The sequence below is a fragment of the Dendropsophus ebraccatus genome, chromosome 5, assembly GCF_027789765.1.
Source record: "Dendropsophus ebraccatus isolate aDenEbr1 chromosome 5, aDenEbr1.pat, whole genome shotgun sequence".
NCBI lineage: Eukaryota > Metazoa > Chordata > Amphibia > Anura > Hylidae > Dendropsophus > Dendropsophus ebraccatus.
In genome coordinates, this window is record NC_091458.1 from 135,796,389 (window position 1) to 135,899,155 (window position 102,767).

The window sequence follows — 102,767 nt, forward strand, 5'->3', positions numbered from 1 at the left end:
TCAGGAAATCCTGAAGGTTTTTCCTGATGGTTTCCTGATGGTAAAAACGGATTACTGTCAGGAAATCCTGATACTTTCCTGATGACATTTGAGGTCTCCTGACACGGACACGGACGTGTGAATGGGGCCTGAGTGTTGCTTAAAGGGGTACTCTGCCGAAAATGTTTTACTTTCAAGTCCACTGGTTTCATAAAGTTATAAAGATTTGTAATTTACTTCTACTTAAAAATTTGAAGTCTTCCAGTACTTATCAGCTGCTGTATGTCCCACAGGAAATTGTGTTTTCTTTCCAGTCTGACACAGCGCTCTCTGCTGCCACCTCTGTCCATGTCAGGAACTGCCCAAAGCAGGAGAGGTTTTCTATTGGGATTTGCTACTGCTTTGGACAGTTCCTGACATGGACAGAGGTGGCAGCAGAGAGCATACACCACTTCCTGTAGGACAAACTGCAGCTGATAAGTACTGGAAGACTGGAGATTTTTAAAGTAGAAGTAAATTACAAATCTATATAACTTTCTGAAACCAGTTGATTTGAAAGAAAAAGATTTTCACCAGATAACCCCTTTAAGTTCAAATGAATTAACGATTTTTTTGCACAATGATCGGTCCGTGCAAAAGGCCCTTAAGGCATGTTTGCATCAGTAGTGGCATCAGGTGTCCTCAGTCATTGAATAATAAACTGAGCCTGGTGCTCCAAACATATGTGAACCTACTACTTGCGGATACAAAAAAAGATATAGACTCTCTCCCTTTATCAGACCACTTAAATGACGGTATAAAGACCATGAAACAATAACAATGACACCCTGTTCACGGTTGTTATTACTAAAGAGAAAAGGTTAAACACCACTATTCTTTTGCTATTCAGAAAAAACTACACTTCAAAAGAAGCATTGAGCCTCCCCTATCCCTATAAACTGTGCAGCTCCTAGAAAGTGTGTCCATCAATGAAAAGAGGAAGACATTTCACGGTTACTTCAGGCAGAAATATTGGTATTCATTCATTCCTGTGCATGCTTCTCTACTAGGCCAGGATAGTAGGACACTTTTATTGTACGGCTGAAGGGAAGCGTCTAATGATGACTTGATTTACAAGGCTGCACAATGGCGCACAGTAGAGGCATGGCATACCTTCATTTGAAGTGTATTAAGGGCTTGTACTGTTGTGTCGATGAGCGACTGAGCAGAAACTTTCTTAATGAGGAAGTAATTCTACTCCCATCGTAAACAGAGGCATGGGGAAAAATGGCAGAGAAACAGCCTGACTACTATAGATGACAATACACATGAATGCCATAGTCCAGCTGATCATTTATTGTGTATGGGGGAATTCCTCAGTGGCAGATATTGGAAAGTTGGGCATCCCTTTATTATCCCAGGACAAAAAACTGCCCCCGGAGGTGTCTGACAGGGGCTAGTTCCCTTCTATGTATTAAGAACACATGCACGCTCATACAGAAATCTGTAAAGTTGCTAAACGGCACTGTGTGGCTCAAGGCTCAAGTCGGGTGCTCTGCCCCAAGGTTCCAGACCCAGGTTCCAAGGTAATTCACAAACAAGGCAAGAGGCGGCACTCCAATTTAAAGTGAACAAAAAGTGGTGTTTATTCACCCAGTATGCAACGTTTCAATCTACTCGTTGAGATCTTTGTCAAGCATCACAGTGGATCATAAGGGGCTGGTATATAACACACCATAAGACAGCCGACTAATCAAGTGACATCATCATAATTAATAATAAATACATATACATAAATACAAATCCGTGTAATACATAGTGATAAAAAGTGTCCCAGTGTAATGTAAACATGATCAAACATATAGTGTAAACATCCGATCGACATGTGAATGTCTTGATCTCTATAATATCCTCAAAACAATAACTTCACTGTTAATGGAGGGGGCCGGACTCACCGCCATGTCTAACAAGCCGATACTCCGTCACGCTGTCTTCCATCGATGTTGTCTTGTTTGTACACAAAGCAACTGCGCATGCGTGAGGAGCGCACCAATAGAGGGAAGTTTAGGAGTGTCATAGCGTCCGGCAGACCAATCAGAGGATAAATGGGAGGATCAGCATGACCAGTGGGCAGAGTTCCATTGTCACAGTGCAAGTAGCGCATGCGGACTAACGTCATGTCTCCCCCGCCGCCATCTTAGATGTTGGCGAAGTGTCTGGACAGCACGGGAATAGCCATCCCACAAAGGTGATATCCAGATTTTCAGCGCCTGCGCACCGTAGTGGATTTCTGTGCCATCTTTGTGTAGGGAAACCAAGCCCATATTCATATTGAAGCGGCATCGTTCTGATATTACCCGGGTACCAAGGCTGCTCCATTCTCGGGGTCCTTCTCGGTCATCCCAGGCTGGTTGATCCTCTGGCACTTATTTCAGCCATATCTCGAGGTCTCCCAATGAAATTCAGGAAGTGAGCCGCATCTTAACAAAATCAAAAAATTCTGATGATCCTCAAAATAGGTCTGAATCGGTCGTCACGGCACTCCACATCTCCCATATGTAAATAATAAAAGGTAAAAACTGTATATTGGTGAGTCATTGGCCCAGCTCCATCATCAGATCTAAAAAGAAACAAAGAAAAATATATGTTAAACATCCAATCATGCATGTTGATCGTGTGTTGTGCAAACAAAAGTTTTTAAATATTATTATATACATATATACACAATGTCAAATTCCTTTACCTAGTCAGAGGGCAGAATATAAGGGTGGAATAGGGCAAGGTCTACATAAATGCCTTCAGTGAAAAGTCAATGTTCAGTCCAGTGGGTTGTAATGTATTCAACTTGGCTATCCAATATGCCTCCTTTTGTTTAAGTAATTTACGTCAATCACCACCCCGTCTAGGTGGGGAAATCCTGTCAATAACACAAAATTTCAATTGTTGAACTGTATGTCCACATTCTTTAAAATGGCGTGGTACTGGTAGTTCAAGTTTTCCCGTACGGATTGAAGATTTGTGATTATTTAGTCTGATTCTACACTCAGTTGTAGTTTCGCCTACATAGATCCGTGGGCAGGGGCACTGTAGTACGTAAACAACGTAGTCAGATTTGCAGGTCAAATGATGCTTAAGTTTGTACTGTCTCTGTGAAATCGGATCAGTAAATGTGTCACCCTTCAACATCAATGGACAATTCTCACATCCCAGGCAGGGAAAACTTCCAGGTTTTAATTCTGATGAGAGGTCTGTCTTCTCTCGGTAATTATCAGCGTTATCACGCTCATACACATGCTGACCGGTAGTTATTGCTGAAGCGGTCTAGCGGTAGTGTTGAATGCACATCAGAAAACTGTCCGAACCCTAACGCTTGCCATTCAACTCCAGGCGTCTGGAGAAGTTTTAGGGTGTATCTATGTTTTCTCGTCAGCCACTGGCATAGCTACCATAAAGGCAGACCGCCCCACTGCTATGGGGTCCATGCAATAAGGGGGCCCGCAGGCCCCTGTCTCTCTAACTGTTAGCGTTTGTGATAAGTGCTCAGAGTAAAATACTGCAGCACTTTAGATGAAAGAGCAAAAAGCCATTGGCCTCCTGCCCTGCCAGTCTCTCCTGTGGCCAGAGACAGCACCCCCCCCCCCCATACACATTCTGTCTTGGCCAAGTGCAGTTCCCCAGCACTTGTTCTCCTAGCTTTCTGGCACATGAGTGATGTCACTCAAGCACTGGGGACCTGGGAGAACCGGCCTCGGGACCCCTGCCAGGCTCCATGATCTCCGGCACTGACGCATCATGACCAGGCTGGTGGACTGGCTGCTCAGCCAGTCAGTGACTGGAGCAGGATGCCACTTCAGTCATTGATTAACTGGGACAGGCCTTTTCCCCTCATGATATCATCACAACTTGGTGGAAAATGCCTTCTGATGGGAGTCCCGAGGCCAGTCCCGCCACTCACCCCAGGCACAGGGAGAGGTAAGTTCCTACTTGTAATCAATTTTCCACCTGCCCCTGTCGCATTTTAGAAATTTCCGGACTTCTCCTTCAAACTGTTAAGATCGGATACAGCAGGCAACCACCACATATAGTGCAGGCTCAGCTCCTGAGCTCACACTATAAGGTTATGTTCCCACTGCGTATGAGATCTCTTTTGCAGTACTGCAGTATTGCAGTACCGGCCGGATGATCTTTCGGGCCGCAGGGTTCTGATGCGGGCGAATCCGTGCGCCCCCGCATCATAACTCCCCACAGCACACTATGGAGCTTGCAGCCGGAGCCGCTCACTCCACAGTGTGCACTGACATGTGTTTCTGCAGCCGGTATTCACTGAATAGCGGCCGCAGAAAACTGACATGTCAGTTCTTTGCGGCGCTCCGGCTGGGATGCCATAGACGGTTATGTAACAAATATTTCTACAATAATCACGGACGTGGTTTTACGAAAATATACGTTGTGTGAACATAGCCTAAACTATTATACAGTATAAACAATTATACAAAAACCATCAGCCCCAGTACATTATCTACAGACAAACCCAACAGTAAACATGAATCAGATAATAATGTAATACATAAGGTTAAAAAAAAACAAAAAACACAAAAACAACAACAACACATAATGACCAATAATACAGTGTCAAAAATGGTCTTGTGCAATATAGGAAAGTATATGGCTAAATATACAGCTCTGTGGCTTAATGTAGCATGTAGCCCTTAATGTAGCATTAGTTGGCTTTTCAGGATACGGTATATAAAATGCTTCATTTCTAAGGCTGGGTTCACACTACGTATATTTCAGTCCAGTCAGTATTGTGGTCCTCAAATTGCAACCAAAACCAGGAGTGGATTAAAAACACAGAAAGGCTCTGTTCACACAATGTTGAAATTGAGTGGATGGCCGCCATTTAATGGCAAATATTTGCTGTTATTTTAAAACAACGGCTGTTATATTGAAATAATGGCAGTTATTTAGCGTTATATGGCGGCCATCCACTCAATTTCAACATTGTGTGAACAGATACTTTCTGTGTTTGTAATCCACTCCTAGTTTTGGTTGCAATATGAGGACCACAATACTGACTGAAATATACGTAGTGTGAACCCAGCCTTAGACAAACCAGAATAACTGAAGGCCCTGATATTAAATTTAGGAATATACCTTACTAGACAGTACACTAAATTAAAGGGAGACTTATTTGATTCATATTCTGTAAAGGATTTTCCAGTGTTTGCATTATATTCTTCTTCTAACAAAAGTTTTCTGCTTGGCTGAACACTCTGAAATGGGATAAGTGCAAGGAAAGACTTTTTGTCTGCAAATTTATGATCCCATCATACACAGGATAGTGCCTGCCACACTTCCAGACAACGTCTTTTTATATGACTTTTCCACTTTGAACACATTATTTCCGTTGCTCTGATTCTCCTTGGTTACTCAAGAAACAATCGGCACAAGTGCGTCTATTAAGGGACAAATCTGCAGGCATGACATCTGCCAGTACGTGGTGTTCACTTACTGGTTGTCACCGACCTAAGGTCATTCACAGTCCTAACATAATGAGTGAGTGCTCTGTTAAGCATTTTGTCACAATTAACCCCAATGCATGTGGGCCATGGAAGACGTGTGCCAAAGCATTCGGGAACAGACTAGTAACAGGTGTTAGCCTATAGCCACATCTCCACTAAGAGACCCCTTTGCAGTGCTACATCACAAACAACGGACACTTTAGCAGAACCTGATGGACTCATTATAAAAAAAAAAAAAATTAAAGGCATTTGGGTCCAATTCAAATTTTTTTGTTGTTGTGATTCAAAAAAGCCTCATGTTTGCTGTTAGTCAATAGAAAGATGACACAATGGGGGGCATTTATTAATTAAGCTGGTCTTAAGCCCCTGTTATACGGGCTAATCAGCATGAGAAAGCGAGCGCCAACCTGTCAGGTCAGCACTCACTTGCTCTTCGTTCCCCGCTCACTGCCGTCGTTATTACATCAAGCGGGTAAGTGTGGGGGGCAGCGGGAAGCGGCCAGAGGAGATAGTGGCGGTCTGCTTCCACTGCTCCTATCGCACGGAGCGACAGCAGCAGATCATTGCTATATAGTCGTTTGTCTTTCAACATGTTGAAAGACAATGATCAGGCGACATGGGCCATGTCAGCTGATCGTTGTCTTTTATTACACAAAGCGATTATCAGCCGTAATGGCCAATAATCGGTCAAATACAGCCGATATTAGCTTTGTGTAATAGGGCCTTTAAATTAGGCCCTGGCCCCATTCACTCAGCTTGACTCACTCATGGGCCGATGAAGGCCTGACCAATATTGTAAACGAGCGCCAATCTGCACTTGTCAACTAAGCCTATTACATGGTCCGATAATTGTGCAGCAAGTCCTTGCCCAAACAGTCCCGGGATGCATACAGAAGAAGACCGGGATCATGGACAGGTAAAGTATTAACTGTTTGGGCAATCGTCAGTCATCGGCCATGCATCGCTTTTTTACGTAGATGATCGTTTCAATGGCTCCTCATTTTCTCTATTAAAAAGACCAATAATTGGCCAAATCAGGCCGATTCGGTCAATTATCGCGCAGTGTAATTGGGCCCTAATACCCTGAACTAAAGCAACTATTAGAAATGTTTCTAAGGCTATGTCCACAAAATGTTTAGACGGGCGTCTTTTTTTCATCTTTTAATAATTACAGCTGCAAATTATGATCACAATCATTTGTGGCCCGTAACTATCAAAAGATGGCTGTTATTTGCCGTCAAATTAAAATAAAGGCAGCAAGGTGACAGTGTGTGAACATAGACTAAAGTTTATGCAATACTGTACAATAGTTTATCTTTAGTAAATGAGGCTTATTCATTTAACATATTGCATTATGGGAAGTGTTGAATTTGTAAAAGCAAAAAACAGGTTCTTCATACTGTTAGTCAATAAGCTTTCCTAATGAAAAATGCCTTGATACTTTCGTAAACATCATTCTATCTTCTATTTCCATGCACCTACTTTTCCTTACAGTTTGGGGGGTACGCTTACTTATACCATGGGATCATGGTATAACATTAAAGCTCTTCACTGATTGTATTACAGAAACACAGGCAGACAGATTAAAGATTTCCACAAGATGTCTCCATTCAAGATTGGCCAATCAACAAGGAGGAGAAGATATTACCGCTCTTTTCTCTCCCCTGGACCCAAGCAATGACCTTTTATTTTTACAGCCCTATACTGATCTAAAGAAGATAAAGAACCATTCGGGGGTTATTGTCTTCCAGCTTACCTCTGTGTCCTAAGTTCTAATGCAGAGCCATAAAATTAGCATCTCTGTGATTGCTTAATATGGCTTTTCAAGGCGCCTTTCACCAGCTTTTCCTTCTTAAGTTTTATGGCCCCTATGAATAGAGAAAGGATATACCTCTGGGCTCATGCACACTGGTGTCTGCGAATGATGCACAGCAGCGTATTAATAAACATTGGATAGTCTCCCTCTATGAGCCAGAATGATAGTACACTGATGGCCATTCATGTGAGTAGCCTTCATGTAAGCCTCTGTTCACACCTCTATTGTGGTTTCCATTTATGATGGATACCATAGTTCAGTGGGGTATCTGTCACACAAAGAACACTAATTGCACTCAACAGATCCAAATAAATAAAAGTGTATAGATGGTGTATTATACAAACTGCGAGGACAGTGAATATGCAGAAAATGTAATCCTCTGGCTCCAGTGTACGAGAGTAAAATCAAAAACTTATTGATAGCATGTAAAAAAATCCATGTTTAAAGGCGAATTCTGGGCAGGAAAAGTTTTAGCAAAAATGCCGTTGAGGGGGAGGATGAAAAAAATAACATGCTCTTACCTCCCCGACTCCTGTGCTGATACTGCATACCACCGCTCTAGACCTCGGGTGCTTCCTGGTGTAGAGACGGGACATGGTGTACAGAGGAGACAGCCACTCTGGTCCCTAGCCGATCCCTGTGTAGAGATGAGACCTGGGATGTGACGTTCCAGGCCCACTCAGCCAGTTAGTGGCAGAGGCAGGACCCTGCTCCACACCAGAGATCGACTAGGGACCAGAGTGGCTTTATGCGGCATCAGCGCTGGCTCGGGGAGGTAAAAGCATGATTTCATTTTAATTCTACCTGCCACTTTTGCATTTGTATTTGGACATTGATATTCAAATCCAAAATCCCAACGCCTTTCGGAGCAAGGCTCCTTCGTCATGACTAAGAAGCCTTGCTCTGAATCTCGTTGGCCATTTGTATTGGTATTTGGATATCAACGTCCTGGAACATGGAATTTTTTACTTTACTTTTTATGTTATTAATACATTTTTGATTTTACTCACATTGTAGCCAGAGAATTCATTTTTTTTGCATATGCGTTTGTTACACAGGAGTTGGCCTGTCTATTTACCTGCCATGCTTCATCATCAGACTGTGTGCACTCATCACTCACTGTGTGCATGTGGAACCAGTTAGCAGCCTTTCCTTTGTGCTGTTTTGTATATAAGAGGACAGAGAAGTTTTTCAATATTTTACTATAATACTATAGAGCGAAATCCATTTTTTTCAGATCACTATTTACAAGTTACAGTTTTACCTGACTGTGAGACTATGGCCACCTTTCTTCCATGGCTCTAATGTTTGGTAAGTCCACCCCTGAAATCAAATTTTATAACTAAGACTATACTAGCTAAAGTGTGAATAGCTATAACCTTTAGAAGGTTCAAAGGGCTGATGTACTGTGAGAATTGCACTTTGGGGGGAATTTATTAAGACTGGCGTCTCCATACGCCAGCATTTATTTATGATATTTTTCCCCCTTCTTCTCCTCATCCCATCCCTTTCTTTTTACAGCTTTTCCACTATCTCCTCCTCTTCTATATTCTCTATTACAGCGTCCCCTAAATAGCATCTTACAGTATAACTGAAGATAACGACTGGAGTTGTGGATTCATTGAACCACCACCAGCGATGGAGTAAGCCGCATCAGGGAGCGGCGACTAAGGCGTCGCTGGTCTTCACCAGAACCCACTGGAAGGTGGGTTCGATTTGCTGCGGCAGGTGACCCTCAGGTTGCTACCCCCGGCTTGGCTTGCTAGCGGTGGCGGGCAAAGCACAGCTGGAGGCAGGACTCACCAACAAGAACCAGGAGTCATGGGCAGGAGCTCATGGGCAGGAGCTGTTTTAAGATAAAGGAGGTTTTTATGATCCATATAGATGTTAATTGAATGCTTCGCCCCTTCTAGGAGATGACGCCACTCCTGTAGAGCTCACAATCTCTTATAGTGTAATTTCTAGAGATGAGCGAACCGGGTTCGGGTTCGAGTCCATCTGAACCCGATCGTTCGGCATTTGATTAGCGGTGGCTGCTGAACTTTGTTAAAGCTCTAAGGTTGTCTGGAAAACATGAATACAGCCAATGACTATATCCATGTTTTCCACATAGCCTTAGGGCTTTATCCAACTTCAGCAGCCAATGCTAATCAAATGCCGAAAGTTCGGATTCGGATGGACTCGAGCATGCTCAAGGTTCGCCCATCTCTAGTAATTTCGCTTGGGCGGAGAAAAGGTCTTCAAGAAGAAGCCACGTGTTCTAGTCCTCCCTGAAGAATCCCTCTAGGTAAGGACAGCTCTGGCTCTTACAGAAAATGCATCCACCTCTAGAGAGAGCGGCCTGGCGGGGTCTGGACAAGATAGAATAAGAGCAGAAGCAAAGGCTTACTCAGCTTCGGCCGGCCACTGCTTGAGGCTAGCGTATTACTTGGTAATGGCCACAATTGGCACGACCAGGGTGGAAAAATGTGGAATAAACTGCCGATAATAGTTGGCAAACTGCAAGAATTGTTGTATTGCTCAACAGGGTATGACCACTGAAGAAATACTGACAGCTTTGCTGGATCCATCTGCAGACCATGGTCGGACACAATGTACCCAACAAAAGGAAGGCTGAACTGGTGGAAAATAGTCTTCTCTAAGTTGGCATAGAGGCGATTGGCTCATAGGTGCCTTGGTACTTGACATATGTGTCCAACATGGATTTGCAGATCTGCTGAGTAAATCAGGATATCATCCAGATATATGATGAGAAACGAGTAAAGGAGACCTCGGAAAAATGTCATTAATAAATTCCTGAAAGACTGCTGGGGAGTTGCGTAACCCAAATGGCATCACCAGGTACTCGAAACGCCCATCCGGGACGAAGAGCAGATACACTCTATCACGAGGAGGCGCCAGAAAGAAGGTCTATCAGGCAATCGAATGGCTGATGAGGTGGCAGCATGTCAGCCTGTTTCTCATAAAATGTCCGAAAGATCCTGGTACTGGGCTGGGACACCAGGTAATGGCTTGCAAGAGTCCAATGGAGGCAAGAAGGACTGTTCATGAGAAGTCTGCAGATAGCGGTTGAAGCAATTTGGACCCCAATGCAAAAACTCCACGGTCTTCCATTCAAAGCTCGGGGCTTGGAGCTGCAGCCAAGGGAGACCCAACAGGATTGCTGAAGAGTTGCTAGGCAATGCATAGAAGGTGATCTCCTTTTTGTGTAGCGCGCCCACCTGGAGGTTCACAATTTCAGTTTGAAAGTGGACAACCTTACCTTAGGGATTCGCTTATAACGGAGGAGATGGTCAGAGGTTTTGTAGAAGTTGCCACTTTTGAACTAGGGAATCATTGATGAAGTTGCCTGCTGCTTCGGGGTCCAGAAAGGCAGAGGAGTGATGTTGCTGTCCCGAAGGTGTAGAGATCATTACAGATAGAGACAAGCACAGAGAGAATGCCTCTCCTACATTACCTAGGTGTGGGAGTTTCCCAGCCGCTGTGGACGCTCAGGGCAGTTCAGGTGGAAGTGGTCGGACTGGCACAATAGAGGTACAAGTTCTGATCCCTACGGAAAGTTCTCTCCTCTGGTGTCAGGCGAACTTTCTCAACCTGCATGGGCTCCTCGGACACTGCCAGGTCACTACCTCTGGCTTGGCTTGCTAGCAGTGGCGAGTGAGGTGCAGCTGGAGACACGTAGGCAGCACAGTAGGAAACTCAGACAGGACTCACGGACAAGAACCAGGAGTCATGGGCAGGCGTCACAGGCAGGAATCATGGGCAGAAAAGCTTGGACCGCTATGCAAGGGTTGCAATAGCAGAGGCTCCAACGGGAAGGGGGGGGGGGGGGGTTCAGACAGGTGCACACATTCATAGGGAGTGCTTGGGTACAATCAACCAAATGCCAACTGCCCCTTTAAATTTAACAGCTGTTGTGCCCTTGCCCTAGGAGGTGGAGAGCAAGGACAGGAGCATGGCCAGGTAAGTGAGGATGAAGGGGGTGGGGGGCAGACAGACCCGCGTCGGACGCAACATCTGTCACAGAGGAGCGGAGGTGGCTATGGCCTGGGGTAAGGGTTGCATCCACTACAAATTCTAATGCTTAGTTCTTAGTCAGCTCATTGTAACCAGTCTTTGTAAACGTATGCCTTTGATTATTCCATTACTTCTTTCTACTACCATGTACCCCTATGCTTTACTACTTCATCATTACCACTAATAACATCAGATTGAACATGACCAGGGCATTTGTCTTCCTCCCACACACATCAGGATCTTTCAGATTTAGGTAGAGACAGAGTTGAAAGGTTATGTGAAAGTCACCAAAGGTTACAGACTTCTCATTGCACAGATTTATCCTGTCTTCTCTTTGTAATTCAGAACAGAGCTGGTTAATATCAGAATGCCGCCATGCTGACTTATCTTGTTAGTTAATTCCTAACGTAAGGAGCCCTGCAGGAGAGAACAATACATCTAAGGGGAATGTATGCACAACAATGGAAGTGAAAGCAGAGAGAACAAAAAGAAATAGCAACTGAACATAGCTTCATGAGAGGTGGCGCTCAATGTTTGTTTTCAAGCCTGTGAAAATCGGCCTTACACATGCATCTTTTCTACAATCTACATGTTATTTATTCTCCTCAGCAGGGACTTGTCTATTAAAACCCATGAATCACTGAGGGACACTTGTTACTGTTTAATTAGCACATACCACACACTGTATACCCCATCTGGCTTTATGTATATCACTGGCCAGGGTTTTAATAATAATAATATATATATATATATAGAACAGTACCTATTTTACACATTACCGATTAGTGAGAAAGTTGCATATAGAGAAAGATTAAGGGATTGTGTATGGGCCTGTTCACAATGAGCAAAACAGGCGGAAATTCTGAGCGGAACCCGCACCGTGTTTTGCTCAGTGTGAACATACCTTAAAAGTATCCCCTCCTTTCCCCTGTTTTCATGACCATTGATCAGGACATTCATATCCTATTGTGACTGAGCATTCATCACATCACACATTTTATCCTCCAATACTACAGACAATACTGTTGAATCATAAACAATGTGTCCTTTCTCAACAATAAACATGTCGAGATAGGAGGCACTACCTGGATACCCAGTGTATTGTTGTGGCACTGAGAGGCCTAACTACTATATGGGAAAACAGAGAAATCCTAACTACTATATGGAGGTGCAGAGGGGCCTAACTACTATATGGGGGCACTGATATGCCTAACTACTATATGGAAGCGGGCAGCACGGTGGCTCAGTGGTTAGCACTGTAGCCTTGCAGCGCTGGGGTCCTGTGTTCAAATCCTACTAAGGTGAACATCTGCAAAGAGTTTGTATGTTCTCTCCATGTTTGCGTGGGTTTCCTCTGGGTACTCCTGTTTCCTCCCACACCCAAAACTTACAGATAGGTGAATTTAGATTGTAAGCCCTATTGGGGACAGGGGGCAATAATTGGCAATACAGTACTATGTAAAGTGCTGCGGAATCTGTGTGCGCTATACAAATAAAAGCATTATTATCATTATTACTATATGGATGAAACCAGAGTTCTCCCAAGTGGCATGAGGACAGATGTGGCGCTGTGTTTCAAAGAGAGCAACTCTAAGGCATTTTATTCCAACATATTTTTACTTCAGACATGCTCACAGTTGGCTAGCAAAAACTGCCTATGCCAATACACAACAGAGTGAACACCACTGGGTGCTTTTTTTTTTAGATAAAATAAAATGTGTTGCACTAAGATCTGGAACGCTAATATGGTCTTATATGAACAATCGGCTGGGTTCACGTGCAACTACTTGAAGGCGGCACCAACATAACATCTAAAAACTATGGTTGAAAATGTGCTTTAATACCCATGTACTTTAGGAGAAAGCAAAATTATGATTGGTGTCAAACAAAGCGTTTTCTGAAAGAGATGTTAGATGGACCTTTATTACTTTTTCTCCTGCTTATAGAAAATACACAGGTAAATCGGCCTTTTTTTCACATTCTTTAAATGAAATCCTTGTCAATTACATGAGCAATAAATCAGGACTTGTAATAGGAATAACAGCACACAAAACATGTATAAAAACACCAGATTTTGGTAAAAATTGCACAAAAAATTACAAGAAGCACTAAAACATTGCTGGTGTTTTCTGAGGCTTAAATGGGCACTTTCACGCTGCAGATTTGCAGGGAAATCCGCAGAGGATCCTGTGTCAGTGCATCCCTACATACTTGCAGCGGGACTGACATCCTGCTGTGAGTATGTAAGTTAACCGGCCGGGGGCCAAAGCATACATCAAGCCAGAGCGGGGAGCAGGTAATGTATGCTCCGGCCGGGTTAACTTGCATACTCAAAGCAGGATGTCAGTCCCACTGCGAGTATGTATTCTCATAGAGATGAACTGACACTGGATCCGCAGCGGATTTCGCTGCAAATCCGCAGCGTGAAATCTGCTGCAGATCCGGTGTGTGTGAAGGCACCCTAAAAGTAACTTTTGACAGGTCACCAGAAATAATACCACCTGTAGTCAGTAATACTAATGCCACCAGTAGTCAGTAATAATACACCTGTAGTGAGGAATAATACCACCTGTAGTCAGTAATAATACCACCTGTAGTGAGGAATAATACCACCTGTAGTCAGTAATAATACACCTAATAGTCAGTAATACTGATGCCACCTGTAGTGAGGAATAATACCACCTGTAGTCAGTAATAATACCACCCGTAGTCAGTAATAATACACCTAATAGTCAGTAATACTGATGCCACCTGTAGTCAGTAATAATACCACCTGTGATCAGAACCACTGATAGATATGATGCCTTCTGTAGTCAATAATAATAATGCCCCCCTGCCCAAAAGTAAATACCTCTTCCCCAGTAACAATGCCCCCGTAGCCTTTTACAATGCCCCCTTCCTCAATAATAATGCCCCGTGTCCAGATACAATTCCCCCTGTGACCAGATATAACTCCCCCTGCAGCCAGATTAGACAGAAATGCCCCATATAATCAGCTATATCCTATGTAGCAGCCCATCCAGCCAAATATGTCCCCTTGTATCCAGCTATGCCCCCTGCAGCCAGATATGTCCCCTTGTATCCAGCTATGCCCCCTGCAGCCAGATATGTCCCCTTTTATCCAGCTATGCCCCCTGCAGCCAGATATGTCCCCTTGTATCCAGCTATGCCCCCTGCAGCCAGATATGTCCCCTTGTATCCAGCTATGCCCCCTGCAGCCAGATATGTCCCCTTGTATCCAGCTATGCCCCCTGCAGCCAGATATGTCCCCTTGTATCCAGCTATGCCCCCTCCAGCCAAATATGTCCCCTTGTATCCAGCTATGCCCCCTGCAGCCAGATATGTCCCCTTGTATCCAGCTATGCCCCCTGCAGCCAGATATGTCCCCTTGTATCCAGCTATGCCCCCTGCAGCCAGATATGTCCCCTTGTATCCAGCTATGCCCCCTGCAGCCAGATATGTCCCCTTGTATCCAGCTATGCCCCCTGCAGCCAGATATGTCCCCTTGTATCCAGCTATGCCCCCTGCAGCCAGATATGTCCCCTTGTATCCAGCTATGCCCCCTGCAGCCAGATATGTCCCCTTGTATCCAGCTATGCCCCCTGCAGCCAGATATGTCCCCTTGTATCCAGCTATGCCCCCTGCAGCCAGATATGTCCCCTTGTGTCCAGCTATGCCCCCTGCAGCCAGATATGTTCCCTTGTATCCAGCTATGCCCCCTGCAGCCAGATATGTCCCCTTGTATCCAGCTATGCCCCCTGCAGCCAGATATGTCCCCTTGTATCCAGCTATGCCCCCTGCAGCCAGATATGTCCCTTTGTATCCAGCTATGCCCCTGCAGCCAGATATGTCCCCTTGTATCCAGCTATGCCCCCTGCAGCCAGATATGTCCCCTTGTATCCAGCTATGCCCCCTGCAGCCAGATATGTCCCCTTGTATCAGCTATGCCCCCTGCAGCCAGATATGTTCCCTTGTATCCAGCTATGCCCCCTGCAGCCAGATATGTCCCCTTGTATCCAGCTATGCCCCCTGCAGCCAGATATGTCCCCTTGTATCAGCTATGCCCCCTGCAGCCAGATATGTCCCCTTGTATCCAGCTATGCCCCCTGCAGCCAGATATGTCCCCCAGTAAGTCAAGTACACTCCCTGCAGCTACATATGCCCCTTGTAGAAAGGTATGCTCCTTGCAGTGAGATGTGCAGCTCCTGGAGCTGCAACCGCATATGTTCACTGCGGTCAGGTACACCCCATGCAGGCCAATATGCCCCCCTTGCAGTCATATGTGCCCCTGCAGCAAGGTACACCCCTTTTAGCCAGTTATGCCCCATGTCAGGAAGTTATGGTGGCAGGGGCATAACTAAAAATGACAGGGCCTCATAGCAAACTTTTAATAAGCCCCCATATAGAGGTTAGTCCCCTCTGTATTCATATAGTAGTCAGACCCTTCTGTGACCCCCCATAGTAGTCAAGCCCCCCTTCTGTGCATCTGTACAGTAATTAGACCCCTGTGCAGGTAGCACCCCCCAAGTAGGTAGTATCCCCTATGCAGCCATCTCCCCTGTAGGACGTGCCCCTTGAAGTAAGTCCCCCTCTCCCCCATCATAGCATCTCCCCTGGGGAAGCCAACATGTAGGATTCCCTGTTAGCATACACCCCCCCAATGCAGCCACAAGGCAGAGTGGGGAGCAGACAGCTCCTCACCTTGTCAATCAAAAACCCCCGCATTTAAAGTGAATCTACCATCAGGTACATCACTTTTTCTTTTTAACATAACCCGGTCAGTGCGGTCATTTTTGCAAAGTGCTGCCTGGTTCCCAAGCTTAGCGCTGCTCTCTTCCTGTGCACTGGCCCTTCTCTATGCTCTGGAGATGGGCCCAGCGCCTCCCAGTGTCACAATATCCCCTCCCCTGGGTGATGTGCCTCCATTAGAATCAACAGGGCCATGTCAACAAGGGGACGGGATATCACAGGCGGCAGGTCCGCCTCCAGTGCACAGAGCCAAGCAGGTGCACGGGAACAGAACAGCGAGGAACACGAGAATCAGGTGGCATTTTCAAAAAAGGATTGCGCCACCATGACCCCCATGCTGGCGCCAACCTGATGATGTTATTGAATAAAAGTAATGTGCCTAATGGTATTTTCCCTTTAACTGGAGCGTTAGGGCCGTTCCTACTATGGCATTGGCGCTGTATTTCCGTGCTTTCTCTGACATGTCAATTCTTAGAGCGGAGGCGCCGAGTCCATGTGGGGGGTTCTGTAAAGAAATTCGGTGCTGATTCCATAGTGTCAATGGGCCCTCAGTGGTTAAAGGGCTGGATCAGAGACAATTGGGAGGTCACTTCCAACACCTGGGAGGCCCACGGCTGCTGGGTGCTGTAAGTGACCTCAGCTCAGGGGGCCCAGGCCGCTACAGTACCGGACCACCGGACCCCGGATGCTGCTGATACTGGGAATATAGCGCCCCTGGTGGCCAGTGAGGGGAGATGCATGTACAGACCCTGCACAAGGAGGGCAGAGGCTAAGGGGGAGGAGCTGGAGGAGGGCGACCAATCAGCGCCCTCATCCAACAGCAACATCACCAAGCCCCGCCCCCCTTACAGAATGCTTCTGCCTGATAGTGATGCTGCGGGGGGGAGGTGCCGGGATATGCTGGATGATAGCAATGTCCCAGCAGCACCAATGCCTTCCACGTATCCCCCTCATCCTGCTCCGCGTACCCCTTGTGGTACTGTACCGCAGGCTGAGATACAGTGATATATGATACAACGTACCAGCTGCATGCCGGGATTTGTAGTCCTACGCCCGGCTAAAGAACTATTTGTGCCAAAAGAAAACTACACTTCCCAAAAGCCTCCGCGAGTAGGAGCATTTTCATTGGCTCCTCACTAACCTTTACGCATACTTGCTGGGAAGTGTGGTTGCGCCGTGCAAGAGCTGGCTAAAAGGTGAGGCGAATGGGGGTGGTGGGATTTGTATCATTTACTTGGCGACATTTAGGTAACGACCGGATACGGAGCTTCACTAACAACGTGCAGGAATCCCGGCCGGGATGGTCGGTGCCTGACTCCCGGATACAGGAGCTGTGCAGTGTACAGGCAGCATAAGCAATGCTTATCCTGTGCTCCATCTGCACAGCGCATTGCCCGGGGTCATAGAGTGCACAGTACAGACAATGTCCATGATACACTGGGGGAATCCAGGAATAGAGAGGAGGGAGTGCAGACCAGTCAAGCTCTGTCAGTCACTGCCCCCCATCCTGCATGCTGGCAATGTGTGACCTGGGTGGACACAGTGGTCACTGGCCTCCTGCATTGTATTATGCAGGTCAGAGCTCCATCATGTCAGATTACTGCGCCTTTCACCTCTCCAAATGGGGCACAGAGTAGGAGTCACCTCAGTGCTGCAGCCCCAGACCTGTGTCTTCTGTCAACACTTTACAGCAGGGGTAGGGAACCTTCAGCCCTCCAGCTGTTGCTAAACTACAACTCCCATCATGCCTGGACAGCCAAAGCTTTAGCTTTGGCTGTCCAGGCATGATGGGAGTTGTAGTTTTGCAACAGCTAGAGGGCCAAGGTTCCCTACCCCTGCTTTACAAGTACAGATAAATTACTTAAAGTGACTCTACCACCAGGCCCAGGCTGAAGCACTGGAGGCGGGCCGACCCACCCTTAGTGGGAGGAAACCCTAGCCTCCCTATGATAGGGTTCCATTGATTCTATTGACTACATTGATTTTAATGGATCACATTGAATCTGATGGAGTCACGTCACAGAGGGGAGATTTCGGCGGGGTGCCAACAGTGCTTCATGCCTGGTCGGTAATAGACCAGCGCCGTGCGCAGGAACTACGCAGCATTTCAAAAAAGGGTGCACAGAACCGGCATCCCCCGCACCAGTGCTGGACAAAAAAGCAATGTACTACTGGTACATTCACTTTAAGCGCTCCTTCAGTGAACAAGTGATTTTATTTTTCTTTTAAACGACAGACGTTACGAAAAATCATTCGTAAGATCTCTGCAAAAAAAACGAGTGTTTACACTGAAAGACTTGTGAACAATTAATGGGGATTTTGAGGTTAACTCAAAAGATCAGCGAAGTATTCTTGGTGGTTTGATTGTTGCCGCGTTTTCACCAGCAGATTATCACTCAAATTCTAACGAGGTTATTAAAACTTGTTCTGCAATTATGGTAGGTCGCATATCTTTAGGCTCCGTTCACACTGAGTAAAACTGGTGGAATTCCACGGCGGAGAATCATAGTGTCATAGTGAGAGTCTATGGGAGGCTCACGCACCTCCTCTCTCCGTGCTGAAGAATGGACACATCAATTCTGCAGCGCGGAGAGAGAAGGCGCGCTAGCCTCCCATAGACTCTCAGTATGACACAGAGGCTGGCGGGATTTGCTGCGGAATTCCGCCATTTTACTCCGTGTGGCTTTGAGAGCATAACTGTCAAGGCTTGGAGGTTTTCTGTTGGCATGTGTCCAGTTTAAATAATTACCCATGGGGCACGGGTCTCTGAAAAGATTTTAAAGTGACTGTATCACCAGGCCCAGGCTGAAGCACTGGAGGGGGGCCAACCCACCCTTTGTGTCAGGAAACCCCTCCATGATAGGGTTCCATTGATTATAATTGAGTCACGTCATGGAGGGGCTGGGGTTTCCTCCCACTAAGGGTGGGTTAGCCCCCCTCCAGTGCTTCTGCCTGGGCCTGGTGGTACAGTCACTTTAAAGTAGTGATTGGTGAACCCCTCAGGGCCTGTGCCTCATCCGCTGGTAGGGATTTGATGATTTGCCTTGTTTCTCTTACTGTGATGTCTGCATTTAGAGTTCCTTAGTCCGCTTCTGATAGCATGGGCAAGTGCAATTGAGAAAGGAAGAACTACACCAATTCTTCCATGTTGGGGGGGCACTCTCAGCCAAGTTATATAGATGGGAGATGTACGCGTGAAAACCATTGGCTATATCAGTGGGGGAGACAGATTTGGCCTTTGTAATAGGGTGGATTAGAAACTAATCCCCCCCCCCCCCAAACCACTTGAACCATCGGATAGCTGCTTTTAATCCAAGATCTGTCCTGGGGTCCGCTCGGCAGGTAATGAAGTTATTGTCCTAAAAAACAACTTTTAAACTTGCAGCCCTGTGCCCAACGGCCGTAGCTTGGAGTATCTGTGCCCTAACTTTCTACCACCCCCCCACCATCTTTCCTATTCCTCTGTAGTGAACATTGTACAGGTGCCTTAACGATCCAGCCCATGTGCTGTGCTCACACAGCTGATAAATAGGAGAATACCTGCCTGGAGCATTCCTAATGATGAGGAGGGCGGGGAGGAGGGACGGAGAGGTTGTGCCAGCCTAATGCATACACAATCCAGGCCACGGCCGTTGGGCACAGGGCTGCAAGTTAAAAAGTTGTTTTTTATGACAATAACTGCATCACCTGCCGAACCGACCCCAGGACAGATCTTGGATTAAAAGCAGCTATCCGAAGGTACAAGTGGTTTGGGGGGGGGTGAGATTGTGGGTACAGAGTCGCTTTAAGCACAAGGTTACGCAAGAGTCCTGCCTAATGGTACTTTTACACGGAGCAATAATTCGCCCGATCACACGATTAACGATTTTGAATGAACAATGTTTTTTTTTTATAACGATCAGCGTTTAGACGGAACGATACATCGTACGGAAAAATCGTTATGCGATCTTTATGCGATCACTTAAGCCCATCTCACACACAGGAGAAATCGTTGAAAGAATGTTTACATGGAACGATCTGCAAATTTTTTGTGAACGACCAACGGCGATTTGAGAACATGTTGAAAGATCAAAATGAACGATTTCTCGCTCGTGGCTTGATCGTTCGCTGCGTTTACACGTACAATTATCGTTCAAATTCGATCGTTATCGTGCAAAAACGATCAATCGTTCCGTGTAAAAGGACCATAAGTTTTCCAAGTTCTTCAGCTGTTTCAACTGTTCAGCTGAGATCCCGTTTGTTATGGTGCATAGACACGGAGAGATTTATCTGACAGATTTTTGAAGCCAAAGCCAGAAATGGAATTGAAATAGAGAAATCTTAGGGCCCTTTTACACGGAAAGATTATCTGACAGATTATCTGCCAAAGATTTGAAGCCAAAACCAGGAATGGATTTGAAAAGAGGAGAAATCTCAGGCTTTCCTTTATTACCTGATCTCTGTTAATAGTCCGTTCCTGGCTTTGACTTCAAATCTTTGGCAGATAATCTGTCAGATAATCTTTCCGTGTAAAAGGGCCCTTAGTCTTTCCTTTATGACCTGTTGTTTTCTTATAGTCTGTTCCTGGCCTTTGCTTCAGAAATCTGTCAGATAAATCTCTGTGTAAACGCACCCTTTGTTCACAAGTCTGTAATTTTGAAAGGGTTTCTGACAACTCGTCTCTAGCCTTTTTTTTTTATTTGACTACCAAACTTTATAAAAGAACCCAGTGAATAAACACTTTGTCCGAATTCCCAATAATAGAAGGGAAACATCTGAGTGTGTGTTATTGCGGGAAATATTCAGCAAGATCAGCAAGCAACTGATTACACCTTTCATTTAAGGAGATGTCCTGGCAAGTCTTTTTTTTTTTTTTTTTGCTGGGGGGGGGAGGATAAAATAATCACGGCCAGTGATTGGCTAAGCAGCCTTTCAGCTCAGAGAAGCTACAGTTTAGGGCAAGGGCTGCATGGACATCGCTAAAGATGTCAGTGCAGCCCTTGCTAAATGATAATCAAGCCGCGTAATAGGCTCAGTAAAGCATTGCTTCTAGGAGGCAATGAAGACTTTGCCAGGGCCGAATTAACGAAGGTTTACCCAGTGTATGTGCCAGATATAATATGAACAGTGCCTAAATATGTCGCTGGAAGATGACACTACGTTTACATGGATTTACCATAGCCAGCTGAACACAAGAACAAGGTTAGTTGGAGGGAAGATCGGAAGCAACATGAGAAAATATTACTTTACTGCGAAGCCCCTATTACATGGGGCGATGGAGAGGAGCAAACCAGCGCCGACCAGTCAGGTCAGCGCTTTATTGCTCCTCTTTCCCCGCTCGCTGCTGGCGCTATTACACGTTCCACGGACCGACAGCAGAAGATCGTTGCTATCTAAGTGGTTTGTCTTTCAACATGTTAAAAGACAACGATCGTCGGCTGATCATTGTCTTCTAATAGGGTCCATTTCCACAGAAAGATTATCTGACAGATTATCTGCCAAAGTTTTGAAGCCAAAGCCAGGAACAGACTATAAACAGAGATCAGGTCATAAAGGAAAGCCTGAGATTTCTCCTCTTTTCAAATCCATTCCTGGCTTTGGCTTCAAATCTTCATTTAATCTGTCAGATAATCTTTCTGTGTAAATGGACCCTTACACAAGACGATTATCAGCCGAATACGGGCAATAATCGTTTTGTGTATTAGGGCCTTAAGAGTAGTAAATACTTGGGACAAACTTGCAGCAAATGTTGTTGGTAAATCTACAGTAGATGAATCTAAACCTGCCTGGGATAAACGTATATCTACCCTAAGATAATAAGAAGGAAAATACTATGAGGGCGAACTAGAAGGACCAGGTGGTCTTTTTCTGCCGACAGCTACCTACCCCTCTGCCTTTAGGCTTCATACAAACAAAGTGTTTTCTTGTGGGCTAATAGCATATTCAGCTAGTTGTTACTTTTTTATTTACTTTTATTAATTTATTTATGTTAATATATTTTATTATCATACTATACATTGATAAAATATGGTATAAAAAAATAAAACATATAACCATTTATTTAACCATGCTTTTCAGGCCCCTTCAGAGCTCAAGATCTCTGACATTACCTATGTTTCTTGGGGAGGCGGCATAGTCCTGTGTACTTTTGCACTGTGGTTTTGCCCAGGTTCTGTTGTATATCTGCTTAAAGGGTCTGCCTGGACTCTACATACCAGCTAAAGGTAAGCATAGACACCATGTCACTTCAGTAGTAATGTTGAGCGAGCCGGTCAAAATGTGCATTATCCAAACCTGAAAAATCAGAGTTTAATTCCCCACGGCTGCAGAAGTTGAGTGCTGCTTTAGTGCTGCCAGGAAAACTTGGATAGAGCCATAGGCTGTAGGCTATATACATGTTTTCCAGGACTTCCTAGGATGGCATCCAACTTCTGCAGCCACTGGGAATCAAGCGCTCAGCGTTCGGGTTAGGATAATGCTATTCGGTAGTGTACTGCTCTCACCGTTCAGGAGCTCACTGCATTAGAATGAAAGATAATGCAGGGAGTGCCATTAGAGATAAAGTGCCAGTCTGTGTTATACAACCAGCATATAAACCGAATATGAAATTCTGCACACGGATCTGTGAATCCAGCTTTAGGCCTTATTCACACGTTCTATAAATCTGTCCATAATTGCAGATCCACAATTACAGACATATTTAGGGCCCATTGATTTCTATTGGGCTATTCTCACTATCCGTAGTTTTGCGGATCCGCAATCTTGCCAGAAAAAAAACCCAAAACATGTCCTAGTATGGGTCATAATTGTGAAACAGATTAGCCTATAGAAGTCTATGGGATCCGGATGTAACATCTGCAAAAAATACACATCACCTTAATTTAACTGTGAACTTCCCTGCAAAAAATACGGATGCACTGCGGATGATTTTATTTTAATTTTTTTGCAGATTGTGGATGAAGATTACAGACATAATGTATGGTCCTGAAAAATTACTGAGAGTGTGAATGAGGCCTTAGGGCTTATTCATTCATCTTATAAATGACGGACCCTACGGATGGGGGAGCTCTGCAATGGAATGTTTTCCCATCCAGCATGATGTATCAATATCATGCCAGAAGAGGGAAAACTCTTTGAATCTGGATGTTCTGCATAGATCTCAATGAGAGATCAATTTAGTTATAATAGAAGTAGTTAGTGTTTGTGTAAAAAAAAAAAAAAAAGTTTTCATTAATAAGAAATCCCATCATATAATAACATTTTAAATCCACCCCCTTTTCCTATTTTATAAATATAAAAAACATGTTTGGTGTCGCTGCCTGCAGAATCCCCCAAGCTAATAAATTATCACATTCCTGATCTCTCACGGTAATCAGGGTAAGCACAAAATCCCGCCAAAGTGCAAAATTGCTGGTTTTTAGTCACACCAAATTTAGAAAAATTTTAATAAAAAGTGACCAAAAAGTCACATATACACAGTCAAGGTACTGATGGAAAGTACAGATCATGGCGCAAAAAATGACACCTCATAGCCCCATAGACCAAAGGATTGAAGCGCTATAAGGATGGTAATAGAGCAATTTTAACACATTTATTTTTTTTTTTTTTTTAAAGCCATCAAATAAAAAAAAAAGTTATATAAGTTTCCTATCACTGTAATTGTACTGATGTGAGGAACATATATAACATGTCTGTTTTACCATAAGGCAAACACGGAACCCCCCCCCCCCTCCCCTAAAATGAAAACAAATTCCTTCTTTTTTTTTTCAACTTCATTGCAGAAATCATTTTTCCCCGGTTTTGCAGCAGATTTTATGGAACAATTAAGTTGGTCATTGCAAATTATAATTGGTGTCACAAAAAATAAGGGCTCATGTGGGTCTGTAGAAGAAAAGATGCAAGCGATATGGCCTTTTAAAAATGAGAAGAAGTGGCCCAGGAGGGAATGGGTTAATCAATATAAAATGAAAACAACATTATTGGGCAAAAGTGACAAAAACAATGAAAAACACCTGGTATAAATTAAAATATATATTTATTTCATGTTTTATTACTTTAATTTTCAATTCCAGAAAGCCTTTGTGTAGTATAATTTGTGCCGTGTATGTATGGTTTCTCTGATGGTGGTTGTTTTGCAGGTGCCTAGAATTCACTAGCTGTCTTGGAGCCATGGAGATGCCATCCTATTACTCCAAGCTCCTCGGAGAACTGAATGAGCAGCGGAAAAGAGATTTCTTCTGTGACTGCAGCATCATTGTGGAAGGGCGGATATTTAAAGCTCATAGAAATGTTCTGTTTGCCAACAGTGGCTATTTCCGGGCCATGCTAGTCCACTACATCCAAGACAGCGGAAGACACAGCACCGCTTCCCTAGACATTGTGACATCCGAGGCCTTCTCAACCATCCTGGATTTTCTATACTCAGGAAAGCTAAACTTGTGTGGGGAGAATGTAATTGAAGTTATGAGTGCGGCAAGCTACCTCCAGATGACTGACGTGGTTAACTTCTGTAAGACATACATACGATCTTCGCTTGACATCTGTAGGAAAATGGAAAGGGAGAGTTCCTTTGGACAAGCCGATAGTGGGAGTGATGGTCTAAGCAGTGGGAGAAGGGCAGTCGGATCAGCGCCAGAAAAAACTGCTCGAGGGGATTGTCAGAAAGATCCCCCATGCGGTGACTGTAGTAGCTGCAACTCTGTAGAAGTGATGGTAAAAGAACCTACAAGTGTACCCTCTCCGGGAGAAAAAAGTCCTTCGAAAGTGTTGGAACCTAAAGAAGAGTTTGACTCTGATGTGGTGGAAGTAACAGAAGGTATCCAACCCTATCCAGCGCAGCAAGGTCTGGAGCAAGGAGAAGAAAGTCCACAAGGTGGCTCAGGAATGGACATATCATGTAATAATTATCACATGAAGCAGTTTTTAGAGGCACTTTTGCGCAATAGCTCTTCGCAGAGGAAAGAGGACAATGTGCATCACTTTCCTCGTGACTTTGAGTCTCGGCAGGAGGAAGCAAGCGTCCCGATGAGCTCCATGATGGATATTCAAGGTGACTGGTATGGAGAGGATACAGGTAATAGAAATTATTGTAAGGTTTCTTCTGTTCTATCATTTTTAAGACCTGGACCTATTTTGATCGTTGCTCATTCGCAAATCGTTCGCATTGAATAAGAAGTCGTTCGCAGTAGTGACAAACGCATAGCGACGACAAGACGACCGCAAGAATGATCATAAGAAACGATTATCTTTCCATGTAAATGGGTGAACGATTTCAGGTCTTTCGTAATCCGGTCTTCCCCCCCCCGTGGTAAGGTCCCCATACTGTATACCTCCCTCACTGTAGTTGTTCACCCATACTGTATACCTCTGTTCCCCGCTGCAGGTAGTACCCATACTGTATACCTCCCTTCCTCTGCAGTTTTCCCATGTATCCTATGTCCCTTCTTACCCCTCCTGCCTCCCCTGCAGTTTGTATTGAGCAGGTGGGGGTGGAACATAACAAGTCTAGCAGTGATTGGCTGATGCTCAGCACCCAGTGTCATGGATCTGATTATATGACTGTAACTACGGGCTTATTTTTGGAGTAGGGCTTATATTTGAAGTCTTCGAAAAGCCTGCAAAATGAAGCTAGATTTTATTTTTGGGGTAGGTCTTATTTTTAGAGAAACAGTAGCTTTTTGAATTGGTGACACCCTTTTATCTTAGCAGAAATAATGTGTGTGCATTTTTCCCCAGGGGATGTTTTAGTTGTACCAATCAAACTACACAAGTGTCCTTTCTGTCCATATACCGCCAAGCAAAAGGGAATTTTGAAGCGTCACATTCGTTCACACACAGGAGAGCGACCATATCCTTGTGAAATCTGTGGCAAAAGGTTTACCCGTCAAGAGCACCTGCGCAGTCATTCGCTCACAGTGAGTATATGTTTATGTGTGTTACTCTATGTAATTTCTCACTTATGTTTTATAGTGTAACATATTGAATTCCATTTAGTCATGGGTACAACTGGAGCATGCTCTAGTCTGATTGTGGCTGCAGACTTATGATGCAGCCCTAGGGAGTCCTGGAAAATATGAATACAGCCTTAGGCTATGCTCATGCCTAGTAGTTCCGTCAGTCTTTTTTCAACCAAAATCAGTGGATTGAAAATCTTTCCATTATAACTTATCTCTCTCTCTCCTTAATGGAGGAGAAATAGCTGTGAGAACAAGTGCGCTGTCTCACATATTTGGCTAAAGTAAATCTGTCAGCTTCAGGCATGGATGGATAGATCATGGGGTGATAAAACAAATGATACCTTTGTATCTTAGAAGCTTAAAGCGAATGTTCCATCATCGCTTTAAGTTTTCCACATGAATAGAACAGCATTGGCACGGGGAAGCTAGTGCTGCGCTCTCTTTTTTTAAACCGTGGCCCAGTTCCCGCGCATGGTTCCGGTATATTACCGAGGACCGGCCCGGGCTGAAGCACTGGAGAGGGACTGGTCCACCCCCACTGGGAGGAAACCCCCAACCCTCTATGACGCAGCTCCATTAGAATCAATGGACCTGCAACATAAAGGGGTAGGGGTTTCCGCCCACTGGGGGAGGACCAGTGTGCCTCCAGTGCTTCAGCCCGGGCCGGTCCTCGGTAATAGACTGGCACCATGCACGGGAACCAGGCCGCCGTTCAGAAAAGGCCCAGCACCAGCTCCCCCGTGCCGATGCTGTTCTATTCATGTGCAAAACGTAAAGCAAATGTACTGATGGTACATTCTCTTTAAAGCGTATCTGTCATTATGCTTCGGTACCTGATCAACATGTCGCTGGTCAGGTTACTAAGTATATAACCACGCTGGTTAATTTCTTATCCATAGTTGCTCAATCTTCTGGCCACAGGAGCAACTGCATGGTGATCTGGTGAGGAATCAGAATGAGAGGTACTCTGTAAGAGAGACTGCGACAAACTGCAGCATGTATGCCTCCTACACCCTTACCCTTAATAGGTAGGGGTCCTAGAAAGAGACGTCTCCTATTTGTCATCCATATTGTTTTTTTCACACATTGATGATGATGTATTAAAAGGTATGAACCCTTTTAGCCTCTCTGAATGTGCGTTCTTAGGTTTATTGACTACTTCCTACTTGCTATGGAAAAGGCAGCAATTCCAGAATCCATAAACATAAAGACTTCACCAGTACCTATCTTTTTCCAGGTCCATCGCTCCAACCGTCCCATCATCTGTAAAGGTTGTCGTCGTACTTTTACCAGCAGTTTGTCTCCCGGTTTAAGGCGCTTTGGCTTGTGTGACAGTTGCACATGTGTCACCACTACAAATGAAGACTCTCAGCACCCGAGCCACGCGGAGGCTGCATCAGAGGACAAGGATGATGGCGATGGAGACTGGCCAATTTACATTGAGTCTGGTGACGAGAATGAAGTGGCAGAAGACGATGTTGAGGATAAAGAACAAATACATAGGGAGGTACTCATGTGATGCACAGAGAGTGTCATGCCGTCACCTTTTTTACGCAAGCCATCTAGGTAGCATCATGCTAGAAAGCTTTTGCCGTCCTTTCTCTGTCACTACTCAGCATCTTGGTGATCAGTGGGTTCCAAGCCTGCTTGGTTATGCACAGTGCTGCTGGTTCAGTAGCAGCAGAACATTTTCTATTTAACACTCATTTATGTTAGTGCTGTGCACTAAACTCCTTTGTTATCCAACCTGAAACAACCTTTTATTTTCAAGCTGCATCTCCGGGACCGCTCCATCATTCGTCTGCCTAAAAAAACAAATGGTTATCGGACTGGTGACCTTAGATGAGACCGACCCCGCCCTGTATTCTGGGAAAATGTTTATATACATCCGCTATCATGTTCAAGTGGACACCCTTGGATTCTTTGTTTCTTTGGTTTATGGATAGAGAGGGATAGTCTTTCTTACAACAGGCATTATGTGCCCGCTGTATGAAGTTCAGCATAAGAAATGAGATTTGATGGGTTTTCCTTGGTGATGACTGTTGTGTCTGTCGTACCAGATACAATCCTTTCCCGACCCTGAACTTTTTTAAGTAACGTTGTAAAATTCTTAAAGTTACTCATGACTTGTTTGTTCATTGCACCACAGATTGCCAAACAGCCCATGGACGTTCACTATATTGTTCTGTTTGACAGTGTGTTTCATGTGGCTGTTAGTTGCAAAGTCTTCATCATAAGAGAGTAGACTGTAGCAGCAAATATCCAGGACGTGTTTTGCAGATAAACGTGGGATGAGTGATCACGTGGAAATGAGACTTTGTGAAACTGAGGAAAGGCCAAAATTCCTGGAAGCTGAAATGGAGTTAGAATTAGATACTATATGATATAGGGTCCTACCTACATACTGATGTTGTAAAGGTTTTAAGGGTGCGTTCACACACGTTGGAATGTGGTAGCGTTAATTCAGTGAAGGACGGCAATTATATGGTCAGTTACTGTAATTTAATGATTCATTCCTATTGCATACACTCTTATACTACTAAAGTGTATTTTGCGTGTAATGCAGGGCAATAAACCATATATTGGGGAGATTTATTAAACATGGTGTAAAGTGAAACTGGCTCAGTTGCCCCTAGCAACCAATCAGATTCCACCTTACATTCCTCACAGGCTATATGGAAAATGAAAGGTGGAATGAGTGTATGCAATGGGAATGAATCATTAAATTACAGTAACTGACCATATAATTGCCGTCCTTCACTGAGCCAGTTTTACTTTACACCAGCTTGATAAATCTCCCCCATTATCTATACCCTATAAGCAGTTTTGGCCTGTCCACACACCATGGAGTGTTTTTTTTTTTTTTTCTCTCTCTCTCTCAAAAAAAAACAATTTAATTAAGAAGGTATTTTTTTCCCTTCTATATACATTGGTCTCATTTTATATGATTGTGGCCACTGTCACTAACAGGTAGTCTCAGTCCTCACAAAGATAATGTCCGTTTTAGGATAAAAACACTTGCACAGATAGAATACAAGCTGTGAATTTTTTTTCATTACCTGGTGACCAATTACATTTTCCCAAACATATGCTTTGGTGTATGCAAGAGTAAAAAGGAACAAACCTAGAAATGAGTAGTAAATGTGAACTAAAGATGGCGTGTCCTATTGCAGAACTAGCAGTGGGGGGAGGCTCCTGCTGCAGCTAGGTGTCTTAGGGCCCTATTACATGGCACGATGTGAGGAAGAACCAAGCACCGACCTGTCAGGCCAGTACTCTCTTCCTCCTCATTCCCTGCTCGCTGTCTGTTCTATTACACACACAGACATGGAGCGTGTGTGTGTGTGTGTGTGGGTGTGTGGGGGGGGGGCGTACTGGATGATCATTAGATTGTTCGGGTGGCCCACTGAAGAGATCATCAGTCTACACAGAGTGATGGCCAGCAAGACCGTTGCTGTTATCATTTTTTAACACGTTGAAAGACGAAGATCAGCCAACATTGTGCATGTCGGCTGATCGTTGCCTTTTAACATCACCTGTTAACACCAAACGATTACCGGCCGGTGATCGGCCAAGTACGGCCGTTAATCATTCGGTGTAATAGGGCCCCTACAGCCAAAGGATATCAAAGAGGAGGAAACACCATGGCTAAAAAACACACAGACAATTTCTTTGCATCTTTTTTAATTGTAACAGAAGACAAAATAGGATCAAAATCGAGAAGATTAAGGAAGAAATTGCTGGGTTTTTTTTAATTATATTTATTTTTTTGTGTATTTTCTGTGTACTGTTACGGTAAAGGGGAAATCCCACTACACACTTTTATGGTATATCCAAGACTTTTAAAGAAGAGTGAGCTTGCAGGCATGCCTGTAGTTAGGATCCTATGACGCAGGCCGATGACGGACAAAATAATGTTGTAAGCGAGCGATGATCTGCTAGATCAGCACTCATTTATTGGGCCTGTTACACTGCCTTATAATTGTTTAGCATCATCCGTGCAGCCCTTGCCCAAATAGTTAATACTTGACCTGTCCACGATTCCGGTGTTCTCCTGCGCTCTGTATGTGTCCCGGCACCACGTACTGCAGCTTCAGAAAGGCCTATCTAAGCTAACGGGCCACTCTGAAGCTGGAGCACGCAGTGATGGGACGCATACAGAGCGCAGAACTACGGAAGCGTGGACAGGTCAAATATTAACTGTTAGGGCAGTTGTCAGCTGTCAGCCATGCATGGCTATTACCCATAGCGATGCACAGTCTGCGGCCGATTTTAGGTCTGGACCTAAAGAAATGATCAGCCGATGATCAAATCCTCTATTACATGGAGGGATAACCAGCTGAATCGGGCCAATTTGGCCTATTATCACTCTGTGTAATAGGACCCTTAGACGTCATGGCTTATCCAGTTGATATGCTCTAAAAGATTGTTAACATGGCTCTGTCAGGTCTTCTATGCTGCCATACTGGAGCATAATATAGTAGAGAAATGAAAAGCTTCATAGTTAGTAGTTTTCAGTGAATTTTTTATCCTCTTTTTCTATGATTCTATCATATAGTTTTATGTGAAAACTGTTTAAATGCTGCCAGGAATCATAGAGACAACCTCCCCCACACACTATCAGTTTGTATAGATTTTAAAGTATATTCCCGCACCATGTTTTAGCTGCATGTATTTGATAAAAGTTTTGAAGCACAAAAACAAAAAAAAAAAAGCCAAAGCCTGGCCCTGGTTCAAAAAATGGACCGCGGCACCAGCTTCCCTGTGCCGCCGCCGATCTATCCATGGGTCATGTTAAAGCGAATGTACTGATGGTACATTCGCTTTCTAGTGATACTGTCACCCCCTTACTCTATGTGCGGTTCTCCGCACCATCCACAAGCTTAGATACTGCATGTTCTACATATACACCTGTATAAAACTTGTCTGTCTTCTTTCTGCTATAAAATCGCTTCATTTCATTGGTTGACAGTGTCAGCCAGGCGGGAGTTCACAGCAGTTGGACCGTCTCTTGGCAGAGGGAGCCCGACTGTAATAAAGCCCCAACTAGGTGGCACTGTCAACCAATGAACTGAAGTGATTTTAGGGCAGAACACTCAGACAAATGTTATACAGGTATATATTAAATGTGTAGCATCTAAGCTTGTGGATAGTGCCAACATAGTGTTTGGGGGAGTGACATTATCACTTTAAGTAGTGCTCTGGGATTAACATGCTTATTCATATGTAGCTGGGGGCTTACCCACCCAGAGTCCCCCACAGCTTTCGGTCCAGCTACTTCCATTCCCCCGCTGATTCCTGCTTTGTAGCTGCTTCTAAAACAACACTGGAGCAGGAACTGCACAGTCAGGCAGTGTCCCATCTAGACCAGTGATTGGCTGAGTGGGCATGTCCTGCTCTGATGTGTCATCTAGGATGCAGTTACAAGCAGCGCAGCAGCAGACGACTGGAAGTTGGGGGACCAGGGTAGGTAAGTATCACTTATTTTTTTGGCATCCCCCAGCACCATATGAGCAACTTTCAATTATCCCCTCTAGGGAATGTGTGTATGTACCGTATGTGCTGTGAATTTGATGCTGCAGGTTTCATGCTGTGTAAATTAATACAAATAGACGCATGCAGCCTTAAAATCGGCAGCCGATAGTCTACATGTGAATGTATCTTAAAGCTATTAACCACTTTGTGTAGGGGAAAAGCAAGGCTTTCTCTATGAGTGCTGTCAGCATTTAAAGGCCATCAGTAGCTTGGAATATACATATATTTTTATTGCAGTATTGTACTTATAGCATTAAAACACATTTGCAGTTGGTCTTAAAGGGGTACTCCAGCGGGGGGGGGGGCACTTTTTTGCTGGGACCGGGGAGGAGGTGGCTGAGGGAAAAGACGTCCACTCACCTCCCTGGCTCCAGCGGCGGGTCCCGCATCGCGGCGCTCCGGTTCCCGGCCGCTTCCGGGTGTCTGACGCGGGCCCGCTCAGCCGCAGGTCCGCTCAGCCACTCAGTGAAGGAAGCGGATCCGTTTCAAGTCCGCTCAGATCCGCCTCTGTCACTGAATGGCTGAGCGGACCTGAGACGTCACATCTCGGGCCCACGTCAGACACCCGGAAATGGCTGGGCACTGGAGCGCCGCGATGCGGGACCCAGCGCTGGAACCGGGGAGGTGAGTGGACGAAAAAGTGCCCCCCCCCGCTGGAGTACCCCTTTAAAGGGATCAATCACCACCAAATAGTCTCTGCAGCTATAAATACAGTGTAATAGGGCCAGTAGCACTGTTTGCAAACATAAGTACTCGCTATCTGCACTGTGACAGCTCAGTCTGCAGTCCGCTCATCTTATTTGAGTTTCCTTTATTAGATTAATCTTCTGCCATAGTATATGCTGTATAGGGTAACATAGAAGACCTGAACGTTGTTTTAGGGGGAAGATCCCTCTCTGCCATCACATGCCATGTTTATTTGGTGCCACTACAGTTTTTAAGCTAAAGCCAAAGGTTGATCCAACAGGAAGAAGAAGAATAAGCCCCTCCTTTATATTCCCCATTCCATTTTAATCCACTTTTAGTTTTGGCAGTTTTTAAACAAAAAAAAAAAAAAAAGAGCTGTGTGTGATGACAGCCTTAAAGGGATTGTCCAGGATTAAAAGAACTTTCTTGCAAAAACAGCACCACCCCTGTCTCCTGGTTGTGTGCGGTACTACAATTCAGCTTCATTCACTTCAATGGAACTGAGCTGCAATACAACACCCAAACAAGAGTGGTCCTGTTTCTGGAACAATGCAGCCATGTTTTTTCTAAGCCTGGACAACCCCTTTAAATAGTTTAATGGCCTCTTTGCCTACATTTTATACCAAATAATTAAAATGTAATACTCTTAAAACCAACAGTGACTATGAACTTCAATGGTTTCCACATCATGTGCATCCAGGGGTTCTTTTTATATTTTTATAACAATTTTTTATGTGATAGCCTTGATACTGTTTTGTGGGGCATGTGGGTCTGACAAAAATTCTTATATAAATATATTAGCCATTATTTGACCATAAGAAGTATTTTTTCGTTTTGTCCTGCCGTTTTTTTTTTTTTTTTTTTCCTGTTTAGACTAGATTTTATATGGACAGCGTCTTTACTATTTACAGATTCTGCAACTTTTTATGTAAGGTTCTCTGTGTAAGAATGTGATGTGTTAAATATCCTTGTGAACTGTAAAGGGGATAACGTTACATGTACATGAATTGTAAATATGGTTTTTAGTAAAGGAGTGCTTTTAGTGCACCTCCCATGCATGTTAAAGTAGAACAATAATGTCATTAAAGAGAGATCGATCCACTTTTATGACTGACTGGACCAAAATGTCAGCGTCTTCTATGGAATTTGAAGCAATGTAGATTTTTATTTCCAGTTTTGACAGATGAACAGTGATATATCCTCTCTATATATTTAGTACACAGCATCTTACCATTTGGAATTGTAATTTAGGGCTAAGGTTAATTATGCAAATGTAGTCCATATTTGATATTTATTATACTTCAGCACACATTGAAAAATAAATTTGTTCATTGCTGGTCTCGCTTTTGTATGTTACAACATCTATGAATTACGGTTTTGCGTGTTCTTCTAGCAGTTAGGGGTCTGCTCAACTGTTCATAGAAGGAGATATATATATATATAAATATATTTATATATATATATAGTGGTTGAGACTAATTTCTATTATGTCTTTTATACAACACACAGACACACACACATCCTGCTCCCCTGTCTCTGTATAGCACACTCGCAGAAGCTTGGAGAACATTTTAGAGTAGTTTTGAGTAGTGTCAGCTGTGCATCAAACACTGGGGTGAAATAAAAAAATTTTTTACAGGTTTGGCCAACACCCTTGATTGTTTAGTGTGTGTGTGTGTATATATGTGTATATATATATATATATATATATGTAATTATCATCCAAAATAAGCAAAAATTTATTGACAGTGTATCCTTATATACAGGGATTTTGTCCCACTCCATACAGATCTTCTCCACATCTTTCCGTTTTCAGGCTGTCATTGGGTTCAGGTCTGCGCGGCTCTGTCACTATAGTGATGTAGAGATTTGAACAGTTTCCCCACTCTCAGCATGATATTGATACATCATGCTGGGCAGGGACACACTCCATCACAGGACTTCCCCATTCATAGCCTATGTAGTATATGGGATGTGGGAATAAGCCCCTAGGGTGCCTTTACACAGAGATTTATCTGACAGATTTTGGAAGCCAAAGCCAGGGAATGGATTTGAGGAGAAATCTCAGTATTTCCTTTATGACATATTCTCTGTTCATAGTCTGTTCCTGACTTTGGCTTCAAAAATCTGTCCGATAAATCTCTCTGTTTAAAGGTACCCTTACTCCATGAAGTGAGATCTTGCATGGAGCCCCAGGCCAAGGAAGATTGCCAGCCATCCTGTTTTCTATTTTCTAATCATTGCCACACAGTTGTTGCCTTCCCACCAAGCAGCTTGCCTATTGTCCTGTAGCCCATGTAAGCCTTGTGCAGGTCTACAATTTTTTCCCAGTGTCCTTAGACAGCTTTTTTTTCTTGGCAATGGTGCAGAGTAGGAGAAGGTGTAAGGAATGTTTGAAACAGCTGGCCTGGGGTAGACATACCTGTAACTCCACCTGTCCTACCTCTCTACTTTCTATTGTGCATCAATAAAGAAGGTAATTTCTGCAATTACAGTGAGTGATGATTTCTTACCGACACTATACATCACATTCATTAGTTCACATTGGTGCACCACTGTTCTTTGACCAAATACAACCACACAATACCGAGTTTCAGTAGCAAATAAATCTTTATTATATCATATACAACAAGTGATCAGTCAGCACTAACCCTTTTGCACCCACAGAGTTGGGCACCGTGCGGAGAAGCAAAGATGGGGTGCCGAACCACTTTAAAGAGAGACAGTCTTTCCATAAATATCATCACAGAGAAGCGAAGGAGGGTGGCACTCACCATCTGATGAAATCCAAAACCTTTATTTCAGGACATACAAGATGCAGACAACAACGTTAGCAGACGCCAGTAGGTAGGTGGTATGTTTCGCGGGTTACCGCTTCTACGGACCGCCTACCGTAGAATCTCTATTACCCCGCAAAGGTTTGGGACAGGATAGACATATTACCTATGAGTCAATGACAATCACACTCCTCCGGGACACCACCACCCCAAAACACGTTTCGCAATCTTCAGGTATTAACCACTGTTCTTTGACCTAGAACTCAGTCCATCGTAGCCACGCCATCCAGTCTATAGTGGTGCCAACCGACTCTTGACTGCTCCATTCTCTTATATCTCACATTATAAGCACTAGTCTTTTCACCCATCACCAGTTTAGATGAACAAGGAAAATTAAGATGCCATAGTATGGTGGCTTTAAGCAGACAGAATTACTACCTATGCACAGTACAGCACATAGTCATACACAGATGTGCAATGTAGTTAAAAGGGTTTTTCCTATCTCCCTTGATTTTGCTTGGCACTGCGTCCCCTCTGACCTCCTGGTTTGGTGCAGATAGTGGAGTGCTCGTGGAGAGACAGAAAGGGAGTAAACACCAGCATCCAAGGCTGCCAGCCACTGCTCTCAGAGAGGAGTGGTGGACAGGATTCTAAGTAGGGATGGTCCAAAACAGATTCCTGCTGTGGGCAGATCCAGTGGGAGTAACGCCTGGAAAACTGGGATACAGCCTATAGCTATGGCTGTATCACAGTTTTCCAGGCGGTCCTCCCGCTGGATCCGCCCGCTCCATGGAGCTGGCAGACAGCGGGAATCATTACCGAGGGTTCGGACCATCCCTAATTCTAAGCAAAGAGCTGTTAACACTACAAGGAGAGAAATGGGCCAAACCACAAAAGCAATTTTGCTAGTGCAAAATTGCTTTCTTTTGCATTTTCTATCACCTAACAAAATGTTGCTGAAAATACCCCTTTCGGGTGCCTTCACACCTACCGGATCCACAGCGGATCTCACTTCTGCGGATTCGAAGCGAGAACCGCTGCAGATCCGGTATCAATTCACCCCTATGATAGCACATATTCGCAGCGGGATTGACATCCCACTGTGAATATGTGCTTTAACTCCCTGGTGCCCGCAGCCCCGCCGCCGAGAGCATACAGTACCTGCTCGGCGGCGCGGCCGGGAGCCTCATTGCAGCCGAGCAGGTAAGGTATGCTCTCGGCGGCGGGCTAATGGGGTGATGTGGCCGGAATTGGGGGGAAAGCGGGATGCTACGGCGGGGCTGCGGGCACCAGGGAGTTAAAGCACATATTCACAGCTGCGAATTCACAAACGCTGCGAATATGTGCTATCATAGGGGTGAATTGATACCGGATCCGCAGCGGTTCTCGCTTCGAATGCGCAGAAGTGAGATCCGCTGTGGATCCGGTAGGTGTGAAGGCACCCTTCGGGTAGCTTCACACGTACCGTATCGCTGCGTTTTTGGTGCTATTTTTACATGCAAGTATTGATTTTCACATGAAAATCATGTGAAAATAAAAACGCAGCGATATGGTACGTGTGAAGGCACCTTTAGGGTGCGCTCAAACGTACAAGCAGGTTCCCAGTGATAAACAGGGGTCTGGCTGTTGAGACCTCATCAGCTGTTACCACTAGGGGGAGACAAATGAGCAACCATAGAATATACTGTATATGTTGTGCATATAAGTCCTATAATGTGGACAACCCTTCTGAGCAAGGAAAAGCTCCATCTAGTGTCTGTAGCACATTATGGCCTCAGACAGGGAGAATCCTGTCAGGAATGGATCCGAACAGAACAGAAGAAAAAAAGAAAACACCAGTCCTGGTTTTGACTAACAAATGAAAAAAAAAAAAAAAAAAATCATGCAAAACTGCATGAAAACCAAGCCTAGCCCTGACACATGGAAGCAGGAGAGGGTAAATTCACAGAAACGCCTACTGTCTTAGCTGCATTCAGAGGGATGGAACAGATTTTTAATCCCAAAATTTTTTTGCATCAAAGCTGCCATGTGTGAATTCAGCCTAAGGGCCCGTTCACACTATGAGCACCAATATTCCGTGCTGAATCTTGCCTGATATCTTTTTGAATGGGAGGGTTCACGTGCCTCCACTCTCCGCTCAAAAAATTGACATGTCAATTCTTTGAGAGGAGAGGCACAGAGAGCCCTCCCATTTAAACAGATAGCAGGCAGGATTCTGCACCAAGTCCGCCGATTTCATAGTGTGAACGGGCCCTTATTGTGCCTTCACACCTACCGACTCGCAGCGTTAATAACGCTGCGAGACGGCTAGGTCCTGGCAGATCACTGTCAGTACATCGGCGTCCTGCTCTCGCACCCGGCCAATCAGTGTTTTGTCCTGCCGCAGCCTACCTCAGTGTCCCACAGTATCTCTATGCGAGGGCTCGCGTTCCTCCGCATACATTGCTCTCCGCTCAAAGAATTGACATGTCAATTCTCTGAACAGAGAGCGACGGATGCGAAGGCGTGCAAGCCCTCCCATAGAGATAATGTGGGACACTAAGGTAGGCAGAATTCTGCCGATTTTACCCCATGTGAACATACCCTTAGGCCTTATTTACGTGTTCCATAAATATTGACATTTGATTTTTATTGGGCTATTCCCACTGTCTTTAATATTACGGATCTGCAATCCGTGCCGCAAAAACGTAGGACATGTCCTAGTGCGCACTGTAATTACAGAATGGATTGGCCAGCAGAAGTCTATGGGATCCACATTTTGGGGATGTTATGGATTTAACGTCCGCATAAAATATGGAACACCTTAAAGGGGTACTCCAGCGAAAAAAGTTCTTTTAAATCAACTGGTGTCAGAAAGTGGCAGACATTTGTAATTTGTAATTTTTCTATTAATAAAAAAAAACTCAGGTCTTCCAATACTTATCAGCTGCTGTATGTCCTACAGGAAGTGGTGTATTCTTTCTAGTCTGACAAAGTGCTTTCTGCTGCCACCTCTGTCCATAATAGGAACTGTCCAGAGCAGTAGCAAATCCCCATAGAAACCCTCTCCAGAAAGCACTATGTTTAACTAGAAAGAATACACCACTTCCTGCAGGACATACAGCAGCTGATAAGTACTGTAAGACAAGATTTTTTAATAGAAGTAAATTACAAATTTTTAGAACTTTCTGACACCAGATGATATGATTTTTGTCGCTGGAGTACCCCTTTCATTTAAAACCATCACTTTCCCATGTTTTGCAGATGCGGACAAAATCTGCAGACATAGTATACAATCCTGAAAAAAAAAAAAAGAATTCCGCCTCACATCTGACATGGTGGTGCTATAGCAATTCTATGGATAAGGGTTCGGACAATCAACCATGATTAAACAACCCACACTGGGCCACATATACACTCGCTCATCTAAGGGCCCTAATACACGAAATATTTATTGTGAAAAAAATGGTTCGCATTTAAGCGACAACCTTTCCATGTGTATGCAGGTAACGGTCAAACGACTAACGAGAATTCATTCGGTCGTTGATCGCATCTTTCGAGCCAACTGTAAAATCATTGTTAATCCCAAATCTCTCGGTGTATGTAACATAGTTCATAAGGTTGAAAGACGACAAGACTCAATCAGGTTCAACCTAGGGAAACCCCACTGTGTTTATCCAGGGAAGGCAAAACCCCTATGAGGCAGATGACAATTGCCCCATCACAGGGAGAAAATTCCTTCCCGTCTCCAATGGCAACCAGAACAATCCCTGGAAATCTAATGCCCATAACTTGTAATATTATATTTTTCAACAAAAGCATCCAGGCCTCCCTTGAACTTATTTAATGAATCGGCCATGACAACATCATGTGGTAGAGACTTCCAAAGTCTTACCGCTCGTACAGTAAAAAATATAGGGAAATCCATAGTTTTACTGCTCTTACAGTAAAGAATATAGAGTTCCATAGTCTCACTGCTCTTACAGTAGAGAATATAGAGCTCCATAGTCTCACTGCTCTTACAGTAAATAAAAAGCACTCCATAGTCTCACTGCTCTTACAGTAAAGAATATGAAGAGCTCCATAGTCTTACTGCTCTTACAGTAAAGAATATAGAGCTCCATAGTCTCACTGCTCTTACAGTAAAGAATATAGGGCTCCATAGTCTCACTGCTCTTACAGTAAATAACTTTATAATATAGAGAGCTCCATAGTCTCACTGATCTTACAGTAAAGAATAAAAAGCGCTCCTTAGTCTAACTGCTCTTACAGTAAACAATATAAAGAGCTCCAGTCTTACTGCTCTTACAGTAAAGAATATAGAGTTCCATAGTCTCACTGCTCTTAGAGTAAAGAATATAGGGCTCCATAGTCTCACTGCTCTTAGAGTAAAGAATATAGGGCTCCATAGTCTCACTGCTCTTAAAGAATATAGGGCTCCATAGTCTCAGTGCTCTTACAGTAAAGAATATAGAACTCCACAGTCTCACTGCTCTTAGAGTAAAGAATATAGGGCTCCATAGTCTCACTGCTCTTACAGTAAAGAATCGGCATGTGTGAAACCTTCTTTCGTCTAGACGCAGAGGATACCCCCTTGTCACGGTTACACATCTAAGAGTCTGTACTGTCCGTTCATATATTTGTACATTGGGATCAGATCGCCCCTAAGACGTCTCTTTTCTAGAGTAAATAGCCCCCAGCTTGATAACCTGTCCCGGTCCTGTCACCCACCCATTCCCATCGTTATTACCAGAGTATACGAACAATAGTATTTATGACCATAACGAATGACTATCATCCTGTGTATTACGGTGAACGATATCAGGCCCCTCCCAAAAGCGCTCGTCCGCAAACGTTTATCGGTGAAAACGAAAAACCCAGTATAAACACCACGGTATTCGCCCTCATATTGCTTCTAGGCCCCACAGGTGTCAAACTCAGGCCCTCCAGCTGTTGCAAAACTACAATTCCCATCATGCCTGGACAGCCAAAGCTTCGCCTTGGCTGTCCAGGCATGATGGGAATTGTAGTTTTGCAGCAGCTGTAGGGCTGTAAGTCTGACCCCCCTATCTCTGTATATAACATGGTGTAGCTGTCTTTAGTGGATAACTCTGCTACATTACATGTCATTTGTTACCTTGGACACAAAAAAATTATGTATGGCATCAAAATCGCACCTTCAGTGTGTACAAGGCCTAAGGATGATGCTCAGACTACAACTCCCAGCATGCCCTGACTACACTAGTGGTTATAGTGACTATAGAGCAGTGTCTGTATGGAGATGGAGTGGCAGCAGCGCCCGGTCGGTCACGTCCATGAATCCCCTCAGCCCTCGGGTCACCACACACCCCTGCTGCAGATGGATGCCACTCCTCCGGGTGTCTTGCACACCCCCCTTAGGCGCGGCCCCTTTAAGACAGTCTCAGCCCTCGGGCGTCGTCACGTGACGGGTCTTTGTCCGAACATTCGGGCGACGGAAACAACACCGGGAGAAACCAAAAGCGGGTGAGAAGATAAGCAGAAGCGGAGAGACACCCGAAAGGGGGCGGTGTCCTCGGTATGTATATGTGCGCGCTGGCGGAAGGCTGCAGACAGACGTAATAGTGCACCGGCTGAGGTGACCCGGGTCCGGGCGGGGGGGTGTGCATATCAGCGGAATACACGGCACGACTATCGCCGTCACTGGCACCGACTTGGTGGGCATAGACCGGAGACGAGCACGGGTGACTTCGCTTTTTCGGGTTACTGCCATCTTAAAATCGACTGGCTGAGGTAAAAAAGGCGACGAAGGAAAAATTAGATACGGCTCGCCTAGGAAGGTGGGTAATATTCGCCGTTATAGACCGGTACCGAATCTCCCGGTAAGGGTGTGGCATAAGACAGACAGCGCTGGCCACCAATTACGTTTCTACGGTGCTAAACACCCCGCCTCCCCTTGAGTGACAGAGAGCGGAGCCAATCGCTAGGCACGCTCATGAACCCGCCTTTACCGGCGAGGATTGTAGCCAATAGGAGGTGCACTTATACGCCGAGCGCTGCTGTGAGTGACAGGTCAGCGCACCAATCAGTGAGCGGTTTGGAGAAGAGCTCATTTTGCTGAGTGACAGCTATTGTGAAGTGTCAGTAGTGGTCATGGGAGGGGAGTGATCGCTGGATCCTGGAGAGTAGAGCGTGTCCCTGCAGTGTATCAATGGCCTCCTATACTAATAATAATAGTAATGCATTTCCAGCAGCTGTTCTGGGAGGCAGACCTGGAAAAGGGGGTTTGGCTTTGAGAAGCCATGTTTAACCCCTTATTCACCATCCGTAGCCTTATTATAGCAATTGCTAAGGGGAATAAACCCGGAATAACACCGAGCGCCCACTCTAATGGGCTATTGTCCCATTCTTCCATCCCGGCCTCTGAAATGCTGTGGTCAGTAGTGGCCGTGGCATGTAAGCGATTTATCTGCCATTTAGCTTTCTCATTCACTTTAAAGGGAAACCGTCAGCTAGGAAAAAAAACGTCCCAAATGGGTCACTTGGCTACGTATGCAGTGAGATGACCCGTATCTTTATTGTAGTTACGTGAGGCTGCAATCCCCTAATAAAATGCTTTTTATTCCATCTCTGAAGTGTCATAGAGGCGTGGCCAGAGAACTGCAGAACCTTTATGACACGGAGGAGGACCAATTATTATTTTTTATTTTTTTTTTAGGTGATTTCAGCCACAGCGATAAAGTTATGGATAGTGTCACTGTATACTATTGTGTAGCCACGTAAGCAGCTTGGGATGCTTTCTAGCTGACAGTTTCTGCTCTGTTCACTGTGAATGGGTGCAAAATAGGCAAAAATCCTGAGTGGAATCCTTGCTGTGGACTCCACTTGGAATTCCACCTTCCTCAGTGTCTCAATGTTAAGTATAGGGCGCCTTCATTCTCCACTGAAAGAATTGACATGGAGACACTGAGGCAGGTGGAATTCTGAGCAGAGTCCTTGGCAGGCATTCCACTCAGGATTTCCGCCTATTTTCCTCCGTGTGCACGCACCCATACACAGTGGGCAAACAGCTGACGGGGGGGGGGGGATACTGGGTGTTGGTACCTCACCAGTCGGGTAATGATGGCCTATCAATTAAAATACAATTATCATGTTATCTATATCAAATGGCAAATGCCCCCCAAAAAAGCTATGGTATAATTGCCTTATATTTTCTATCCCCTCTATCCAAAAAACTAAGTTATACAAGATAATATTTGTACCCCAAGTGGTGACACAAAAAATTAGACTTTCAATAGACGATGATATAACATCAAAAAGGTTTGAAAGACGCTACAATGCTGTCCCAGATGTGCTGTTGGCACCTAATGGGGTTTATTTAGACATTAAGAATATCAGCGCATGCCGAGGTATTCATGCCACGAAAAGTGAGAGAAACGGCAGATGGGAGGACCAAACCACTAAGGTGTATGGAAAGTGGGTGGCCTTATGAGCGTAACTCTTTAATAGAGACCTCTGACCTAACAGAGAAAAACAGAGAGGGCAGGGGGTGATGGGAATATAATAATGAAGTGACACTTATTCTGGTGCCCCTGCAGTGCCGTCGCTTATGGTCACTCGCTGGTCTCCTGGATGTCCTGATCCTGTAATACCCTGGCCATTGCAGAGATCTCTGCGCTACACCTCTACAGTCACTGACTGGCTCTGCGGGTAGTTCCTGTCAGGAAACCAGGAGATTCAGGAGACCGGAGGCTGACAGTGAACTGGTGCCTCTTTAACATGTAAGTGGGTGACTCATGTGTGCTGGGGAGATATAGATTGGGCTCCATATTCAGCATGTGTCAGTTATGAATTTACAGCTGATACCTACCAGCAGCAGCTGGGATCTGAGATAACTCCAATCCTGCCATTTAACCCCCTAGATAGTGTAGAAAATAATGAGTGTGGCATCTAGGTGGTTACACAGAGGGGGAGGGTCTCCATCACCTGTTTGGATCCCCCGCTATGCAGTCTTGGGTGCAGCTGAACTATGATGACAGCTGGGGGGCCTAGTGATTTACCATCATACCCTGCCAGTAGCATAAACCCAGGCGTATGGCCGCCATCTATCTCTGAGCTGATCTTATACATTTATAAGTCTTTATTTTCTCCATGAGATATTTTTAGCTCACCAGCCTTTTACTCTGCTACACAGTGTACTGGGAAGGATGGATTTCTCCTCTCATCATATCCGCCTCCTGCAGCAGTTGGATGAACAGAGAAAAAAAGACCTGTTTTGCGACTGTCAAATCCTGGTAGAAGGCCAGACGTTCAAGGCTCATAGAAATGTCCTGTTCGCCAGCAGCGGGTACTTCAAAATGCTGCTGTCCCAGAGTTGCAAGGATGTGACCAAGCCCACCACTGCCACCTTTGACGTTTTCTCCGCTGACACTTTCACTGCCATCTTAGATTTTGTATATTCTGGCAAATTACCCCTGTCCGGGCAGAATGTCATTGAGGTAATGTCTGCCGCTAGTTACTTGCAAATGACTGACGTCATCAGCGTCTGCAAAATGTTTATCAAATCCTCCCTGGACATCAATGAAAAGGATAGGGATGGCTTCTTTAGCCTGTTTGACAAAGACAATGGCAGCAATGGCACTGGACTATATGCAGCTGGGTGGCGGACTGACAACAGCCCAACGCACGCACATGAAACAGCAGAGCATAGCGGTTTCATCGCCGGATACAACTACCCCCCTCCTATTACCCCACGGTTACAGCGACCTTTCTCAAAACATTCCCGCAAACCTGAGCACATCCGCAAGCACCGTAGAAGGTTGATGCCCGAACCCTTGAATGCCACATGCATGTCATCAGTACCGTTAGGTGACCTAGTGGGTGGCTCTGCAGAATGTATAGTCCATGATGAAGAGAATACAATGCAGGATGAAGACCCACAATCACATGAAGAATTGGTGTGCCCAAAAGCAGAAGAAGAGGAAGAAGAAGGTGATACTGCTCAAAGCTGGCCAGAGTCTCCACAACATGTAGATTCTGGAGATCAGGACATGGCACCACGTATCTCCAAGGCAGACGAGTTGTACAAAGCAATGCCCACCATCCTAGGTGTTATGTCTGGTTGGAGCGAAGGTGAGACTTATGTTCATAGAAAATCACTGATTGTGGAAATACATCTGTGTATATAAAGTATATCTTTATTATGACCCACGGATAAAACGGCGCTGTCACGGGGAAGCCGATGCCGCGGTCCGTTTCTTGAACTGTGGCCCGATTCCTGTGTATGGCATCGTTCTATCCACGGGTACTGGGCCGGGGCTGAAGCACTGGAGGCAGGCCGGCCCACCCCCAGTGGGAGGGAATTCCCTCCCCTCTACGATGGGGCTCCTTTAGAATCAATGATGCCATGTCATAGAGGGGTGGGGGTTTCCTCCCACTGGGGGCCAGCCGGCCCGCCTCCAGTGCTTCAGCCACGGCCCGGTACCCGTGGATAGAAGTGGACCACAGTTCAAAAAACGGACTGCCGCACTGGCATCCCTGTGACGGAGCTGCTGTACCCGTGGGTCATATTAAAGAGTATGTACCTGAGGGTTTTTCTTTCAGGCTTCATTAATGATAGAGATGGGTGCAACTCGAGCATGCACAAGTCCGGTGTCTGATGTATTTGGATGCAGCCCTAAGTCTGCCTGGAAAACATGGATACAGCTAAAGGCTGTATCCATTTTTTTCAGACTTCCTAGGGCTGCATCCAACTTCAGACTCCTGTATTCAAATGCCCAACGATGGAAAAAGGTGCAGTCGTGCCGTATGCAAATACACCAAAATAATGGTTCAAAATTAATTATACATATTAATGCACCATAATAATTTTGTGAGTATTTTAGCCAAAGCCAGGAATGGGTCCAAGACAGAGGGAAAGGTACAGATGTTCCACTATAGTCAGTCCCCCCTCTGGTTTTAGTTAAAGAATGCTGACAAATAAACTTCTGTAACGTGAGGCTGAGATCACATGTAGTATATCGTTTAATTAAACGTTTTGCAGCTTTTGGCCCTTTTACATAAGCCGGGAGGAGGCAAACAACAAGGCTCAATCACATCACCAGTTTACATAGTGTGATTTATTGCCAATAGCAATTATGTAAATGGCCTTAAAAAAGATAACTACATGTCCCAGCAATTGCTGAATTTTACTAGACCTGTATTAATGCACATACTAGGAAAAAAGATGGAGGTTATGTTTCTTGTCTTCAAAACCGATCACATTTCTGTTTTAGATGACCTGAGTCCTGTGAGGTTTAAATGTCCATTTTGTACCCACACCGTCAAGCGCAAAGCAGATCTTAAGCGTCATTTACGCTGTCACACAGGAGAGCGGCCATATCCCTGTGAGGCCTGCGGGAAGAGGTTCACGCGTTTGGAGCATCTCCGCAACCATTTTCAAACTGTATGTAATGAGAATTGCCTTCCTTCATTCTGTTTCTCACTAACCCACTGCGGGGCTTTCTAGATGCATGTACTATAGAACTGGTCTGATATAACACACAGCAGGTTATCTATCTCTTTGGCAACTTCTAATCTTGTACTGGGATCCAGTACTGGGAAACTGAGGGAAGTTTTCCCAAGACTAGAAAAAGCTTTTACAGGGACCTGGAGAGGAGTGACAGACTTCAAAGGCAGCTGATAATTCGACTGCCGAGCTAACAAAGCTCTTCGCTTCATTATTAGGTTATATTCACACTACGTTAAAAACACGGCCGTATTTCATAACGACCGTAGTTGCGCAAGTAACGGCTGTTGTTATGAAATATGGCCATGTTTTTTAAGTAGTGTAAACCCGGCCTTAATGAAAATTCACTAATTTCTAGTCACCGACATCTTCACAAAGGGAAAGATAAAATAAACAAAAAACATAGGTAACTCGCCGATTCCCCCACCAATTATTTGACACCTTTCACACTTGTCTATGCTGCTCCAAGCCCAAGATTCAAACTTCCACAAATGATTCCAGTTTTACATCTTGGCACCTGGATTGAAAACATCTCCCAGCATGCACTGCACCTCAGAGTAGGGCTGGGCGGTATATCGTGAAAATACCGATACCGTCACTGGCGTCGGTTAACCGACCTCAACTTGGCCAGGACGGTATCTGCGGTATTTTCTGTATTCCCCGTCTTCCTGGCGCCGCCTAATTGCTGTCCGGACCATGCAGGAGGCATTAAGAATAATCTATTCTGCTGCTGGGGGAGGGGGGACCTGGAAGCAGTCTCTAATTAATAATGTGCTTGGCCAGCCAATCCCCCCCTACACCCGTATTGCGTCGCCCACGTACCGCCTCTGCAGCCCTCCTTTTTATTGGCTGCGTGCGGGTGGGCTTTCTTGTGTTCGCGCGGGCTGGCAGTTGGATGTGCGCCACAGGCGGTAAGATGGCAGCGGCTTGTCACCCAGGCCCGGCCCCTGTGTAGTGATAAGTGATAGAGTTTGGTGCGGGACTGCCGATGGTATGCGGGTGAGGGGGCGGAGCCGGCCGGCGCTGTATTGTACACTATTGTTCTGGATGGAAGCTGCTGCTGCTGCACTGTCAGCGTGCACCCAGGCCCCCTGTGTGGTGGTAACAGGCTGTTACATCCAGATCGACAGTGTACAGTACAGCGCCGGCCGGCCCCCGCATGGCCCCGCCCCCTCACCCGCATACCACCGACATCAAACGCTACTGCACCCATGGACCCCAAGGCTGCTATCACTACGCAGGGGCCTGGGTGCACGCTGACAGTGCAGCAGCAGTACAGCGCCGGCCTCGCCCGCATACCACCGTGGTCGGGTGGAGGTGGGGGCTAGAAAGGTGATCTTCCGATTTACCTCCCGAGCCACAAGCCACAAATACTGGTGCAGGGCAGGGGATGGAAGATCCTGCTGCGGGGGACTGGAGAGATGTGACAGGCTGCGCACAGGCGGCAGCGTCTCCTCCAGTGTGTGCTCAGCACTGCTGCTGCCGGGCAGCTCACTTCTCCTAGCTTCTCTGGAAGCTGCACGGTGAGCCCTGCCCCCCCCCCTCTCCCGCACATACAGTTGGGGTCAGGTATGGGTCAGCACCTCCATGCTTTACTGGCCACCGCACTCTGTCCCGCACAGGAATCTTCGGAGCCCTGTTATCTTTTGTCAGTGCTGGAAGAAGCCGTGTGTGTGAGGCTCTGCCCGGATATATGTGCTACATCACTAAGTGACAGGGGCCGAGGATTCCTATGCGGGAGAGAGAGAGCGGTGCCCGGGGGAGCAAGGAGGTGTCCACCTATACCTGACCCCCTGCAGCCACTGAGTGACTGGGAGTAGATAGGAGATAGATAGGAAATAGGGAGATGGATAGATAGATAGGTAGGTAGGTAGTAGGAGATAGGACTCTTATCTATCTCCTATCTATCTATCTATGTGTGTCCTATCTATCTATCTATCTCCTATCTATCTATCTATCTATCTATCATCTATCCATCTTCTATCTATCTCCTATCTATCTATCATCGGAATATATACTGTATATATAGTATATATATACAGTGGCACTTGAAAATGGCGTAGGAGACGCCAAAACATTGTGTATTACTTGTGAAGTTTGCTGCATATTGTTATATGGAATAAATTCACGTTTGTATTACCATCGGAAAATGGGGTTTTCGAAAGGGGCGTGGCTTTAAAAGGGGCGTGTCATAATTATCGTTCGATTTATCGTTACCGCGGCTACATGTACGATAAACCGCGATATTGATTTAGGCCATTATCGCCCAGCCCTACCTCAGAGCCAACGGCGGGGTACCTGCCCCTGTCTTCTAGTATGTGCTCACCTCTGTCTCCTTCTGCTTGGCACAGTAAACACGATGGGGGAGATTTATCAAACGTGCTGTAAAGTGAAACTGGCTCAGTTGCCCCTAGCAACCAGATTCAACCTTTCATTCCTCACAGACTCTTTGGAAAATGAAAGGTGGAATCTGATTGGTTGCTAGGGGCAACTCAGCCAGTTTTACTTTACACCATGTTTGATAAATCTCCCCCTAAGTCTGTTTATCTACAGTGAGGAGTTTCAGCAGCTTCAGGGTGTGAGGCAGGATGTGCTGCAAACGGCCCAAATTCATGTCATAGAAACCAATTACACACAAGCCTAGATTTTGTGTGGGGATTGAACACTTAACTTTATCTTAACCAGAATTCTCTTTTAAGCTCTGAACGTACAGCTCCCTAAGCAAGTGAGTCTTCAAAATAAAAAGTAATTCAGACATCTGCAAACAATATAATGCAGGGTGCATATAATTTGTAAAGGGAAATTCTCATTCGTATTGTAGGGGGAGAAATGTTTATTAAAAAAGGTTAAGAATCATAAAGCACATTTGTATAAGTATACTTAAAGGAGAAGTTCGGCAATTTTTTTTTATTAAAGTATTGTATTGCCCCCCAAAATTTATACAAATCACCAATATACACTTATTACGGGAAATGCTTATAAAGTGCTTTTTTCCCTGCACTTACTACTGCATCAAGGCTTCACTTCCTGGATAACATGGTGATGTCATGACCCGACTCCCAGAGCTGTGCGGGCTGTGGCTGCTGGAGAGGATGATGGCAGAGAGATGCTCAGTGTCCCTCCAGTGCCCAGTGTCCCTCTGCCATCATCCTCTCCAGCAGCCACAGCCCGCACAGCTCTGGGAGTCGGGTCATGACATCACCATGTTATCCAGGAAGTGAAGCCTTGATGCAGTAGTAAGTGCAGGGAAAAAAGCACTTTATAAGCATTTCCCGTAATAAGTGTATATTGGTGATTTGTATAACTTTTGGGTGGTAATACAATACTTTAATAAAAATTTTCACTGGACTTCTCCTTTAATGTTTTGCTGAAGTGTACAGTACCCTCCTTTCTTTAGAGAGATGCCGGTACAACTGTTACATTGAGAGCATACGATAAGCTTTATTCACACCTGTTTGTATAGTTCATGTGGTAGCTGTACATTTTGTGCAAGGATTTAATCCTGTTTTTTGAGCAAAATATACAGCTCCTTGAGACCATTCAAAACTGGGTGTGAATGAAGGCCTTAGCATTGGCTGGGACCTGGCAAGTTCTGCTATGTATGAATTAGATGTATGCAGCAGTCTGCAAATAAGTATTTTCCAATATTCTCAATCTAGATCCATGAAGCAGGAAAACTCATCTGCAGACGATGCAAATTACCGGTTACAGAGGTCACAGGTCGAGTTATTCAGGATGGGACAAGACGATACCGCCTATGCCATCCGTGTCTATCAGAAGCTGGTTTGGATAATGTCAACTTTGATTTTGGGGACGACCAGCCCCTAGTGCTACCACCTGAGAACGAGCGGGAGCAGCGTTGGAACTTTAAGGACGATACTAAAGAGGAGAATAGTAGAGATCGGCCAGAATCCGACCTTGTAATCCAAGAAGTAGAGGACAGCGAGGAGGAAGACTCAAAATCACGAATAAAGTGACTCCAAAATAAACTCCAAAGAACTGACATTAGTTTACTCCTCCTCACCCTCATGAATTGCGAGTTACGGCGTTAACACCTATTTAGTGTTGTGATATCTATGTCCATGGTTTTTACCATTTAGAGTAATTGTGCACACTTTTTTTTCTTTAGTAACAGCAGTATCATATCTTGGGAGAATTACACCATTACAATGGACGGATTCCAGTTTTCCTCCTGGATGATACAGTTTGGTGGAAATAACTATTCCCTTTCTTGTAAATATGTGGTCATAGCCCCCCCCCCCCCCCCCCCAGACACCACACCTGGCACTATGTGAAATACTCCTCTGCATGTTAAATATTTCTGAAAGTGTAATTGTAATGAAGGATTATAATTTTTACGAACACCTCGTGTTGTTTGACTGATGTTCCGCACTGATGTGTATTGCCACAAACAGCTGCCTATGGGATTCAATATAACTGTAATTAAAATAGGTTTATTATAGGTTAAGTTTCAGTGCAAACAGCAAGTGCCTAAGTATAGTCCACTATACAGTACAGATCAATTTCCCACCCTGCGCATACATTCTATTTTCCCAACCAGGTTATAAAAGTTCAGAAGGTAAGGCATCTCCGTCCTTGGCCAGTAGTGTCTCATCTGGATCCTCATTAGATATCTTAGAGGATAATTCTAGTAAACTTCAAATATCAATAATGACAAAAACCTCAGGCTTTTCCTCTTCATAGATCTGCATGGCAGAATACGTAATAGCTTTCACTTCTGTGCCCTAGAAAAAAAAAAAAAAAAAAAAAAAAAAGACAGCTTCATCTTGATACTAAGCTACTTCATATTCATGCACTAAGTATGACTTACATAGTACATTACTATAGATGGCATATGGGAAGGGAGAAGAGGTTACTAATGCAGTGGTATTGCTACGTTCTGTACCAGCAGAAGTAAAACAGTAGCACAAGCAAGGAGGAGACTACACTAGACTAAAGGGAGAGGGAAATTGGGTACAAGATGCAACAAATTGTACATACAGCAACACAAAGTCTGTGTCGGGTGTAGGAGGGACCCCCATGAATTTGAGAATGAGGACCCCAAAATCCATCCAGTCTGTTTGGCCGCTCCATAGAGAATGAATAAAGTCATGATGCCCCCAACAGTCTGACCCCCTGACCCCCAGCATGTTATAATGTTTAGGGTGAGTTGACACTTCATCTGCTGGGGAACAGATGCCTTTGTGTGCATCCACTTTTCTATTGAATTCCATTATAATAATAAAGAATGAAAACCCATTTTTTTTTTAGCATACACAAAGGCATGGTTCACCACAATTTTGTGTACGCTAAAAAAACTGATGTGTTTTTAACCTTTAATGGAAATCAATAGAAAAACGTATACACACACAAATCCGTTTTTTCCAATAAACGGACAGCAAAATGCAGTGTGACCCCCCCCCAAGCATCAATGTTAACATGCTGGGTGCTTCAGATTGTAAACAATTTGTCTAACAAAGTAAAGTAAAATTTACCTGGGGGTGTTTGGCTAAGCTAAATTCTTCTCCCCACCTGTAAAAAAATAAAAATTTGAACTCAAAAGGCTAAAATGTGAAACGCCCACATTTCCTGTATTTCACCTTGACCAGTTGATACTAGAGATGAACTGAGCAGGGTATTAAACTGCATTACTGATCAATGCTATGATGATCGCTCTCTACTTGCTGCAATCAATTGTGCTTCATATAATGTGGACTCCGCTCCATATGCAATGGCCACTGAGTTCTCCCCCCCAAAAAAAGAAGGTGTATCAATGTTGTTAAGAGGTTAACCTTTCATCCACCTGATTATATAGTAGACATTACTTTATGGGAATCCACATAGAAAACCTCTCCTGCTCAGGACAGTTCTTGTATCAACCAGAGATGTCAGCAGAGAGCACTGTATCAGACTGAAAATAAACTAACATTTCCTGCATTACATACAGCAGCTGATAAGTATGGGAGGACTTGATTTTTTTTTTATAGAAGTAAATTACAAATCTATATAACTTTCTGATATCAGTTGATTTAAAAGAAAAAGATTTTCGCAAGATTTAAGCAAAGAGATAACTTACCCAATAGAACGGATCTTGAAACTCATTCTGTCTATGTGTAGCACTTTTACCTCCTAAATAAATAGAAATGGTTACTCTCTAGTACAGAGTACACAATAAATAATCAGAGTAGATTTATTTTTATTTGTTGCAGAAATTTCTCCATGCGAAAAATTTTTCCATTCATCTAAATAGGGATGTTTCTTCGATGTGTACAAAAATTTTTGCAAAACCAATTCAGGAGAAAACAAATCTGCCTTATATATAAATGTATACCCAAAGGACTTTACTGTCAGAAAACCCAGATCCGTAGTGCTCAGGAGGAGTATTTCCTGGTCTGGAAAATTAAAGTGAATGTACCAGCTTTAAAGTGACTCTGTACTAGTGATGTCACGATACCAGAATTTTGAGTTCGATACCGATACCAGCTGTTTTATTTTGATACTCAATACCATTTCAATACTAAAGTTTAAAAAAAAAAAAACTGTAAAAATACAAATATAATGCCCCCCCCCCAGACTGCAGATATGTGCACAACACCTCCCAGCATGCCTCTATGTGCAGAAGGAGGTATGCTGGGAGTTGTTGTGTACAAGGAGGTATGCTGGGAGTGGTTGTGTACAAGGAGGTATGCTGGGAGTTGTTGTGTACAAGGAGGTATGCTGGGAGTTGTTGTGTACAAGGAGGTATGCTGGGAGTTGTGTCAGGAGGCTGCTGCTGTACAACTGCAGCTCCCAACATAACTCTTTGTGCACTACAACTCCCACCAATCAGCTAGTTATTCAGTTTCCTATATTTTGGGAGACCCCTTTGAGTTTGTGGAGGCTGCAATGCAGTTATTGCCCACAAGGTATTTAAATATGTAAAAACCTGCAACAAGTAACCATACTGCAGCATGTGAACACAGCCGCAACTGGCCAGTAACTTGTGTCATAAGAATTACAGCAAATGATCTGGATATTTATAGGATTGTTATATATATTGTAAGTGTCTGTATATATTGTGGCACTGCAGCAGGTCTATGCACAGCACCAGGGTTGGCACAATGTACATGGGGGGAGACCGCCACAGAATATTCAGACACTACAATGCCATAGATAGAGGGGGCAGAGAGAGAAAAGAGAGAGAGACAGAGAGAGTTAGATAGGAGACAGAGAGAAAGAGGAAATAGATAGATACTGTAGATAGATTGATTGATTTATATGAGATAGATAGATAGGAGATACAGGGCACTCACACTGACTGATGGACACAAGAAGAGTGGAGATAAGCCTCCACCGGCTTACAGCACAGGGAGAGGGTCCTGGACACTGCACGGGGAGGCTGTGGAGGAGGGAGTAGACACACAGGCCGGGCAGAGGTCACCACACTGCCCGGGAAGCACGGCCTGTGCTATGGAGACCGCTGTGCAGCTGCCTTACATACAGAGCAGTGATTGATGTCCTGACGACCTGTCCGGGCTATCGGGCGGCTGCAGCGTTCTCTTCAGGCCCCCTGCATCCCGGTCAGTGTGATGACATGTGATTTCCCCTGGACGCTGTCTGCACTGCAATGCCGTTCTTAATAAAATGAAGGCTGCACAGCTGGCACCGTGTGACAGGGTAATCTGTAGGTTACATCCCCCTATAGCCAGAGCCGATCACCTCCACTGATGTCCACACTGATCCAGACAGCCCCGGCCTCTTCCACCTCACAGCTCAGCTACATATATAGTGGCCGCATCTCCTCCTCCTCAGCGGGGCCGCTCCATATGCAGGAGACTCGTGCTGCCTATGGAGCGGCTCGGGAAGGGGTTAAATGCCGCTGTCAGGTGTGACAGCGGCACGTACACTGTAAAATAGCCGGCACTAGCGATCGCTGTGTGCCGGCTATTTGAATTTGCCGCCGCCGGGAGAGCAGAGAAGGTGACTGCAGGGGGCGGCACACAGAGAACACGGCCGGCGCTCAGCTAGCCGCCAGCCGTGTTCTCTGCTCTATACTTTATATTAAGCTGTGTTATTAGGCAGCATAATATAAAGTATCGATACCAGGAAATCCTGGTACCGAACCGTATTTTTGCCCGAAATATCGATAGTAGTATCGATATTTCGGTGCATCGTGCATCCCTACTCTGTACCCACAATCTGCCCCCCCCAAACCTCTTGTACCTTCGGATAGCTGCTTTTAATCCAAGATCTGTCCTGGGGTCCGTTTGGCAGGTGATGCAGTTATTGTCCTAAAAAAACTACTTTTAAACTGGCAGGCCCGTGCCCTACGGGAGTGGCCAGGATTGTGTGTGCATTAGGCTGCCGGAATGCTCTAGGCAGATTGCCTACTATTCGTCAGCTGTGTCAGCACGACACATAGGCTGGATCGTTAAGGCACCTGTGCAATGTTCAGCAAAATGTTCCAGTGGCATTCCTAATGATGAAGAGGGCGGGGAGGAGGGACGGAGGGGTGGTGCAAAGTTAGGGCAGATACGCCTGTAGGGGACGGGGCTGTAAGTTTAAAAGTTGTTTTTTCAGACAATAACTGCATCACCTGCCGAACGGACCGCAGGACAGATATTGGATTAAAAGCAGCTATCCGATGGTACAAGTGGTTTGGGGGGGGTCAGATTGTGGGTACAGAGTCGCTTTAAGATCTTTACATGAATAAACTGGCGCCGATGTGGGGATGTTGAAGCCGCGATCCTTGTTTTTAAAAAACGCAGCTCGGTTCCTGCATATGGCGCTGGGCTGTTCGCAGTCACCATCTCAGCCTAAAGCAATGGGGGCGAAACCCCCTCCCCTCTGTGACATGGCTCCATTGATTATAATGAAGCCATGTCACAGAGGGGAGGGCAGAACGTCACGCTTGGGGCGGGAAGGCCCACCTCCAGTGCTTCAGGCCGGGCTGGTGACCAGGAATAGACCAGCGCTGTGCGCGGTAATTGGGCCACAATTTAAAAAAAAGGACCGCCGCACCGCAATCCCTGTGCCGGCATCAGTCTATTTATATAATGATCTTAAAGCGAAGTAGCTGCTGGTACATTCACTTTAAAAAAAGCGCCACCTAATGAAAGCCCCACACTTTTGGAAGCTCGAACAATTACAGATGCCCACCCCCATACCTGTCTGGAATTCCAGTTGCTCACAATGGGCTTATTGGTGCTGCAATTCCAGATAAAAATAGGACATTCTATTTTTCCCCGGAATGGACACATTTCAGTAAAAACACTGAAGGTTGTACATGGCCAATAGACCACAACGGGTCTGGAAATTTATCAGTATTTCCAGATCAGAAAATGCTGATAAACCTCACAGTCGCGTACATGAGGCCCGATTTACTTTATCATGGAATACTCACCCGAGGTATGAAGAACTGATCAGCACTGAACTTATACAGCCACTCGTCTAAGAAGTTATACAGTAAGGATAGCAAATCACTCCCTAACAAAAAGAGGGACATTAAAAATCACAATTTATAAAAAGTCAATACATTCTCTAGCATTCTACCGTCTACCGGCAGATCGGCCGTCTGGGAGCAGGGCAGTGCTTCAAGTGGCCTTACCATATGGAGCACTGCATTAAAACTACATGGGACAAGCGCTGAGGATGAAGGTAAGAGACAAACTTTCATCCTCTCAGCCCTAAACACTATAAGCAGCTATCAGCAGGTTAGATTCTTCTACCTTGATGACAGTTTCCCTGATCAAATATGCTAATCAGCTCCTTAGAAGCACTGGAGGGGTTCTTGGCCTCACACAGCACCTCCTTCTGAGTCAAGTTTAAACAGCCGCAGCTCCTGCCTTTCTCCCCCAGCTGGGAGACACCTCCCCGGCATGCCCACCCCACTTAGTGGTCTGCCAATCCAGCACTTACTCTTCTTTGAGTGCCCCTGATGAATACATATAGAAGGTAGCACTGAAAAAGGCGTCGGGTGGACCTAGAGGGTGCTCTGTGGTGCCAAGGAAAGCCCCCTCTGCTTCAGCAGGTTAGTTTGCACACACTTACTAATAGTTTCCCTTTAGGGTATATTCACACGAACGGGCTCGCAACGAGATTCTCGCTGCGAGCCCGGCAGGTCCTGGCAGTTCCCATACACTACATACTTGCCGCGGTCTAAACGACCGCAGCGAGTATGTAATTCTACCGCCCTTAACCCCTTCTGCTCCCGGCCGGCTCCCCCGCTGTAAGCATACATTACCTGTCTTCGCTGCACGGGTCCGGCGTCCTGCTCTCCCGTCCGGCCAATCAGTGGCTGCGGCTGGGCAACACACTAATTGGCCGGACGTGAGAGCAGGACGCCGGACCAGTGCAGCGAGGACAGGTAATGTATGCTTACAGCGGGGGAGCCGGCCGGGAGCAGAAGGGGTTAAGGGCGGCAGAATTACATACTCGCTGCGGTCGTTTAGACCGCAGCAAGTATGTAGTGTATGGGAACTGCCAGGATCTGCCGGGCTCGCAGCGAGAATCTCGCTGCGCGCCCGTTCGTGTGAATATACCCTTAAAGAGGTTATTTGGTGCTAGAAAAACATGGCCACTTTCTTCCAGAGACAGCACTACTCTTTTCTCCAGTTCAGGTGTGGTTTGCAATTAAGCTCCATTCACTTCAATGGAACCGAGTTGCAAAAACCTGAACCCAAACTGGAGACATGAGTGGTCCCATCTTTGGAAGAAAGTGGCCCATGTTCTTGTAGTGCTAGATAAATCCCTTATAGGTTAAATGTTTAAAATAAAACCCAAAAGTCTTGCACAACGACTGAAAGGTTCTTTCGAAACAATTAACATTCTGGGGCTACATATCTGTAATTTGTCAAGAGTTGGGGGACAGATTTCGGTGGTCAATCTATAACTGTGAGCAATTTACATTGACCCATTGACGGAAATGGGTGATCCGTGACGTAACTACGTATCACGGCCCTTTAAAGGATCTGCAACTACTATGGATGTGTATATGGGGCCATGGAAATCAATAGGTCTGCAATTGCAAACACACTATGCAGATCTGTGTAACTGTATAAGACTGATTGATAAACCTCCTTTATTGATTAACGTGTAACACAATTCTTACCTTCTGTTTCCACCTCGACTGTATCTAAAGGCTCTACTGTCTCTATATCGGTCATGTAGCCGAACATGGCCATTGCACATTGTTCAAATGCTTCCTCCAAAGTCTCACCCCAAGCATGAAGCCTGCAGAAAAGCATGACCACCTGCCCATTAGTCAAGTGTTGTACACCAAGGCATTAGAGATACATGTTCCCTGAAATACATTGTTGCCTTTACTAGATTCTCTATAACAAGTAGAAACTTAAAGGGTCACTGTTGTTTTATTTTTTTTCTTTTGCAGTAATCAATAGTCCAGGTGATTTTAAGAAACTTTGTTATTGGGTTTATTAGGCAAATATGTCATTATCTGCATTCAAAAGACTTTCACCAGGTCCCCCCTCCCTCCTCTCTCTCATTCACTGCTTATTATCAGGAAATCTCAACTCATCAGTCGGCCCTGTGTAACCTATGGAGAGGGGAGGGGAGAGAAGGAAGGAGCAAGATTAGTTGCCAGCAGAGAACAAAGGATTACACAGCGGGAGCTGTGTAAAAGCCGGGATTCAGAGGTCTGTGCTGACTTCAGAGGAGATAGCCCGGTGATGTAGCTGTAAATTAACTTTGTTGTCCTGTTTTGGTGCCTCATCTCCCTCCACCCCTCCCCCAATTAAAGTTTCTAAAAATCACCTGTACTGCAAAAAAATAAATAAATAATAATAATAATAATAAAATAAGTGACACTTTAAAGTTCATCGCTACAATCTCATTTATGCCCAGATGCTTTGCTGATCCTTCTCCTTTATGAAATACAATGCAGAGCTGGCTGGGTGGTCTACATACAACACAGCTACCACCTACAGGCAATCACCTCGCTCCTATATGTTTGAGGTTGTCTCCAGATCCCAAGCAGCAGTGTATACTTACCATCCGTGCTTCTTGTGATCCTGCATCTGGTTCTCTGTCCGCTGCTAGAACTTCAGACCCCGCCTCCCCCAGCATGACTGACAGGTGGAGGAGGCGGAGCCTGAAGATACAGCCAGATACAGGATCACAAGCAGTCAGGATGGTAAGTATACACTGCTGCTTGTGATCTGGAAACTGACAGCACAGATATATACATCTATATACATATCTGTGCTGTATGACCGATACAAGGATCGTTCATGAAGTCCATCTGCTGGATTTCTTTTGCCGTGTAAAGGCACAGCAAATGATGTGCGGCCCCACGGACGAGAAATCTGTGTGTGTAGGGCCCTATTACACGGGAGCGTTAATCACTCCATGTACGATCAGTCAATGAAACGATCATCGGCTGATCGTTGGTTTAGGTTTCGACCTAAAATCGTCTAGCAATTTGCGGCCGACGATTGCCCAAACACCTGATACCTTTTCTCTCCCGACTCCCGGTCTCTTCTCCTGTGTTCCGCAGCTTCCCGATCCTGGCGGCTGCCGCCAGAGCTGGGAAGCTGCAGAACACAGGAGAGAAGAACGGGTTTCAGGTGTTTGGGCAAGGGCTGCATGGACATCACTAACGATGTCCATGCAGCCCTTGCTGCCTGATTATCACGCTGTCTAATAGGTCCAGTGAACGAACACCGATCTAGCAGATCTGCATTGGTTTACCAAAAAAGGACCCTTATACTAAGCACCTAGATAATGACAAGTGGCTATAAACATTCAGTACGACTCCTGTCTAGTGATCAGCAGTAAGATCAGTGATCAGCAGTACTGGAGCCTATTACCCATCATCAATGACTATAAGTATATAGAGAGAACAGCTCACACACAGGAGGCTCTGCTGCCAGACATAAGAGTAGGGATAGAATACCGTCACCATACACCTGCATGTCTACTAGGCGTAACATAGGGAAACATACTGTACGTCCGCGGTGTGATCCAGATCTGAAAGACACAAGGGTGAATAGAGTGAGTAGAGAACCGCATGGCACCATACACACGTGCAGCTCAGGGCCATAGCCGCCACCTACATTCATGTTTCTTCACCACCGCCGGGTACTTGGCTTTCACGGCCACCTGCTCCTCTGTAGGAGTGTAGTAGCGATCATCCATAGCTCACAGCGCAGGGAGCGGGCTTCCGGGTAGTGACGTCATTTCCGGTCCGGGTCCTTCACTTCCGGGTCAGTCCCGATCTCTTTGTAGGTTGTTATCTCTGTTCAGTTTTATACGGGAAATCCTGTCACTAATCCCTATAGTCCCTACATATACCCCATCCAGATTTTGTATCTTTTGCTTCCTTAGTATAGGGATGGGAAACCTTTGGCCCTCCAGCTGTTGCAAAACTACAATTCCCATCATGCCCGGACAGCCAAAGCTTCGCTTTGGCTGTCCGGGCATGATGGGAATTGTAGTTTTGCAACAGCTGGAGGGCCAAAGGTTTCCCATCCCGGCCTTACACCAGTTTTCTTCATTTTCTGTCTCTCCAGCACAACTACAGCTCCCATCATGGAGAGCCACAGGTTGGAGAACACTTTCTGCTTTACTACATTGTCGCACATTGAACCACCAAGGTCCCTTTGCGGTATGGGATTTAGACACTACCCATTTTTTATGGGCCAGTTTATTATTTAGCGCCATTTTTTCTGTGATACATTAGGTTTTATTCAAAGTCATTTTTAATTTTAATAAATTGTTATTTTTTTCTAAAATCAAGAAAAAAAAAAAAAATGAAGGAAACTGACATCAGCATTTAAAGGGATTATCCAGCGCTACTAAAACATGGCCACTTTTACCCCTCTCTTGTCTCCAGATTGGCTGGGGTTTGGAACTCAGTTCCATTGAAGTAAATGGAGCTTAAAGGGGTTATCCAGCGCTACAAAAACATAATTCACAAATAATTGAGTCCTATGGAACTTTCATAATCTCTGTACCGGAAGTTCCATAGGGCTCCATTATAAATCCGTCAACCACTACTTTAGCAGTGAGACGACATGAAGAGGCTGAGGGCGTGCTGCTATGTGCATCTGCCCCTTTATTCTAACGATCGGCGGAGGGTCTCACACCCTGGACCCTGACTGGTACAAACTGCTGACATGTCACTATGTTTAAATGATAGGTACCCTTTAAATGGCTCCCCCCCCCCCATTGTTGGTGGTATAGTGGCAGGATCACCACCCCCATGATGCGATCGTGGAGGGGTGATCCCTGCTTCTAGCCAGATGCTGATCCTGGCTCAGCACTCCATTGCTCTAGGCTCCAGCTGCCTATAGTAATGGAACACTGATCTCATGGATCAATGCAGTATGTACTGCATTGATCTCTATGAGAGATCAGTATAGTTAACATAGAAGTCCCCCAGGGGGACTTTAAACTACAGACTAAAAAAAATAAGTTTCCATTAATAAAAATATCCCATCCCTTAATATACATTTAAATCACCCCCATTTTCCCATTTTATAAATAAAAATAAATGAATAAACATATTTGGTATCGCTGCATGCGTAAACGCCAAGCTATTAAATTTTCACTGATCTCGCACGGTAACCAGCATAAGCACTAAAAAAAAAGCCAAAGTGCAAAATTGCTGATTTTTGGTCGCATCAAATCCAGAAAAATTGTAATAAAAAGCCATCAGAAAGTCGCATATATGTAAACAAGGTACAGATAGAAAGTACAGATCATGGCACAAAAAGTGACACATCCCACAGTCCCATAGACCAAAGGATAAACGTTATAAGGATGGTAATAGAGCGAACATCTAATTTTTTTTAAAAAAGCTTTAATTTTTTAAAAGCCATGAAATAAAATAAAAGTTGTATAAATTGCCTATCATTGTAACTGTACTGACTTGAGGAACATAAATAACATGTCAATTTTACCATAGGGCAAATGGCATAAACACAAAACCCCCTGAAATAAAAAAAACAAAACATGTTTTATGGAATAATTAAGTCCTTCTTTGCAAAGTACAACTGGTGTCTGAAAAATAAGGGCTCATGCGTAACCGTAAATATGTTGTTGCAAACTTGCGGTCTAGCTGTGAGAGATCCGACAAAGCTATTTTATTTATTAAACATTTACTGGAAGTGGGTGGTAGTTGGAATGCCAAATTGTTGCCAATATGAGTTTTAGGGTATGTCCACACTAGCCAGCGGATCACCCGCAACGTATTCCACTGCTCGCGGCCGCGCACATCTCCACTGGTCCCATAGAGTTCATTCTATGGTTTGGCAGACTCCACCGTATGCCCATAGAACAAACCCGCTCTGCCAAACCATAGAATGAAGCCAATGGGACAAGCGGAGATGTGCGCGGGGGTGAGCTGCGGAATCCGCGGCGGGTAATCCGCCGTGATTCCGTAGTGTGGACCTCTTCAGCCCTCTGAATAGCTCCCCCGCTGAGCAATCCTTTGTTCTTTCACCCCATCCAAGATATAAATGGTATGTTGAGGTTTGAAAGGTTTTTTTTTAATTATTACTATTTTTTATTTTATTTTAGTCAGCTAAGAATAATTTGGTCTGGCCCGGGTCGATATGGTTGCCTATATTATAGACGTCTTAGCCCAAGTGAAGGGGAGCGAGGTTTCATGTTTGGCTACTGTGTTTGGGAGGGCCATAATATTCATAGCCTCAGATATGGTAAAGTAAGACACTTGTTTAACTTGTTAAATATATCAATTTAGTGTAATAAATAGGAGCAAATCTTCTGTGAACGTGGCTGTTTTGTGTTTAAAGGGGTACTCCAGCAGGGGGGCACTTTTGTGCTGGGACCGGGGAGGAGGTGGCCTAGGGAAAAGACGTCCACTCACCTCCCCGATTCCAGCGCTTCCGGGTGTCTGACGCGTGCCCGAGACATGACGTCTCAGGTCCGCTCAGCCACTCAGTGAAGGAGGCGGGATCCCTTTCAAGTCCGCTCAGTCCCACCTCCTTCACTGAGTGGCTGAGCGGCCTTGAGACGTCATGTCTCGGGCACGCGTCAGACACCCTGAAGCGGCCGGGAACCGGGCACCTGAGCGCCGCGATGCGGGACCCGCCGTTGCAACCGGGGAGGTGAGTGGATGTCTTTTCCCTAGGCCACCTCCTCCCCGGTCCCAGCACAAAAGTGCCCCCACGCTGGAGTACCCCTTTAAAGTTTCCTATCTTAAGGCCAGTGACCTCTGGATTTAGCCTTATTTTTTGGATTAGGGTCTCTAACGTTAGACAGGGGGCAGCCCCGCCGTGTTCCATCACTTATATGATAGCATACCAGTAACCCTGATCCTGGCATGTGGGGAGGAATAAAGTGATAGAATAGCCGAAATGTAAGAAGGGAAAGAAGTGGAATTTTTGCAATGTGGCGGTCATAAATGCTCAATTTACCCTATCATATGTGTCAAGGACTATCTATGGTTTTCAATTAAATCTGAGTTGTTCACTGTATTGCAGTCTATGAAGCTGAAGTCGGATCTTTGGCTGGCTGGGGAGTGGAGTGCACTGCTGTATCTCAGGATGGCAGCAGGTCTTTTGGCGGAGACACCCCGTGCGATCAATATCACATGATCCGATGACATGTTAAATGTTACAACAAATAACAGCATCACACTCTCTAAGCAGGGCCTGCACTCCCAGCCTATCACTACCTAGCGCAGGGGAACAAGAGCCGTGGAGGCCGGGATAGGTGAGTATCACCTTTTTTTCTCTTAAAAAAAAAATCCATGGATCAGGCATTTGGCCCAGGGAGTATAGCAAAATTAGTTCAGCAGTCCAATTCCAGCAAGTTTGCTCTTCTTTAGTGATCATAAGCAAATTCCATAAGAAGTACTTAAAGGGGTTATCCAGTGCTACAAAAACATGGCCACTTGCTTCCAGAGACAGCCCCTCTCGTCTCCAGTTCAGATGTGGTTTGCAATCAAGCTCCATTCACTTAAATGGAACTAATTGGCAAACCCCACCCAAACTGAAGACAAGAGTGGTGCTGTCTCTGGAAGAAAGTGGAAATGGATAATTTATTGAAGTTTTACTGTCATCTGAGCACAATTCAGGTTTCGTTATAGATCCGGATCAGTAGCGCCCTCTGCTGTACAAGGAGGGGATAGCGGCGGTCACCTTTCCCCCCTCAGATACTGTATACCACATGCGTCAACATGCGGCCCTCCAGGTGTTGCAAAACTACAATTCCCATCATTCCTGGACAGCCAAAACTTTAGCTTTGTCTGTCCAGGCATGATGGGAATTGTAGTTTTGCAACACCTTGGAGGGCCACGAGTTTGACACCCGAACTGTTGATCAGCTCTACTGCGTGTCACATGACAGCCCCGCCATGTCTTCCTCCCGCCTCGTCCTCTACAGACTTCCCAATCCGGCAATCCCATGCAGCCTCACTTCACGCTCTCTCCATGTGTTGTCATGGATACAAAGTAGACCACACCCACTAAGGGGGCGGTGCTCTAAATTTGGAAGTCGGGCGCGCGTAGTTTTTACAGAGGCCCCGCCCCTCGTGACGCGGGCGTCTGTGATTGGCTGCAGGCGGAGCTCCTGTACGATTACGATTGGCCTGGGTTGGCGCGAATGTGCGCGACTCTGAGACACGGGGGAGGCGGGAAACAATAGCGGGAGGAGCAGGCCGGACACCGGGGGGACGCAAGGGAGGAGTTGGTCCTAAGAACCGGGACGGTCAGCGGCGGAACCAGTTCGGAAAACGAGGAGCTGCCTACTAAGCCTAGAAGGCCGCAGAAGCGCTTATCGTAGGGTTTGAGCGAGCACCATGGCGGATAAGGAGGGTAAGTGTGGAGAAAGTTGTCGGCTCCTGTGTAGTGAGGGATGAGGAGCCGGTACGAGGTGTGAGGCTGCTCCTCTATGTGCTAGGTATTGGTGTGTGGCTGTGGTTGCCCTATACCAGGGATAGGGAACATTTGGCCCTTCAGCTGTTCAAAACTACATTTCCCATCATGCCTTGGCAGTCAAAGCTATAGTTTTGGCTGACCAGGCATGATGGGAATTGTAGTTTTGCTACAGCTTCCCTGTCCTATACGGCTAGTCTCAATGTTTTCTACCCACAGCTGCGTTTGACGATGCGGTGGAGGAGCGGGTCATCAACGAGGAGTACAAGATCTGGAAGAAGAACACCCCCTTCCTGTACGACCTGGTGATGACGCACGCCCTGGAGTGGCCCAGCCTCACAGCCCAGTGGCTGCCAGATGTCACCAGGTCAGCCTGCCGCACTGACCGCCCCTTACCTTCACCTTGTGTGTGACTCCTGTATGATGATGATGACGTTTCTTTTACAGGCCAGAAGGGAAGGATTTCAGCATCCACAGGTTGGTTCTTGGAACGCACACGTCCGATGAGCAGAACCACTTGGTCATCGCCAGCGTGCAGCTTCCCAATGATGACGCCCAGTTTGACGCCTCCCATTATGACAGTGAAAAAGGAGGTGAGGTGTGAGATGGCTCCAAGGTTATAGTAGACAGGTGTACACAGGAGCGGCTCGTGGGAATTAGAGAGTTCCTGTCACTAGAAAAAAGTTTTGATTGTCTAAGACTACATAGATACGATGTTTCAACCCCTCCTGGGGTCTTTGTCTAGTGGGAGGGGTCGAAATGTTGTATCTATGTTGTCTTGGGCACCAATAAATTTTTGGATTAATACTTCTGGATGCTGTTGGACTCTTTCGAGGCTGGTAACAATTGGGGAAAGTGGGTACACCAGCAGGCATCCCAAAGGAACACACTTCACAAAGGGATCATTGGTGCTGCTGAAACCTGTTTTGATTGGTTGGTTTCTGAGCATTTATACTGGCCTGTTGGAATGATTTGAGATGAGTCTGCACTCATCTTGTTCTCTCCTGACTCACGTGTCACATGACTGAGATGGCTGCATATGGAGCTGTTAAACTCACACAGAACGGGGAGAACAGTGTTGTGAGAATCTCCAGATTGGTTGCATTCTGAACTCTCAGACCTTAACCAATCAATTTTTGACTTGTCAAAAGTTTTTCTAATGACAGGTACGCTTTACAGCAGGGGTGGGGAACCTTCGGCCCTCCAGCTGTTGCAAAACTACAACAAGTTGAAGTTTTGCAACAGCTGGAGGGCTGAAGGTTCAGCTTTCTAGGCATGATGGGAGTTGTAGTTTTCCAACAGCTGGAGGGCCGAAGGTTCCCCACCCCTGCTTTAAAGCACACCTGTCACTACAAATAAACTCTAAAATGTTATCAGACATACAAAAACAGAAAAATCCTGCAAGGGTCAGGACTTACCGTATGTTTTCTCCCCCAAAACGCTTGCACCATTGGATAGCTGCTTTTAATCCAAAATCTGTCCTGGAGTCCGTTCGGCAGGTGATGCAGTTATTGTCCTAAAAACAACTTTTAAACTGGCAGCCCTGTGTCAAACGGCCGTGGCCTAGACTATCTGTGCCCTATCTTTGCACTACTCCTTTTTATCATTAGGAATGCTCCAGGCAGATTTTGTCCTATACATCACCTGTGTCAGCACAGCACATGGGCTGGATTGTTAAGGCACCTGTGCAATGTTCAGACAGGAGAAACTGTTCTAGGCGCATTCCTAATTAAGAGGGTGGGGAGGAGGGATGGAGCCGTGGTGCTAAGTTAGAGCACAGATATTCTAGGCCATGGCCGTTTGACACAGGGCTGCCAGTTTAAAAGTAAATTTTTAGGACAATAACTGCATCACCTGCCGAACGGACCCCAGGACAGATCTTGGATTAAAAGCAGCTATCCGAAGGTACAAGTGGTTTGGGGGGGGGACAGAGTCGCTTTAAAATTAGAGTGTACCATCTCCCCACGTTTAGGTGAACTCCGAGATGGTTCCCAACACTGGCCTCTCGGACTATGGGGGAGATTTATCAAACGTGGTGTAAAGTGAAACTGGCTCAGTTGCCCCTAGCAACCAATCAGATTCCACTTTTCATTTTCCAAAGAGTCTGTGAGGAATGAAAAGTGGAATCTGTTTGCTGGGGGCAACTGAGCCAGTTTGACTTTACACCATGTTTGATAAATCTTCCCCTATGAGTCTACATAACTGGGTATAAAGGATTTAACTAAGCTCTGTTTAAGACACTCACAAGAGATGGCTGGTGTGCTGGCCACTTTTTTTTTTTTTTGTTAGTTCATCAGACATATCAAATTATAGATCACAGTGGGTCTCACAGTTCAGACCCGCTGTGATCAGAAGCTATAGCCGTGGAGAGATCACGGCAGCTCACTCTGTCAATATTTTCAATGTAAGTGTATAAGAAAATATTGATGTAATGAGTGGCCAGCCATGGAGTGGATCACCCTGACGTGATCTTACCAGTTATATCTTCTGATCACAGCAGGTCTCAGAAGTGAAACCCGTGATAATCAATACCTTTTGACAGTTTCCCAGGACCGGATTCATCTTTTCCCAGCACTCAGGGAGAAGTGGCAGAGAGCGGAGTAGACTTCAGAGCCCTGCAGACTGATGAGCAAAATTAGGATAGGAATGAAGTGCTTTGTTCCTACTGTAGACTTGCTTATCTCTAATCAACTGCATAAAAATATTTAAGACATCACTACCTGTATCCTGCTTGTGTCCAAGACTGGATACCCCACAACAAGGCAGACTCTGGTGCACTACGTGGAACGCTCACTCAAGTAACAAGACTGAGAAGAAATATGAATGCGGTATGCACAGCAAAAAAAATTATATTTTCGGTGTGCATACCACATTATTGACCTTTTTTTTCTCAGTGTATTTAGTGAGTTTTCCATGTAGCGCAATAGGGTCTATGTTGTGGGGTATCCAGTCTCAGATGCAGTTGATCTATGGAAGAGGCTTTTTTCCCAAATTCTGCTGCTTTTTACCTTTTTGTAATAATTAATCTTCAATAAAGTTATTCTTGATGTGTAGCCTGCTGGGTTTTTCTTTTGGTATCCAACACATCAGACATCTTGATCAGTGGGGATCCAGGTAATGAGCTCCTCAATCTCTAAAATAGGTAGAAGCAGTAAGCTGTGCCAATTCTTTTATGCATTGGAAGCTTTGGAAGCAGTGCGTGTGGAGTCCATAGACTTTCTTTTTTAAATAAGATTTATTTGGTTGAACCTTTGCAAAGTGACAGTTTATAGTCTTTCTATAAATGCATACACTGTTCACACTGCTCTTTGGGCAAAAAGAGCATGGGGTACAGCACACAGCTGAGTGCCTCTGTCTGTTAGTGACTGACAGAGATCTCCGTATCTGATCCTTCACTGATCCGCACTTCTGACTGTCAGAAGTTTTTTTTTTTTTTTTATACTTGATCACTCTAACAGTGCATCCTTGTAGCAGATCTGTCATCCTAGGTGATCTGTTGTCACTAAGGGCCCTATTCCACCGGACGATTATCGTTCAGATTATCGTTAAATCGTTCGAATCTAAACGATAATCGTTCGGTTGAAATGCAGTAACGATTAACGACCGAACGAGAAATCGTTGATCGCTTTATAAGACCTGGACCTATTTTTATCGTTGCTCGTTCGCAAAACGTTCGCAAATCGTTCGCATTGAATAAGACATCGTTCGGTCGTTTGCAATAGATACGAACGCAATAGCGAAGAAATACGGAAGAAGAAACGATCGCAATTACGATCATAAGTAACGATTATCGTTCCATGGAAATGAGTGAACGTTTTCAGGTCTTTCGCAATAGCGGTCGTTTGAGATCGTTAATCGTTAACGATTATGCTAACGATAATCGTCCGGTGGAATAGGGCCCTAAGAAATCCTCTGGGCTGCCTCATTTCCTGTAGGTACATGAAGTGAAAAAATAAGATTTGTGTGGTTTCTGGTTTGGAGGAGAGTAAAGTGGGTCTTTTATAGTTCTTATCTAAGCGCTAATAGCCAAAGTGCAGCCATAACCTATGCTGGCTACTACCACCTTACAGTGCCTAGTCTGTGATCTGGTCACTACAGTGCTTCAGAGATTCACTTATCTATTAGAACAGAAGTGAGAATTTCTTTTTTTCCTCTTTCAACTTTACTGCGCAATTTTTTTTTTTTTTTTATATTTTATCGAAAAATTAAGTCTGTAGTAATTGTTGTCGTAAAAAAATAATGGCTTATGTAGGACAGTAGGGGAAAAAATACAAGTGCCATGCCACGGGGATTAAAGAGCGAAAGCGAAAATTAGCTTGGTTCTTAAAAGGGTTAAAAATAATGCTTATGTGCTGTTTTTCCCCAACAGTCTCAGGTGAATATGCTATAAATATCCAGGATATGAATACCACTTTATGTAAATAAACTTTGTCATTGTAAAGTTTATTTTTATGACTTTTTTTTTTTTTTTTTTTATTTCAGAGTTTGGAGGCTTTGGTTCAGTAAGTGGAAAAATAGAAATTGAGATAAAAATTAACCATGAAGGAGAAGTAAACCGAGCTCGCTATATGCCCCAGAACCCATGCATCATTGCAACAAAAACACCATCCAGTGATGTCCTTGTGTTTGATTACACTAAACACCCATCCAAACCAGGTGAGTATACGTTACTTATGGTCACAATCACACCCTGTTTCTTACCATAGCTACACCAAAATACAGATGATACATAGTTTTTTTTGTTTGCTTGTTTTTACAGTAACCCTTCAATGTCATTTATGGCACATTCAAAACCCTTTCCCATAAAAAAAAAATAGAAAAAAAATGTATATATTTTTAAACAAGTACAGACTGCCACAGTATGTATTGTTTATTTATCTCACATGGTGAGTGCTTATAGAATTTTATGCACCCCCGGGTGGTAAAGAGGGAGGGAATTGCTTCACATAGCTCCATACTGTATTCTGTGCTTCTAATACTGATGCATGCAAGAAAGTCAGGATTTATATTTCTTGTTCTGTAGATCCTTCAGGTGAATGCAACCCTGATCTCCGGCTTCGTGGTCACCAAAAGGAAGGCTATGGATTGTCCTGGAATCCTAACCTTAGTGGAAACCTACTTAGTGCATCTGATGACCATGTGAGTTCTAGATTTAACAGGAGAACCCACTGAATAGGAGACAGAACTGTGGCTGGTGTTGTGGCCTTTTGGAACTGTGTGTTCTGTGTTTGAACCTGTCTCACGTGTGTTGACATATTCTTACATTTGTCTGTAATTGCACATGTACGTATACAGGCAAATTTAGAACCCCCCCCCCCCCCCCTTTTTTTTTTTTTTTTTTTTTTTTTTTTTTAGTTTGTGTTTTTCGGTACACTTTATTTTAAAAGTACTTTATGACCAAATTGGACACAGTTAACCTGCGTTGTTTGTTTTGTTTTTCTTTTCACTTTGCAGACAATTTGCTTGTGGGATATCAGTGCAGTGCCCAAAGAGGGCAAGGTGGTTGATGCCAAGACCATTTTTACAGGTCATACTGCAGTGGTGGAAGACGTTTCCTGGCACTTACTACATGAATCCCTATTTGGATCCGTAGCAGATGACCAAAAGCTCATGATGTATGTGTAGTGCTCACTTGGTAATGTGTGCTTTGGATTAATTCCCTAATCTTTTACCTATAATTTTTTCCCCACCTTTTTCTTTCTGGAACTTGCATTATACTTTAGGGTATGTGCACACTATGGAATCTGCGCTGATAACTTCCCGCAGATCCTACACCCCCCCTCCGCGCACGCTTCCACTTGACATGTCAATTCTTCGGGCAGACAGCACAATCTGTTTGCCCATAGAATGGAGTCTATGGGAAGGGCAGAGATTCAAGCGGGGACAAGCGGCTGAATTGGCAGAAATTTATCTGCGTGGATTCCGTAGTGTGCACATACCCTAACTTTGCAATGTAAAAAGTCCATGTTGATTTCCAGGAAATCTGAGTTTTATTTAATTTTTTATTTTTTTCACTTATTATGCAATGTATAGCTTTGCTCTACTTTTCCTGTTATCTCTTTTGTAGATGGGACACACGATCAAACAACACATCAAAGCCAAGCCATTCTGTGGATGCTCACACAGCTGAGGTCAACTGCCTCTCATTCAACCCCTACAGTGAGTTCATCTTAGCTACTGGGTCTGCAGACAAGGTAAGGTAATGTTGTCTGGCACACAACCATTTTTTTTCCATGCAGTAAAATTTGATGCAGTTTGTCAGAATGGGATGGTATTCAATTTTAATGCTTTTAATCTGTTTAACAAGTTGAGGATAGTAGCATAAAAATAAATGTGCCATTATATACATGGAGTACTCCTAACTGTTTGTACTGGCCCATACTGTATTCCTTTATTTTCCGTATAGATTCTAGTTTTATTTCTGGTATGTCAATTCTGGTTAGGATTGTGTATGCTCCTTGTCACCCTGACTAGAAATGGATGCAAAGGCACATATACAACTAAATAGAATAGGACTTTGCACACGGCATTATTTTTATAAATTTGCAAATTCAACTGAGGTTAAAGGAAAAGTCCGGCAAAAATACACACTTATTACGGGAAATGCTTATAAAGTGCTATTTTCCCTGCACTTACTACTGCATCAAGGCTTCACTTCCTGGATAACATGGTGATGTCACGCCCCAACTCCCAGAGCTGTGCAGGCTGTGGCTGCTGGAGAGTATGATGGCAGGGGGATGCTCAGTGTCCCTCTAGTGCCCTGTGTCCCTCAGTGTCCCCCTACCATCATCCTCTCCAGCAGCCACAGCCTGCACAGCTCTGGGAGTCGGGTTGTGACATCACCATTTTATCCAGGAAGTGACATCACCATTTTATCCAGGAAGTGAAGCCTTCATGCAGTCGTAAGTGCAGGAAAAAAAAGCACTTCATAAGCATTTCCCGTAATAAGTGTATATTGGTGATTTGTATAACTTTTGGGGGTAATACAATACTTTACTAAAAAAATTTGCCGGACTTCTCCTTTAAAGCTTCAGAGCAAGACTGTTGATATTCATTGTGTTTTGTAGTACTCTGCAGTATTTCAGTTTAAAAAGTGGTGCGTTTTTGTGCATTTACTCCCCATTAACGATTGTCCTTTCTCTATCCAAAGACTGTAGCATTGTGGGATCTGCGAAATCTGAAACTGAAGTTACATTCATTTGAGTCCCATAAAGATGAAATTTTCCAGGTAAAAATAAATAACAGTTTTCCAATATATCATGCAGCATAAAATGCTGTTTAATCTGACATGAACAAAACTTGATGGACACAACAGATTAAATTCAACGTTAACTGGCAAGTCTAGAAGGAAAAAGAAATGACTCGAGAAAGTGTAAGGAAAATACTGCCGTATGAAAAAATCTGATTTATCCCATTTTTGACTTGGCTTGCACCTTTGTACAGGACAACTTAATGTCAGCATCCTAATTTACATGCAGGTACAATGGTCTCCGCACAATGAAACTATCCTGGCATCTAGTGGTACTGATCGGAGGCTGAATGTCTGGGATTTAAGGTAATTTTCAGAATCTTAGCCATTTCTTATCAAGTGTAGTCTCTCTTTAAAAGCATGAAAATAAAATTAAAGTAGTATAAGTTGCCTATTGTAATTACTTGAGGAACATAGATGACATTATGAAAAGTGGCCGAGGATAGAAGGGGTTAATGTCAATAGAAGTATATGGAGAGGGCAACGGGGAGAAGTTAGCTGCAGATTAAGACACAGACTATGCAGAAAGCTCTAAGTGTTAAATCTCACCCTTGTACCAGTTCATAGCTGTCCAGTACTCTTTAATGTCCTCCATGCTTCTGAGGATGTGCAATAGAGATATAGGGGAGCAGAATCCCTGTGTGTGTACAAGGGTATATGACATAACAGCTAGACTCCACCCACTAACTCAAGAACTCAAAATCTTAAAGGGATGTACCAGATGGTACATTTGCTTTAAAGGGTATGGCTCTGTTAAGGTGCTAGTTTTCTTAAATGGCGCCCTGTTCAACATTTTATATAACATAGAACAACTCTGTATCTTATGTCTTTCATTTTTCCCCCTTAGTAAAATTGGAGAAGAGCAATCTCCAGAGGATGCTGAAGATGGGCCCCCTGAGTTATTGGTATGTATCTGTATAGATGTTTTATTATCGATAATGTGTATTTTTATTTTGTAGTAATTTCTTCATGTATCCCTTAGTTTATTCATGGAGGTCACACTGCGAAGATATCTGATTTTTCATGGAATCCTAATGAGCCATGGGTTATATGTTCAGTATCTGAAGACAATATTATGCAAGTTTGGCAGATGGTGAGTTCTGGCACTTAGTGTGATAAAGCAGCTACTACAGTTTAGTATAATACAAAACTGTAAATTTGCATGTAGAAAATACTTTCTAAAAGGTGTAAGGGTAGCTTCACACGTAACGGATCCGCAGCTGATCTCGCGCTGCAAGTTTGCAGCAAAATCCATCCAAATTTTCATTCTGCTGAGGGTATGTGACCCGGCCCCTTTAACCCCCCTGCAGCATACATTACCTGCTTGGCGCCGCGGCTGTGTGTGAGGCTCCCAGCTTCCCATCAGCCAATCGGTGCTGCCGTGCAGGAACATAGAGGGATAAGTACCCCATATGTGACAGTAAACTGCCGTTTGGATTCACAGAAGGGCTGAGAAGGAACAGAGCACCATTTTTAGTGCAGATTTTGCTGGAATGGTTTTTACAATGCGCCTGTGATATGAATACAGTAAAACCTCCCCAAAAGTGATCCTGTGGGCACCATTTATAGTTCAGATTGTGGTGGACTAGTTTTAGGGCACCATGTAACATATGTACAACCCCTAAAATGCCAGTAGAGTGGAGACCCCTGTCAAGTGACTACATTTTGGAGGCTACATCGTCATGAAATCTATTTATGGGTGTAGTGAGCATGATCCATCACTCACTGGTATTTTCTAGAGCCTAATGCGCATCAGATGGTGCAAAATGAAAATTGCAATTTTTCCCAATGTGACAATTCATTGCATCATATGTTGCACACTGCTTATGCTACCAGACTCGCATCCCATTAATTTACAGCTATATTTTTATTTTCTATCATTTTACTTCATTATTTTGCTACATTTGACACACTAAAAACAGTTAAAGCGGTTGTCCAAAGACTCCAGCTTACCATCCATATACAGCAGGGGTAGGGAACCTTGGCCCTCCAGCTGTTGCAAAACTGCAACTCCCATCATTCCTGGACAGCCAAACATGGCCACTTTCCCCCTACTGGTGTCTCCAGTTTGGGTGGGGTTTTGAAACTCCGTTCCATTGAAGTAAATGGAGCTTAATTGCAAACCGCACCTGAACTGGAGACAACAGTAGGGGGAACAGTGGCCATGTTTTTGTAACTCTGGATAACCCCTTTAATAATCAACCCCACCAAGTACAGGGTTCCATTATTCCCTTGTATGAGGGAAGAACCTCTGTTGGATTTCGTCTGTGTTTGTGACATTTTTACCATGAAACTAAAAGAAGAGATGCTACGGTTGGTTTACCTTTTTTCCCTTTTTTTTTTTTTTTTTGCAGGCAGAGAATATCTACAATGATGAAGACACAGAGGGAGGTGTAGATGCAGAGGGGCAGGGCTCCTAGTTTATATATTTTTCTTTTCCCCAATTTCCCCCAGTGCAATCTAGTGGCGTCTCACTCCAGATATGTCCCTTTATCCAGCACTTGGACATTGACCTTTCTGTGCTACAAGCTATCACTCCTCTTATTCACCTCAACTTGCTTTTATTCCTCTTAGTCAGAAAAATCCATTCAGTTTTATTTTATATATAAATATTTTATACAAGAAATGTCACTTTTAACTGTTACGTACAAAAGCGGTTTGTTTCATTTTGATTTTAACAAAGCAAGAAGAGGAGTAGAAGAGTCGGCTTGGCAGACACTGTGCCTTCAGCTGCACCTCTTTAAGTTGAAGAGTCTTGGACCAGGCAGTTTCATGCAAACATTCCTTATATTTTTTCCACTGGAAAAGTAAACTTTGCTCCTATTACTGTCTAGGATGAGCTCCTTAAGCCCTTTTCCCCCTGTATATTCTTTTTTTTTTTTTTTTTTTTTTTTTTTGATTGAAGTATATATTGTACTTTAGCCTTATTTCTTGTCATCCACTCTTTAGTTGTGCTTAATTTTTACGGGGGGCGCAGTAATATCCTTTGTATTTGTGTGGATTTTGCTGTCTGTGTTGCACATCTCCTATTACAGTGGATGAGCAAATCATGTGAAATAAATAGATTTAAATTGTTTTTCTACACTGTTTTATTTAACGTTTTTATTTCGCGTGTGTGGATAAATGGGTTAGAGTGGGTTCACACTGAGGAATCCGGACAGATAACTCGTCGCGGATTCCGCCACTCGCCCCCGCGCACATCTCCGCCCATGCCATAGACTCCATTGGTGGACGGCAGAATCCTTATAACCATAGAATGGAGTCTATGGCACGGGCGGAGATGCATGTGGGGGCAATCGGCGGAATTTGCAGCAGGTTATCTGCCCAAATTCCGTAGTGTGAACGCGCCCTAACTTGACACTATTGTCAATTTGAAACCATTACAAAAGAAAATGTCAACATTTGTATTGTAAAAAATCTGTATTTCATTTCGTATAAACGGTGATAGGGAAACTTTTGCTGAAAACACGACTTGTCTTGTCTGAAAACACGACTACATAGTTTTACTAGGCACTTCTACAAGCACTGGATAGAAGTGTACATCTTTTGACTTTCACAGCTCCTCTTTGACAAATAGGTAGGTTGAAGATTTGCACTGGTCACTGGTCATTTTTTTGTTACCGTCTTGAATAGCTCCCCATAAAGTTCGAGACAACTTCTGTAAAAGAAATACAGATTGGCGCATATTTTAAATCTATACATAAAGTTATGTATATTATGCAGTCCTCACATTGGCCACTAGATGGCACTACTGTTAGTAAGTGCATATCTGTAGGTATAAAATTCTCTTCTAAATCGTAGGTTTTGCCAGCTGCCCGTTATGCACTTAATCAACAAATGTTTTTCACGGTGCAAAACTGACTAGCTGACTGTTCCTGTAATTCAGAGTAAGCACACAGCAGCTGCCGTATTACAGAGGTGTGCTCCTTTACAGAATGGTTAGTCCCTGTTTTAAGAAATCAACAGGTTGGTGATCGCAAGTAGTTTTGCGATATGCTCACTTACATATGTGTATATATTTTTACATTTTCTATATTTAATGCGAGCTTTACATGTACTATATCGTAGCGGATTTTCTGCTGCAGACCCGCAGCAGATCTGACTACATGAATGAACACAGCATTAAATTCACACTGTCAAATCTGCTGCGGATTCGATGGTGCATATTTGATGCTGTATTCATTTATTTAGTCAAATCTGCTGCGGTACGGTATGTGTGAAGCTACCCTAAATCAACGTTACACATTATGGCGACTGGGTGTCTCCCTTCACTTCATATGTGTGCAGCTGCTGTGTGTACGCATTCAGTTGCAGAAAATCTTGGGGGTGCTTGCATTGTTTGGTCAGCTCTCTTGTCACATCACCAAAACCTCTGTAATCACACTGACATAATGCTAACTGAATCATTCGAATTGTCTCCTGATAAGCATGCAGTATTGATATAATTTATGCTGCGTTTACACCAAACAATTATAGTGCGAATTTGAACGATAATCGTGCATGTAAACACAGCGAACGATCAAGCGACGAGCGAGAAATCGTTCATTTTGATCTTTTAACATGTTCTCAAATCGCCGTTGATCGTTCGCTCAATTCGCAGATCGTTCCGTGTAAACAGTCGTTCAAATCGGCATATCAGCAGGTTCTGCCGAAAGAACCTTCTGATATGCCGCAAGAGCCCTTTACCTGAGAAGGTGATAGCCGTTAAAACTGCGCCTCCATAATCTTCTGAAAATCGCTAATTGTCCCAATGCAAATTAGGGGCCAAAGACCCCTAATCAGCCCATGCTGCTCAGCCTGCCCCCTGCCGTATGTGAGCCGATCAGGAGCCCAGGACAGGAGGCTGCTATCTGCTACATTTTGCATATAGCAGCAGTGTGATCGCCACTGGGAGCCTGGGTTGAGCTGGATGGCGTTCTTGCTATATGCAAACTTTCTTGGGCTCCTGATCGGCATTCAAGCGCCAGAAGAGTGTCCCCTGCACTGTCCCACCCGCTCGGCCCGCCCCCTCCCAGGGGACACTTCTGGCGCTTGAATGCCGATCAGGAGCCCAGGAAAGTATGCTGCTCACTGCTATAGTTTGCATATAGCAAGAACGCCATCGGTGCTGGAAGCCTGGGCTGAGCTTTACCATCCAGCTCAACCCAGGCTTTCAGCGCAGATCACACTGCTGCTATATGCAAAATGTAGCAGATAGCAGCCTCCTGTCCTGGGCTCCTGCTCGGCTCACATACGGCATGGGAGGGGGAGGGCTGAGTAGCATGGGCTGATGCTGCCTATGTGAGCTACACTGGAGCGGGGGTATGGGACAGATGGGAGGAGGCTATGCTGGCTGAAATGGACTGGAGGGGGCGGACTGGGCGGGACAGAGTGATGCTCCGGACCCAAGTGACACCCCAAATGGTCTTCGTCCCCTAATTTGCATAGGAGCAATTAGCGATTTTCGGAAGATTGCGGAGGCGCAGAGGTGCGGTTTTAACTGCTACCAACTTCTCAGGTAAAGGGCTCTTGCGGCATATCAGCAGGTTCTCTCAGCAGGACCTGCTGATATGCCGCTTTCAGCGATCGCAAAACTATTTTTCCATACGATATCGCTCCGTCTAAACGCTGATTGTTATGGAATTGCGAAATTATTAATCGGGCCAATTATCGCTACGTGTAAACCCAGCATTAATCACATAATTAGCCTAAGTTAATTGCTGTCAGGTGATATGGACTTGCTGATGTGGTGTTTTTCCTTGCATGCGTGTGCAAAGGACTGGGACTTCGTGTTTGGTCTTTAGAGCAGACGCGCAAGGGAAATCTCATTGAAGCAAAAGGACAAGCGGAATCTGCCCCAAAGACTGCTTGTAAATTCCGACTCTTTTTACTCGGTGTGCATGGACCCTATCTATGTAGAAGGATATGTGGCCCAGGGTAAGGGCCCTATTCCACGGACCGAGCAACAATGTAAATGAGCGCTGATCAGCTAGATCAGCACTCGTTTGCTGGGCCTATTCCACGGCCCCGATCGTGAAACAAGGGTTGCAAGGACATAATTACCAATGTCCTTGCAGCCCTTGCTTCATACATTACCTGTCCAGGCTGCAGGTCTTCTTCTCCCGATCCTGCGCGGCAGCCATCTGCTTCGGAGCGGGGCTGTCTGAACTGACAGACTGCTCAGCCAATCACTGGCCGCGGCGGTCCCGGCCAGTGATTGGCTGAGCGGTCTGTAAGTTCAGACAGCCCCGCTCCGAAGCCGATGCGCGGGATCGGGAGAAGACCTGCAGCCCGGACAGGGAATGTATGGTTCTGCTGAAATTGTCGGTCGCCGCCGTGCACCGCTATTCAAGCGTAGCCATGCGCTGGTGGCAAACAACAACTTTAGATCTGAACCTAAATGAACGATCAGACGATGACACTATCGTCTGATCGTTCTCTCTATTCCATGGAGCGAAAATCGGCCGAATCAGGATGGAAATGCTTGGAAATGTACTTTCCTGGCCAGCGCCATCTTTGATATAGACTGGCTTTTAGAAAAACTGGTAGCTGAGGAATGGCGGCAGCTAGAAAGATGGGATACGTCTTAAATTACTCAGGGGGACTTGATGGGTAAAGGCCCTACTCCACCAACAGATCTGACGACAGATTATCTGCCAGAGATTTGAAGCCAAACCCTGGAACAGACTATAATCAGAGAACAGGTCATAAAGGAAAGACTGGATTTCTCCTCTTTTCAAAGCCACTCCTGGCTTTGGCTTCAAAAATCTGTCAGATAAATATGTCTGTGTAAAGGCTCCCTAAGGAGGTTTTCACATGTTCTGTGATTACGGTCTATGCACGGAAGATGTGCTACGGACTAGAACCACTGAATTTCTGACATGTATCATCATGATGCTAGGAGCTCTGAATGTCATTCTGTAGCACATCAGGCCTATTATTGGACTGTGCACTGAATGTGTGACTGCCCCCTTAGAAGGTGTTACAGCTTGCTACACTCCAGGGGCTCAGAAAAGCCTCTTTGACTTTTTTGCTATATAATAAAAGCATTTTTCTATCTTCTGGAAGCACAGACCGATATATGAAAGGTACAATGTGTCTCCTTGTCCTAACAGCTATCTAACAGTGTCAGCAGTTTGGAACATGGATTGCAACTGGCATTTTAAGTGGGCCCTTTTCTATGGGCAACGTTTGAGCTTGTTCTCAAACTTGCTTTAAAGGAGACCTGTCACCACCCGTGACGGGGTTACAGGCTCCCGACCCCCAGCTAGGTCCCCTTCTACTGACCTCATCTGACCGAGTCCTGCTCCCAGAGCCGGTCCCAGGACAGAGATATCCCGGTCAGAAGCCGGCGTGCGCTGTGGAAATAGGTCCAGCGTCCATAGAGAATGAATGGAGCCGGACTCATCTCCACAGTGCGCGCGCCGGCTTCTGACCGGGATATCTCCGTCGCGGGACTCGGCCAAAAGAGGTTAGTATAGGGGATCTAGCTGGGGGGTCGGGAGCCTGTCACCCCAGGTCCTCTTTAAAGTGAATGTACCATCAGGCCTGGGCTGCAGCACTGGAGGCAGGCCGACCCCCCCCATGATGCGGCTCCATTAGAATGAATGGAGCCGCATCATAGAAGGGCGGTGGTTTCCTCCCACTGAGGGTGGGTCGGCCCACTTCTAGTACGTCAGCCCGGGTCTGATGGTACTTTCACTTTAAGCTATTGTCACACACTGTACAACAATGGTTGTTGTTATACCGGCCTAACACCAGGTGGTGTTTGTATGTTCCAAAAATGAGATGTGAATGGTCTATAGCAGGGTTACACCTTGCTAGGCTGCAGTGGTGTACTAGTTCTATCTGGATTGTGTTCATACTTTAGACATGTTTTATAATATGGATAATGCCTAATGCTAGACCTGTTTGTCTAGCAACGTGGTGTATACGCGCCATGCATATAAGTAACATTAACCATACAACTTTTTTCCCTTTCATATACCAGGACTTTAGTTTGGTTTTGTCACCCTGATAACTTGTCTGATGTAACTTACTTGTAAATTGCAAGCTCTTGGGCTAAACTTTTCCGTAATTCTTCCATTTCGTTATTGTGACGTTGCTGTAGCTGGACTGAAATCTTGATCTCCCTCCTCCTGTCTTCTAGTTCTTGCAGCTGTTCCTGGATTGAGCATAAGAAAATGTTCAGATATCACCTCTAAACCAGGGTGGGGAACCTTCGGCCCTCCAGCTGTTGCAAAACTACAATTCCCATCATGCCTGGACAGCCAAAGCTTCGCTTTGGCTGTCCAGGCATGATGAGAATTGTAGTTTTGCAACAGCTGAAGGGCTGAAGGTTCCCCATCCCTGCTCCAAAGCAGTGACCACACATCAAGTCTGGTATGAGTATACGGCATATACACAGATGCAGTAGAGCATTTAGTATATGAAAGTATACAGTGAGAAATTGCTGATCGTGACTGCTGTTTAGAAATAGTTTTATTAGTGCGCTCTTCTCTCCACTCTACTATGAATAGACTTGGCATCAGATACTATTTTCATAAGGAATATAATGAGTCTATACTTGGGCTTTCCTGTGTCATTTGAGCTGAACCCCAGTTTTGCCTATGGCACATGTTGAGTGGGTCGGAGTGCCTCAGATCTATGCCCATGAATAACACTGTCCTATAAATAGGTTATTCCTCTAAGAGTTTACAAGATAGAAACAGTGTCAATGTAAGGGCCTATTAGCGGCCAGGTACATTGCTGAAAATGCTCCTGCGGCTGATAAGTGGCCCATGTAAAAGTGACAACGATCGGCCAAAATGTGGGCAAATGCCTGATCCTCGGCTGATCGTGTCTTTTGAGCCTTCTTTAAAAATGTATTCCTATATGTATATAGCCAGATTTGCCAGTTTCCAGATCAGAAGCAGCAGTGTATACTTATATCCACACTGCTTGTAATCTGGCGTCCAGGTCTCCAGTCCACTGGCTGTATATTCAGGCCACGCCTCCTCCAGAATGATTGACATTTCGTGGAGGCAGGGCCTGAAGATACAGCCAGCGAATTGTAGAGGCACTGCAAACAAGCACCGTTCTCGCTGATCAGCGTTTGTTTCAGCCGACAAATCGACTACTGTAAAAGAACCCTAAGACCTTTAAAGATGTTATATTTGAATAAAAACGTATGTAGGCTCTCTAGGAGTAAATCCTGTATATCAGATGTTTATGGGAGCAAATTAATTATATATTAGATATCTGGTGTTTATGAAGGCGAATTAATTACAGGAGATATTTAAATATAACAATTTTTATCTTTTAAAAAATAAAAAATTCATAGTAATATACATAATTATATAGAATAAATCAAAACAAAATAAATGGTTCAGTTTATAGATAAAATAAACAATAAAATTCAACGTTTTATTGTGTAGTTCACTGGAGATAGAACGTCCGCGCAGGGCCCTTGCGCTGGTTGTCCTAACAATATAAATCACAATTTACATATGGAATGAATGTTCTTATGGTATTTGAACTCTCTGGCCTCTTGCCCCGTACCGCTTTGGAACTAGATGATATTTAGTTGTAGTTCTGTGGTATTATTATAATATTTAGATGGGGCTTAGTTTGTTTGCCCTCTATCTGATTGTACACTTTGTCCGCAGAATGTCCCATATATACTAGATTCGTAGATCTCACTTTATGTGCATAAGAGAGAAGGGACAATCCGTTACGTTATGTAACGGATTGTCCCTTCTCTCTTATGCACATAAAGTCTACGAATCTAGTATATATGGGACATTCTGCGGACAAAGTGTACAATCAGATAGAGGGCAAACAAACTAAGCCCCATCTAAATATTATAATAATACCACAGAACTACAACTAAATATCATCTAGTTCCAAAGCGGTACGGGGCAAGAGGCCAGAGAGTTCAAATACCATAAGAACATTCATTCCATATGTAAATTGTGATTTATATTGTTAGGACAACCAGCGCAAGGGCCCTGCGCGGACGTTCTATCTCCAGTGAACTACACAATAAAACGTTGAATTTTATTGTTTATTTTATCTATAAACTGAACCATTTATTTTGTTTTGATTTATTCTATATGATTATGTATATTACTATGAATTTATGAAATGTAAAATTTTTAAAAGATAAAAATTGTTATATTTAAATATCTCCTGTAATTAATTCGCCTTCATAAACACCAGATATCTAATATATAATTCATTTGCTCCCATAAACATCTGATATACAGGATTTACTCCTAGAGAGCCTACATACGTTTTTATTTTGTTTTATAAATATTCTTGGGCGTTAGAATAGTAGTGCACTCGGAGTATATATCCCCCAACGCCTTCCAAATTCCGTAGTAAGGTGCAGCGAACATATACTGTACACTGTTATATTTGAAGTTATCCATTTAAAGTGACTCTGTACCAACAATTTGACATCTCCCCCCCCCCCCCCCCCCAAAAAAAATAAAATAAAAATCTCTGGTACCACCAAGTTTTAAAAAACAGCCCTGTGTCAAATTGGCATGGCCTAGAGTGTCTGTGCACTAGGATTGCAACACATCTCCGCCCTTCCTCCCCGCCCTCTCCATTATAAGGAACGCCCCTGGGCAGGATTTTTTCCTATTCATCGCCTGTCTGACCACTGCACAGGTGCCTTAATAATCCAGCACATGTTCAGTGTTTAGACATGTGATGAATAGGAGAAATTGTTCTAGGGGCGTTCCTAATGGTGAAGAGGGCGGGGAGGAGGGACGGAGGGGTCTCACAATCATAGGGCACGGGTTTTCTAGGCCACGCCAATTTGACACAGGGCTGCAAGTTAAAAGTTCTTTTTTTTAGGACAATAACTGCATCACCTGCGGAACGGACTCCAGGACAGATCTAGGATTAAAATCAGCTATCTGAAGGTATAAGTGGTTGATTGTAGGTACAGAGTCGCTTTAAAGAAATGTTCAAATGGGTTTAATAAAATCAGAAAAGAAACCAGCTAAGTTTATCTAAAGTTATACAATCTTAATGCTGCTTTTCATCTTCTAACTTGTTATAGAAAAAAACTGATGTTTCTGTACCCTAGGCAAAAACATGAGAGATCGAAATAGGAATAGGTGGTGAGCAGGATATACACCAGGCCATGTTCACACAATGTATTATTTTTTAAAAGAACGGCTGCTGTTTTAAATAAAAACAGCAGCTGTTCTTTTCAGCCTGGACAGAATCAATGCAATGCTGCCCGTTCCATGCACATGCCGCACCATCAACAGCCGTTGTTCAGTGCGCCGTGCAAAAAATGAGCATGTTAATGAATAATGGCAGCTGTTCCATCTTCTGTGCATGAGCCAAAGGAGGGCCCAATCAACGATGTAAACGAGCGGCGATCTGCTAGATCGCCGCTTGTATAGTGGGCCTATTCCACAGCCCGATGATCGTTGAGCGAGGGCTGTAGGGATATCATTACCGATGTCCTTGCAGCATACATTACCTGTCAGTTCTCCTTCTCCGCTCTGTCTTCCTCCCCGGGTCCCGCGCGCTCTAGATTCAGAATGGCCTGTCAGCTGACAGGCCACTCAGCCAATCACAGGCCGCGGCGATCCCGGCCTGTGATTGGCTGAGCGCTCCGTCAGCTGACAGGCCACTCTGAAGCTAGAGTGCGTGGGACCCGGAGAGGAAGACAGAGCGGAGGAGAAGCCCTGCAGGTAATGTATTGTGCTTCTCAAATCTTCGGTCGCCCGCCGCGCACCGCTATTCCACAGTAGCGATGCGCGGTGGGGGAACGATGATTTTAGGTCTGGCCCTAAATGAACGATCAGCCGATGACACGATCATTGGCTGATCGTTCTCTAATCCACCGAGCGATAATCGGCCGATTTGGCCGATTATTGTTCCTGTGGAATAGGGCCCTAAGGGTGTCTTTACACAGACAGATTTATCTGACAGATTTTTGGAGCCAAAGGCAGAAACGGATTTGAAAAGAGGAGAAATCTACCAGACACACCCCGAATGAGCTGTATGGAAATAAATGTTCCTGTGTCTGTCAGGGCTCTGATGGCTGCAGGAACATGCAAACATCGGCCGTTGTTCAGCTAGTTGCTAAGCAATGGCTGTTGTTATACAGTGTGTGAACATAGCCCTGTGTCTTCCAGCTATTTAAACTTCAGACTAGCTTTACTATCATAAAATTTCCCAACACGTTATACTTTGTTCACGCAACATTTCAACAAAACAATAACAAAATACTGTTATCAGGAAAACAAATGTAAAGGTTTGCTATACTTAAAAAGGAGTTAATTACTTTAAAGGACAACTTAGGCCAAATATATATATACACTAATTATGGAAATCACATATAGTGCTATTTCCCTAGATCAGACAGGCTTCAATTTCTCTAAAAAAAAAGTGACATCACAACCCGGTGTATACCTAAAGGGTCCAGCAGGGGGCGCATTATATGTAGAAATTACATGTAAAAAAAATTATAACAATTTTTTTCATGTAATGTCTACATTTACTGCGCCCAAACACATTTTTGTCGGGGTTTACCTATAAGTGTTATTAATTCTATTTTTCAGTTCACCATATAATGTACGTGGGTTAGTATGATTACAGCAATAACACATTTATATAGTTTGTATAGCTGATTTACTGCTCCGAGTAGTTTAACTCATTATATGCCTCGGTCAAGCCATGACAGCGGCATGTAATGGGTTCTGGTGGGGTGCGTGCCCATACTCACCTGAGTGAAGGTCACCCTTCAGGATTTTTCCTTTTTGCGACTAATGTAACCCTATAGGTCCAAAAATCTGGACAGATTTTCCTGACGTGTGAAGGGGGCCTCAGTCTCTGTGTAACTCTGTAAACTCGCTGAGATTCATGACCTATTTATAACAAAATCTATCAACATGCTGGCTGTCACAGAAACATGGCTACAGCCAGCTGATGCTTCCTCCCGCGCTGCTCTAACATATGGCGGTTTCTAACATCATCTTTCGGCCTCTTGCAGTGTATTATCCAATGCACAAGGATGGAAATTCCCTTGACTTGGTCTTCCCTGCTCTTCTCTCTTACTAGCACTCTTTTCAAGATCTCTGACCAAAATTGGTCTCTACTAGAGATGAGCGAACCGGGTTCGGGTTCGAGTCCATCCGAACCCGAACGTTCGGTATTTGATTAGCTGGGGCTGCTGAACTTGGATAAAGCTCTAAGGTTGTCTGGAAAACATGGATACAGCCAATGATTATATCCATGTTTTCCACATAGCCTTAGGGCTTTATCTAAGTTAAGCAGCCACCGCTAATTAAATGCCGAAAGTTCGGGTTTGGATCGACTCGAGCATGCTCCAGGTTCGCTCATCTCTAGTCTCTACCTCTGGACACTCCTAAACAACACCTAACAAATTATAGACACTCTATAGTCCCCAATCTCTTTCCTCTCCTGTGCCAACCTGGCTGCCAAATATTACCACAACAACTTCAAAACCACCCTGGACGGAGCAGCACCTGCTACACTTCAAACTTCTTGAGGGTACAAACACACACACCATATACGCAGCATATTTACTGCTGCGATACGCAACAAATACGCAGCAGATTAGATCTAAATAACTGAACACAGCATCAAATCTGCACCATCGTATCTGCTGCGTATTTGCTGCGTATCTGCTGCATATACGGTGTGTGTGTTTGTACCCTGAGGCAGATGGCTACAACCTTGGCACGTGTCAAGAACGTTTTCTTTTCAGCAGTTCTTTTTTCTTTTGTCTTTTTTGTAGTTGCACCAAAAATGTCAGCAGACTTTCTCCATTCTAAATTCATGCTTCAAACTTACTACACTGGCCTTTACCCTGTCAAACAAAACTATTATACCTCCTATCACTGACCTCTGTGCATGCTAAAAACCTGGACAGCTATTTTAAAGGTAATTTAAAGGGGAATGTCGGCACAAGCAGGAGAAGAAAACATTTCACAGCTTCCAATGTGATTCCTAGTGTTGGAACATATATAATGTCCCCAGACCGCAGTCTATACGGCTGGGCCTAGGATTGTACCTATCTGTTTACATGTTGTTTATTTAAAGGGGTACTCTTTCCAGTCTAACAGTGCTGTCTGCTGCCACCTCTGTTTGTAACAGGAACTCTCCAAAGCAGGAGAGATTTTCTGCTGCTCTGGACAGTTCTTGACATGGACAGAGATGGCAGCAGAGAGCACTGTGTCAGACTGGAAAGAATAAATCACTTTGTGCAGGACATACAGCAGCTGATAAGTACTGGAAGACTTGAGATTTTTAAACTTTATGACACCATTTGATTTGAAAGAAAAAAAAAATCATTTTGCTAGAGTACCCCTTTAATGAATGATGATGTAAATTATCTCACAGTCCCCAAATAGTATTGATTCCATTCTCTCCAACATTTCATTTTAAGCACTCTCAGCTTCTGACAATCAGTAACAGAATGGTATCTGCTGGCTCTTCACCCTAACTAGTACTGAGCAGAGATGCCAGACTCTTCGGGATCAGCAAAGTTCTCCGAACCTTAACGCTTAGCATTTTACTCCCTGTGGCTGCAGAAGTTGGATACAGCCCTAGAAAACAGGAATACAGCTATGGCTACAATTTCAGCAGCTGCAGGGAGTCAAATGGCAAGCATTCACACTAATTTCTAACAACTACAGTTTTCAGCCTGCCTCAAAGGGAAACTATCAGCAGGTTACATGAATCTCCCTTTTGTGCATGGAACACCGAGTATAAAGGTCAGTCTCTTACCTTCCAATCCCAGCACACCGATCCACCCCTCTAGTAATGAAAATCAACATAGCGGGCCTGCTGAGGGTGGGCCGGACCGGTGCTCTGGGGCAGAAGCCCCGCCCCCCAGTGCTCCAAACTGTCTCCAAGGATCTAACTCCTAACTACATGGGAATGGTGCACATGTACTGCAGCCCAGCTGATCACAAGAATCAGATCCCCACAATCTATAGATCCATAATCTATTCACCTTTCATAAAAGAGAATTAGTCACTTTTAGTACCAAAAAATGACAGAAACCAAGTACAGTCCATTTTTGGTCATGTCATGTATAAAGTGGCTTTTGCTCTTTTCACTTAAAGGGGTATTTCCCCCAAGAGCTAAAAAAAAAAAAAATTGCTCCCAAACCTAGCTGGTCTTACTTATCAAGTCCCCCTTGAGCCATCTCCCGTCTATCTAGCTGCTGCTGTTCCATATCTATGGCTGCCGATCTATATCCAACATGGCGCCGGCCAGAAAACTACATCTCCCATCATGTTATGCTTATGCCCGATTGGTCCATGATGTAGCAGAGCTGATATCCTCAAGATATTGCAGAGTTGAGGCAGTGACATGACAGAGTTGATTGAGGGCGTGAGTGAGCGCCGGGGGGGGGTGTTTGCTGCGCAGGTGAGTTTCGTCATAATCGGGGGGCACACAGTGGGGGCAGGGCACAGTGTGGATGAGCACTGGGGGGCACAGAGTGCGGGCAGCCTTGGGTGAGCTCCAGGGCTGGGGAGGGGGGGGGGGCTGCAGTCAGAGGGGGACAGTGGCAACTGTCACTGTCTCAGTAGAACCACTAACCCAGCCCATTGAAGAGACTGAGGACACGTGATGCCGACTCGGAGGGTGGGGGCCAGGAGTAGGGAGCGGTGTCTGGTTGGACTGAGATTTGATGATTCTATGCGTTTAGTGGGGTGAATGCAACTAGATAACAGCAAAACTGTGCAGAATCCATAATAACTTTATATTGGAAAGATGGAAAGCTACGGGTGGGCAACGTATTAATGCAAAAATAATTTTTTGGGGGAATACCCCTTTAAAACTTCACTTAAAACTTTCTACATCGTAGGGTCAGTTAACACAAATTAAATTTGACGGAATTCTGTGGCAGAACTCTCCACCTTGGAATCCCACCTGCTTCAGTGTGACACTGTTTCTGTACGGGAGGGCTTCCACACCTCCGCTGCTGTCCGCTCAAAGAACTTACTCAATGTGAACTGGCCCTTAGAGTAGAGATGAGCAAATCATGAGCATGCTCAGGTTCATCCAAACTCAATCGAGAGGTATTTGATTACCAGTGGCTGCAGAGCTTAGATGTGGCCCTAAGGCTGCTTGTGGCTATATTCATGCTTTCCAGGACTCTCTAGGGTTGCACCAAGTTCTGCAACCACCAAAGAAACATATACATACTTAAAAAAAAAGCTAATATATGTAAGCCTTGTCCTTAAAGAGATTATCCCACAATTATAGGTGGTTCTGTATCCATAAGGTAGGGAATAGATAACTGATCAGTGGCTTTCTGAATGCTGGGACCCCCACCAATCAAAGAGGTGAAATGTCCCCTAGACTCAAGTGCACCATACATGTGCTCCATTCATTGTCTATAGGGTTTCCGAGCATTCCCAAGTGCTGAGCTTGGCAAGGTTTGGAAGCCCATAGATAATAAATGGAGCCCTGGAAGTGTGCTCTGTTCATTCTAGGAGCAACTTCACTACATTTGCCAAGATCAGTGGGAGTCCCATTAGTTGTATTTCCACCGATAAGTTAGTTATCGCCCATTGAACTTAGTGGGATAACCTTTATCACAGTCCGTACCCTGTATAGAAGCACTTCATCATCCCTCTTTTTCTTCATGAAATTAATTTGCTCTTGTAGACTGCACTTTTGAACCTGCAGTTTGCAGGCTTCTCCTTGGAGGGGCCTTAGTTCCTCTTTCAGCGTTAGCAACTCTTCCTGCGTCTTTCTTAGAGCCTGTGCTCCTTTCTCAGCACGCTCTAAGAGTTGAAGAAGTCTGGGTCCATAATGCTCTTGCAGGGTACCATGTTGTTCCTCAGTTAAGCTTTGTAGCTCTGCAGAAAGCCGCCTTCTTTCCTGCAGTTCATGTGGGATTTGTCTTCTTCGTGGCGCTCTAAGTCGCTGCTCCTCTTCCTGTCTCTGTTGAGTGAATGTATTCCGCAGTTGGGAAAGCTCCTCTGTCAGTCGAGCCGCAACAGTTTTTAGTTCCTCTTGTTCTGCTGATTTCTGGGTTAATTCCTGACGCCGATTTTCGAGTTGGTATTGGTATGCCACACATTCTTTAGTCACTCTGAACAATCTGCGGCGTATTCCTCGTATTTCTTCTCTTAGTGTGTCCCTCTCTAGTTCTGCTCGAGCTTTCTGTCCATAAGCTTGCACTACATCTTCATGTGCCTGCTGTACAGCTTCCAAAGAGGGCTCCCGAAGCACAGCCAACTCACGTATGAGCTCATCTCGTTCCTTTTCCAAGTCTTCCACAGCTGCAATACAATACTGGAACCTTACCCCTATGTCCTCTAGGGACAAAAGTTCAGGAATGACTGATGAAGAGGGACTGGACCCTGCATGCGCCCTAGAGAGACAGGAAAAATGTAATGCATGACTTTTCATAAATAATCTAATCATTTTTTTTTAAAACTCTTTTTCCTATGAATCACTCTAAAATTAAAGGTTTTTGCTGCCTTAAATGAGAACATCATAAATTAGTGACAGAAATGCTGAACAGATCTGCGTATTACTTCGTATATCATTCTGTTCAGCCATTCTCCTAATATGCAGGAGAATGGGCTTTGTGCTGTGCCACTTTCTCCACCCAGCAGATGTTGATTGATAGCTGTCTGCCTATACACAGTATAGACAGACAACTGACAGTCAGCTGCAGTGTGCTGGTGCTCATAAATATCCAGGTCTACTGAGCACATGCACATAATAGAGAGGATAAGTTTACCATGCTCAGAATCCTCATTATTCTGGAGGATATCTCATTGTTCAGCTACACAGTAAGTGAGTGATACATCATTCTGTTCATCTTCTCTGTCATTACTTTCTGTTACCCTCAGATAGGACAGCCTAAACCTACTGACAGAGTTTCTTTAACTGCAAAAAAATAGTGCAAATAACAAAACTGTAGCAATAGCATACTAAAAAAAACTAATTCTGAAGAGCTCCAGCATTATTTAAGGAATAAAATCATCTGATTTAAAACCAAGAGCAAGATATAGAATACTGTTTGTGTTTTTTAGATTATATACTGCTCAAAAATATTAAAGGAACACTTACAGGTAAACTAACAGCAGGTGTTGAACAATGCCTGGCCTCATCTGGCCATTATGTGTAGGCATTTCCTGGACGATGAAGGCATTCACTGCCCCTCATGTTTCCCAGACCTGAATCCAAGCGAGAACCTCTGGGACATTATGTTTAAGTCAATGCATCCAATGCCACTATGTCCACCATACTATCCAGGAGCACATTGATGCCCTAATCCAGGTTTGGGGTGCACCAAAGTGTAGCTCCGCCCCAAGTGCACCAAAGTGCATAATTAGCCTAAAGATTAAACTCCTAATAGAACAGAAACGGCATTGAGGATGAAGGTAAGAGGCGCAACAGAAAGATACCAGCAGGTTAGATTCTTCTAACCTGCTGGTAGTTTCTGTTAAAGAGACTCTGTCAGTAGGTTTATTGTGTCCTATCTAAGGGTAACATAAACCAGTGACATGGACAATAAGTAGTCCTCTCCATTATGTACGTGAGCTCAGTAGTCCTGGATATTCATGAGAAGCAGCTGGAGGGAGGGAAAGAGGTGTGACAAGAATCCTATTCTCCTGCATATTAGGAGAACGGCTGAACAGAATGAAGTAACATACCGATCTTTAATTACTGGTGGCTGAAGAAGTTGGATGCAGTCCTAATGCTGCCTGAAAAATATAAATACAGTCATAGGACAGAAGCTAAAATTATTATGTTAATTTGTTTTCCCTAAGACCCATTGGCATCACAACATATGGGGGTAAATTCGCCCCTGCGAGCCCCTGGGACGAAGGAATATTTAATGAAAAAATAACAATTAAATTTTAATCCCCTCCTCCATGAGGTATAAATAGGCTCCACCTCCCCCTAGACCTCAGTCTAATTATAAAGAAACATAAAACACAGGGAGGGAGTCTTGTGATGCCAATGGGTCTTAGGGAAAACAAATTAACATAATAATTTTAGCTTCCCTTACGTCCCATTGGCATCACAACATATGGGGAATTAGCAAGCATTATCCCCAATGGGCGGGTTATTTATTACGTCCGCATTAAGAACAGATCTTGCAAAGGTTGTTCTTGACAAGAAAGAAGTATCCAGCCTGAAATATCTCACAAAGGTAGTCAAAGACGACCAGGTAGCTGCCTGGCATATGTCCTCAAGTGGCACAGCGGCACGCTCTGCCCAAGTGGAGGCCACAGCTCTAGTAGAGTGAGCCTTGGTAAATTCTGGTGGATCCAGATCAGCAGAGGAGTAACATAAGGCAATGGAGTCACAGATCCATCTGGATATTGAAGGTTTTGAAGCCTTCCTCCCCTTGTTCTTTCCTGCGAAAGGGATAAAGTAATTCTCATCTTTACGAAAATCACCTACTCTATGTAGATAGATCTTGATAGCTCTGGATACGTCCAATAAAGAAAGATCCAAGTCTTCTTTAGATGATCCAGTAGGAGAAAATACAGGCAATACTATTGGCTGGTTGATGTTGGCAAATGAAGCCACCATAGGCAGGAATCCTGGAAGGAACCTAAGGATAACTTTGTCTTGGGAAAAAATCACGTATGGAGGTGCGGAGCCAAGGGCTTGAAGTTCTCCAACTCTCTTAGCAGAGGTAATGGCTAGTAAAAGAGAAACTTTCAATGTTAACTTGAAGTCTACTTCCTCCCAAGGCTTAAAGGAAGGAAGACACAGGCGTCTCAACACAAAGGATAAGTCCCATGGGTCTACCTGCTTTACCAGGTTAGGCCTAGTCTAGCCTTAACAAAATTCTTTACCTCCAAGATCTGAAAGAAACGTGAGTTTAGGTGTGCAGAGAGGGCTGCTCTCTGCACCTTGATGGAACTAGGTTTTAATCCTTTATAGAAGCCTTCCTGTAAAAACTCCAATGACTGTGGAGTAGAAGGTTTAAGTCCATCAATACTCCTGCTTGCACACCAATCTTGAAAATCTTCCAAATACGTGCATAAGATTTATTTGTAGTGCTACTACGAGCGTGAGAAAGAGTATACTATACCTTCTCAGAAGAACTACAGTCTAATATGGTCCTCTCAGTCTCCAAGCTGTCAAGCTGAGGCTGGAAGATTCCTGCACAGATGTTGACCCTGGAATATTAGATCCGGATGCAGAGGTAATCTCCAAAATTCCCCTCTGCTCATATTCCTGGGCAGGGTGAACCATGACCCCTTCGGCCAGAAGGGAGTTATTATTATTACTGACGACTGATCTAGACTGATCTTCGTCAAACTCTGGGAATCATGGCTATGGGAGGAAAGATATACGCCAGCTGGTATGTCCATGGTATTGTCATTGAGTCCACTACCGTGGGATTGTCTGCCCTGTAAAGGGAACAGAAATTCCTCAGTTTGGCATTGCTTGCTGATGCCATGAGGTCTCTCTGAGGAAGCCCCCACCTCTGGGTTAACTGAATGAACACTCTCCTTGAGAGAGACCATTCCCCCGGTAATGTCAGGCCTCGACTCAATCCGCCAATATATTGTCGACACCCCTGATATGAATCGCAGAGAGTCTGGTTTTTCTGGTTTCTGCCCAACAGAAAAATCTTCTCTACTTCCCTGAGGAGAGAAGGGGATCTGGTACCTCCCTGTTTAGGTACGCCACACAGGTCCTGTCGTTCATCCGGATTCTGACTGCTCTCTGTAAAATAGGAGGAGAAAAATGAAGAAGAGCTAGGTAAATCACTCTGAGCTTCCTCACGTTGGAGGGCAGAGCGGATTCCTGTTGACTCCAAGATCCTGCAGTCGTGATGACTGTCAGATGAGCTCCCCAACCTGTTCCTGAAGCATCTGTCGTGATGGTTATCCAGTGTGGTTCTGAAAATAAAACTCCATGTTTGACTTGTCTCCACCACATTAGAGAAGGTCTTGTAGAACATGCATCGCATCCAAGTCCTTCAGTCCTCGGTTCCATACTGTTAGTGCTTCTCTCTGAAGAAATCTCATGTGCCATAACGCCCATGGCACCGCGTCTGCAGCTGAGGCAAGGAGCCCTAGAAAGCGCATTTATGTTCTTATGGATACCTGACGAGGAGGAATTAGGAATTAAGTCTGATTTCTCTATGTTGATAAGCCAACCTAATTGTTGAAGTATGTCCTGGACATAGTTCAACTGAACTCTCAGAAGATCCTGAGTCTGAGTCATAATCAACCAATCGTCCAGGTAAGGGATAACTTTAACCCCTGTAAACGGAAGCGAACCATCATGGTGACACTACCTTTGTGAAAACAAAGGGTGCGGAGGTATTCCTGATGGAAGGACTTTGAATTGTAAGTGTCTTACCTTCCCCTGGATTTGGATGGCGAAGGCTCTCCTGTGAGCCTTCAGAATCGGTACATGAAGATATGCATCCGGTAGATCTATGGTGACCATAAAATCTCCTTTTACCGATCTTATGTTCTCCATGTGGAACGTCTTCTTTACGATGCACCTGTTGAGATATCGCAAATCTATAATAAGCCTCCAATTTCCGGATGGCTTCAGCACTAGTAACACAGGGGAGTAAACTCCCTGACCGATCTCAGATAGAGGAACATCCTCTAGAGCCTCAATGGAAAGGAGGTAAAGAATTTCTGTCTCTAGGACTAAGTGTCTTTCTGGCTTAAGATTTCTTGACAGAAGAAATCTTGGAGGAGGAAGAGATGATAAATGAAGGACATAACCATTTTGAATAATATTTAACATCCAGTGATCTTTTCTTAATTCTTCCCAGGCAGGGAGAAACAAACTCAGATGTCCCCCACTGGACCGCTTCTGCGTCAGAAATCTGGTTTCTTGTTGGTGTCCTTATTCTGCTGCTTCCCGGAACCTCTTCTGGAATAGTTTCTTCCTCGACCTCTGTACTGGTATCTCCCTTTGCCTCGCTGAGGAGATTTTGCTCTGCGAAAGGAATCACCGCTCTTATAGGACAATGGTAGGGACTTCCCCTCCTTGTCAGACAATTCCTCCATTAATTTATCCAGCTCAGAGCCAAACAGCCTACCTGGCTGGAACTCCATATTACAGAGCTGAATTTTGGAGTTAGCATCTCCAACCCAGGGTTTTAACCATAGCGCCCTTCGGCAGCGGTTGAGAGTGTACTAGTTTTTTTACGCTAACCTGGTTCCCTGAGATGCATCATCGCAGAGGAAGTCAATGGCCATAATGACCTTTTTAAGGAGCGAAGGACCTTGTCCCTGCTAGCTCTACCTTCCAAATTTTCCTGGACCTTGGTCAGCCCTCTTCTTAGGCTTCTAGAAACCTCAAAGAAGAAATGGAGACTGCCCCTTGGGCTGCCGCTGCCGTATATGATCTCTTGAGGGCTACCTCCACCCTTCTATCCATCGGATCCTTAAGATTGGATCCGTCCTCCGCAGGCAGCACAGTACATTTTGACAGTTTGGCTATGGCCGGGTCCACCTTTGGCGGCTCAATCCAGTCCTTACATTGTTCTTCCTTGAGAACATATAAGGTCTTAAACCTCTTGCTCAAACCCGGAGCCTTTTCCGGTTCCTTCCATTCCGCCTGTAACATAGACACTGAAGTCTTACCCACAGAAAAAGCCCTAGGCTTTTTTGAGGAGGACCAATCCTATCCTCTTCTATTTCCTCAGGGTGTATTTCAGCTTGCACAGCTTAGCAGAGCTTGTGAATTCTATCAGCTGTGAAATACCCCCTGAATAATTCTTTCTCATCTTCAGAAGTAGAAGAGGTTTCAGAAGAAGATGATGAGTTAACTTCATCAATCACAGTAAAACTGAAAATGACCATAATCCTACAGCCATAAAGTAATATACTCAGAGGCTGGGAGTAGAGAGAGAAATACTCCATTTGGTCTTTAACTTAGGACACGGGCGGCGAATCTCATTAGCCGCTAAAGTCTTTTGCACATAGTCCTTGACCCATACAACTACCTCCTGAACATCAGGCTCCTCATAGGTTTAGGTCTGCATGAAGGACAGCGTACTTAGGCATTATAAATATTTTTAGGCATTATAAATATTTTTAGGCATTCATAAATATTTTTATGAAAGAAAGGATGAATCTTATCTGGAAAAAATGATCCTCCTACGGTATCCATAGCCGTCAGGTAGAGGAGTCTCACACTCGGCACATGAAGTGCTCCCTTAGAAGGTCTTTTACCAGCAGCAGGACTGGTCTCCATTTCAGACATCTTCTGCCTTGAACACACAGCTAATCCGGCATGCAGAGAGACGCGCCGCTGATGCCACAGTGCTGAGACGCACGCAGCGCCGATGCGTTCCACAGTCGAACGCGACTGGAAGAAAAGCCAGCGGCTCCGGTGACACGCAGAGTGCGTTCCAAGACGCACTAGGTAAGAAAAACTTAAAAGCTAAGACCTGCAGAAGCAAATATCAGGATACTACCTGGACACCGGCTCCAGCGGCATCCCAGCAATCATTACCTGGAGAGAAAACCTGAATGCAACAGGTTAACAAAGCATAAAAACGGAGGAGGGACAAAGTCCCCTAGGGCTAACAGCAACGAAGTAAAAAAAGACTGAGGTCTAGGGGGAGGTGGAGCCTATTTATACCTCATGGAGGAGGGGATTAAAATTTAATTGTTATTTTTTCATTAAATATTCCTTCGTCCCAGGGGCTCGCAGGGGCGAATTTACCCCCATATGTTGTGATGCCAATGGGACGTAAGGGAATCTATGTTTTTCAAAACTCCCTAGGGCTGCTGAGAATTTCTTTAGCCACTGGCAATCGCAGGATCGGAACAACCTGAACGTTCTTGAAGTTTGCTCATCTCTAAAGACCATCCATAAATTTTGATTTGAATATTAGCGACTGTAAACAATAAAAATGGATGAACCTTCATAAGATGGGAGCAAACACCTTATAGAGGGAAATTCACACTGTATAAAAATGGTTGTCTACCTCAGGATTCATGCAGCTGAAAGCCACAGTGGAATACAATGGCAATCGATATTTGTAAAGTCTTTTCCACATGCTTCAAACTGACTTGCAGAACGAATTTTGAATCCCAGCATGTATATTTCTGTCGCAGATTTTACCGCTGATACATATATATGAGGAGTCCAACAAAATCTACATATGGACCTACCCTTAATATGTAATGTCCCAGCAATCTGACCCCCAGTGATCACAACTAGGCCCCCACCAGTCCTAAGAACAGAGGTGTCCCCTAAATAAATGGCACTACAACACGTCTGTGCGACCAATGCTTTATCCATTTTCTATGCGGTTTTTAAAATACTCCTAAGCCCCTTTAAGCATCTTAATATTTTCTTCCTGTCCAGTTTCTAGCCCAAATCAATTAGTTATATATCCGTATCATACAGTATGGCCAAAAACCCTATACATAACACTTTTCTCACTTCCGACTATTCTAATTTCTTCCTGTGCTGCCTTCTAAATGTGCTGCTGCATCTTCTTTATCGGCGTGCCGTTATGTAAACTATTAGTGCAGCCCCTTGAAGGTAGTCACCCTCTCCTCATCCCTAATGATGGAATTGTATGCCGTAGTCGGACATGCCCTTCTCATCCCTGTATTGTTTCCCCTTTGTATCACTTACGTCTGATCTACTTAAGTATCACATGTAATTTTCTGAAAAAAAATTCGAAAAAAAAAATCCGCCATGGTGATTTTATAGTCCTTGACCCTGTTCCAATACTACTTCCTACATCTCTAAAAGTAGCTGCTATACTGCCATATACTATGATATGTAGAATCTTACCTCCCTTCTTGGGAGCCTTCTCCTTCCTCCTCTGGACTGGACATTTCATCTGCACAAACTGACTCCTCTGTTATTAATAAACGGTGCACAAGAGCCTGTGGGTAATGTTTCCCCCCTTCACAGTCTGGGTGAGACTTGTAAGCTGTCACTTTATCTTCCACATGCTTCACATAGAACTTGGGCCCTTGATTCTTAGCTGGGCACGCCTGAGATGACACTGCAGCTCTTTTCCCTGGCAGAGCTAGAGTTTGCCAAGGGTTAATTTATACGGTGCCAGAAATGCAAGGATTGGCTAATTCAATGTGAGCCTGTCAGCTGCACCCAGCGTTCTTGGTCAGGCCCTGCCAGATGCCTGCTTTAGATGCAAGTACCAGCTGCAGCACCATCTCACATAGCTTTTCAGTGGAATTGGAAGGAAAATCAAAGCTGCTTTATAGATTAGTTGTACGGTAAATGTATAACATCAGAACCAATAATTATTATACTAATCATTAGTACAGGTGTAGGGATACTTGGCTCTCCAGCTGTTGCAAAACTACAATTCCCATCAGACTGTCCTATCCAAAATATCTGCAACCGGTCATGTTAGTTATGCTACGTTTACACGGAACGATAATTCGCCCAAACGTACAATTAACGACTTCGAAGTAACGATTTTTCTTTTATAACGATCAGCGTTTAGACAGAACAATATATCGTAAGGAAAATTCGTTTTGCGATCGCTTAAGCCTATCTCGCACATAGGTAAAATAAGTGAACGACTGTTTACACGGAACAATCTGAGAATTTTTTACGAACGACGATTTAAGAACATGTTCAAAGATCAAAATGAACGATTTCTCGCTCGTTGTTCGTTGCGTTTACATGTACCATTATCGTTCGAATTTGATCGTTATCGTGCAAATTCGCACGATAATCGTTCCGTGTAAACGCAGCATTAGTCATGTTACTTCCAGAGTAGGGCTATGTTCACTCACCGACAAAGTGTTTTTATTGGATGTCCATCATGTTACAGCAATTAACGGCCAATATTTTATACTGATGGGTGTCATTATGCAAACACGCCCGTTATTGCAAAATGACGTCCAATTAAGAAACGGCCCTCATTTTGATAATGAATAATGAATAGCCATAATGAATAAGGCTAGGTTCACATCACGATTTGCAATCCGTCTCACTGTTTCCGTTTAGCAAAACGTACAGAAAAACCTGGTCAACCACGTTTTTGTGTACGTTTCAAAATGTAAAAAAAAAACGGATCCGTTTTGATCCGGTTATTTTTTTTAAATGTAAGGCAGTAACTAATGGATCAAAACGGATGGCATGCAACGGCATCTGTTTTTACCATCTGTTTTTTTTTCCAAGAACGGATACATTAAACGGATAGCAAAATCGTGATGTGAACCTATTGATCAGTATAGTAATACATATTCCATGGTGTCTTTTTTTTTATTGTTTGCCACAAGGTAAGTCGACTGTTTCGAAATCATTGGCTTTTTCTGTCCATTTCAGGCCAGATAACAGCTGTTATTTGGCTTGAAATGGCCAAAATAAGGGCCCTGTTACACGGAAAGATTATTTTGCGAAAAATCGTTCTAACGTTCTAATTTAAGCAATATTCTTTCCGTGTATATGCTGGCAACTAATAAACAACTACTGAAAATTTGATCATATGGCGTTAATCACATCTTTTGAGCTGACCATAAAATCGCTGTTATTGTTCTCTAATCGTTAGCAAATCTTTCGATGTATGATACACACCGTTTGTTCATAATTACGATCGTTTGTATAGAATTGTAATTGCAATGGTAACTAACGACTATCATTCTGTGTATTATAGGGAATGATTTCAGGTCGTTCCCAGAGAGCTTGTTTGTAAAAGTTTATCATTAATCAGAGAAAACAAAAAATTGCTAATATGACCAGTGTGGTAACATAGCCGTATACTGATCATACAGTTCCAGTCACTCCTCCAAACTGCAGTGCTCTGCAACACAACAGATAATCACCACAGATCCAAGCATAGAAAAAGAGACATCCATGGCACTCACCACCTGTATAAAAACATCTGGTTTTATTAGATATCATAGAACAGTGAAAAATGAAAACTCACAGCAACAATTGTTTCACACTAGACATGCTTCTCCCAGGCTCCACACAGTACAGTGGTACCTTGGTTTAAGAGTAACTTGGTTTAAGAGTAACTTGGTTTAAGAGCGTTTTGGTTTAAGAGCTACAGTTTTTCAAAATTGTGACTTGGTTTAAGAGCATTGCTTTGGTTTAAGAGCTGCCTGTACTGGGTGGGAGGGGGAGTGGAGGAGGGACATGGTCTTCATAGCGGGGTCTACAGCACTGTACTCTGACCCAGGAAGTCTCCCTCACCTTCCAAATCATAGCAGATCCACTTCAGGCTGGGGCTCACATCAGAGGACAGGACTGTGGAGGTAATCTCTTCATAGCTGTAACCCCTCTCTCCCCGGACAGAGAGTGCTGCATGTATGTGCCCACATATGTCCTGCTCATTCCTTCATGCTCCCTGCAGTCTCTGTCCTCCCTTGTGTTTCCCATCCTCTCCATTACTGTACAGTAACTTATAATATCACATATTCTGCTGTTTCTGAATGTTTGTTTCATTTGTTTTACACGTTCTTTAGAATAACAAATAATTATTTTTGGGTGTGGAACCAATTGTCTGCATTTCTATGATTTCTTATGGGAAAATTTGCTTTGGTTTAAGAGTGATCAGAGTCTCCCACTTTTCTTCTTGAGCCATCATGAAAACTTCTCTGGTGATGACTTCTCCACAGAATCTGCCACACATTTTAGGCTCCTAACTCCAGCAGCAAATCTGTATTGCTCCACATGGTAACAGTACTTAGACCCTATATAGACGTTAGGCCCCACTGTGTCTCCATATATTAATTAGGCCCCATATGTGCCTCACTATAGTAGTTAAGCCCCCCTTTGCCTTCCTATAGTAATTAGGCCCCTCTGTGTCTCAATATAGTAGTAAAGCATTTATAAGGTAGTTAGACCCCATGTCTCCATTTAGTAGTTCGGCCCCTCTGTGCCTCCATATAGTAATTAGGCCCCTATGTAGGTAATTCCCCTTGGAAGTTAGACCCCCCCCCCCCAGTAGGTAGGGGCGTAGCTAATAGGGGGTGCACAGGGTGTGGTTGCCCATGCGCCTGAGGTGGGGCATAAAATCTTCCTTTCCAGTCCGTGAAGGTCAAAACTATGAATAAAGCATTTTAGTTGTAGGGCCCTGTGACAGATTTAGCACTTGGGCCCATGGGCTTCAAGTTATGTCTCTGGCAATAGGTATTATGTAGGTATCCCTCCTGTAGGGAATGACCCTAGTATGTTGTTTACCCCTTACAAGTAATCCCCCCCCCCAGTAGTCAGCGACCCCATACCCCAGCAGACAGTATCCCCTATCTAAGTATTCCCCGAGACTAACTTGGTTCTCACGCTGTCCACTGGCATCTCCTCCTCTTCAGGCAAAACGCAGGTTGGCTTTATACAATTGTTCTGCGTTAAAATACGCAATTGCGTGTTTTTGAAATGTGAGAAGCTACATGCGTTTTTCGCACAGGTTGTTAACAACTGATGCTTTGCTAACAACAAGCTTCACGCTTCAAAAATACGCAATTGCGTATTTTAACGCAGAACAATTGTATAAAGCCAACCTGCGTTTTGCCTGCTTATTTTTAAGACTGATTCACGCAGCAAATACGTCAAGTGGGTTTGTACCCTTAAAGAGAACCAATCATGGCTGAAATTTTACATTTTTTTTTTTGCTAATTAGCTGTAAATTAATATTTTATTAATATTTGTAATTGGAATTATGTACTTTTATGCCCGTGATTTTACAATATACACATTCTCTTTTCCTGTCTCGCGCCGGCTCTTTTGAAAAGAGCCGGCGCGAGACAGGAAGCTCCCGGCATGCCGAGCGGCGGGAAGGGCTCCCATGAGCCTTTGCCGCCGCTCTGTAAATACACAGTGATCCCGCGCTATACAGCGCGAGATCACTGTGTATGTCTATTCTAACTGGGCCTATTAGTATGTCCCTGAAGATACAGACTGCCTGTGCAGTCTGCATCTTATGCGTTTACCTAATCCTGTATAGCGGAGCAGTAAGGGCGGCGGCGGCCATCTTGATGACGTCACTGGTGCGTTCCAGCGCTGGAACGCAAGGGACGTAATCAAGATGGCGTCCGGGTTAGCTGCACCGCTACAGAGGACTGGGTAAAGTATAAGATACAGACTGCACAGGCAGTCTGTATCTTCAGAAATAAACTACATGAAGATACAGACTGCCTTTGCAGTCTGTATCTTATACTTTACCCAGTCCTCTGTAGCGGTGCAGTAAAGCCGGGCGCCATCTTGATTACGTCCCTTGCGTTCCAGCGCTGGAACGCACCACTGTGACGTCATCAAGATGGCCGCCCCCGTCCTTACTGCTCCGCTTTACAGGATTAGGTAAAAGCATAAGATACAGACTGCACAGGCAGTCTGTATCTTCAGGAATAGATTTAGGGACAGATAACCTTTTATTATAGGGACAGTTAATTTTAGGTGATTGGTTCTCTTTAAGCCTAGAGTTGCTGTGTAGCTGAGAAATATCTTGCAAACTATCTTAAATTGAGTATACATTGTATTATAAAGGAAGTGCTAGGGTTAAAACCGCTATGTGTTTACCACACCTAGTGACCACATGTCAAGGAAGTAAGGATTTTGGTCACATGACCTTCCCTCAGACAGCTTCAACCTGAAGTGTGCTCTGAGGGAGGAGTCTCCCAGGTTCAGCCACTGTCCTGGTTAGGAACAAACCCTGGAAGATTAAGGGGCCTATTCCACAGAAACGATAATGGGCCGAATCTGCCCATTCAGCCCGATTTGGCTGATTTTCGCTCCGTGGAATAGAGAGAGAATGATCAGCCGATGATCGTGTCATCGGCTGATTGTTCATTTAGGTTCAGACCTAAAATCGTCGTTTGCCACGAGCGCATCGCTACGGTTGAATGGAGGTGCACGGCGGCGACCGACGATTTCAGCAGAACCATACATTACCTGTCCAGGCTGCAGGTCTTCCTCTCCCGGTCCCGCACGGCAGAATCGGCTTCAGAGCGGGGCTGTCTGAACTGACAGACTGCTAAGCCAATCACTGGCCAGAACCGCCACGGCCAGTGATTGGCTGAGCGGTCTGTCAGTTCAGACAGCACAGCACAGCTACGAAGCTGATGCTGCCGCGCGGGACCTGGAGAAGAAGACCTGCAGCCCGGACAGGTATTGTATGAAACAAGGGCTGCAAGCCCTTGTTTCACGATCATCGGCTAGATCTTTCTAGTTAGTCCTGGATTGATCAGGGTGGTGAGAACATCTACCTCTGTCTTCCATTTGCAAGGCCTGGTACCAATCCTAAGGTCTAGGCAGTTTCCACTGTAACCTACTAAAAGCCCAAAACGAACTAATTAAACACTTATATGCTACAAAGCCGCACAAAATCCTGTTCCACTTGCTACCTTCACCTAAAACAAATCTGGGTAATATACACAGGAATTACGGCATGTCAGCGTGCTCGGTGGTATGATTGACAGGGAGAAAGGTCAGTAACTGGCATCTATGCTTGTCAATCATCCCCACCGAGGGCGCTGACAGGCAGAGAGCTGTAACTAGACACGGGCTGGGAGCCGTTAGATTACTTCTGCCTGCCACGCGCCCTGGTGATAAAACCTCTTTTTCTCCTGTATACAGCTTCTGCTGCAGCCGTGGCTGGTATGTGCCGTGGGCTGCTCAGGAGCTGTATACAGTGCTCCGGGAGTCCAGGGAACCATATCAGCCCAGTTGGGCTGATTGGTTCCCTTTAAAATTAAAGGGGTAGTGCATTGTTCAACATTTATTAACTAACTAACACACATTACAAAGTTATACAACTTTGTAATGTGTGTTATTTAAAGCGACTCTGTACCCACAATCTGTCCCCCCCAAACCGCTTGTACCTTCAGATAGCTGCTTTTAATCCAAGATCTGTCCTGGGGTCCGTTCGGCAGGGGATGCAGTTATTGTCCTAAAAACAACTTTTAATCTGTGTCTAACGGCCAGGGCTTACATTTGTATATGCATAAGGCTGGCACCACCTCTCCGTCCTTCCTCCCCACCGTCCTCATCATTAGGAATAATCCAGGAACATTTACTGCTGTTTGAGCTTTGCACAGGTGTATTAACGATCCAGCCCATGTTCATTATACACACAGGTGGGGAATAGGAAGCAATCTGCCTGGAGAATTCCTAATGATGAGGAGATACAGAGAGGTTGTGCCAGCCTAATGCATATACAAATGTAAGCCCCGGCCATTAGACACAGCACTGCCGGATTAAAAGTTGTTCTTATGACAATAACTGCATCCCCTGCCGAACGGACCCCAGGACAGATCTTGGATTAAAAGCAGCTATCCGAAGGTACAAGTGGTTTGGGGGGGGCAGATTGTGGGTACAGAGTCGCTTTAAGTGAATGGCCCCCTTCCCCCCACCCTGGAAGTGTGGTGCATTATACTCACCAAATCACTGTTGACCCCAGCCGCCATCTTGGGATAATGACGTCATCTTCAGAAGGCTGACCGGACTGCTCCAGCGCTCCCTCATGCCGGCCCCCCTCCAGCGCGTCATCAGCTGCTCAGCCACCATTGGCTGAGCATAACTTTGCAGATGGTGGCGGGGGTCAACAGTGATAAATTGCACCACACTTCCGGGGTGGGGGGGAACACGGGGAAGGGGGCCATTCACTTAAATAACACATTACAAAGTTGTATAACTTTGTAATGTGTGTTATTAAGGGAATAAATGTTGAACACTGCACAACCCCTTTAAGACCAAATCTTGACTATCCATTGCAAGTCTTGTAACCTTACATTGGGCTCTGTATCAGAACTTTTTACCGGGATTATTGCACAAAAACTTTTAGTCGAGTTAAAGTTGATTCACAGAATCCAACTATTTTGACAAAGGGTGATACTGGTCTCACAAAGGACCACTGGGTTAGGCTCCACAATGGGAAATGTAGGCTGCATTACAAAACTATATCAGAGGGAAAATAGGAATCAAGATGGCAGACAACCCTTGCATGCCACATCAACTAGGCATGTCATTCTGTAATATTCAGCCTATGCTGCACTATATGAGGAATCCAATGATATACTACTTCATTAAACCTTCCATAGCATAAAAACTTTCTGCTAAAGAACATCATGGTGGAATGGGGCCCAATTTCATGTTTAGCATGGGGCCACATGGTTACTTGATATATCCCAGCAAGCTTTGTATGTGCCTAATAATAATAATAATTTTATTTATATAGCGCCAACAGATTCCGCAGCACTTTACAATTCTGGGGTACATACATAGACAAAAAATAGACATTACAGAGAGATACATATAATTATCCATACATGAGGAGTAAGGTCCCTGCTCG

General features: G+C 44.5%; 5 protein-coding genes across 12 annotated transcripts; 3 read left to right on the forward strand and 2 right to left on the reverse strand.

Moving 5' to 3' along the window:
- The first annotated feature begins 22,133 nt into the window (after positions 1-22,133).
- ZBTB8B (zinc finger and BTB domain containing 8B) lies at positions 22,134-28,469 on the forward strand. The gene is made up of 4 exons (XM_069972535.1): positions 22,134-22,265; positions 24,180-25,114; positions 25,777-25,955; positions 27,235-28,469. The coding sequence occupies exons 2-4, from the start codon at positions 24,211-24,213 to the stop codon at positions 27,514-27,516; spliced, it is 1,365 nt and encodes a 454-aa protein (XP_069828636.1). The 5' UTR covers positions 22,134-22,265; positions 24,180-24,210; the 3' UTR covers positions 27,517-28,469.
- Positions 28,470-40,233: 11,764 nt separating this feature from the next.
- Positions 40,234-50,105, forward strand: ZBTB8A (zinc finger and BTB domain containing 8A). 7 transcript variants are annotated; one of them, XM_069971356.1, is made up of 4 exons: positions 40,234-40,532; positions 43,149-44,086; positions 45,229-45,398; positions 49,121-50,102. In XM_069971356.1, exons 2-4 carry the CDS (start codon positions 43,162-43,164, stop codon positions 49,436-49,438), a joined length of 1,413 nt encoding a protein of 470 aa, XP_069827457.1. In that variant the 5' UTR covers positions 40,234-40,532; positions 43,149-43,161; the 3' UTR covers positions 49,439-50,102. The 7 variants fall into 7 exon arrangements, with proteins under 7 accessions (XP_069827457.1, XP_069827459.1, XP_069827461.1 ...); XM_069971358.1 differs by lacking the exon at positions 40,234-40,532 and adding an exon at positions 40,712-40,794 and having other exon boundaries at positions 49,121-50,105; XM_069971360.1 differs by lacking the exon at positions 40,234-40,532 and adding an exon at positions 40,727-40,747 and having other exon boundaries at positions 49,121-50,105.
- ZBTB8OS (zinc finger and BTB domain containing 8 opposite strand) lies at positions 49,896-58,647 on the reverse strand. Of its 2 annotated transcripts, none has more exons than XM_069971362.1 (7): positions 58,514-58,647; positions 58,403-58,427; positions 56,551-56,672; positions 54,844-54,926; positions 51,538-51,590; positions 50,957-50,993; positions 49,896-50,206 (listed from the first exon to the last, which is right to left on the reverse strand). In XM_069971362.1, the coding sequence occupies exons 1-7, from the start codon at positions 58,593-58,595 to the stop codon at positions 50,120-50,122; spliced, it is 489 nt and encodes a 162-aa protein (XP_069827463.1). In that variant the 5' UTR covers positions 58,596-58,647; the 3' UTR covers positions 49,896-50,119. The 2 variants fall into 2 exon arrangements, with proteins under 2 accessions (XP_069827463.1, XP_069827464.1); XM_069971363.1 differs by having other exon boundaries at positions 56,551-56,692; positions 58,514-58,548.
- Positions 58,648-62,813: 4,166 nt separating this feature from the next.
- On the forward strand, positions 62,814-73,682 carry RBBP4 (RB binding protein 4, chromatin remodeling factor). The gene is made up of 12 exons (XM_069971364.1): positions 62,814-63,240; positions 63,520-63,667; positions 63,748-63,893; positions 67,783-67,956; positions 68,324-68,439; positions 68,755-68,915; positions 69,368-69,494; positions 70,451-70,528; positions 70,779-70,855; positions 71,397-71,454; positions 71,532-71,642; positions 72,904-73,682. The coding sequence occupies exons 1-12, from the start codon at positions 63,225-63,227 to the stop codon at positions 72,967-72,969; spliced, it is 1,278 nt and encodes a 425-aa protein (XP_069827465.1). The 5' UTR covers positions 62,814-63,224; the 3' UTR covers positions 72,970-73,682.
- Positions 73,428-95,511, reverse strand: SYNC (syncoilin, intermediate filament protein). Its single transcript, XM_069971365.1, has 4 exons — positions 95,294-95,511; positions 87,128-87,899; positions 78,568-78,692; positions 73,428-74,207 (listed from the first exon to the last, which is right to left on the reverse strand). Exons 1-4 carry the CDS (start codon positions 95,335-95,337, stop codon positions 74,156-74,158), a joined length of 993 nt encoding a protein of 330 aa, XP_069827466.1. The 5' UTR covers positions 95,338-95,511; the 3' UTR covers positions 73,428-74,155.
- Positions 95,512-102,767: the final 7,256 nt, after the last annotated feature.

What these genes read in the sequence shown, in the direction of transcription:
- ZBTB8OS (XM_069971362.1), bottom strand. Translation starts at nt 58,595, where the DNA reads ATGGATGATCGCTACTACACTCCTACAGAGGAGCAGGTGGCCGTGAAA. An exon ending in AGTCGAGGTGGAAACAGAAG is followed by an intron (nt 54,927 to 56,550) that starts GTAAGAATTGTG and finishes TCTTTTTGTTAG; the next exon opens with GGAGTGATTTGCTATCCTTA. An exon ending in ATCAGTTCTTCATACCTCGG is followed by an intron (nt 51,591 to 54,843) that starts GTGAGTATTCCA and finishes CTATTTATTTAG; the next exon opens with GAGGTAAAAGTGCTACACAT.
- ZBTB8B (XM_069972535.1), top strand. Translation starts at nt 24,211, where the DNA reads ATGGAGATGCCATCCTATTACTCCAAGCTCCTCGGAGAACTGAATGAG. An exon ending in CTGGTATGGAGAGGATACAG is followed by an intron (nt 25,115 to 25,776) that starts GTAATAGAAATT and finishes ATTTTTCCCCAG; the next exon opens with GGGATGTTTTAGTTGTACCA. An exon ending in TGCGCAGTCATTCGCTCACA is followed by an intron (nt 25,956 to 27,234) that starts GTGAGTATATGT and finishes ATCTTTTTCCAG; the next exon opens with GTCCATCGCTCCAACCGTCC.
- ZBTB8A (XM_069971355.1), top strand. Translation starts at nt 41,257, where the DNA reads ATGTTTAACCCCTTATTCACCATCCGTAGCCTTATTATAGCAATTGCT. An exon ending in CCGGCCTCTGAAATGCTGTG is followed by an intron (nt 41,391 to 43,148) that starts GTCAGTAGTGGC and finishes TCTGCTACACAG; the next exon opens with TGTACTGGGAAGGATGGATT. An exon ending in TATGTCTGGTTGGAGCGAAG is followed by an intron (nt 44,087 to 45,228) that starts GTGAGACTTATG and finishes TTTCTGTTTTAG; the next exon opens with ATGACCTGAGTCCTGTGAGG.
- SYNC (XM_069971365.1), bottom strand. Translation starts at nt 95,337, where the DNA reads ATGTCCAGTCCAGAGGAGGAAGGAGAAGGCTCCCAAGAAGGGAG. An exon ending in GAAGGCTCCCAAGAAGGGAG is followed by an intron (nt 87,900 to 95,293) that starts GTAAGATTCTAC and finishes CTGTCTCTCTAG; the next exon opens with GGCGCATGCAGGGTCCAGTC. An exon ending in ATGAAGTGCTTCTATACAGG is followed by an intron (nt 78,693 to 87,127) that starts GTACGGACTGTG and finishes TGCTCAATCCAG; the next exon opens with GAACAGCTGCAAGAACTAGA.
- RBBP4 (XM_069971364.1), top strand. An exon ending in GATGACCAAAAGCTCATGAT is followed by an intron (nt 68,916 to 69,367) that starts GTATGTGTAGTG and finishes TCTCTTTTGTAG; the next exon opens with ATGGGACACACGATCAAACA. An exon ending in CTACTGGGTCTGCAGACAAG is followed by an intron (nt 69,495 to 70,450) that starts GTAAGGTAATGT and finishes CTCTATCCAAAG; the next exon opens with ACTGTAGCATTGTGGGATCT.